We start from the raw sequence: 142,998 nt of genomic DNA, 5'->3' as shown, positions 1-142,998 counted from the left end.
ACGTATCAAGCACTTGAAAGCTGTTAACCCCTCTCTGAACACATCTAAACTGCACAACAAATTTTTGAAGTGAATGTATCAGGATCAAATCCAAAATGAGTGACAGAAAACCCAAGCTATGGGTAGTTTAGGTAAAATTTAAAAATTCCAAGGTAAACTGGGGAACTCCCACCCCTTCCCTCTTGGTCTACCCTGTATGTGGCCTCCATTTCCAAGGTCACCCTCATAAGTCAATATGGCTGCTGGAAATCCAGCCATTACATAAAATTCCAGCCAGTAAGAAGGAAGAAGCAACAAAGTAGGGCACACGCCCTCCCTACGGACACTCTCTATGCATAAGCATATTGGTTTATGCCCCCTTTAACAGAACACGGTCACAGGGCTTTGGTTTAAAAAAAAAAAAAGCTGCACAATACAGCTTCTATTTGAGCCGGCTATAGGTCTAGGTAAGAATCAGGAGTTTTCTTGCTAAGGGAGAAGGGAGGAAGCAAAGTGAGAGATAATTAGCAGATTTTGCCACAAATAAATGCTATTTTTATTCCCATTTTTTGGATGGAATTGAGGCTCAGGAAGATAAAATAACTTACCCAAGGTCACTCAACTGACAGCCTGCCCCCAGAGCCTGCATCTGCAATAACCACGATCATATAATTCAATTTAATTTTACTTCATACAGGACAATGATGCAAGCAGGATCTGATCATTGGCAAACCCTGTTCTTTAGAATATAACATTCAAACAAATCATGGACACACAAATCTTAGTACTTTGCAAAACACTCGAGTGATTGTGGCAAATGCATAAAACCAGGGGCAAAAATGACACACACTGAGATATGAAAAAGGGAAGACCGTCTTCGCACAGCCCAGCAGACCTGCCATGTCCCATAGGTCAGGATAACGAGGGTGATCGAAAGGGAATAGCAAACATGGTGAGGTGGCTGTGGTCTGGGCCGGCGGTGCTTGAAATCAGCACGAATATAGGTTGGAGCCCTTGGGTGGGAGTGAACACTGAGTGGGGCTCTGTGGGTTTAAGAAATACAGTTCAACAACATCCTGCAATGTCTTTGAACTCTTGGGTCTCAGGGAAGTGGCCTTGGGAATGAAAAACGGCTCCAAGAGAAATATTGTTTGTATCGTACGGTTGTAAAGTCACTAGCCCTCCCCCGTCCCAAAGCAGAGGAAGGGAAATTTGAACCGTGTAATTTAGAAGCTGGGCTGCACGTGGGAGGGCCTGACTCCCAGGGGAAAGCCGCCTGCGGCCTCCTCAGGCAGGTCTCAAGGCAGAGCAGCTCGAACTGTTAGGAGAAATGTTCTCTGACTCCACAACCTGCTGGGCTTTAGTTGCTCACAAAATCACGATTTCATAGGATGCAAAAAGTTAAATAGAACTTCGAGACCATCTTGGCCTCTGAATTCAGTGGGGTCTCATCTTGCTCATTTCCGAGCAAGCGCTAACGTTCAAGCTGGATTGAATGAGATGGTTGCTGTGCTGCGATCCATTGGTTATGTCTGCTGTGGGCACAGAATGGTACAGGGGGAGTCCATGTGCCTTATGTTTTCTGACCCCGAACTTGGCAAAGTCTTTCGTTTTACAGAGGAGGTAAATGAGCCGCTCTGAGGGAAAGCAAATTGCTCTGAGGCTTCTGGTAGCTGAGTGGGAATGAGAGGTGCCTTCTTCTCCTGAATTCCATTCCCATCTTCCTTTTACCATTCACATCTGAGGTTGGCGACTGGAACCTTCTCCAGAGCAATTCTAAATGGGGATCCACACTCCACTCAAAGAGGAATCTCTGTCCTTCCAAGACAATCCATTTCATTTTTCCTTGATTTACATTCAGGTCTGAGCATGGCTCCATTAGAAGATAGAGATTTCCGGTTTTGGTATCAACCTGCACTCCCCTGGGCAGTAGTAAGAGTAATCCTGTGTGCTGCTGGAAAAATAATTTCCAAATCACAGTGGCTAAAACAGTATGACAGACTAAAGTAAGGCTCCCTCAAAGATGACCACGTCCTAGTTCCCAGAACCTGTGAATATGATATTTAAACGGCAAAAAGGATTCTCTAGATATGAATAAATTAAAAACCTTGAAACGGGGAGATTACCCTAGATGATCTGGGTGGGCCCAAGGGTCCTCATCAGAGGGAGGCGTGAGGGTCAGAGTCACAGCAGATGTGACAATGCGTAAAGAGAGAGATTTGAAGACGCTGTGTTTCTGGCTTTGCAGACGGAGGAAGGAGCCAGGGCAGGAGGGCGCCTCCGGAAGCTGGAAAAGACACGGAAGTAGATTCTCCCCTAGAGCCTCTGGGAGGAACGCACACCAACCAAAACCTTCAGTATAGGATTTTTGATCTCCAGAACTGTGAAATAATAAATTCGGGTTGTTTGAAGCCATTGTGTTTGGGGTAACTTGTTACCACAGCCATTGGGAACGAATCCATGCAGGAAAAGTATACTTTTTTTTTTTTTAAGATTTTATTTATTTATTTGACAGAGATAGAGACAGCCAGCGAGAGAGGGAACACAAGCAGGGGGAGTGGGAGAGGAAGAAGCAGGCTCACAGCAGAGGAGCCCGATGTGGGGCTCGATCCCATAACGCCGGGATCACGCCCTGAGCCGAAGGCAGATGCTTAACCGCTGTGCCACCCAGGCACCCCGGAAAAGTATACTTTTTGCTCCTATTTGAACACAAGAAGGGAGGCAATCTTTCCAGGTGGCTCTCCACCAAGTCGTGATCAGGCCTTCAGGACCCTCCCATCGTGAGGCTTTGTGGCCCCCAGGGCCCATGTGCCAAGAGAGAAGGTGAGGACGGATGTCCTGCAGGACATCAGGTGCCAGGCATGGACTTGCCCTCCACTTGCATTGGGCAAACCAGTCACACCCGAGCACCCAGCTGCCTGTGTTTCCTGGGGGTTCGATGAGTATGTGGCCCTGTCTTTGTGCTCACCCATCTCCTTCCCCCTCCTTGCAGTCACCCTTCTCCTAATATTGAGGTCTTGGAGCATCATGCAAATTTAGCTCTGGTCCCAGTTTGCCACTCAATAACTGTAAGCAACTCAGTGGGCCTCTCTGACCCACTGTGTCCTCATCCATAAAATGGCGGTTGGTTGGGGGGGGCAGGATTATTATTGCAATTGTGAATATATTATATAATTATTATAGATATATCATTATACAGGTCTAAATGTTAAATGCGATGATGGGGTACAGAATAAAACAGTTTCCAGAGGTTCTCAGGCTGGGGGCATCCTTAGAATTACATGCAGAATTTTAAAGCCACAGACACTGGGCGCCTCCAGGTGGAGGGCTCACCACGTGTGGGGATTCTGCGGCTGGATTATTGCTGCTCAGTTCGAAAGAAGTGTCAGGAGCTTCACAGCCACTCTCCAGAAAGGACTCGATATCTGTCATGGAAGACACGACCTTACCGTGCCCAGAAGCACCCGCATTGTCAATCTGAGCTCGAGCCTTGAAAACATCACGCTCAGTGAAAGAAGCCAGACACACAAGGCCACACAGTAGAGGATTCAGTTTCTACGAAATGTCCAGAAGAGGTAAGAAGACAAGTCTTCTAGAGGGTTCAGTCCGCTCTTTCTCTGGAGCTAAGGGAAGCCAGCTCCTCTGAGCTGTGCAGAGGGGCGGGAGGAGGGAAGGTGGCAGGGGGAGGGTTTTGTACGGGCAGAGCACACACGGGGTGTGCATTCACAGCGAGACGTTAGCGCTACTCCCCCCCGGTGAAGGGCTCGTCATCACGCTGCCAAAAGCCAGGCTCCAGGCTAACCTGTGACCTCAAAGGTGTTTCTATTCCCTCAAACACTCTCTTTTGATCACCCCCCTAGAGCTGCCTCTCTTCCAAGGCTTGAAGATAAACTGTTATTTTTATGGGGTCAGTTTTACTCCCACCAGAAAAAAAAACAAATGCATGACTTTGTGCTTTGGGAAATCTGTGCATTTCTCAGAGCTACGCCTCCCTTTCGCCTAAAGACGACGTTCCTGCGCTGTAAGGATCTGCCGTCCACCTTCCACCCGAGCAAAGGCTTCCTCTCCCCGCCGGCTCCAGCGGCCCTGCTCCCCCGTGCACCGTTTCTTGTTCGGGGATCACTCACAGGAACGGAAAGCAGCAAGCCGGAATCTGGGTGTATCCCCCCTGGACCCACGTGCAGGGAAAGGATAGGACATCGCTTTTTGAACTGAAGAGAAACTTCCAGAAATCTAGAAGATACAGGTCTGGAAACAGTGATGATTGCACATCTCTTTATACCAGAAAGAAAACGGAGACAGTCAAATGTCGAATGCCATAGTGTCGCAGCCTTTATGAGCCCATACTCTGCAGCCTTGACAATGGATGTTGAGAAAGTGTATCCATGAACCCGGAAAGACATTTGTTTTACATCCAAAGGGAGGTGGCTGAGGGATTAATGAAGAAGACTCTAGCCAATGTTGCTGGGGCCCCACCCATTTTCCCCTGGGCCTTCACACTTTCCAGGCATGTGACATCCCGCCACGCCCTCACCCCCGCCCCAGCTTCCAAGGCTAGCACCTGCACGCCCTCCTGGAATCACCTTCACGCAATGACTGATGGGAGGGCAGGTGGATAGTGACGCAGTGTTCCAGAGATCCCGGCAAGACTACCCCCCAGGAGCCCCCAGCAGGAACCGCTCACTTCCGCCCAGGACATGGGCGGGAACAATGCCGTTCCTGTTAGTTTCCTACCGCTCCCCAATCAAATTACCACCAAATTAATGGCTGAAACTGCAGTCATTTATTATTGGCAAGCTGCTGCCCCTTCCGCGGGTCCGAGAGCCTCCACTTGGGGCTCACGAGGCCGAAATCCGGGTGTTGGCGGGACCGTGCTCTGTGCCCAGGGATCCCGGGAAGAATCTGCTTCCAGGCTCGCCTGGGTTGCTGGCCAACTCAGTTCATCGTGGCGGTGGGGCTGAGGTATCCATCCACCCCCTGATGGCTGACAGCCAGGGACAGGTCTGTGCTCCTCGACGCTGCCTATGTTCCTTCTTGTGCTTTCCACCTGGCCCCTTCTAGCAACAGTGGGTCAAGCCCCTCCTGCTTCAGAAGTCTGTCTTCTCATCTGCCACATTTCTGACTCCAACCAGAGAAAGTTCTCTGCTTTTAGGGGCTCATGGGATTAAAGTAAGCCCGCCACCTGGAACCTTAATGGGGTCTCCAAAGTCCAGTTTGCCAGGTAACGTATCAGACTCATGGGTTCCAGGGATTGGAATAGGGGCATGCTCTCTGGGGGCCCTCTGCCCTTGACAGCACTGTCTCACGACGCGATTCGCTGTCTCCTGTCTCGACTCCAAGGATTCTCCACTCAGGGCCTCTGTGCCGAGACCAGGAGGCAGAGGAGTCGGGCCGGCAGGACTTGATAGCAAAGACTTTCCTGCCTGATAAGAGCAAGGGGTGGGAGAAGAGCCTGCCTTATTCTCCTGCCCGGAAAACCACTGGGAGATAGCACCGAGCGTGGGGAGGGCCGGCCGGTAGGAGCCCAGGAGGCCGCTGCTGACGCGAAGGTGTCAAACCAGCCCCGGGACCATCCGTCTCCGGATGATCAGCCAGATTACTAAATCGGCCGTTTAAGCTACGTGGAGATGAGCGTTCTGGTCTCGGCGGATGAAAGCCCTATCCCTCCCCACCCCGCTCACCGTGGACTCGGCGGTGGTTGTCACTTGCTCTGACCGGTGAGCCCTGGTGGATGTGACGTAGCGGTGGTTCGGCTTGGTTCCCGTGTGCGGGATCACCTGCCGCCCCTTCAGCCCGGGCCTCGGAGCGGACACACCTGGGGCTGTGATCCCAAGTCCTGTACCCCGGCCAGGCAGGCCCTCAGCCCGAAGCACAGACCCCAGCAGAGCCCAGCCTACGTCAGCCAGACCACGATCGAGCCCTCCTGTCATGCAAGCCACCGGGCTTCGGGACGGTGTGCCGTGTGGCTACGGTGTCACCTGTGATTAACAAACGTGCCAGAGGTGCGCACCCTTCCCTTCCCCCAGGACCCCCAAAGTGAGGTAGAGGTGGGTGACAGAACTTCCTGTTACTTTGGGGATCCGAGAGTACAGAAAGCGCATGCCGACCATTCGTAAAGGAGGGTCCAGGGAACTGGACGGCTCCCAGCATTTTCCCAAGACACACAAAGGCGCCGCTGTACAAGAAACGTCTGGTGGGTGTGCTTGGGGGCCTCACAGACTGTCTTCAGCTCAGGGCTCCACGGTGTCCAAAGAGAGCTCCCTGCGGGCCCTGGGGCTGCTGTGCCGGGTGTGGCCCCGGGACCCAGCCCCCTTGCAGAGGCTTTGCTCCCAAGATGCAGAGGGGGCCGGTGTGGCTGGTGAGCACTGAGGGGAAGGAGCCGGGCTCGGCAGGTGCTCCGGGCGTCAGGGGAGAGGCCAGACCAGAAACCCCAGGCACGTCCGGGGCCACGTGGTCCCCCTAAGCAACATTCCAGAGAAAGGAGGAGCCCAAATCCCTCAAGTTAGGTTTCTGCCACCTGGCACAGGCGCCTTGAAAGGGACATTAACTTCAGTTGGAATGACAGCCCCTGCTCGTCAGAGACAGAAGACCGAAGTGCACAGCCACTCCAGACAGAGAACTGATTTAGTCCCTAGGGAAAGTGGCCAGCTTGCTTCAACTTTGTGTCTCCTTCCCACTGGGCGAAACCAGGGTTGGCAAACTAGGGCCTGTGGGCCAAATCCAACCTACTGCCTGTTTTTGTGAATAAAGTTTTATTGGAACAGCCTTGCCCGTTGGTTTACATACTGTCCAGGGCTACAAAGGCAGGATTGAGAAGATGCGAAGGTGAAAATATTCATTATCTGCCTTTTGCAGAAAAAGGTTGTTAATCCCTGCAACAAAACGTCCCTGCCTTTCTTACCAGCTCTGCATTCGAAATCCCCACCTACGGAACTCCACTGCCATCACAGTAACTCAGCAGAGGCTTGGGAACGATCCGTAGCATTAACAGGAATAAAACTGGCTTTATAAAAGGAAACCAAACCCTTCAGCGGGCCAGGGAGCTATTTCCCACATACCACAAAATTCTTCAGACTTCCCCCTCCAATTAGCCAACGGGATGTATCAGGGGCCTGCCTGGATCGCATGGGGCTCGTACCCATTCCTGTCCAAGAAAAATGACTTTTCCTCTTACAGTTTGCACCCCACCCCCTCCCCAGTGCTCCTTACGGTCCTTCCTCACCCCAGTGTTCCGAGGGAGAGGCCGGAATGAGAAGTCCCGGGGTTTGAGCTGCTCTGGCCAGACCCCACCCAGCCCTGCGGATGCCAGCAGAAATGTGATGTTGGTCTCTATTCATCACAGACAGAATCTGCAACTTGAGCCTCGTGCACCAGAAATGAATGGAAAAAGTGCAACCTGACCACAAAAGTATTATTTTATAAATAAGGCCCTTCAGTAGTGGCTAATTGGATACACATTTTGCAAGATTTGGGGAACATTAAAACTATCATACGCACGTTGACTGGCTGGGTTTGTATTTCAGCAGTGACCATTTTCCACGCAATGTCAGGCCCCAGGTTGCAAATTCTAGCTCAGAGACTTTATTTTTCCCTTAAGGATGTCACTTCTCCACCCCCACCCTTCAAAAAAAAAAAAAAAAAAAGCAGGTTGATTTACTGTGTATTTAACAGCTTCATAAATCACTCAACATGCTTGAATCTCATCAAAATTCTGCCAGAAATGATTTTCCCTGAAGCAGACGGCCTGTTTGGGAAACTAATGTGGCATACTTTAATTTCCACCAAATTTCGATGAGCTCCTACTGTGTGTCAGCCCACACCTAGCCTGGAAGGAACCCAGGGGAGCTGTGTCCAATTCCTGGCTCTGTATCCCAGAGGAAGCGAACCCTGCAAACGCCTGAGCTGGGAGCTATTCAGGGAGACAGGCACGAAGCTACGAAGTTCGAAGCTCGTGAGATGCAGGTCACGCCGCCATTTGTCCTGAGGCAGCTGAAAATTCACATACTTCTCATGGGAACAGAAGATCAAATCCAAGCCAGGCACTGAGTGCCGTCTGCCCTGTGCTAGTTATTGCTCTGCGGGTGGCACGGGGACAGTGAAGGGACTCGGGTTCACCTACAGGGCGTGGACTGGAAGGAGGGGTGGCATTGCTGGGGAGGCCAGAAACAGCACCCGAGTTGTCTCGTTGATTCCTCAGAATGACTCCATGAAGGTAGGCACAGTTATGATACCCAGTTCACAGGTGAGAAGAGCAAGTGTCTCGGGTTTCTCAACGTTTCCATCAAAATGCTCCCGGTAGAGCAGGGAGAGGAACATAGAAGCTGGGGACCTGGACGGGTTTCCCAAATCTACCTACTGCAAAAGTGGCATTTCTTTGAAGTTTCTTTTTTTTTTTAATTTGATTTGATGTTTACACTCTGCTCTGTAATATAGTTTCTTTTAATATTAAAATGGTTTTAGTTGTCTATCAGTGAAAGCCCACAAACTTTCGAAAGAACTTCTAAAGCAATTACTTTCCCAGAGGATGTTCCTCATTTCTTCTGGACTTTTCTGACTCCTTTACCCACTGACTGTACCTGGAGGCTAAATGTACTTCAATTTAAGAAGCTCGGCGGGAGAATAGGGCTTGTGAACCAGAGGCCTTAGGGCCCTTTGGTTTTGTTTGGCTTATGTAGTATTTTCAGTTCTTCACCAAAATAAATAAATAATCCAGATTTCCAGGTTCTCTTGAAACATGGTCCTCAAACAGCCATCGTGTGGCCCTGAGTAGTGGCAGTCCCTTCTGGGTGCACCTGGGTTCTGCAGGGTGCCGCAGTCCCCACCACTCCCTAGTGTCTTATACCTAGACTATGTCACTGGTTTATATGCTCATTTGGACCCTGGAGGCATTGAGGAGGTGTTATTCTCTTGGAATGACTGGTATTTGGGGTACAAAATGCTGATCCTCCCTGGAAAGGCAGAGAGGGCCACAACAGGAGGAAAGGGAAGTCCATGCATGAGGAGCCTTGCAGAAGCTTGTCAACATAGACGGAGGAGGAAAAAAGCCCAAATGATGTTCAGCAAAGCCTTTTTATTTTCCACTCTACCTCTGAGGCTGCTTGAAGTGATGGATTAGAGAAGCTCATTTCTTTTGGTTGGGAAAAAAAGAAAAGAAAAAGAAAGAAAGGAAGAAAGAAAGAAAGAAAACCAGAATGCAAAAGAAAAAGGCAGTGTTTAATAAAACACGGAGGAATGACGCAATGGGGCTCGGAACCCTCGGGCGGAGCTGTTAATTGCTTCCTTCCCCGGGATGCTGGTCAGCCCCTCTCTGGTGGACTTGGATGTGTTTGTCAAAGAAAGTATCAACCCCCCATAACTCTCCGAAATGATACAATACATCACTTGAAAGTAAGCTAGGATCAACACGTTGTTAACTGTTTGATCTCGCAAGTCAGAATTAATGATAGGTATTTTGCACAAAGAGAAAAAAATGAATGTTAAAAGCCTATTTATGTTAACTCAAGACATCCCTGCAGCATCGGGGTTGACTTGGAGGCGATTTCCTGCGGCACAGCTGTTCCACGTTTGTTCGTCTGCGGGTGGGTGGCAGCAACCGTAATGAGAGCCAGATTGAGGGTGCAGGAGCTGAAAGCAAGGGGGGCAGGAACCCTCAAATAGAAAATCCCAGTGACCGACTGGAAAAAGGGGGCCCCGCACGAGAATGCAGAGCGAACCCCTTCAGAACTTTGGGGAGAGTAGGGGATCAGTTTCTTGACCTGAAAAATGGACTTCATGCATTCATTCTGAAAATACTTACAGAGCCTGGGCTGTGCACGGGGATCCAGTGGGGGGCAGAGTGGGTCCCTATCCTCGTGGACCTTACATTAACCAATAAGGAACCAGATAAACAAGAAAACTCCCAAGTCATGACGAATGGAGTAAGATGTGCCCCAAAGGGACCAAGAGGAGTGATCAGGAAAGGCCTCTCTGAAAAGGTGACACTGTGGTTGAGCCCTGAATGAAGTGAAGATGGGGTAAGCTAGGCAAACACTCTAGAACAGAATGTTCCAGCAGAGGCCGTAGCCCGTGCAAAGGCCAGGAGGCAGGAACAGGCATCGGGGCGTTCAAGCTGCTGCCAAGTGGCTCATGTGGTGGAACTAAGGGAGGGAGGAGGGGGCTAGAGAAACAGGGACAAGAGTGTGAGGTTCCAGAGGCAGAGTCTGGCTGCTGTTCTGAGTGTGAAGGCCCCATTTGAATACTTTGGATAAAAGAATCATGAGATCCGATTTTCATTAAAAAAATCTCTGTGGCTCTGGGTAGAGAACGGGTGGCTGGGACGTGGCGGGGAGGGGTGGTGGTGATGCAATCAGGGGGACTGGGTACAGGTACCCGCGTTGTCCAGGCAGCCCAGGGCCAGCACATGTTGAGCCAGGCTGGAATCAGGGGGAGGCGCAACGTTTAAGATGGAGGGGAGCGACTGCCAAAAATCTGAGGAGTCAAGATGAATAAAGACACCATCGGTATTACTGATTTTTGCTTCTTCCTTAGGTTCTGGGCTGGGCTGGCACAGCCCTGGGACTGATCTTGTCTTTAATTAAAGTTTTAATATTTTGTTCATCATGGATTTTTTTACATTACTTTTGATTTTTTTTTTAACAGTGCATCAAAACACTGTCCATCTGGATGACTGCAGTTTGGGTGCCCCTCAGTCCCAACCGCATGCCTGCACGGAGCGGTCAACAAATGTTAGCAATCCCCGTCCTTGCAGCGGTTACTTGGCTTACCAGCAAGTATGGAAAATCTCACTGGGCTACCAGGAGAGGCAGGGGCACGGTGGCTTCTGGAAGCTTCCCATTCTCCCCAGTCCCCCCAAGTTTATGACTGAGGTGGAAACGAGCAAAGCCATGTTGGTCCAGAGTCTCCGGGTTGTGAGCAGCCGGATGCACTCACCTGGAGCTCAGGCGGAGGGGAGATCTGGGGGAGCGAAACTGCCGGGCAGCTGGACCTGTGCTGGCCGCACATGAGTCCTCACCTGGGGAGCTTCTCAGTTATTTGGACGCTCGGGCCACACCAGAGACCAGTCAGTGAGAACCCGGCCCCCGGGTAATTCCAACTTCCAAACAGGAATTGAGAAGGGGAGTCTGAGCATTCAGGCCTTTGTGAGGGGGTCTGTGGACCTCCACTCTTCTACCTCCATTCAGGAAAGATTCAAGGGGTGTCTTGGGGGTACGAGGGCCTGTCCAGGCTTGGCTGAGAGGAGACAGAGCTAGGAGGAGAGGCAGATGCACTATGGTGGCCACCGGGGAGGCTTTCAGCCCTAGCTCCCCAGCTCTCGGTCTCTCAGTTCAAACTGCAGAAAGCGAGGCTCTGATTGGACCAGTGGGGGGGGTCACATGTTGCCCCTGAGCCAATCAGCTGTGGCTACCCAGGCGGGCTCTGCGGCACAGACATGGCTGCCACAGGGGCCACCGTGTTGGGTGGGAATTCTCTGAAAAGAGAGATGTGATTTGGGGAAGGGTGACTGCTCCGAATATCTTTTTACAACACCATTCCCTGCTTTTTGGGGAGCTGGAGATTAGGATTTAGGAAAGGCTGGGGAAGTTTAGAAAAAGCTATTATCTGAGAGGTGAAGGGGGAAGCGGAAGCCGCTCTGAGCCCCAACATCCCCCAGAGAGCCGCCTTCTTGGACGAGCGAGTCCGCTTCTCCCGTGCTCCTTTCTCCTTTCTCCCTGTGACTACGAGGGCCTTGTTTGGAGCCCGGGTAATTTCCCGGGCCCAGGAGATTTGCGGTCCCTGCTCAGAGAGAGGAGGGACTTTCTGGAGAGCCCCAGGGAGCTTGGGAGGACTTCCCAGCCGGGCTGTCCACCCAACAGCCCCCATGTGCAGAGCTGCAGCGGGCCACCACTGTCACACCTCCGCGTCCTGAGGCCAGAGGACTGCGAGGACGCCCTGCGCCAAAGCACGGCGCCAGTCAGCCAGTCTCGTCTGTCTCTGGTGGTCCACACCAAGTCTGGTATCAAAGATGGTCTTGACTGGATCCGTCCTGTCTTGCGTTCATAATAATGTTTTTATATTGACAAGGATTGTCACCTGCAGGAGTTTATTTCGATGTTTCGCAGAGGCTGTTCCAGACATCTTTGGCTGTGTGTGCGATGGTTCTAAGTAACACACAGAAACCACTCTTTTTCTTTTATGTATCTACTTTGAACTGTATTAGAAAGAACCTAGCAAGCCTAGCAAACACATGACTTAGAGGTGATCGCTGACCTTGAGACTAAAATGGGTATTTCAAGGAGAGGAAAGAGGAGGGGGCAGAGTTATTGCATAAAGTGTCGGACGATAATATGGTTATTTTACAGGTACAGGTAAAAATCGTGGACGGGAGCGAGGGAGGTTTGCGGCTCACTCGTCCAGTTGATGGCCACAGCTCTGGAGAATCCCTTTGACGTGTGCTGTGGTCTCCAGGTGACAAAGGACGAGGCAGAGGGAGGGCGATGAGAAATACAGCACACCTATGGTGATGAACAGCCAGGGGCCGAACGCTGGATTTTTTTAAACTCTTGGTTCAAAAGTCTTGTCACCTCCACCGAACTGAGAAGTCATCTATCACCCTAAAATGTGATTTTTACAAACTCCCCCCAATATAGTGTTTCTCAACACTCCTAAAAGCAGAGGGAAAAAAAAAACCCAATAAAGTGTGCTGTCACTTTGTTCCCGTTTTTCCTTCTAGGGCAGTGTTTCTCAATCAGGGTTGATGTGACTCCCAGGGAACATTTGGCAATGTCCAAAGACATTTGTGGTTGTCACGGAGGAGGGTGGGGTGAGGTGAGCAAGCTGTGGGTAGAGGCCGAGGGGGCTGCATAAAATCCTGCCACGCACAGGACAGCGAGGACTCAGCGCAAATGTCAGACGTGCCAAGGTTAAGAAACCCTGGGCTATAAAAATGATGACCCATCTCTCTCCACGAAATCAAATCTCAGCCGGAAGGATTAGAAATCTGCCTCTCCGTTGCATTCCTGAAGTTTGCCCAGAAATTAACTTTTTTGCGGGGCTAAAAAACAGAGAAAAATATTATACGAGTGGCAATCATATAATAATATCTTTGATAGCAGGAAACGTGTATAGGCCCTTCATGTCGTGCCACATCCTGACCCGATGACTTTGCAAGCAGGCGTCACACCCCCCTCCTCGGGTACGTGCAGAGGACGGTCGGAAGGAGGCCCTGCAGCCTCTGCCTCAGAGGCGGGGTTCGACCCCAGCCATCAGTGCTCCTCACTCCACTGTTACCCACAACAGCAGGTGGCCTAAATGGTGAGATTATATATTTTCTATGGGACGCAGTTTAATGATTTTCATGATTAAGTGGGGAAAAAATGCCACACGAAGCTTTTATTTTTCCCGAGTTGGTCTTCGTGAAGAAAGAGGACACACCGCTGTGCCAGTTATTCCCTTTATTGTGGTTACTTCCTCAGCAATTTCCCTGTTTGGCCTCAATTTCCTTTTAGTCCTCAAGTGCCACGTAAACTAGATCGGAGGGGTTCGCGGAGAGGGCTTCTGTTGAGCCCAGGACACACTGTGGGCTCCTCGGAGCGAGAGTCTCAGGTCTGATGGTATGAAGAAAAGTTCTAGAACCATGCCAGTCAAGCGCTTCCTTCCGGGGAGCTGAATTCTTATTATTAATTCTCCTTATTACAGGCCGGGCATTCTGCAAACACCTCATGGGTGTGTCTTCATGTCAGACCCAGCTCTTTGGGGGTGCATATCGTTTGTTTTGGGGTTTTATTGAGGTGAAATTCCTATAACAACATTCAGCGCTTCCGCCGTTATGAAGTGTGCGATTTGGTGGTTTTCATGCCTTCGTGATTTTGTGGGTCAGCACTGTCTCATTCCAGAACATTCTCGTCACTCCCAAAAAAGAAGCCTCAGACCCATGAAACAGTTGCTCCCCATTTCTCCTCCCCCAGCCCCGGGCAACAGTGAATCCACTTATTGTCTTTAGGGACTTGCCAGTTCTAGACATTTCCTATCAATGGAATCATCGAATTTGTGGCCTCTTGTGTCTGACTTCTTTCACTTAGCGTCGTGTTTTCGAGGTTTATCCGTGTTGCAGCAGGTGTCAATCCTTCCGCATTTTTGTGGCTGAATACTATTCCACTGCATAGAACACAGTTTGCTTATCCATTCATCTGTTGAGGGGTGTTTTGGTTGTTTTCCCTGTTGGGTTATTGTGGATAACGCTGCTATGAACCTTCACGTACGTTTTTGTTTGAACGCTTGCTTGAATTCTCTTGGGTACATTGTCCAGAATTGCTGGTCGTCGGTGACTGTGTTAGACCCAGTGGCCAGCCCGCTCTAAAGAGCGGGGAGAAATTGGAGTCACGGTGTGCACTTGCCCCATGTCTCAGTAGTAAGCGTTGGGGCTGGGATTTGAACACAAGCCACAGGGCTGTGCCCTCTGGCCTCCTCTGCCCGTCATAAATGAGGCTCGGGAGAAACTACAGATGAATCGCATGGCACAAATCCTTATGTATTTATTTTAAATTTTGTATTTTTCAGTGGAATTTTATTTCATTGTGAAAGTCGTGTGTGAGCATTGCAGCACCCCGAATGATTTTTCAAAGCAAGTATGTTAAAAAACACACGCTTGATGGTCCGCATGCTTTAAGCAGCTCTCACTTTTGAGCTTTTTCCCATCATCAGTAAATATTGTGTGATGCCACGTGCCGACAGAGAGACACTCGGGTTTGATCGTTTTATTTTATTTTTTTTAAAGGTTTTATTTATTTATTTGACAGAGAGAGAGAGGGAGGGAGGGAGCATAAGCATGGAGAGTGGCAGGCGGAGGAAGAGGGAGAAGCAGGCTCCCCTGCCGAGCAGGGCTCGATCTCGGGACCCTGGGATCATGGCCTGAGCAGAAGGCAGACACTTCACCAGCTGGGCCACCCAGGCGCCCCCAGGTTTCATCGTTTTGACCTTTATGCAGGAGGGACTGCTCCTTGGTGGCCAAGGGCTATACCATTCCCACAGACATGAGTGATGGGGACCCTCGGGGCCTGAGCCGAGCCACCGGGGAAGCTCTGTGCCCTCCGCAGCCACTGAGGCCTTGCCCACAGCCCTGGCGGCGACCCTCCCGCCAGTAGCACCAGTGCCCCCGTGAGGGCCATACCATCCGACCCACATTTCATTCTCAGGAAAACGGCTCTTTTTCCCTCCCTTTTTTTAGACGAGAAGACAGAACCGCAGACAGGTGAAAGGCCTTGCTGAGTAGCAAGGTGGGGCTGATCTGGGAGTCAGTCCAGCTCTTTCTGACCCGAAGGCAGAGAGCCGTCCGCGGTGCATACGCTCTGCCCTGATGCTCATTAGCGTGTTCGATTCACGACAGTCCCAAGAGCAGATACTTTCGTTACTCCGGTTTTGTAGGCAGGGAAACTGAGGCTCAGAGACAAGGAGTGATTTAACTGAGCTCATTTGGTTAAAGATAGAGCTGGGCTTGAACTCCAGTGCCAGATCTGAGTCTCTTTTTATTATGAGGAAGTGTTTTCTCGCAATTCAGGTGTTTATGAAATGCCTCCTTGCCATTCTGTCTCAGCGTTAAAAGCTTCTAGGTTTCCACCTTGATTGGCTGGAGGGCCTTCGGCGTCACACAGGCAGGGCTCGGTTTCAAATGCCAGCTCTGGGCAAGTTGCTTAATGAGAAGTCAAACGAGAGAAATTAAGGCATATCTATTCCATGGAGAAATGATAAAGAAATAACCAACTTGTCCAAAGAGCTTATTGTGTGCCAAAAAGCCGGCCAAGCCCTTTCTACGTGTTAATTAACTTAATTCTCGCAACGACCCTTTGATCTAGGTTCTGTTTTTATTCCTACTTCATACGTGGAAGCTGAGGCACAGAGAGGTTAAGTGACTTGCCTGAGGTCACCCAGCTCCCAACTGCCAAGGCTGGAATTTGCAATCCAGGCAGCTTGGCTCTAGAGCCTGTGCTCTCGGCCACCGCAGCTTCAAATCGTGCTGGGAAACTCCATCGACCAGCATGGAAAACTCCATGAGTTCAGCTTAAAAAGTAGGTCACAAATCAGCACGGATGGGCTTGTTTATTTTAAATTTATATGTAACACTATGTTTTTCGAGTGCAGACTATATGCTGGGTGCTGAGGCCAGGACCTGGAGTGTATTGTTTAGCTTAATTTCCAAGCAGCCCTGGAGGAAGGCACTCCTCTGGACATATTCAGATGCAAATTTGAAGACTCAGAAGGGTTCAGTCACGCAGCAATGGTCACACAGCCCCGGAAATAGAAGCCAGGATTCAAACCCTCATGCTCGGCCTCCAAAATGGACCCACACGGACGCGCTCACGACTGCTGGTCATGCAGCCCACTGCCGGGAGCTCTGTGCGCCCTCTGCCCCGGCCTGTGGCTGGCGGCTGTGATCTGCGGGTGCGCACTGAAGCCCTGCATGATCCCCCGCGCTGCAAGGTGCTTTTCAGAAGATTTAACAACACGCAGTTGGAGGATGGTGCTGGCTGTCCCCACTGGGCTGATGCTGCTTCTTCGGACAATGAACTGGCGGGGAAGGGGGGTCTGGGGTCATGGGAGGGGCAGTCGGGGGGCTCAAAGCAATGCTTTTTGCCAACTCGCAGCTTTTTGCGGCAGCCCTGCTGAACGCTGGCCCTGTTCTTTTCCCCGGAGAGCTGGCTCTGTGCCAGGGCTTCCTGCGTCTTCCCAGGAGCTGCCTCCGAGCCCTGGCTCCCCAGCCCCTCCGCAGGCAGATCCCCAAGCAGGAATCCAGAACCTGGAAGATGCTGGGCCCATGTACTGCTCTGGAGAAGTGGCAGAGGGGACACGGAGTGGGGACGGCCCAGATGCCCACCCCTCCACGTGCAGGCCAGATGCAGGACGGGAAGCAGAAGCCACATCAAAGTGGAAGGCTCCCAGGCTGGAGTGGGAGGAGACCAGGGAAGCGTACAGCATGGTGATAAAATCCCGAGCCCTCGTGGCCACCACCATGTGTAGGCGCAGAGCCGGGGCCAGAGTGGGAGGCCCGGGCCAGCCCCGAGCCAGGATGACACTGAGAATCGGGGCTCCCTGCGTCTCGGAGCTGAGAACGTGGGCTGGTTTGCCAGCAAGGCCAGTGAACGGGTGGGGCCCGGCCCAGCAGAGTTTTGGAGCCAGGGCTGTGGACCCAGAGGGTGTGGGTGGGAATGCCAGCTTGACTGATCGCTAGGATTATACCCTTACAGCAGTTATTTAGCCTCTCTGGGCCTCGGGTTTCCATCTAGAAAATGGGCAGAATACCTTAACTACCTTATGAGGTCGTGGAGAGGATCTGAGGGGTTTCGCACAACACATGGCAGATAGGCAGGGCTCTGGGAGTCAGCGCCCCCAGGCGAGAGCCCTCAGCTACCACGGACTGAGCTGGTGGGTAAACACTCCAGTTTCCATGTGGCTCTGAAGTGCAAGCCCCACGCTGTCCCCTGGAGTCCCCAGCAAGATAGGGGCTCAGCTACCCACTGCCATACGCCGTCCCTGTGTTGGTGACCTCCCCTCCCCGCCTGCCTTTCCCACTCCTGTGGCTCCCACGCACCACTGCTCGCTTCACCAGGTCCCTGCCATCACCGTCTCAGGGTGGGCTCTGGGGAGAGCTAAGTGCACGACATGCACCACAGCCAACGTCACCAACTCTCCATGCTGTGAGGCAGACCTGAGTTCAAATCCTGCACTGGTACTTGCACGCCAAGACCCGGGACAAGCGACGCAGGGTCTCTGAGCTGTCCCTGCTCGTCTCTGAAATGCGCACCATAACGGCAGCTGCCGTCTGGGTTCGTTTCGAGACGGTATGTGCTACAGGTCGTGTGTCTGGTATAGACCCTGGTACATCGCCACCGCTCGATAAATGCTAGCCGTGAAGATTATAGTCAGGTAGACGTGGGGCAGCTTTCTGGGCGAGAGAGCTACGAAGTCACAAGGTCCCTGTCTGGTTTAAGGCTCTGCTTGTCACCGTCTTGAAATCCACAGGATTTTTGCATTGGACCCTGCAAATGAGGTCGCCATCCCTGCGAGACCTCGTCGGGCCTTGGTTTCCTTGTCTGTAAGGTGGGGGGGGGTGACAACAGAGTGAACCCCGCCCCGCAGCAGTGAGGTGGGGCAGAATGTGGGTCTACAGAAGTGCTTTGCTAATAGCAGACAAATAACCCAATTAAAACAGCGGCAAAAGATCTGAAAAGACATCTCTCCAATGAAGACATAGAAATGGCCAAAAGCCCCTGAAAAGACCTCCACATCCCTCGTCATCAGGGAAATGCAAACCAGCGATTGCACTCAGGGTATAGCCAAGAGAAACGAAAACATGTCCACATAAAAACTTGCACGTGGGTATTTACTGTGGCGTGATTCACAGCAGCCCGAAGTGGAAACAACCCGGTTACCCACCGACTGATGAGTGGGTGAACTGCGGTCTATCCTACGATGGAACATTATTCAGCCATAAAAGTGAGGGGAGTGGAGGTACCTGACTGCGGCATGGATGAGCCCTGAAAGCGTGACGTGTGGTGGAAGAGACCAGAAGCAGACCGCTTCCTGTGATGGCACTTAGGAGAAATGTCCAGAAGAGGGGACCCCATAGACCCACTGAGGCAGATTAGTGGTTGCCAGGGGCCAAGGGGGACAGAACGGGGGAGTGGCTGCTGACGAGTCTGAGCTTTCTCTTGGGGGTGAGGAAAACACTCTAAGAGCCGCTGGGATGGGTGCACAGCTGCGAATACACTAGAAACACCGACCTGTGTATCTCCGGTGGCTGAGTGGTCTGTACGGGATATTTTGGTATATTTTTGCAAATTCCAGAGTGCTGGACAATGGCTTTTATGATGATCACAGCACAGTGCCCAGCCTGCACACATGTGCACACCCACACCCACGCCCATGCATGCACACGCACACACGCATGCTCGCGGTCCTGGCTGCGAGTGTGCCAGACCTGCGCCACTTCCCTGCTGTGTTCTCCATGTTTATGCTTCCTCCTTAGGAAAACACATCCACGCCAAGTCCTCCGGGGAGAGGCCTTGAATAAATATACCAACCAGGAGGAAGCCCTCCCTCCTGCTGCTTACTCGGTTCTGCATTCCGAAGCAGACACAGAGGTCACAAAGAGTACCCGGTGGGACATGTGACGTGGGCCCTCCAGACCCTCCTTAGCACTTTCTGACCTTGCCAAGGAGGTGAAGAGCTCCCTTGCCTTGTTTCAAGCTGCAGATGACAGAGGGCTCAGGACAGTGGTGCCCAGATGCAGGGCTCCCCAGAGCAGTCAGCATTCAAATGAAGTTGTGGCGACTCATGTGGGGTTGTCTCCCCTCCTCCTCTCCCTCTTTCTCTCTCTTTCCCTTCTTTCACCTTCTCTCTCCCTGCAGTGTTTGTGTGTGTGTGTGTGTCGCTCTCTGACCCTCTGATTCCCTCCCTGTCTCTCCCAGTTTCTCCCTTCATCCTCACGTTTATCACCTCATAGCTGCAAAACGGCAGCTGAGCCTCCAGACATCACGCCCACATTCCAGGCAGAAAGCAAAGGCAGAAGGAACATTAATCAATGCCTCAAGATATTTTACCAGATATTTGTGACGGGCATTCAGATTGGTGCATGTTTGAAGGCTCCTTCATTTACCTAAACGCCCCAGAATCACCACTAAAAAGAGTTTGATATTTTGCTTGCTCAATGTTCTCCTCTATTCCATGCTCTAAATTACACAGCCCAGGTTGCTCCTGGCAGTGGAGGACTGACAGGACCAGGGGGCCTAGGAGGCAGGAGGCACGGGGGGAGGGGGACTAGCTTAGCTTGGGAAGTCGTGGCGGTTGTGTGGGTTCCGGTCCCTCCGTCCTGTGGACTCCCACCACACCTGCGCTTACCCCAACCATACTAAATCTTTTAGTTCGTTGTTCATTCTTTCTCCCACTCCCTCATCGATCCTTTCCTTCATTTCCACGAGAACTGTGGGCCTGACAGATTATGTCAGTCTCCCCCTGGGGCTGTGAGCTTGAGTTCCTCCAGGACAGGGGCTGGGGTCGGGGTGGGGGTGCCCCGCATGCTGCATGTTTATCAGACAAATGAAGGGATGTGGGAACTGTGCCACGATGCATCCAGAGAAGGACCCTGGCTGGGAAGAGCTCAGGTGAGCAGAACTCTCTGAGCCAGAGGAGACGGAGAGAATGAACCTCACCTTTCTCCTTGACCCCTTGATGTGGGACCGTTGCTGCGACGCCCTGGTCGGTCTGGCTCTCCTCCTCGGCGACCCACACAGCTTGAGTGGACCTCCCTTCAGTGCCTGGGCTCTTACAGAGCGTGGAGCATCACCCCCAGGGACGGAGGCAGGTGGAGATGCTTCCAGGAGATTGGCCGGGCTCCACCCTCTCCCAGACCCGCCCGGCAGGTCCTTGCAAGTTCTGGGCCGGTTGTGGGGTACAGACACGTCAGTGCCGGGGGAGCAGGATCTGGTTAAATGGGCAGGCTGCTTAGTTGAGCTCCAATTAGTCATGGTCTCACTTAGCTGAGGCTGGCCTCAGCTCTGCTCTTCCTCGTGCCCTCTCTCTCAGGTGGTGGCACCCCACAGCAGGGTGGGGGTAATTTCCGCCGGCAGAGTCAGGTGGGTCCCTCGAAGAACGGCAAAATCAGTCTGATCATTATAATCACACCGAAGGTAACAGCCGTCATTGCGCCCCGATGACACCACAGTATCATAATAGGCCGAGCACCTGGTGGTGTTTTTCTTTTGACTCTTCGCAACAGCCCTATGAAGTAGATGCTATAATTATACCCATTTTGCAGATAAGGAAACCGAGGCTCCAGGAGGCCCAACAACACAGGCAGCAAGCAGGTGGAGCTGGCACGGAGCTGCAGGGGCTCCGCCATCCAGGCACACACCTTGGCCTTCCCTCCCCCAGCTCCTGGTCTGCTGCCCCCGCCCCGTACTGGCCCTCCAGCAACTGGCTTGTACTGCGCTTCCTTTCCTCTTCGTGCAAATTAATTTCCTCTAAGGTGGGAGTGACTGCTAAGCTCCACTCAGCATGGCAGCATCTGCCTTTTTATTTTAAGTGCTAGTTCTTCCGAACGCATGCTTAGTCTGAATGTGGAGAAGCCTCAACCAAGCAAAAGGGCCCTCCCAGATGCCTGTTCCTGTGGGGCGGACTGGGGCTGCTGAGGGACCTCTGCTGCTCCCCTTCCATCTCCCAACCCTACTGCAGCAGACGCAGTGAGAACGTCACCTCCAGGCCTGCCCTTGGCCGTGAGTAAGTCTTTCCAGACTCTTCCTTGGCGGCCATTAACCTCCAGCCCTCACGACCAGACTGTTCTCTGTCCTTCCAGGTCTTGTTTGGACTGGAACAATTTAAAATGCTTTCTTCTAATTACAGAGGTAGAGCGGGCGGGGGCTGTGCCGCCGGGAGGCCGGTGGACTTGCACGTCTCGGCTGTAGCCGGCAATTTCAGTAATGATAGTCATGCATGCCGGTTATCTTTGGGGTTTCCAGAAATACAGGGACTTTTCCAGACACTCATGAGTGTCTGTGATATGAGTGATTCGGTCTGCACCCTTCTCTGGGGCTGCGAGGCCTCACTCCTGGCTGTTCGGGGAGCACTGAACTCAGATGCGTGCAGACACTCAGAGGCGACAGCTGGAGAAGGACAGTGTCTCAGGATGAAGGGATCTCCTGGGATGTAGGCTTTTGAGTTTCAAAACCAAGAAAGTCCTGGGCAAATCAGGGTGAGTTGGTCACCCCATTCCTACTGAACTCAGGGAATCGAATACGTGTGTTTTCCTTTGTTCCATCCAGAGCCCCGGCTGTAAAGGTAACACGTTTTTAAATAAAGGTATAACCCTAAAGAACAATAAGGATGGGGGGGCAACAGCAGAGGAAGGACGCCCGCAAAGGTCTTGGGATGGAAACCAAATGAACGAAGACAACCCACTCAGCCCAGCAGGAAAGCTGTCCCTGAGATGCATGGGGTGGGCGGAAGGCAGGCAATGACAAGAGGCCCAGAAAATTAGGCTCCTGGATCTAGCCCCTCTCTGGAAGGAGGTGGGAGGTCTACCCCGCAGAGAGAAGAAACGCGGGACTCTCCACAAACAGGGATGCCAGCAGGGAGAAGATGGAGCGACCCTGTGGTGAAAGCAGGGCACTTAAGTGCAAGTCAGTGTGGGGAACGGGGAGGCCTCGCCCTTCACCCGCCACAAGGACTGCCTCCACATCAGACCCGGAAACCAAAACACACACGCAGGAAACAACCAAACACAGAGGAAACAAAGACAATGCAGAGAGAAGAAACGCTCTTGAGAAGAAAACCAAAAAGCACGGTTGATATCCTCACAGAGATAAAAGATTGAATTTATACAAGAAAGAAATGTGATTTTTTTAAAGGAACCTTTAGAGAAGCAAGAATGTCCTCTTGTAAAACTGTAATGAGAGAGTCAATACAATAATTGAGAGATAAAATTAAAAAAAAAAAAATCCCAAAACTTGGCATTAAAACCCTGGAGATGGAGAAGTAGAAATCAGAGGCTCCATGGTGGGACCTGGCTCACAACTAGCAAGAGTTCTAGAAAGAGGAGCTAGGATGGAGGGAGAAATTACCGTCACATTAACAATTCTTGGAAAACTGGAGATAAAATGACACTCTAAGTTTTCCCAGACAAAGAGGGGGAAAGTTCATATACAAATAAACAGGAATCAGAATAGTCCCAAACTTCTTGACAGCAGTCCTGGAAATGTTGCAACTCTGAAGGGCATGAGCCAAGCCTTACTAGGTCTTCAAAAGTCTGGAGGAAAATTATTCTCAAATGAGACATTTTATATTGAGCTCAATTATCGAAGTGTGAGATAGAATGATGTTTTTAGATATTAGAAGTTTCAAAAAGTTGCCTCCCGTGTATCTCATCCCAGCAGCTCCTGGAAGACTTGTTCCAGCCATACAAACAGCATAAACTGTGAAAGATGAAGGCATGGGATCCAGGAATTGGGGGCCCACCACAGGGGGGAGGCGAAAGTTCATCCCTGGGTGGTGTGAGGAGAAGTTCCAGCCATGAAACAGGCCTGGAAGCCAGTGAGAAGGAACCAGGAATAACTGAAAAACCAAAACAAAAAGAAGGTCACCCAATAGATTACTAGATGTGTTTGTGTTGAAAAAGAATTTAGAATTCTTTTGAAGAGTTGAAGAAAGACGTAGTTAAAGGCACAAAGAAAACTGAGCAGATTATATTCTAGAGGCAATCATAAACTTCAGGAAAAACAAAAGGTTGTGCAGGAAAGGAAATGATGCCATAATATACTACATGCCATGGAGGTAAACAGTGTTTCCGTGGCCATAATTACAAAAACACTAAGCATTCATTTCACCAAAAATTGGGATCAATTGATCAACAGGATATGGGAGAGAAGTCTATATATGGAGATAGTGTAAGGCGTTCAGTCCTCATGTTCTGTACGAGAGCTCAGTGAATAATGTTTAAAATAGGAAATCAAGAAAGAACAGTATGAGCATATTTTTTAGAAATAAAAAGGTATATGAGAAGAAAGAGTCAAAAGAGTAAAAAAAAAAAAGTGGTTTCTTCTAGAAGGACTAATGTCCACATTGCAAGTGTTCATCAGGCCCAGTGCGATAAAGTTCAGAGTGGTGGATACCCTTCTATATCCCCACTGAGAGCAGGAGCCAGTGCCAGAGTGGGAGCTAGACACAGCTGCTCTTCATTATAAACTTGTATCCAGTTTAACTTTTTATTTACCTCTGTATAAATAGATATTAAATGTAAAAAGCAACAAAAGCACAGTTTTCTACGGGAAGAACACGTAATACGAGGAATTCCTTGGTGTACCCATCTGCGAAACGGGGGCGTGGTGGCCTGCTTTCAAGAACAGCTGGATTCGGCAGCTCACGTGATGTCACCACGGGCTGGGGCGGGGGACTTCAGTCAGTTCTCCGGGGACTTTCTCAGTCATAGCACCAAAATTCCCACCCTCTGAGGAAACCGGTCCGTCCCAGGCAAAACCAGGACGGCTGGTCACCCGAGCAAGGGCCCGGTGCTTCTATGTCTCTGGTCTGCCTTCCCCAGGATTAGCGTCACGCTCCCCTCCCACGGGGCGGCCCCTCAAATATTTGTGTGGTCGTCCCATCCCAGGTGCCTGGGCCATGAACTTCACTGCGCCTTTTCACCAACCGCGACTCCGATTTTATTTTTAATCTTCCTATTTTTCATATGTTTTAGCTTTCTGTTAAGCCTCCCACACAACCTTTTTTTGGGAAGCAGTCCATCTATAAATCCTAAATAAATAAACACATCACTCTCCTTTCCACAGCTGTCCTGGCGAGAGCGGCGCTCGGGGTGGACCTGCCAGGCTTCCCGTGGGCGGGGGCTGCCGCAGCGAAGTGCATTCTTTCCCCTGAAGGATCAGGTTTGCTCACCCAGAGTGGTCAGTGGGCAGGAGCACGGCCAGCACCCCTCTTCACGCTGCGCTTGGTAGAAGACCAGTGAGGTCACTTGTTTTTAATTCATCCACATTCAGGTTTGGGCAAGCAGCCATTTCCCTGGATTCTGGTTCAAGTTCTCGGATGGGGGGCTCCCGCGTTGGTGATGTTCAAGGCCGGAACGGGGCCGAAGGTCAGAGCAGGATCTGAAGTGCGACCGACCTGGGTTTGCTCCTGGCTGTGTGACTATAGCGAATGACTTGCTCTCTCTGGGTCCAAATCCTTTTCCCTGGGGCCATTTCCAAGCCTGCCAAGCACCTCTGTGTGAGTAGGGATGAAGGGGTCTTCTCGGTAGATGTGGCCCTCCACACGTTCTTGGGGGCCGGTCACAGCGTCTCTCCTGCGGGGTGGACTGGGACAGTCAGCGGCCCCAGTGCCCGGGTTAGGAACTGGTGGAGAGATGTCCCCCTCCTGTCTCTGGTCCTAGCCCTGCCTCAGAAGAGTTCTGTGCGGTTAGGCATCCTCCTCACAAAAACAGATTCAAAACAGAAAATTCAAATCCGAACTGAGTAACTCACAGGGCTGTGCAGAACGAGAGACGGACAGATCAGCCGCTGGCGAGGACGCTGAGCCACCGGGACGGTCCCGGGCTGCTGGGGACGACTTAGGGTTCAGCCACCCTAGACAACTGTTGGCAGAATCGACTCCAGCACACAGTTCACGAATCCTTGTCCCAGCTCTGCCGTTCCCTTCCTCGGACGGATCTGACCGAGGCACGGGCGTATGTTCCCCAAAAGGCATACATGCTAGAGTGTTCCTAGCAGCAGCTCCTCCCTCAGCAGAAGCTGCAGCCGCCACGTGCCCACCCGCAGAAGGCTGGGTGAACGAGTTCGCTCCGCTCACAGAATGACATAGGATACAGCCGGGAAAAGAACAGACGACAACTAAACGCAGCATTATCGACACAGTGTTCAGGAAGGGAGGCCGGACGCACGAGAACGGGTTTCATTCTATTTTGTTTGCAGAACTTTTTGTGACAGGCAAAACCAATTTGGGCGGGGGGTGAGAATGGGGGCAATGGTTACGCTGGGAGGCGGGGACCTCTTGGAAGAGGCCTCTTGAGGCCATGACGCTATTTTCTGGATTTATTCCCAGGGCAGAGACCATCGCTCGGGGTTCGCTTGGTGAATATTCACTCTTGCAGGTTTGTGCCCTCTTCTGCGTGGATGTCGTCTTTCGGTAGAAAACCCAGAATAAATGCAGTGTATGACCTTGACTGTGTGTCCCTTGTCGGGGGGGGGGGGACTGGGCTGATGGGAACTCCCCTTGGCAACCTGTCTCAGCTGGAATGTCACCTTATTAGAGGAGCGGTCTCTGAAAACCTGTCCTGATGCGGCCAGAGTCCCTCCATGTCCCCCACCCCCATGATTGTCCCTTTGTCCCCAGCCGCTGTTTCTCTTGTGAGCCACTTTCTGTGGTTGGTGGGCTGTCCCTTGCTGGTTTGGGGCATCAGTGATGGTGTCTTCCCTGTGTCACCGCCCAGCCTGCCAGCGTGTCTTTCTCCCTGCTGCATGCTCGTCGTCTGGGACGGTGCTGGGCACGGAGTCAGAGCGACGTCCTGGCGGGTGTCGGGTGTGTTGACGGGACTAGTCAGACATTTATCAACAGACCAGAGGAATGGAAATGTGCGTAAGCATTTTACGTCCAGTGGGAGGAGAAGGTTGGATTTCTGTGCGATGTTTCACCTCTTCCTGTGAGCTGCTGTTTGTTTTCACGTCTAAGACGAGGAGTAATCCGTGTTCACCGCGGGAGCATTCCGACGCTGAGCCGCAGGCAGCCAATGGTTTCAGGCCGGCGCTCAAGGCAGGCGCCCGCGGCCGTCGGCAGGGATGGGAGGTCACAGCTGGGCAAGGGCTGGAAGAGATGCCGTCCGGGGTGAGTCCACCGAGCCTCCCCGGCGCCCAGCGGCCGCACTCTGGCTGAGGACGCGTGGTGAGGAGCAGTGAGAGGTGTCTGCGCACGCGGGACTCCACGGGTGTCACGGACCCCGTGTGCTAGACTCTGCCACCAATGTCATCCCTGCACAATCAGGCCTCCAGCCCCCTGGGCTATTTATACCCCTGGAATGTCACCAGGCTGGCTGGGAAGCAAAGACCCTTGCGGTACATTAAGCCCACAGCCGCGGCCCCATCTCAGCCCTGGACTTCCGAGAAGACCCGCTCAGCATTATCAGCAGGCCCACTCCGAAGATAAGGCGCCTCCGCTCGGCCCCACTAATGGTATTATTTTAGGGACCACTCAGAAGGACAGGATGGGATGGGGCACAGGCGTCTGTCATCCTGTCCTTCATCAACACGCTCCCCAAGAGCAGAACAAAGACCAGCGCTTGTGTGGAGAAGCCACGCTCCCCGGAAGGCAGCTGGGGGAGAAATACGCTCAGGGTGATTATTTCCGTCCCCTTCCTAGCACCTCTGGGCAGCCCGTCCGCCCACAGGCCCAGGCGGGGCACGGGGCTCGGGGTAAAGCCTCCGCTCTCCAGCTCCGGGCTAGATGGACTGTGTAAGAGGACTTCTGCTGAAACCTCCTAAAATAGACAGATCCCGGATCTGGCTTCGGTTACAGGGTCGGAGCTCAAATATGTAATTTTTCTGTTGGCTTAAACAATTGAAACCATTTTTATTCAGCATGTCTATAACTTAATTAAGTTAGAAATGCACTATTGAGGGTCAAGTACAAAGGTGCAGGCCTCTGAACAAATTGTGGTCCAGTTTCCACCCCGCCCCCCACCGCCCACTTCCACCTTGGTCCCCGCCGTTCTCCCCACCCCCACCTGACACACGCACCAACTGTTCTTGGGAATTATGTCGTCTTTTACTCGGAGGGGTTACTTAATGCCGCCAGTTTGGGAGGGCAAGGTCAGATGCATCGTTCCCAATTCCCCCAGCCACTCTGTCACAGAGTGGGAAAAGCAGAGAAGACAGCCACGGGTCTGGGACAGGAGTCAGTGAGAAGGTTCACCCAGGGCACACTTGAGAAAACTTCTCCCTGATGATCCCAAAATGCGGCCCAAGGTGCCCATCCGGTGAGGCTGACTGAGAGACCCCTGGCCCTAGCCTTGATCTGAAAGGGAGGGACACGGGGGGGCAGGGTTAAGGCCTCCCCAAGTTCGTGCAGCTCCTGGGGCAAACCCCATCTGATTCCAAGCCTGTGAATGACAGTAATGACATATATTCCTCAAACAAGTCAAGGAAGCTCCACTATGTGCCAAGCCCTGGGCTGGGCACTGGGGACAACACAGAGACCAAAACAGACAAAAGTCCTTGCCATGAGTAGGGCTCCTGCATCAGGTGAGCGGGGGGAAGGACTGATGAAGCTTAAGGAACAGCCTGCAACTGTCTGGAGGCACAGCATTGCTGGCTGGGGCTGGAGCCGGTGCAAAGGCCCTGAGGCAGGGCACGCCTAGGCTGTTGGGAAGGGCAAGGAGGGTGTGCAGCTGTAGCAGAGGATGTACTGGGAGAGGAGATGGGGTGAGGTGTGGGAGGCTGGATAATGTCCCCTCAACGCTGTCCACATCCTAATCCCTGGAATCTGTGAATACGGTACTTGGCGTAGATGACACCTGCTACTTTGTCGACTGTTTTCACTACAACGCTTCTGACACCAAATGTGGTGGTGAAGCGGGGGAGTCCCCCAGACGAACCAAGACTTCAAATCTTCGGACACCACCTGGGTGTCCTATGATTCACAGCAATTCTGACACTCCTTACCTGGAGCTTGGGCAGACCCCGGAGTTAAGGGCTCACTGGCAGACCGCCCCCACGTCAGACACGGGCTGTAAGTCCAACTGGCTAGAAATTGGGGGTTTCCACAACCCCTCCTCAGTTTTGATCGTTAGCTAAAGCAGCTCATGGAACTCACGAGTTACTTACGGCTATCAGTGAGTTCTAAAGGATACGGGTCAGGAACGAGCAGCCCAATGGAAGAGAGGCCCAGGACCAAGTATGGGGGAAGAGAGGGACGCAGAGCTTCCAGGCCCTCTCCAGCACACCACCCTCCCAGCAATCCTCCATCCCCACCCCATGATCACCAGTCAGGAAGCTCCCCAAACCCCGTTTTTCAGGGGTTTTTATGGATGTTCCATTAAATAGGGAGGATTGGGTAAACATTGGCCAATGGTGATTAACTCAATCTCCAGCCCATCTCGCCTCCCGGGGGTCAGGGGATTGGGCTGGACATTCCAACCCTCTAATCCCAGGATCCGTCCCTCTGGTTCAGGCAAGAGTCACCTCATTGGCATAAACTCAGGTGTGGTTGGAGGGAGCTAGTTATGGGAACCAGACGACATCTCGAAATCCCCTTCTTTCCATCCCTCAGGACATTCCAAGGGTTTTAGAAGCTCTGTGCCAGGAACTGGGAACAAAGACCAAATATTTATTAATTTTTTTTATCATATCCCACCTCGCACTGGGGATTTTGCAGGTGTGGTTAAGGATGTGGAGATGGGGAGATCATCCTGGATGATGGGGGCGAGCCCAACATCACCCCGAGGGTCCCTGTGAGGGAAGGAGGCGGATCGGAGAAAGATGTGAGGGGATTTGAACACGTCCCCCCCTTGGCTGCTCCAAGGCCAGGGGCAGGGGCTGCAAGCCGAGGGGTGACGGCAGGGGGGCCCTAGGGGCTGGAGAAGGTGGGCGCCCTCCAGGCTCTGGAAGGAACCAGCCCTCTCCCGAGGCCTGAGCCCCAGAATGGCAGGGGTCAGGTTTGTGCTGCTGTAAGGCCCTGAGCTGGGGGTCGCTTGTGACAGCGGTCCCGGGAAACCGAGGGCGGGGCAGGTGCTGTGGGCCCTTCTGGTTGTTACTCGCAGCGGGGCGGGGCTCAGGGAGGGCTCTGAGCACAGGTCTCTTGTTGAACAGGGTGACTCTGGCTATGCCAGTGAGCCAGGCCCTGAGGTAAGTGCCCGGCTTACATCCTCTCCTTTAATGCTCCCAATGTCCCTAAGAGGGACACTGTGCCCATTTTACAGAAGAGGAAGCCGGGGCTTCGGGGAACTATGTGGTTCCTATGTGGTGCTTCGAGGCGAGCCAGCTTGCAAGAGGCTCACATTCGTCCTTTAACGGGACATACAGGGCCCTTCATCCAATGGCCCCACCGGCTAGAGGAGTTTTCCTTCAACTGTCCCCTGAAATAAATGCGCAGCTGTCTACTGCCACCCCCCCCCCCCGCCTCCCGCAGGTGCTCACGGCCCTCCCGACGAGGCAGGCCTGCACCACCCATGCCGCGGGCTGGACAGCACGGGGATTCTCTAGAAGGCAAGAGGGAGCTCCTGCCCCTTAACCTCTCCCCCGAGCTGCCAGGCTCCTGCCTTGTTCGGCTTGACTTCAGTTTCTCTCCATCGGTGCCTCTCGACCGGGAGCATTGCGTTCCCAGGGGACATTTGGCAATGTCTGGGGACAAAAGTGGCTGTCACAACTTGGGGGATACTACTGGCATCTGGAGGACACGGCCCAGGGATGCGGCCAAGCACCCTACGGTGTCCAGGATGCCCCGCAACAGAGAATGGCCCACCCCACTGGCAGTGGTGCCCAGGCTGAGAATCACCCTCCGCCCATCACACGTCTGCCGGCCTCGTGTCTCTCCCTGGGGGTCTGCACGCAGCCCTGCAGGCATGGGGCGGTACCCATGGGGTTTCTGTACACTGTGCCTGCACACCCTTGTTACAGCCCCTTTCTCATGTGCTCCTCCAGTGGTCTTGATTTGAGTGCCTTCTGTTCCCCTCTGGGCCCCACACTGATCCCTACCCAACGCTCACCGTTGTCAGCCCCTTCCCTTGGTTGTTTATTTGCTCTCCTGCTCTCTCTGCCCGTGATGTGCTAAGCACATGGGGCCCTCAATTCCCCGTGGCTCATGGTATATCGTCGGTGCCCAGAACACTGGCCGCCGTGCGTCAGGGCTCTAAATGCACTTACGGAACAACAGATGTGGCGGGGACCCGACCGGACCCGGGCCTGACGCCAAAGTCTTTTCTCCTCACCAGGCACAGGACGGCCCGGCGGGGGACTGGGGGGCCCCTGCTTAAAAAGGCAAGAAGAATTGCAGGACGGTGACGACAGCCCATCCAACCCAACGAGGGGCCATTCAGAGCACAGAGCCCCGGGTGGCTGCCTCGGACGCACGGCCCGTGCGGCTGGCCCTGGGAGGGGAGGGGAGTTTGCACCGTCTTGCAGTGCCCATCACCGGTGCTGCGACAAGATCTGTGGCCACAACTCAGGACGCAAAGCACTTCAAGGATGGCCAGCTCCGGGCCTCGCGCGCTGTGGAGTCAGGGGGCTGGAGCCCCTGCCCCCTGGGCCGCCTCCTGGGCCTGATAGCCGCGAGTCAGAGGCAGGGAGAGGGCTGCCGGAGCAGACGCCGCCCCCCCAGGCCAGGTGCACTGCGCCTCCGTCCAAACAGCTGTCGCAACTCCAAAGGCTTTGGAGAGCTCTGTGTTTTTCCTCTTCTATTTTTATTTTCTCAAATCTAAGACCAAGAGAGGCCAGGGCCAGAGTTCTGAAGCCGTCTGAGCCAGGGCGAATTGATCCGCAGGCTCAGGGAAACGTGTCTGGAAGAGGTCACTGCAAGTATCCTTGGAAGGGATGGACAGGCTTCAGCCTGAGGGTGCGGCCGAGTCCCTGTAAGGACTGGGTCCCCTGAGAGAGGGTCTGTCCTGCCAGCAGAGGCCCCCTGACTCAGGGCTGGGGCAGGGCTGCCTCTGCCCGGCCCCGTCCTGGAAGGGCTGCTTTCCTTGACCTCCCCCTCCGATAAACAGCGCCCCCTGGAGGTGTGCAGGGCGCGTTCACCAGCATCCAGCAAACACGTCATGGTTTCCTCCTCCCTAAGCGGGAAGGGCAGTTAGCGTGTGGCTCTCAGGCTTGTCCCCGAGCATTCCGTGAGCTCAAGCGTAAAGCACGTCATGTGCCTTGGGCGGGGGCCCTGGCCCAGAGGGAACACTCCAGAGCTCATACTGTGTTTTGCAAAGATCCAGACAGGGCAGTCCATCGTCCTTCCTAGGCACATATGAGAGTAGCTGAGGTGATGAGTGACTTTACAAAGAATTTAGGGACTGCAGGTAATGATTCTGGGCACAACTCGAATTGTGCCATTCATTGCGCGTGCCTCCCCTTCCCAGTGGGAGGACCCTATGTTCAGCTCTAGTCATTGCTCTCCCGTGTGCCTGGTACTTGCAGGGCGCGCCTGTGTCTGTGGTGCCTCTAATATCCTCTGTAACCCTAGGCGTGTAGTGGAGCTTAGGCGAGGCACAAGGGAAAATGCTGACATAGACCCCCAGATTTCTGCCCAACATATAATGATCACTCCCAAGGATGAAGGTATTTTGCACGTGCAATTAGGGCCCCTAACCAACTGACTTTGAGTTAATCAAAGGGAGATTATCCTGGGTGGGTCTGACCTAATCAGGTGAATTTTTAAGCGAAGAGAGATCCTCCTGCTGCCTTTGAAGAATGAAGGGGCCATGTTATGAGAGGTCCACTTATAAAGGAGCTGAGAGTGGCCTCTAGGAGCTGAGAGTAACCCATGGCTGATAGCCAGCAAGAAAATGGGGCCCTTGGTCCTACCACAGCAAGGAATTGATTTTGGCCAACAACCTAAATGAACCTGAAAGAAGACTGAAGCTCCAGGTAAAAAGGCAGCCACTGACACATTGACCGTAGCCTTGTGAGCTCCTGAGCAGAGAGCCTAGCTACACCTTGCCCACACTTCTGATCCACAGAAGGGGTAAGATAATAAACGGGTGATGATTTAAGCCAACAAATTTTGGCAATGGTTATGTAGCAATAGAAAACTAATACAAATAGCTACTTGCTATTTAGGATGCTCCAGCATCCCTAAAATTCTGAGAGAGATAGGACCCTGACTGCTGATTTTTGACTATGGACATTGCCACCGAGAATAAAAGACTGTAGTTTCCAGTTTCCTCTACAGCTAGGTGTGGCCATGTGACTGTATTTTTGTTAATTGAAGGTGAGTGGGTATTTTGTGTCTACTCTTTAGGATGGCTGCTTGAAGGGAGCATTCAGCCTAGAATATGGATATAATGGCTGGTGCTCCAGCAGCCATGTTGGACCATGAGATGTATTGTGAGGATGGAAGCCATGAATTAGGATGACAGAGCAGAAAGGCAGAAAAAGACTAGATCCCAAATGGTACAGTGGAGCTGCCATCCTGACCTTGGACAGCTGACTTGCAGACTTCTTTGAAATGAGAAAGAAATATTAATCTTGTTTAAGCCACTGTTATGTGGGTTTCTTTGTTGTTTACCATGGAGGCTAATCCGAAATAATCTAGGTGGGCACCATACCCTCTTGCAGATGAGGAAACCGAGGTCACAGAGAAGGTAGAGGGTTGCCCACAGCTAAGGTCCCACGGCCAACTAAGTAACTGATCGCGGGGCCCTCTGCCCAACGCACACTGCCTCTGACTTGGCATGAGAATGCTCTTCCATCCCAAACAGGTATTTGCAAGAAAGCAGCAGAGGTCTTCCTCCAGAGCAGGTGAGGGAGTGTCCTCTCAGCGGCCCCAGCAATGAATTGAGCAGGTGTCACTTCTCACCCCAGACACCAGGGGGGAGTGGCATCAGTGCTCCCCCCACCTCCAGCCCTGCAGATGATGAGGAGGGAGAGGCTCAACTGGGGCCTCGGAGCCATTGTACATGCTAATCCTTCAGGCAGAAATGCTCTTCCTTACAGTAACTCCATTGCCTTTCACGGGCCTGCTCTGTCCTTCCTTCCGGGTCTCAGCTGAAAGGGCCCCTTTGGAACCCTTCCTTGACCATTCCGTCTGAGGAGCTCGGCTGCCAACCCCTCACTTCCTTCCCCTGCTCACTGTTTTCTTCCTAATACACATCATTACCTGCCACTAAATCGCTCACCGTCAGTGCCAGCTTGGCCATCAGGCACCACGGATACAGCGCCCAGGGCTCGTGGTACCGTCAGGGGCCCACAAAATGGCTTAACGTCTTTTAAGATGGTTAAGAAGGTAAGAAATGAATGGGATTCAGCCTGATTGATATTTGTCCTTGTTCCAACACAGTCATAAAACCGAATTTGCATTCTTTTGCATGAAGGGAGGGGTCCGCACAGCCATGCTGGGGTGCCAGGTATGTTTCCTGTGCTCCCCAGATGCCAGCGTCGTGGGGCGGATGCCTCACCCGGTTGTCCCCCAGCTCCAGGGCCCGTGGCAGCGCTGGCATGCAGCCAACCCAGGAGTTAGTGCATGAACAGGTGAGTGAAGGAATGCTTCTGGCCAACGAGGAAGGTCGGGCTTCCTCCAAGGGATCCCCGCTCCTATAAAGGGCACCGTGGTTTGGCTGCCCTCGACGGCGGTCATCCCTGCGTATGGTCTGCCGGCTCCCCCAGGGTCGACCCGGCCTGGATGCCTGTGCCGCATCGGCCCCCCTGGAGGACAGTCGCTCCGACAGTGTGTAGGCAAAGGGTGGGAATTGGGGGAGAGCTGGGGTTGGGCTCCCAAACCCCTTCTCCAGCCATGGGATAGCGCAGAAAGCTGCAGCTCTCACGCCATCAGCGCCCACGGCCCAAGGCACATTGTGAGGACCTACTGAGGCTGGCTAGAAAGCTCTGTTAGGCCCCAAAACTCTGTGGCAGGAGAGGGGGATGAGGCCTTGTGAGAAGGATGGGAGCTTCACTGTAACGGATTGAATGGTGGCCTCAGAGAAGATATATCCACATCCTAGTCCCTGGGACCCGTGACTGTATTTGGAAAAAAGGTCTTGCAAAAAGGATGTTGAAATGAGATCATCCTGGATTATCCCGCAAATCCTAAAGCCGATCACAAGTGTCCTTCTAAGAGACAGGCACAGGTAAGACTCACAGATAAAGGCCACGTGAAGACAGAGCAGAGACTGGATTGAGAACAGCCACAACCCATGGAGGCCAGCAGCCCTGAAGGCCGGGAGACGCGTGCGAGGAGTCTTCCCGAAGCCTCTGCACGGGGCCTAGCTCTGCAGACACCCAGATTTGTGACTTCTGGCCTCGGAACTGTGAGAATCCATTTCTGCTGTTTTAGGCCACCCCTCTGCAGTGACCAGTTACAGCCAGGCAACGAATATACTCACCTTCTCCAAAAGATCTGAACAGATGGACTCAAAATGTACGTGTGAGAATTCTCCGAGCAGATGGCCTCCGTGACCACTGCTAACCTCCCCATCCCCAAGGTCCCAGGGAGGCCCACACAGCCTCTGTCACTGGCAGGCAGGGGAGGACTCACAGGGAAGGCCGCCGGCCCCAGCCAGGGAGGGGGCTTTGTGTCTAGCCGTGGGCTCCCAACGGGCCTCGGGCAGCTTGGAAGCAGGAGGGAGACCCAAGGCCTGTGGTGGCGGGCCGGGAGGTTGGTATGGGTTCAGGGACTGACACCTGGGATTGGGGGACCTTGGGAGGGTTGGGGCTGGGCGTCAGGAACCCCGCTTTCACCAGCAGCCCCAGCAGATTTCAGCTCCGGTGAGCTCAGGGGAGCCCAGGCGCTGGGGTTCAAATTCCAGACCCAGGCCTTATTAGCTGGGGACTTTGAGTAAACGCCTTCACTTCTCTGCGCCTGCTCAGCACGGCCAGCGGGGACATCAGGCCAAGCCGGGGGAGCCATGCGACCCGAGGAAGGAGCATGAAGAGCAGGCTTGGGAGAGCGGGCAATGAAAAACTGCTCCAAGGGGAAAACGAGCAAGAGCAGTGGAAAGCAGGAAGTGAAACGTGAAGGCAAAAGATGAGGCCACAGGTGGTGCTGCAGCCACAAACACACCTGCCCACAGGGGCCTGGGCAGGTGCCAGACCGGGGGGAGCGGTGAGCCGGGGATGAAGACGTGTGTCCTCTCTGCTTCTTCCTGAAGGTGTGGCCCCCTCTGCCCTGCTTTTACCTGCTTGCTTGTACGTGGGTACAAATCGCAGCTCTCTGCAACTACTAAACCAGCAACTGACGTTCACCCCTTCGTGAGAGAGGCAATTGGGAGTAGTGGCGACTATGGCAACAACTGCTCTTTGGCGCCAGCCGAGTTTCCATGCAGGAATGCGGCCCAGGGCAGCCAGGTCTGCCCATTTCTCAAGGGAAGCCAGAATTGGGGATTTTTTTCCACCTCCCCCCCCACCTTCTGGTTCTCGAAAACATGTTGGCCATGAATTCACTTTTTGAAGATGTCTAAACACCACGCGGAGGGGAGAAGACACGTCTGCAGGCCGCATCTGGCCCTCCAGTTTGTGGCTCTGGTCTTGGGCCTGGAAATAGAACAAAAGCTAACTTGCGCATCAGGACAGTGACAGGAGGGTTTGGAAATCACAGAGGCTGGAGCTTGTTAGGAGCGGCTGCTTCATTGGAGGCAACGGGGAAGAGCGAACAGTCTGGCCAAGGAACAGCTGGGGTTCTAACATCCATCAGGTGACCTCAGTGTGCATTTCAAAGCGAGAAGGAACCTGAGCTCTTGTTCCACGCTGCACGGCTCGGTGCTGCTCTGTGCGCAGTGAGGCGGTGGGCCCCTGGCGGCCTCCACCGGGCCCCCAGGGGTCCCTCCAACAGCTTGAGCCGGGAGCCAACAGCAGCCCCCAAACCGCTGAAATAATTTGCCCTGGACAATATTGGCTCTGGGGCCTGGGCTGCCTTAGTTTTGGGTATACACTCCCCCCACCCACCTTTTTTTTTTTTTTCTTTCTTGTGCCTCTATTTTATTGGGATGACTAAATCTTTAAACTATGTCAGCAGTAAACACAGCTAATTTACCCCCTGCCTCTTTGAAACAGCTGTTGACAGCTGCACTGTAATTCAATCAAGGATCTTTGTAGTGGAGCCTACCAAATTCCCATTTGTTGTTGGGTTCCATCTCTCCTGCCTGGAGCCCCACACAGCTGTGCCAAATATTGACGAGCGCCCCTTTCTCCCCAGGACCTGGATGATAAACAGTGTGTTAACGGTGGGGGCCAAGGCAGCGAGATCTTAGCAAACCGAGAGAACTCCAATGTCCAAGAGTTGAGAGAAAAAACAGCACACACAGACATACACAGCCCCAAGAATCAGAACCAAATGTCTCCTTTTATTGAAAAGTCAAAACCCTTTTATTTTGTCTATTTATACAGAAAATTCGCTGAAGACTGCTCTGTGCAACAGCTGAGGGTACATTGGTCTGACCGTTAATAAATAGTCTTAAATAAGAAAACAAACAGGCTGGGGGAAGCGAGCTCATCATCCCGAACAAGGGACTGAAGGAGGGTGTAAAATGAGCTTCCAATGGACATAAATAATTTCTTTGTTTTGTAACAACTATTTACATGTTTCAATGTACAAAGGATGCTAGCCAGAAACCAGGTGGGGCTTAAGTGGTAAGAAAACTTGCACCAAGAGGGAACCACACAGATATCCCCAGACCTGCCAACAGATAAAACGAAGTACGCAAAAACAGTGACTCTTCCCCATTGACCAGGCTGACTGGAGGTTGCAGCCTAAGCTACTGAAGACGAAAAATAAAAGAAAATAAAAACAGGGCCCCAGTGTTTCTAGGAACCAACTTAATCAAGGTGGAGAAATGATTCCCTGCTGGAGCAGGTTCTAGGGGCACAGGCCTCACCTGGATAACCCTGCTCTTTGTTCACAGACAGCCCAGAGCTCCGCAAAGCCTGTGTTGCAGCTAGAGGCTGGGTGCATAGCATTTAAGGGACCTGCTGGCCAAGGCAAGTGAGACTCATGCCAAGAGCCACATCAGAGACAGCACCTTTGAAACACAATGCTCAATTAGGACATCACTCTCAAAGCAGCTTTTAGATCCTTCCATCTGAGATTCTTATCCAGCACACTCTGCATCTAGCAGATCTCCACCATGCCATCTGCTCCTTACCTCAAGGAGCCGATTGTTTGCAGAGCCCTCAGTAGGGGTCTCCAAATTTGAACATGTGGCTATAGTGGCCCTGGTTGGAACCCAGAATCCAGAATGCTGCTGCCAATCAGTGACCAACAGGGGTAGTACCCCCACCCACCCCGCCCCTATCTAGAGCGAGGTTTCATTGGCACTTCTTTAAATAGGGCCATGTTAGCTAGAGTTCAGGGTCAAGTTGCCGGTTCTCTCCTGAATGCTGTCCCTTCTACCCTGTCATTCCACATTGATTTTCTACTACTAGGAGAGCCGGAAAACCAATTCCGAGTGTCGGCCAGCGCTTCACACACCTATTTTAATTTCTGCCACCACACACCCAGCGGAAGGATGGGACAAATTTTTCCTTTAAGGTCAACACGCCCCCTCCTTCGAGCAGAAATTTGCCCTCTCCCTTCCCGGTCAAATCTTGGATTTGGGGAAGTCTATGTAAACAGCGGGCCTCTGCAAGCCTCAGAATGAAACCAGAATGGAACGGAGAGGGGGCCTCCCCTGCCTCCGCTGGCCACAGTTCTGTTTATGAAATCAGAGTAAACCAAGAAATGGGGATAAATTGTTTAGGAAAATATATCTGTAACATCCTAACCATTTTCATTCATTCGTTTTATTGTGACATTTATTACAGGAACTTCCGTGTCAATTTTCCTTGCGCACAGACATAAACGTGCCCACCCCTCGCCGTGCCCCCTTCCTCCCGCTGCTGGGTGGCCTGGCTGGAGGGCACTCCTAATTACCCCTGGGAACGCGGCAGTGCACGGCTGAGACTTCACAGCCAATGGTCGTGGCTGGGCAATTTTTCTTTATATATATATATATATATATATATATTTTTTTTTTCCTTTAGGTTTTGCCTGCAGCAGCACGTAGGATCTTGTCCATAGGAGGCCGATGAAAACCTGATCAAAAGGCATTTGCCTCTCAAATTCCTTAATCCTCCTACGCCCTTAAGGTTGGGGATGGGGACAGGTCTCGGGAAAGGCGGTCACTGTGCTGGGCGGCGGGAGGCACTGGGCGGTGGGAGACCAAGGATCCCGGAACAGTGTGGCGCTGGAGGGTCTGACCTCCAGGAGGCGCTAGTGACAGCCACAGGCTCGGACGACCATGTTTCTGTATTTCTTCAAGATGACGTTGGAGCTGTCGTCGAAGTAGAGGACAGAGATGGCGTTGAGCTGAGTGGGGGCACAGCATGGCTTGGGCACCGTTTCGGGGTTGATGAAGTGGACCTGGAACACACAGCGAACGGCGGCAGTGGTGAGAAGCACTGGGTCCCTGCTCCCCAGCCTCCTCATTTCTATAAGCAACGCCAGCTGCTTGGGCAAAATGACGGTACCTGCGCGACACTCCCCCCCCCCCCCCGCCCCGGGGGGTGACCGCACGTGCCCAGGACGCGCAACCTCTGTTGCACAGACCAGGGAACCAGAGCACAGAGGTGTCCACAGCACAAAGCTGGGAAGTCAGGGGCCAGGTGGTTCTCTGCCACCCGGCTGTCCTGGGCATTGCGGAGTGGTTACCGGTTTCTCTGTGCTCCACCCACGAGAAGCCAGAGGCACTCAACCCCCAACCACGACCACCAAAAACGTCTCCAGACACTGTCAAATGTCAAATGTGGGAGGCAGATATATTCCAAGAGGAGAACACCTGGGATAGACAGAGTGGGCCAGCAGGCCAAATCCTGTCCTGCCGCCTGATTTTGTTTTGTTAATAAAGTTTTATTAGCACCTGGCCACGCCCACTGGTTCCGTAGTATCGAGGGCTGCCTCTCCGCTACAACGGCCGAGTTTAGGAGCTGCAACAGAGGCCTTGTGACACACAAAGCTAAAAATATTTACCGTCTGGCCTTTTTCAGAAAAAAGCGGCTGACCTCTGGGCTAGACCTGTCCTGTCCAAGAAAAATACAATGCCAAGTCGCACGTGTAATTTAAAATGTCCTAGCGGCCACGTTTGAAAAGACGGAAAAGAAATAGGTAAAATTAAATACTGTATTTCATTTAACCCAATATTTCAAACATGTTATCGTTTCAACACACATGTACCATAAAGCAGCTTTTTTTTTTTTTTTTTTTGGCACTAAGTCTTCAAAACCTAGCGGGTATTTTAGATGGACAAAGCACCTTGATTCAGACTGGCCATCTTTCAAGTGCTCAAGTGCCACGTGGTTACTGTATTGGACGGTGCAGGGCTAAATTATACTAGAAGATTCTGCCTCCTGAGCAGGAAAACTAGGAGGATAAAATCGGGCAAACACTTGGTTGGACACCCATGAGAAAGAAGGTCTAGAAGGGGAGGAATGAAGGAAGAAGCCGGCTAGCCGTTCAGGTTTACTGCTCCTTCTTGCTCGTGGGATTCTATGCACCTTACAGGGGACGTGGGCTGGGGGCAAACAAACTCCGACGCCCGAAGGGGCCACGCAGGCACCCCTGGACGAGCAAAGGAGGCGAGGGTAAGACAAGAGGGGATAGTGAGGGTTGGGGCAAACCGGAGGGCGGATGCTGCCAGCTGACCGCGGCCAGCCGAAGCCAGAGCAGCTGGGTGTGCCGCGTGTCCGGGACAGGCCGCAGATTTAGGTCGGCTTTGTTTGGGTGTGAAATTTCCAGGTTTCCAACACACCGCGCGTGCCAAGTGAAAACACTCTGGAAGCCTCCAGCCTGTGACCTCTGACATAAGACAGCACACTTAGTAGCTTTTTATTATGGACGATTTCAAACCTTACAAATCTAACCCTTCCCCCACCTCCTCCACCCTTGAATAATTTGAAAGCAAATCCCAGACATCAGCTCATTTCCTCTGTTTTTCACCAGGACTCCCAGAAGGCGAGGATTCCCCCCCCCTTTTTTTTTACTTGCTTCAGAGGTAGAATTTAGTGATTCATCAGTTGCATAGAACACCCAGTGCTCATTCTGCCAAGTGCCCTTCTTCATGCCCATCCCCCACTTACCCCATCCCCCCACCCACCGCCCCTCCAGCAACCCTCAGTTTGTTTCCTAGAGCTCAGCGTCTTTTATGGCTTGCCTTCCTCTCAATTTTCATCTTATTTTACATTTCCTTCCCTTCCCCCTTTTTAAACAGGCCCATGGAACCTCTTTTCAGTATAATCAGACTGCTCGTTCTGACCGCAGAGCTCCCTCGTGACACGCGGGCTGAGTGTGTATTCAGGGGACAGCCAGGCTCCCACTGCATGGGCCATGAAGCAGGGGTCGGAGGGTAGAGGTGTGCCCCTGGCAGCCTGGGAGACCGCCCCCCAGCACCTCCTAGGGGTGTCAGGGCAGGACACTGGGGGGCACACGGGCAGAGGAGAACAGGCCCAGGCCAAGGAACAGGTTGGGGGCACTATTGGTTTCCAGCCCAAGGACTTCCAATCCCGAGCAGGACTTCAGAGTTTACCTTTGGGGAAGGAAGGGCCTTGGAAAAGCAAGGCTATGAGAGAAGCCTTCCTGGAAGGGCAGAGCGTGGCCCGAATGAAAAGAATAGGAGAACTTCTTCTCTAAAACATAACATATGGGGCAGGAACAAGTTTGCCACGAAATAAAAGAAGCCAAAAGCTTCCAAACAACCAGAACTGTAGGACAGAGGGGATGGCCCTGGGTGGTGAGCTGTCCCGAGGAGGTAAAGGTGCTGATAATGTTCGTGGGAGGGAGCCAGATAACCAAGATCCCCGAGCCTCAGATTCTAAGCCGAAGAACCAAGTTCCTAATTTTTATCACTCATACTGTTTTTGGTATAGTAGTAAAAGTCCCTTCTACCAAGGGTCAGCAGGGCTGGGCACCCTGTTAGGAGCTTATCTTCTTATCACAGTTGAATCCTCCAAGGACCCCATGGAAGTTCAGCCAGAAATGGCCCCTGCCCCGCCTCATCTCTCTGTCCTGTCTGCTGGCTTCCTGCCGCTTTCTCCTCTCACACATCCTCCTTGGCTCACCTGACTGCTTTTCTTCCGGGAAACTGAGGCCCCAAGGGCAGGAACCAGGTCTGTGCTGCTCCCTGCAGGGTCCTCAGCTCCCAGTGCGGGGTCTACCTGCAGGAGATGCCCTAGGATGGCTGAACCCCAAAGTTCAGGCTAGGAGGCAAAGACTGAGCTAGGGGAGGGGACAGGCTCTCAAGCTGGCCTGAACCCAGGGAAGCCCAGACTTTGGGGGCTGGGAGTGGGGATGCCTATGGATGCCGGGGGTGGGGACGCCTATGGACGCCAAACAGACGTGCGGAAAACCAAGAACAGTCGCCGAGACAGAAGCAGGGCCAGGGCACAGTGACCATTATCCAAGACACCTTTAGGAGCCCATGAACCTGTCCTCATTTCTTTCTGAATTAGGAGAAATCGTTAGGGCCGGGGATTACACATCTTCATGCCAATGCTGTTATAAACTATGATTTTTAATCTTTTTTCTTTTTTATGGAGGAAGGGGACTACGACAGGAGGAGTGCCCAAGCCCCGCGAAAGTCAGGGCCCCAGCCCGGAGGGGTGTGAGGTAGGGCCCCAGCCCGGAGGGGTGTGAGGTAGGGCCCAGCGGCCCCGCCCCCCCCGCTGAGCACGCCCGGGGGCACGCGGGCTACACTCACCAGTGTCTGCACGATGGCGTGGTTCGTGGCGTTCATGTAGGAGTTCAGAGGAAACGAGCACTCGCCCTCACAGTAGTAAGCGGCATAGCCTTCCGGAGCGATGATCCAGTCCTGCGGGAGGGACAGTGTGAGCCCCATACGGCCTTTCCTGCCCAAGCTCCTTCCTGCGGGCCAGACTCTGCTCCCAGAGGACAAAGAGGAGGCCCACACCACCCTGAGCAGCTGGGGGTCCCGCAGAAGCAGGAGAAACGGAGGACACGCCATCACAGTCCCCCACAGAAGGCAAAAGGAGGGAAGGACCAAGATGGGCTGGGCTGGGCCTGGAACGGATGCTTGCATGGCCCTGCTGGGAGGGGGCCCGGAGACGTGTGATTGGGTGGGTGATCAACTCTAGCACTACGGGGTGGCTACACGTTGGCAGTTTGCTTTAAATAAAAGCTCCGCGCCTCAGGTCACCGACACGGGAGAGAGACTACTACCCCGCAATACTGGGAACCGAATGACTGTCTGCGCCTGGGACAGGCGTGCGGCTCTTGGTGAAGGATGCGCATGGCCACGCCTGCCTTAAGGCGGGTTAGCACAGAAGTACCATTCTAGGAATACGTACATCCCTCACGGACTGGGGCTCGTGCACTCTTCCCACAGAGGAGCTGGAGTCTGGGGCTCGGTTCCAGTACCCGGATGCAGGCCCGGCCAGCGCCCCACGGAGCACAGAGCCGCAGGAGGGCTCCGCGCAGGCTGTGCGCTACGCTCGGGCACGATCCCCAGGGAAGAATCTGGGCTCCCCCACAGCACCACAAGCTCGCTGAGGAGTGAACAACAAAACCAGTGGCCTTGGTGATCTCAACGCCCCGTTTGGGATATCTGAGCTCCGTGAGGACAGGTGCAGGGTAACGTGCTGTATCTCCGGGGCCTGGACGAGTGCCCAGAATGTCACAGATGCTCATTAACAGTCATTAGATGGTATGACCCTCATGCCTGTCCTAGGACTCCTCCCCTGCCCTTCGCCCCATTCCATCCAAATGGTTCCGGAAGGAGCCGTCATGGTCCTGTGACATGATCTCATCCCCCAAACAGCCGACTGGCGCAGGATCGGGCACCTGCCCCGAGCTGGGCCAATCCACCCCTGCCCTGGGAATCTGAATCACTGAAGGGGGAAGGGCAGAGGGTGGGAGGCGGCCCTGCAGGCAGCTGGGTTCCAGCATGTGGGCTCCACCACGTCCGAGAGAAGCAGCCAGCCGCAGGGTGCAAATGGAGCTCCGTGGAGAATGAGGCTCGGAGTCCAAAGTGTTTGGGTTCCTGGTTCTCGCTTGAGGCTCCACCACATTTCTGCTCTTGCGTGTAATGAGGCATCCCTGTGTCCTTATCCTGACTTCTCTACCCTAGTTAGGACACTTGATTCTGGACACTTCATCTGGAGTCGATGAGAAATGTGACTCACTGCACACACGGGACACAGCCCCGCTGCCTTGCAGGGAGCACGGGGACGCCCACACCAGAGCGCCCACCATCAGGGCCCATCCGGCCACCTGTCCTTACCTGCCAGCCCAGATCGCGGAAGCTGACGTACAGCTCATGCTTCTTGCACACCTGCCTCTGGTCGCGGTTGCTGTTTTCTGCATTGGCGGGAGACAGGGGCGTGGGGCGGGGGAGAGGAAACACACACACATATTAAGGTTTCCTCAGTCTAAGGCAGTGGTGTAAGCACAGACGAGCTCTGCCGGAAGGTGACCTTTCTGACACAAAAGCCATTTGAGTACCTGTAGCCTTAAAATTCATTTCCCTCCCTAGCAAACAGCTTCCATAAGAAGCACCAACATCCCCATCCCTCTTGCACCATCTTAGCTCCTAGCACTCTCTGGATCCTTCTGGGGACATTGACCTTTTTGTACACATGTGTTGTCTGGAGGCTGACCTCTGCCCGGATTCCGTGTAGGAATCTAACTGGAGCCACGTGCCACCATGCTGGTTGCGGGAGTCTGCTCAAACGGGTCTGCCTCCGGCTGAGCTTACCTGCTGAGGCCAGCCCACCTCGCGATGCTCACCCCTCTTCAAGGGCAAGAGGGGGCACAGACAGGGCCTGGGACAAACTCCCCACCACCAGGAAGAAATGAGAGGGTGGGAAGTCAAATCCCACTGACCTCCCAGAGAAACACACTACTGAGGTTTCTCTGAGGAGCAAAAACCATGCACTGGGGTTTTCCAGAAGTATGTAGTGTTTGTAGGCATTTGGGTTAGGGCTTGAGCACTTGTAAACACGCAGAAAGCTCTGCCCCCCTCTGTCTCTCACATACACATAGATACACACACACACACACACACACACACACACACACACACTCTGGTGTTCCTGCACAATCTTCCATTCTGCAGCTATGGGGATTGTTTTTTTTTTGTTGTTGTTGTTGTTTGTTTTCCCTTACCCATGACTTGTCTTTCCTCCACCTAAAACTTTCTAGGGATTTCTATCATGTTTAGAGCAATGTCTCAACTCTGCCCTTGGCCTGTATGGCCCTATGTGGCCCTGATTCCTAAGCCACAGCCTTTTTTCTGAGCTGTGGAGGTACTGCCAAACCTGTTCCTACCTCAGGGCCTTTGCACTTGCCTTTTCATCTACCTGAAATGCTCCTTTTAGAAATCTTTGTATGTCTGGCTCTACTTGATATTTAAGCCTCACCTCGAATGTTGCCTCTTCATAAAGGTCTTGTGAGGTCACCATTAGGTCCCCAGAGCCCAGTGTCCACCAACATTTGTGTAATTAACGCACAAATAAAGACGTCGATGCCTAAGCTTCTGTCTACTGCTGAGGCCTCAGTGTCCCAGAAGGTAATGAACACCAGTGGGTGAGGAACACAAGGAGAACTCCTTGCAGGATGGAGAGGAAAGCCCAGGAGATGATCCGGGGTTGCTGCTCGCCTGACCTGCACTTGGGAGCCATCCAGATGCACCCTGTTCCCCCCTGTCTGGTCAGCTCTCTCAGATGGCCAGGTGAGTGGACCTCCTGGTGGCCTCAGGGGCCCATGGCAACCCCAGCCCTTGTCAGTGACGGGTACAGAACCTAGGACTGAGCTTACCAGCTCCTATTTCACACTTGGAGTGAGGATTGGTTCAGATAAGAGCAAATGACCCCATCCAAGCCATCAGAGAAGAGCCCCAAGAAATCTATCAGACCATTTGTAATACTGTCCAGAATGTACTGAGCAGAAGTCCAAAGATGGCCTCCCACGCTGTGGCAATGCCCGGGGCAACATCACTGTGCAGCCTCCTTCTCCCCCTTCACTGTAGGAGGGTGGAAGGTAGAAGGGAGGGAGGAGGCCCATCCCTCAGCACAGTGATGCGTGAACCAGCCTGAACAAGACAGAGGACCAAACACGTTAGTTTGGGACAGGGACATGGCAAAGAAGCTTTGCGTCAAGCACCAACATTGCTGGCTGCTTGATGTCCTGAGTAAAAAAGGATCCAAAGCTTTGTGAGGCTCAGTGAGAACGTGCCACCATTGATTAGTAATGTCTGCCATGAGCAGAGGAAGGATGGGTATTGGCCTGAGTGCCACTCTTCCCAACCCTGTCTTAAAGCAAAGCAATGATATCTGGCTTCACGTTGAAACCCAAGGCCCCAACAGACCAAGGCTGCGAGCAGCTTGTGAGGCCAGTTGTGGGTGTAAGTAGAGGCTGGGCACTGGCCCTGCCACCAGAGACCTGGCCACCTGCCCTGCACCTCCAGCCTCCTTCGATTGTGGGGCTGCTCTGGGAGAAAAGGGCCAGAAGTCCTGCTTCCCGACGACCTCGTATTAGCAGAAAGACTAGGACAGGGAAGAAGAGATGCTTGTGAAGGAGACTCCCAGCTCGCCTGTCCCTCTGGTCCGGCTCCCCAAACCCACGCAGCCACTTCACCCGCCTCGACCAGCCCCTGCCTGAGCAGCTCACAGGTTACAACCCCCAGATCATTTGGGGAAGATGCCTAGTTCCCAGGGGGTTGAGTGCAAACGTGGGTGGGGAGAAGAAAGTGGGATCCAGTCTCTCAACCCCAAGCCACACCCCCTAAGAGCAGGTGAAGGCTCTGGGGCGGGTGATCAGCCTACAGGGAAGAAAGCTGTGTAGCGGACAGCGGGCCGGAGCGCGTGTCCTCCCCACACATAAAGGCCTGCCGCGTGAGAGGATTCAGCAGGACTCCCAGCCGCCACATGAGGTAAAGCTCTTCAGAAGGGTGTGTGTTGTGTGTGTGTGTGTATACACACGTTCGGACATTCTGCTTTACCAAGCCTGGGGTGGGGCCCAGGCCGTGGTATTTTTTTTTAAACTGAATTTCCAGGAAGGGTTGAGATGAACAGCAAAAAGCGCCAGGAAGTAGAAAGTCCCAGGATGGAGGCAGATTCCAGGCAAGCTAGAAAGGCTGCCGTGTGAGGGAGTGAGAGCCCCGTCCCGGAGGTTATGTAAGTGGAATGTTTGGTGGGCATGCAGGGGGGGAAATTGGGTGTCGAATTCTAAGACTTTGAGGCCGGACAGACCTCCAAGATGCTGGAGTCTGTGGGCATGGAATGTGCCAGCACGTCCTGCCTGGCTTAATGGCAAGACTTCTAACACGTGTCCCTCCTCTGACCCTTCCTGAGCACCCCACTCTGCTCCTCGCCATTCTCAGTGCAGCCAGAAGGACCATCTGATCACCCCTGCCCCCACACCAGAGCTTCAAACTACAAAGGCTTCCAGATTTGTTTTGGATGAAGTTCACACTTAAGATGTGACTTAAGAGGACCCTTGATCTGGCTCACCTTGCCAGCCCCACCCTCCCCTTGTCCCACGGCCTCCTTCTCCCCTCAAAGGAGCCCTGCCGCCTCCCGCCCTAGGCCTCTGTGCCTGTGGGTCCCACTCCCTGGATCGCTCCGGTCGAGCCGACCCAGCCAGACCTCAGGGGCACCTGCTGGTCGCTGAGCTCTTAGCGGGGCAGTCTCCATTGCAGCCCCCTCCCCTGGGATCGTCAGTCCCCTAGTCACCATCCCCTGCCTCTCAGGCCTGTTAGTAAGTGACAGCCACCTCCAGCCTGGCCCAGACCCCGAGGGTGGACCATGGCTGGGCTTTTCCCATAGGACCCCAGCTCCTAGAGCCAGCACAGAGGAGGTCTCCACTGAAAATTAAGGGGTTCAGTTGGATTTTCGTTCGGAAGCCTTACAGAGCCTTCCGAGAAGCCTAAAAAAAGAATGGATCCACCAGCCAGCGAAGAAGCCCTCCAGAATCCCTGCACACAAGCTCCAGAGCCGCTGAAGCCCACGGGGTCCGGAAACCCTGCTCTGAAAACTTCACCAAGCACAACGACCATTCCTTCCTTCGCCTTCAAAAAGGAAAATGAACAGAAATGTAAAAACTGGTTACATGAAGCCAAGTTAGCTGATGACAATATAAGGCTAGTCTGGGGGTGGGGGCCACTTGGCTGCCGTGTGCCCCCCGCGTGCCTCTCCAGGTCGGCCCCGGGGCCCAGGAGCAGGCAGAGCTGATGAGCTCGGCTCAGAGCTTCCGACGTGGCCGGCAGCCTGATTCCTGCTGCAGACCCTGCCCGGCCTGGCAGCCCACCCGGAGCTCGGAGACGGCGCGTGGGCACGCGGAGTAAACCACTCTGCACAGGGGGTCCGCGTCCTGCAGCTGCTGTAACGAACGCTCACAAACACGGCGGCTGCAAACACCACCAGCTTAGTACCTTCCAGCTCCGTAGTGCAGAAGTCCAACACGGGCTAAATTCAAGGTGTCGGTGGGGCCGTGTTCCTTCTGGAGGCTCAGGGGGGAAATCCATTCCCTCGTCCCTCCCAGCTTCTAAAAGCCATCTGCCTTCTCGGCTTGTGTGTCGTACCCTGCCTCTGTCTTCAAAGCCAGCGACATCATACCTCCCGCCCTTCTCTGGGCTCACACCTCTCTGACCACAGCGAGGAGGGATTCTCCCCCCGTAAGGACCCCTGTGATTACAACGGGATGCTGGGCCCACCTGGACCAGGCCAGCTTATCTCCCTATTTTAAGGTCAGCTGATTAGCAGCCTGAATTCTATTGGCAGCCTGGGCCCCCTTTGCCACATAAAGTAACGGATTCACTGGTTCTGGATATGAAGACATGGATATCTGGGGAGCAGAGGGAGCACCCCTCAGATGGCAACACAGAGGGCCATGGTGAGGGGACAGGGCAGGAGGTTTCTTTCAGCCCCAAGCTGGGCCCCTAGGATCTGGGTGGTCATTTCCGCAGTCCGTGGGGAAAATGGTTTGCCACTGAAGTTCATTTATTTGCAACTTTCTTTTTGGTCTGGAGGAACATCGAGGTGCATCTTTCCAGAGGCGGCCTCAACATGCAGGAGAACGTACGTGGGACAGGTCAGGGTGTGGGCACACGGGCCAAAGGCATCCACAGTGCTGAAGAGGCCGGTCCAGGCCCGCCCAGCCCCCCAAATCATCCCAGCAACCCCAGACCACCAGATGCCAGCAACATCCCATTGCGTGGTCAGCCCGGAGGGAAAAGGACCATGTCCCCCAAGGCTGGCACAAAGGCAGGCCCAAGCGGGGCTCAGCAAATGCCCGGTGAATTGTCAGAAGACCCTTAACAGGATCGCTGGGGGCACCAGCGCTCAGCAGGTGGATGCTTCCTGGCAAAACCAAACAGGCTCAAATCCCAGGGATGCCACTTACTTGCTCTGTGTACTTGGGGTTTGCTTCCTGCTGTGATGGCTCGAGGATCATTTGCTGGGCACAGGAATGGATTTTGAGTCATACCCCTACTGGGGTCGTACTGTGGGTTCCTGGGGTTGGTGCATTGACCCTCCCGCCCCAGGCATACCTGCCACCTTGGCCACCCGCAAGGCTTCCTGGCTCTTGGACGTCTTAGAGCGGTTCTGGCTGCGCTGCTTGCCCCCCGTGGAGCGGGTGCTGCGAATGTGGACCTCCGTGGCCTTGAAGAAGGCCACCATGAAGGGCTGCTTGTTCTGGGGTCCGTGCCGCCCGATCAGGCCCGCCAACTTGGGGTTGATGCTCTGCCCTAGACCGGAAGCAGCCAAATGCACAGAAGATCGATTAGGGGAGAAGCGGTTTGTGGGGAGGGGCTGCGTGGGCGTGATTTCATCTGCGCCTTGCAGTTCTCTCATGCACCTGCTGTCTGTCCATCCAGCAAGTACTTACACAGCATTCACTCTGTGCCAGGTTGTTCCGGAGCTTGGCGTGCATGCAGGGGATGGGGGGTTGGGGGGGCACGCAGGGAGCACAGACCGCCGTAGCTCACGGTGGTATGTGTGCAGGGAGAAAAACGGAGCGGGGCCAGGTAGGAGTGGGGCTGAGGTTTGCAGGGCTCTGGCTACTGGAAGTTCTACTTACATTTCATTGGCTTGGGAGTGACAGGACAGGATTTGGACCCAGGCTGCATAACCGGGACAGAAATGCGTAACCCCCAGTTAGGTCAGAGGGGTCAGAGGCCAATGAACGCGGTGCTTCTGGAGGCCCTGGGCCCATCCGCATCTGGAATTAACTTCACCTGGAGACCCCCAGACGGGCCCAAGTCAGGAAACCCAGCCTCCCGGGGACCAGATCGGCACCAGGGGGTTCGCTTTGGTTTTTTAACAGCTCATGTTTAAAAGAGCAAACGTCCCCCATCCACCACTGTTTTACCTTCACCCCCTTGAATGTTCGGCTTTCCTGCATTCCTTAGCAAGGGTTTCCTCGAGTTCATGCATTTATAATTCGAACGATTCTATAAAAGAAGCCATTAAAGCTGAGCCCCTAGGAATTGTATCTTGCCCCCACCCCCACCTGGAAGGCTTTTAGGGCAAAATAAAAATGCCTCGCCTGAAAACCTGATGCTGTTCCAGATACAGTAAATCCAAGGGCCGCGAGCGGGCCGTGCGGTACCGAGGGAGGGTGTCTGACTGGCCCACAGCCTCAGCGGAGCAATGAGTGGATGGGGGAAAGAAGAGGAACTTCAAGGGGTTTAAACCCACATCTGCCACTGACCACCTTGTGTGGGCCAAGAGAAGTAACGTTGGATGCTGGGCCCTCAACTGCCTCATATGTAAAATAGGGATGATGCCATTTGTCTCACCCACACCCGCTTTTCTTGGTACCCAACCCAATTTTCATTTCAGCCTCTGTGCCTTAGTGGACCCCACCCTGACCACAAAGGTGGGCCTGTGGTCTAACGGACAACCACTAATCCTCCAGCTGCAGTGATTGGCTCAAGGACGGGCACAGGACCCAAGGCAACCAATGAATGGAAGAGAGGTACCCTGGAAGTTTCTGGAAAAGAAATGTCCCACTTTAGCATCCAAAAGCAACCTTCTCTTTCCCCAGACAAAACTGAGTGAGGAGGAATGGATGGAGGCGCAGAAGTGGCCACCAGCTAGAGACCATGCACGAGAGGATTACATTTTCAAACGGGGCTGATCTGGTGGAAGGAAGAGCAGAGAGACAGAAGCAGAATCTCTAGTGACGTTGCTGAGCCACTGGATCAAACCAGTCCTGAAGCTCCTTTCTTGCCCCACCCACCAAGATGAACAAACCCCTGTGATTGTTTAGTCTAAGCTGCATGCACGTGTGTCTACAAAAACACATGGTGCAATTCCTCATAATTGGGACGGTACTGTTACTGCTGTTTCATATAAATCTGGCCTTTACGCAATATACCGGGGACATCTTTCCACATCAATGAAACACACTGACCTCACCCCTTGCGGCCACAGAGGAGCCTCGCATCTGGAAAGGCCTTTAGCGCATCCTCTCCCACCGACAGACACCGAGGTTGTATGTCCCAGGCTTGAACAACCCGGGTGTCATTGATCCATTAGTGTATTCGGCAACTACTGATGAACACCTACTGTGTGCCCAGCTCAGTGCGAGGTGCAGGCACAGCAGTGAGCACAGCAGCCTCCCAACCCCCACCCCCGGGAGGGAGACAAGCTCAGGGATACAGAAGTTCGTGACCTATGCTGGTGATGGCCATGAAGCAACTAGGACTGGGTTGGGGGCAGGGACAAGGGGGACTGGTCAGGGAAGGCTTCTTAGCCACGGGAGTCCTGGGGGAGGAACGTTCCCCGAGGAAGGAGCGGCAAGTGCCAAGTCCAGGAGACAGGAACACATGCGGTGTGTTTGAAGAACAGGGAGGAGGGGAGTGGGGCCGGAAAGAGGGAGGGAGGGGGGCCGGTGATGAGGCTGGGTCACTGGGGGCCTTCGTGGGGGCTCTGGCTCACATTCTAGGTATGACAGCAGCCACAGAGGGTCTGGAGAGGGGGACACGACCAGCTTTCTGTGGTGAGAGGCCCACTCAGGCTGGTGTGGGGGGCAGATGGTGTCCAGAAACGAGCTCCCTCCCACCAGGCTCTCCTCTAGACCCCCACACTTTGGGCAGCCTCTCTGGGTCCTGCCCACGTTTTGCTACCCTCCCACGAGCTCCGCAATTCAGGGCAGGGGGGTCCCCTCCACCCACTGCCCCAGCACAGGACACAGCACGTTCACCAGACAGATGGTGGCAACACGGTGGCTGGTCCCCGGCCCCCGGCACTCAGGCTGTCGGGGGACACTGGAGTTTTGCAGGGCTGTCCCAGGAGCACCCCTCCTCCAGAGTCCTGACAACCACAACTGTGTCCAGGTGGCAAGCCACGGGTTTGCACATGCCCTCCCGAAAGCAAGAGCCACTCCTGGACAGACACACAAAGGTAAATCCTTGCAGTCGTTTTTAACTACAAAATGCTACAGGCAATGTGGCATTTTATCCAGACAGGGGACCAGGCACCTAAATAATTCATTCATCTTTTTACAAATATTCATGGTGCACAGGACAGGGCGTGGCCCTGCTCTGTACCCTGGGGGTTATACCTACAGCCCAGGGAAGGAAGCGCAGAACCAGATAGTGTGATCACATCTGGGAGAGAAGAAATTTAAAGCATGTACCAGCATATGTGAATATGTACACGCATAAAGTTCATCTTTGCTTGGACATCCCCCCAAAAAGGGCTGAGAAGGGTTCTACTGGAGGAGGACATGTGGATTGTCTGGCAGAAGAATTCCATTTCATTTTATGATACCACAGGGTATTGGCTGTACTTGGCACGTGTAAAGGCAAGTATCTGTTTTGATGGGGTGTATCTAAATGTCCCGGGTGAGTATCGCTGGATAGAGAGCCAGGCCACGTGCATCAGGCAGAGGGCTGGAGGCAGGAGAAGCGACTGATCGGGACAGGGAGGGATGAGAAACATAATACTTTAACCATAAGGTCTGTATCTGCAGGGAAGTTGGAAAGGATGTATAGTCTAGCGAAGAGTTAATAGGTTAAAAAAAAAACCCACATGAAGATTTGTCCAAGAACAGGGTTGCCAGACTTTGCAAATAAAAACACAGGATGCCTGGTTGAATTTGAATTTCAGAGAAATGAATAATGTTGGCAGTATGGGGGATATACTTACAGGAAGTAATTATTTGTTGTTTATCTGAAATTCAAATTTAACTGGGTGTCCTGTATTTTAATCTGCCCAGAGGTGCTCCTCAAGTGAGGAGAGAAAGGTCTTCCCAAAGTAGCATTAGATCTGACACCCCTGCTGGCTATAGCAATACGTGATGGATGAGGCATCTGGTCTACCCGGCAGGCAGGTGTGTGGGCTCAGGGCGATGGCTTCACTGCTTTCTTCTTTAGAACACATGGCTTGCCTCTTTGTGGGATGTTTTACTGCTGTTTTTGTTTTGGGTGTTTTTTTTTTATTTTAGTTAAATGAACATCTTGTATACAGATGTGTGAGTCTTCACAAATGTATAGACTGATGTGATCACCACTTCGATCAAGACGCAGAACGGCTCCCGTGCCCTCCCCCAGAACTCCCCTGTGCGGCCTTTTATCTCAGTGCATCGAAACTGGGAATGCCTCTGCTTCCTGGGGACACATGTCAAGGTCTGGAGACATCTTGGGGTTTTACGACTCAAGGGAGGTGTTTCTCCATCTAGTGGGTAGAGGTCAGGGATGGTGTTAAACATTATACGGTACTCAGGATGACCGCCCCTCCCCCAACAGAGAAAGAGCAAGCCCCACACGTCAACAGTGCCAAGGGAGAGGAACTCTACCTTCTAGACCTGCTCCTGCTCCACTTCCAGCCTCTGGCAACTACTGACGGGTTCTCAGCCCCATAGCTTTGCATTTTCTTGACATTTCACGTATGTGGACTCCCACTGTCTTCTGCTTCATCTTACTTCCATCTGGATGTCTTTGAGATTTGCCTTTGGGGTTGCATGTTCCAGTCGCTCATCTCCCTATTGCTGAGTACTAGTCCACAGTATGGATTTGACCTGGTTGCTGAGTACTGATCCACAGTATGGACTTGACCTGGTTGCTGAGTACTGGTCCACAGTACGGATTTGATCCAGTCGCTGAGTAGTATTCCATGGTATGGATCTGACCCGGCTTGTTGATCCATTCACCTGGTGGAGGACACCTAGGGGCTTCCGGCTCGGATGGTCATGAATATGACAAACATCCACCAACAGGGTTTGCATGAACCTATGTTGTCCTTGCTGTGATGGAAAGCAGAAGCGAAATCCTTTGTGCTGCTCATTTCCCATAGCCTTGGCACATTCCACACGTCCACCTGTTCCTGAATCATCACACTTGCCATTTGAAGAGGCCGGCAAAGCTGTCTGAGCAGGCTCTGCTCCCACTCCAGAGCTGAGTGGAGAAGGCCCAATCCGAGGAGCGCTCAGTGAGGCAAAAGCAGCTCACTGCTGATGCACGCGCCATGCCCAGCCCCTTTGTCCCTGGCCTTCTTCCACACGAGGAGGCTGCCAACAGTCCCGTCCCAGTCGCACATACAGCTCCTTCTAGGACGGCTGCTGCAGGATTCTCAGAGATGTTCTCCTCCCTAAAAAGGCAGGTAAAAGGAAAGAAGATCCTTTATCTAGCCCACCCGCTTCCTTCCTCCATGCTTGAGGATGTGGAGGCCGCCATCTTGTAAAGTGTGACGTGATGAGTCTCAGGACACGACGTGGGGCCAGGAGGGAAAAGATCTTGACTGTTGCTGATTCTGTAACCCAGGGGTTGGCAAACTACAGCCTGTAGGCCAAATCCAGCCTACTGCCTGCTTTTGCAAATAAAGTTTTATTGGAACACCACCTTGCACATTGGTGCACACACGTACCACGTGCTTTCATGTTCTAATGCCACAGTTGAGGAGCCATGACAGACTACTGACCCACAAGGCCTCGGACATTTACCATCTGCTACTTTATACGAAAACTTTGCTGACCTCTGCTCTAACCAACCCTGGGTCCACACACTTCCAGACCTGTAAAGGAAACCACCGTAACTGCCCGAGATAAGGCACTCTTATTGCCTATTATTTGCACATCAAAGTATCCCTGATGGAGTTGGTTCTATCCATTGTTGGCTCACAATAAAGACGAGGAGCAACTGTTATGAGCGTTTGCTCTGCGCCAGGCGCTGAGCTGCCCCTCAGGTAGGCCTCCCGACCCCACGTTTACAGATGGGGAAGCTGGCTCGAAGCTGTGAAGTCAACCACCAAACCATCGCTGAGTCCAGGTGGATGGAAACACAGGAAGGACGAGATTGCTCAGGCGTGAATGTGGGCAACCAACAGAGCCCCAGACGGTAGGAAGGGCTCCCCAAGGCACGAGAAGGAAGGTCTTCTAAGACGTGAGCTGGGTGGGCGGTGGTGTGGATGCAGGACTCTGGGCGTGGGGCACAGGGATGAGCCAGTGCCTCAGGCCACCGCTGGCGGGTCCTGGAGTGGCATGAGCAGAGCCAGCAGGCCCAGCCTAGGGGAAGCTCCCCAGGAAGAGGCCTGGAGCCCAAATGGGGCACCTCAGGAGAGGAGAGAGCACAGCCCAATCACAGAGAAGGAGACGTCTTGGTTTTCTTGTGGCTCCTTTTCCAGGCCTAGAGCCACTGGATCCCCTGCGGAGGCCCGCAGCAGCAGAATGCTCTTCGCCAATTGTGCAAAACACATGAATTCTAGCCACTTGTCTCCATGGACCCAGGTGCAAGTGACAGGTGAGAATGTAGTTAACACATGTGACATCTGCCTGGCCCCAGTGACCCAATGTTGTCCCAGCCACTGCTGCCCACCCAGCCCGGGAAGGCCCCATCCCAGCCTCCGGGTCATCAAGGCCTCCTCCTGTCTCTCACTCGACTTCTGAACAAACAGGATGTGAAGCAATCGCAAGGGCGAAGGCACCTCGGAGCCAGCTGCGCTGTGGGCGGGATCGCTCGCCAACCGCGGCTTTACGGGGCTTAGTCTCCACAGCTGCCGTGGGCGAATGGCTCACCTCCCGCTCCCGTCCTGGCCGCCGCGGCCAAGCTGGGACAGCAGACGCCCTCGATCCTTTAAATGCCTTGCAATCCCATTCAATCCCATCGGGGATGGTGCCGAAGAGGGGCACGTGCTCTCGCGCCCGAGCAGAGAAGCCTGAGGCTCCCTTTGCGCACAGACATCCCAAACCCATGTGTGTCGGACTTCAGGAAGCAGACACGGGCGGGCAGGGGGAGAAGGGGCCCCCCTCGTCTGAGAGCAGCAGCAGCCGGAGGCAAGGAGGCCTGAGGTGGCAGATGAGGCCACCAGATTGTCTTTTTGGGTTGGAGAGGTACGGCTTTCTGACGTCGCCCTCCCGAGCCTCCGAGTGACTTCTTCTCTGGACAAGGGAGAGGAGGAGGACCCTACAAACTGGGACAAGAGGCTGAAGTCCTTGTCTTGGAAGCAAATGACCAGGTGTTTCCACGTCTGCAAGGACAGAAGTGTCTCCAGGCCAAAGCAGCGTTTTCGTCTGCCCGTGGCTTTGGGACAGAAGGTGGCAGTGGAAAAACCATGTGTATGGATCTGGAGAGCAGCTGGAAACCCTCCTGAGAATCCCAGAATGTGTCTTGACAGCCTCCTCCCTGACCTTCAGCATACGGTCTCATCACCATCCACCTTCCGACGAGAACGCGGGCGATGCGACAGCAAAATCCTTCGGGGCCTAGCCCCAGTGCCTACAGCAATCCCAGGCTCATCAAATGTTTGTGGAGTGAAGAAACGTGTTTCCAGTGCAGGCGGAGAGGCTCTCGACTGTAGGAAGCTCGTTCTAACAACCAGGTGCTGGGGCAGGAAGAGGCTGGCATCACTCCCCGGCTGGGACACGGGACGCGGGGCCATCCTGTCCGCAGGCACGGTGCCCAGGCCCACTTTTAGGGGTCCATGAAAATGTTTTAATGTCTCTTAAAATCAGAAGACACATAAATTTTTGAGGGTCGCAGAAAATGTTTTCGTTTTTAATCTAGCCAAGATTCTGTTCATCTTTATACCATCGTGGCCATAAAACATCATTTTTACTATTTTTTTTTTAAGGAGGGAGGCGCGCACAAGAGTCAAATGCAGCCCTGGGTCACTTCGGTTGGTCCTGCGGGAAGCCCACTGTCCTCTGGGTTCTTTCTCAAACCCTTTCCTTCCCAGGCAGGAAGCAGGACACTGTCGGGTCCTGGGCTGTCTGTCGCCAGGGCCCAGCCGTGTACCCGGCAGGCACTCACGGACTACACACTCCCCAAGCCTGGTCCCTGCTGACCACATTCCTATGAAGGCATTCCAGCAAAGAGTGAGGTTAGGGGGCTGGAGTCAGAACCGGCGGCAAAGCCCAGGTCTACCCAGGGAACTGAGTGACTACAGGCAAGTGACTCCCCCTTCTCGGCCTCGGTTTCCTCATCTGCTAATGTGCTGATGCTAACAGCCGCGCTCCCTGGGCAGGTCACCGCGAGCACAAGGCTCGTCGACGGCAACCGTGACGATAATATTGAGTGTGCAGGAGCATGGATGGGGTGCCAGGCCCAGGGCTCAGCATTTCACAGGAATTCACTCCTCTGCCTGACCGTTATCACGCCCGTGGAACAGAAGAAGCGATAAGGCATCAAGAGGCTGGACCCGCTGCCTAACATGACACAGGCTGCCTGAGGGACAGGGACTGGGCCACTGGCTCCAGGGTCCGTGTGGGAGCTGCTGGCCTGTCCCTGTTCTGCACGGGAGCCCCGAGCTGGCAGCCTGGCCCGCAGTGAGGGTTGAGCCCTCACCGGCACCGTGGGGACAGCCCCCTTGTCAGCTGGCTAGCCCTCCTCTCTGGGGGAGCCAGAACGAGTCAGCACCCCTCCATTCGTGCCTCCTCCCCTCTCCCACCCAGCCCTGGAGCGGGGAGCACCGCCTGTACGGCTTGGGGGCGGCTGCCTCTCCTCCTGTCTTCTGTACAAAGGGAAAGACAAGCAGACGCCAGCCCTCCTTCCCACAGCGTCCTGTCCTCGGATGAGACAATGCTCCCCAGTTGGCTCCCGATGAGCCACAGGTGCCCAGAGCGTTTATGGGCTTCTCCCCCGCACGGCAGGCTGCTGAACAGCAGCCCAGCTGTGCTGCTCCCAGGGGCACTGACAGGGGGGCACAGCTGCAGGGACAGGGAACAGACGCTCACTTCCTGGGTGGTCTCAGGAGGGATTTGGAGACCCGGTGGGCTGGAGGCTCATCTCGCACCCAACGTAAAGCTTCTCAAAGAAGATCTGTGACGTCTGTGCCTCGCTAGAACGGAAGAAAGCTCACCCGTGTAACTATCAACATGCCCATTGTAGGGGTGTGAAAACGGAGGCCTCTGAGAGGGGATAGGCTCCATATTCCGGCAGCCACCTAGTGGCTGCAAGATGCTGCTGGGTCTGGACAAGGATTAGACACTGTACCGGGCTTGGTGCCCCTTCTCCTTTCCTCCCAGAGCGGGGGCATGGGTGCCACCGCCCTGGATTCGGCTTGCCCAGGTGCGGTAGGAGGCAGCAGAGCTCACTGAGTTTAGGTTAATGCCAGCAGGAGCTCCCGGGGAGGGACCCGGCTGCTTCTACGGGCAACGCAGCCGCGGTGCACCCGCAAATGGAGCCCGGCTCTGCGGACTCCCCAGCAGGCTCTGCTGGTCTTTCGCGGGTGCAGGCATTTAACACGATGGGGTGCTCAGCCAGAGTATCATCTTATCAGCACATACCCCAAAACACGGGGCAGGACTTCGCCAGCATGTCAGCCCGCGGCCAGGCCCCCAGTTACTCAGGGAGCTCGTAAGAAAAGGAAGCTTCCTGGGCCCAATCCTCAGGACTCAGCATCAGTGCGTCTGGGGTGGGGCCTGGGAATCAGTACGTTCAACATGCCCTCCGGGGGATTCTGAGGGACTCCGGGGTCGGAGGGCAAGCAACTACATAGCCAGGAGCCCGTGGTTTCAGAAACGCTGGGCTCACTTGCTTCTCATCTCACTGGCACAAAGATCCCGAAACTCGTACCCCCGGTTAGCCATTGTACACTTCATCCCTCTCCGACGGTCTGGGCGGGTGGTCCTTCCCCGACCCAGGCCACTAGGCCAAACTTGCCTCCTGGGCATGCACAGTGCCTGGACAGAGCAGCCAAATCCCTGGGTGGTGGCACCCGTGTCCAGCTCCAGGCACCCCATCCGGGAGGGGGCAGGAGGGGAGGAGACGGGCCCTGAGTCATGCATACAGCTTCTGATCCTTGCCTGGACCCTGGGCATACGAGCACAAGGCTATCCTCCCCATAGATGGAGCGTGGTTACCAGGTGGCCACCAGAATATGGAGCTGCACACCTGTCAGGGGCCTCCTTTGCCGTGGGGAGCGTACTGGCAGTAGCTGCTCTTTGGCCCCATAGTGGGAATTACAAGAGACTACAGCATCAAGCACGGACTCTGGGCTCCGCTGCTGCCCCAAGTTGAACAATTAAGCTCTTCACTTGCATGAGCTCATCGGATCCTCACCACCACCCTGGAAGGTGGAAACTATTATTAACCCCACTTTCCAGATGAGGGACATGCAGTGACTCACCCTGGATCGTGTGGGTAGAAGCAGTAGAGGTGGGGTTTGAACCTGGTGAGTCTGCTCTCCTGAGCCCAAGCTTTAACCATCAGGCTGTGCCATCTCGATGAGTGCTAAGCCTTACCTGCATTCTGGAGGGAAGCAGAAGCTGGAGGAAGTAAAGGCACAAAGCTCCAGATTTTGGGAGAGAAAGATGATGGCAAGCCTGACACTAGGGGAACTCGGTTGGGTGTCACTTAAGAGAAAAACCAAACGTGGGCCACCCCAAGCCAGAAGGGCAGACAGGGCAGAGAAGCACAGGTCCCACCAAGGTCAAGTTGGAAGATCTAGACAATATCCACAAGTCCAGCGAAATGGTCACTCTGAAGAAAGGCATCAAATCTACCTTAGCCCCGTTTTTACTTCATCTCCAATATGGTCCTCAGGAGCTTATAAGTAAAAAAGAAGAGCTGAATGACTCTATTGTCAAATAAGTTTAGAATTCCTCTATGCTCTATTCCCCTCAGGAAATTCACAATGGACATTTGTAAAATAAAGGTTCTGATAAGTCCTGCAGAGAAACCTGCTTGGTTTATCCAACCCAGACCTTCTCACACTTAAATGATCATGAATGCTTCCCCTTACCCTGGGACACCCATCAACCCTTCATGGGACACAGTTTGAGAGGTTCTGCCATACAACAAGGATTGCACACTTTGTCTATAAACAATCATCTGAAAATAATAAATCTTTTCAACTTTGTGGACCACAGAGTCTCTGTCACAACTACTTAACTCTGCTGTGATAGCATAAAAGCAGGCCTAGACAATATGTAAATGAGTGAGTGTGGCTGTGTACTAATAAAAGTTTATGGGCACCAAAATGTGAATTTCATATTATTTTACATATCATGAGATCATCTTGTTCTTTTGATATTCCTCCCCCATTTAAAAATGTGAAAACTATTTTCAGCTCACAGGCCACAGAAAAACAGGACGCAGGCTGGATTTGGTCCACCAGGCATATAGTTTGCCAACCCGACAGAGAGCACTCTAGCAGTTCCAGGACCCCCCGCCCCTCCACCTTTAAGTGTCATGGAGAGGGGAAGGAGGAAGGGAGGGAGGTTGAGGGCTCCATCAGTAGAAAGAAGACCAGCCTGGAAACAAGACAAGCATGGTCCTAAACTCTGCCATGCCTCCCACATGGCACATGGCTTCAGGTAAGTCTGACTGAGGGGGCAGCCCCAGACCAAAGGAGTGGCCTCTGATAGGGAAGAAAAGAGGCAAAGCCCAGCAGCAATAAAACAAAAGGTTAGACAATTTAGCTACATCGTCTAAATCCATTTGGTACAATTTGGCATTAACCACAGTAAAAAAGAAAAACGAAAAGCTGGCAAATTATTTGCAGCTCAAATCACAAAGGGCCAGATGTCCTTAGAATATAAAGAAGAAAAAGACCAACGCTCTGTCAGAGCAACGCACAGAGGGAATGAATGCACGGCGCACAGGAGTTAACGGCAGGCAGTGCACGGGAGAAAGGGATCGGCCTCATAGAGCAGAGAGAAAAACAAAGGAAAACTACAAGAGCCCATCTGTCATCTCTCTGATCAGCCAAGATGGACAAGTTTGGGAACGTGTACTGTCAACGAAGGGGAAGGAGGTGCCCTCATGTACCACCGATGGGGGTGGGAATGGACTGCGCCCCAAGGAGGGCAGAATGACAATATCTATCCAAACTACAAACAGACAACGCCCCTTTTGGGAATTTATCCCAGAGCTACACTCAAGTGGACAGCGACGTCTGCACTGAGGTTTCCCCTGCAGCCGTGTTCGTAAGAGCAAAGGACCCGAAAACACCTACACGCTCCTCCCAGGGGGCCTGGATAAGTCACTGTGGGTAATAGGAGCAGTAATAACCACACCAACACCATTAATACCAAAAGCAACAGCCCCGGTTTAGGGCGTGCGTCCTAGGCAACGGGTCTAGACTCAGCCTCTGCTTCTCAACGCACAGCCCAGGACCAGCAGCCTCTGCAGCAGCCTCCCCTCCACTCCAGACCTGTTGAATCAGAATCTGCATTTTAACAAGACACCCAGGGGATTCCTACACACACTAGGGCACTATTTTAAAACTCCTTCTGTCTTAACGCCCCCTGTGGCCCCGTGTTTCGGCGAAGAGGCGGCTCTGGAAGGTTAGGGAAGTTGTTAAAGTCACACGGCGAATGAGTGGCAGAGCTCACGCACTTCACATATACACGAAAACATGACAGTCCCTGAACAAATAGGGCCGCTCGTCCTTGGCTGCAAAGGGCCAACCTTCAGGGTAAGTTGTCGGATGAAGGAAAGCAATGCAGACAACACCGTACGTACTATACCACTACTTGCGGGAGGAAAAGAAATAAAAGCAAAGCTGAATCTACATGTTGTTGCTTAAACCCCCAGAGGACGTCTCCGGAAAGACAGCCAGGAACATGGGGACAGCAGCGGCCTCTGGGACGGAAGCGGGCGCTGAGGCGGCGGCCCCGGGACAGCCGCACCGTGTGCATCTGTAACTTGCCTTCTGAGCCACTGGCCAGTATTACCTATTCTAAAATAAATGTGTTTCTAGTTTGGGGGTTTCTTCCTGAAAGCTGGTGTAAGGAAGAAGCTACCCACCCCAAAGCTATCCACACTTAGTAAGAAACACGCTTTGGGGAAGACGTGGGCGCGAGCAGCCCCGCCCTAGATGCCACTCGCCTCTGTCCGCCCCGTCAGAGCAGGTGGATGCCCGGCAGAGAGTGAGTGGGAAGCACGGGGGGACGTAGGCCAACGTGGATTCTCTGAGTATTTGGGACTCAGAACCACATTCGGGGTCACTTGGAAGGGGCTTCATGGCTTCCTTGAACCAGTGCCGCGGTCCTTAATGAGGGGCAGTCTTGCTCTGCAGGGAACATTTGGTCACATCTGGACGCATTTTTGGGATTTCCTACTGGCATCCAGGGGGTAGAGGCCAGGGATCCTGTTAGACATCCTGCCATGCACGGGACACCTGGGATGTGCTATGTCTCCAGGTTGGGGTGCCTGGGTCAGCACGTCTCAGATGGTTACATGTTCAGCCCTCACCTGGAGCTCCAGTTAAAGTGCTGGTTCTAACGTAGCAGGCCTGGGATAGGCCAGAGTCTGCATTTCCAAGAGGATGCCAACCCTGCTGCTGTGGGACCTGACTCTGGGCAAGAATGCCGCCCCCAGCCCAGCGGTGGCCAACTGTAATCATCTCTTGCAAAGGGGGTAGGTGCTACTTTTGCCTGGGATCGAAAGGCTGGACAGGGAGTACTAGTTGGTGGGGCCTCGGGGGCCCTGTTTTGATGGAAGTAAGCATGAGCTTGCTGAGCTCCTCCATGAATCCAGGAGCACAGGCTGCGTCGGAAGCAGTGGGGTGGTGGCCGGAGACCTACCGTCCAAGGTCTCCACGCAGAGCTGCAGGCCCAGGTTGTGCCGTGGGTTGACCACCCAGTGGTTGCTGGTGGCGGTGATGTCAAACACGAGCCAGCCCTCCTCCGAGGCCCAGAGGGTGCGGCTGTCCAGCAGGAACAGGTCTGACTCCCTGCAAGAGAAGAGGAGAGACACAGGCTCCAGGTCAGCAGGTCACGGCTCAGTCACCCTGTCACCAGCCAGCTGCTGCTGGAGAGGAAGACCATGTGGAGTAGGGGAGGCAGGAGGAGGGCCACCGGGCCCCCAAAAGTGGGTGCATCCGAGCAAGAGCCAGGCCTGGAGACACCTGAGTAGCTGTGATGGGAAAACGGAGTGCGTTAGTGGTGTAAAGATACACATAGGGGACAGGGAGCTGCTCCGAGGCACACTCACCCGTCACACTTGTTAGGGGGCACGCCAACGGGACAAGGTACAGGAAGGCAGGAATTTACAGCCTCTGTGTTGCTGGGAGTCTCAGGGAACAGAAGCCCACATTTGTTAGATTACTCCCCGTGTGCCAGGCACTGGCCCAAGTATTCTACACACATCACCTCATTCACCTCTCATGACCCTACGGCGTAGTGAGAGTATCATCTCCATGGGCCGTGGTGAGACCATGACCTGCCCCAGGTCGTTTAGCCAGGAGGTTACTGAGTTGGGGTGTGAGCTCAGGCAACTGAGCACCGTACAGATGCTCTTCATGTCCATGCCAGGCAACCTCTTCACAAGCCCACCGAGTATTAGGACGTGAACTCCTAGACTGATACTATTAATAGAGATAACCCTTTAATCCTCTCTTCCTCACATTTTGCAGTAGCAAAATGGGTAAAACTACAACTGACGTTGCAGTGGATGGAAGATGGATGGGTGGGGGGATGGGTGAATGGGTAGCTGGATGGACGGATGGATAGAAGGATGGACGGATGGATGATGGATAGATGGATGGATAAGTGGATGGGTGGCTGGAAGGATGGATGGGTGGATGGAAGGATGGACGGACGGATGATGGATAGATGGATGGGTGGGTGGATGGGTGGCTGGAAGGATGGATGGGTGAATGGGTAGCTGGATGGACGGATGGATAGAAGGATGGACGGATGGATGATGGATAGATGGATGGGTGGGTGGATGGGTGGCTGGAAGGATGGATGGGTGAATGGGTAGCTGGATGGACGGATGGATAGAAGGATGGACGGACAGATGATGGATAGATGGATGGGTGGGTGGATGGGTGGCTGGAAGGATGGATGGGTGAATGGGTAGCTGGATGGACGGATGGATAGAAGGATGGACGGACGGATGATGGATAGATGGATGGGTAAGTGGATGGGTGGCTGGAAGGATGGATGGGTGAATGGGTAGCTGGATGGACGGATGGATAGAAGGATGGACGGACGGATGATGGATAGATGGATGGGTGGGTGGATGGGTGGCTGGAAGGATGGATGGGTGAATGGGTAGATGGGTGGGTGGATAGGTTGGTCAATTTTTACTTTCACGGTAGAATTCTAGTATATAAGGTCTCATAACATCTTGTGCAGTTTTACTTATAAACATTCAAAGTCTCAATCTTTTGAGTCCTTCAATAATCAGTTAAACTATTTGAGCCCCCACATTGTGCCAGACGCTGGGGTACCATGGTGAACAATGCCTAACCAGCCCCTGCCCCAGGGCGTTGACAATCCCCGGCATACCTGGAGTGATCTAATTTTCCTGGGAATTAAGGTGAATTTTCTCTGACTCTTGAGCACTTACCACGTGCCAGGCTTGGGGCTGAAATGCCTGACCAGCTTCATGTCAGCCCTGAGTCCTTACGACGACTCTGTGAGGTGCATAATATTATGGTGTAGACCCCAAAACCGAGGCTCAGAAAGGCACCGCTGTTTGCCCGGGGCTGCTGGGGGTCACTGTGTGCTAAGACAGAGCCACGGCAGGATTGAAGTCCAGTGAGACGGCCTGTAAGCCCAAGCCACAACCACACAGGAATGCAGTTCTTCTGGACACGACCTTTGCTCAGGTGCGACTATCATCATTTCAGAACCTTTGGCAAATCAAATTTATGGTAATCTAAGCCATTAAGCCATCCGCTGGAGCCAAGGAGCAGACGCCCCCTTCATTGAGGCACACTTCTCTTACTGGCCCCGTCTCCGATTCTCCTACCAACAATCATCCCGATTCATGGATGACTCCACATTTGTGAGGTCGCCGAACTGTAATTCTGCTGCCTGCCATACACATTGGCATTTACCAGTCACCTTCATGTGTGCAAGACTCGTGAGAAGGCACACGGAAGATAAATCAGTAATTTTAGCCAGTGTCTCAAATTTACTTTAACTCAGAAGCCACTGGAAATGTATGGGGAGAGTCACGGGTCACGCAGAGAGGCATACACAGGGATGGAGAAGCAGCCTTGGATGGAGACAGGAGCCCAGGCAGGTGTGAGGATGCGGGGCTGTCTCACGGGCGCAGCTGTCAAAGGCAGGAACTTGAGTCCTATTTCTCTCTAGGCATTGCTCCATCCCGAAGTCTGAGAGCAGAGACCCGAGCTGGCTTAGTCAAGGGGGTGCCCAGCCCTTGGCTATGGGAGAGCAGGGCACTCCACAGGGATGGGACAGAATCACTGGGACCACAGGCTAGAAAGAGGGGTTATCTGCATCCATGTCCCCCAAAATCTCACTTCTTACACGGTATTCAACAAAGACCAGAACCTGATGGAGAAAATACCGAATTATATTATGCAACGTGTGTGAATGAACCATGACCGGGGATCTCCTGGCCAATGAAATGCAGCCATGGTACAGGACAGCGCACTGTCCCCTCGGCAGCCAAGCTGAAGCCCCTGCGGAGCTCACTCCCCTCTCCGGTACAGAGATGACAAAGGCAACGATGGGTTTCTAGAGCCACACAGGACGCTGCAGACCCTCACTTGGACCGTCGTGTCCCAACGAAATAATAATGAGACGGTCTTTCATGACCACGTCGCTTCCACCTCTTCCCAGGCCCCTGAACAGGCAGTTCCAGAACTGATCTGGGGGATGTCCACGCAGATTTTCAACGTACAAGCCGAGCTTCCCGCTGTCGTCATCGTCGGTTTGCCTGGCAGACTCGCCTGGCTGCGGAGCGCCGCCAACAGTGTCAATGAACCAGTCAGCTGTTCTCAACAAGTAACAGAGAAGAAACACCTCTCCAAATCCAAGCAGCTCCCCGGCTCACACAAGCTCCCCGGGCCCTCGTAGGAAGCGTCCACACCACAGCACAGAAGTCGCAAACCTGGGTGGTGACTTTGCTGGAAAATGTTATTTGCAGGAAAATGTGACCAGATATCTGGATAAGCCCTTACGGGCAGTAAAACAATGAAGAGTAACTTGGGGCCTTCGAACCGTGAATGCTTTGCCAAACGATACTGAACATTCTTATTACAGGCCGTGACACTGAGCGCCAGATGTTCGCGGCCAGCGTTGACTCATCCCGTGAATCAGCGGGAGCGCGCCGACTCCCCTCCCCCAGGCCAGGGCCTGCGGTCTCTTCCAGGCCTGCTTGGAACCGAGCCGCAGCCGAAGGCCCGGGGGCAGCAGAGCCCTGGCGAGGCGGGAAGAGCGGGATGCGAACACAGGCTTTGCTTCTGCACCCGAGGTCCGGGCTTGAGGGTGGCCCACAGGAGGACGACAACGGAGAAACGACTCTGCAACCAAGTCTGCGGGGACAGGTGGGGAGAGCGGGCTCTTCTAGGTGTCACCTTGGGCGTCTCATCAGAGCACAGTGGTTCTCACACTGGGGAGGACCTCTGGGACGTGCCATTTACCTTGAACACGTTGGTCTCCCTGACCCAGCCTGGGTGCGAGCAGAGCCAGGAAAGGCTCAAGGTAAAGGTCCCCCGAGAAGCCCGACAGCACTCCCCCACCCTCAGCCCTGCTGGAAATCCGGGTGCTCCCCTCGCGTCTATTCTCTGGAGCCCCCGATGGTTAAGACCATTGTTCCCATTTTACAGATGAAGACAGTGGGCTCCAGAGAAGTGAAGCCAACCGTCCGCACTCAGTGACCTTGTCAGGGACAGAACCGGGCACAGCACTGGAAGTGTGACCCCAGAACTTGAGCACGTGAGCCCTGTCACTTCCTTAACTCGCCTCTCACCAAAGGACAAGAGACTCAGGAGGTGGTTGGATCCTGCGTGATGCATCTTCCTGTCACAACGCTGTGTGGAGCAGAGAAAATACTAGATAGGTGTGAGATCTGGGTGGTGGGGAAAGGAGGAGAATAGGTCGAGCCCGCTGATTCCTGGGCCTCAATTTCCTCTTCTGTAAAATGGGGATAATGCCACCTTCTTCAGCAAGTGGGGAGACCCAAGTGAAGACCAGCTTGGCAGCAAACTCTCCAGGCTCCCTGGGGCATCTCTAGTGACACGAGGCACGTGGGAACCGGTGCATATCCCCTGCTAGATCTGTCTCGGCCCCCCCATTATGTGACTTCCCCAGATCCACAAGTCAATAGACTACCTTTCCCTTCAAAGAATGTTCACTTTGACACCAAAGTTCGTCTGACAAGTATAGCAGGATGTTTAGATTGTAGACTTTCTGCCACTAGGGCCACCCACAATTCCTCCCATCTCGGTACCCACATGCAGCTCTCCCATAAATCAGTGGAGTCTGTTCCCCACTTCTGAAGTCTGGGCTGACCTTGCAACTTGATGTGACCAATAGGACCCGGTGGAAGTGAGGCCCAGCAGTTCTGTTTTTGCTCTCGGGAAGCTAGCCGCGGATCAAGAAATCGGACTGCTGTGCTAGAAAGAGACCATGTGGAAGGGGCATAGGCCATGGGGGAAGAGGGTCGAGAAAAGACAGAGAGAGAACCCAAGCCAGCCCCCAGCTGAGCCCAGCTTCATCAGTGACCACAGCAGACGCTGTAGAAAGTACAAGAACCTTCCAGCTGAGCCCAACCCCAATTCCTGAGCAACAAAATGACTGTTGATTTAGCCACCGTGTTGGGGGTAGTCTGTCCCGCACAGAGACAGAACCCAAACCATGGTAACACCGTTTATTACAGAAAAACTGAAAACCATCTACTAAGAGACACTGGTAAAACATGGTGGCACGTACAAGCTTCCATACAAATCAACACTTCTTAACAAAGGGTATCAAGCGAAAAGGTGTTAGAAAACAGAATGTGCAGCACGTACATTTCTGGAGAAATACAAAATGCTAAAAATGGTGAAAAAAAGAAATGGAAAATTTGAGCCACACAACATGCATTAAGAATTGAAACAGGAATGAAAAGCCTTTCTCACCCCCAATGCCCAAATGGCTTTGTATGGTGTTTTTACCAAAATCACCGAATTATCAACAGACGATTCCTGCTCATACAAATTGGTCAAGAAAATGGGAGAGGACAAGGTGGGAAAAGCTAGTCCGCCATGGACTCGAACAATGGACCAGGCCAACGTGAACAGACATCTCTATAAAGATACATGAATGGCCAGTGAGCCCATGAAAGGAAGACCAACATCGTCAATCACCAGGGAAACACAACTCAGAACCACAGTAAGATAGCATTTCGCACCCACCAGGATGGCTAAGGCCAAAACAGACAGTAACAAGTGTTGACGAGGGTGCATAGTAACTAGACCGCTCATACGCTTCTCATGGGAATGGGAAATGGTGCAGGGGCTTTGGACAACAGTCTGGCAGCTTTCCAAAAGGCGAAACACAGAGCTACCATTTGGGGTAATTTTACTATCCAACAGAAAAATAAAAAATAGATCCCTGCAAAATCTTTTTTTTTTTTTAAAGATTTTATTTATTTATTCGACAGAGATAGAGACAGCCAGCAAGAGAGGGAACACAAGCAGGGGGAGTGGGAGAGGAAGAAGCAGGCTCACAGCAGAAGAGCCTGATGTGGGGCTCAATCCCATCACGCCGGGATCACGCCCTGAGCCGAAGGCAGACGCTTAACCACTGTGCCACCCAGGCGCCCCCCCCGCAAAATCTTATACACAGATGTTCATGGCAGCATTATTCATGGTAGCCCTGACAAGTGGAAACAATGCAGATATCCCTCCACTGAGAAATGGATAAACAAAATATGGCAAACGCACACAGCGAGACATTATTTGGCAGTAAGAAGGGATGAGGCGCTAACACCTGCTACTATATGGACGAACTCTGAAATCATTATGTTGAGTAGAAGAAAGCAGGCACAAGACCACATATGGTGTGATTCCATTTACATGAAATGTCCAGAGAAGCAAATGTCCAGAGACAGAGGCTCAGTGGTTGCCAGTGGCTGGGAGGGGGCGAGCGGGGGGAGGGTGGGTGCTAACGGGCACCGGGTTTCCTTTCGGGCTAATGACATGTGGAAGAGTGGTGATGGTCACACAGCTCAGAATAGACTAAAACCACTGACCTGTACCCTCTACAAGGGTGAACTGTATACTATGTGAATTGTATCTCAATAAAGCTCTATTTTTTTAAAAGGATAAAGCTAATTGAAGCCTAAAATATAGCACATAGAGCCATTATGCTAATAATATGTTGTCCCCTCTGCGTGTGTTCACCCATAGCCTCCCAGCTCAGCGGGCACCTTCTGTTTCTGAAAGAAGCAAGATCACCGTGGGATACCCCATTCCCATGCTCTACCCGGTGTGCATTAGGACCCCAGGTGAGGTGGTTGGCCCGGCTCTCAGCCCCCTTCCATGGGTATGGACGACATGCCCACTCCTCCAGGCTCACAGAGGGGCAGCCAAGCTGGGATGCAAACGTGGCCTCACTTCACCTTCTCCTGCTGCTCCCGATGAAAGCAGCAGCAGCGAGACCCCAAAGGTCAACTGCTCCCTCCTGAAACCCAGGTTGCCCTGAAGCCCTGCTCTCTCTGAGGCATGAACCGTCGGTGACCCCAACATCATGGCACGGAGGGGGGTTAATATTTAACCACCAGCCTGGGAACAGGGTGTTGCTGGGGCCTGTGGCCTCCTCCTACCGGGGACAACCCTGAGAACAGGCTGAAATCTACACCACAGAGAGAAGCAGGAGGACCGCACGCCACCACGAGAGCTGGTTTCCAGCGCCTCACAGCCCACCTCCCCTGGAAAGTTCCACCACGCTGGAAAAGTGGGTATTTTTACATCTCCAACGTGGGAAGGTGGAAAGTCCTTTTTTTGCCCTCTGGCTGCTTAGAAACTATTCAGAGACTGTGATCTCAAGGGCTTCACCACAACCCACTCCCAGAGTGGGATGAGCCTGTGTGGGATGTGGGGTGCCCCCCCCCCCGGGACCAGGGCCTCAGGGAGGTCAGCACGCTACACAAACATAGCCCCAGACAGGGCAGCCCTGGAACTGGCAAACCGGCCAGGTTGGAAGTCTGAGGGTTTCTCTGGACTGCTGCACTCCAGGCAGGAGCAGGGGTCACAGGAAACAGAGACCCCAGGCGCCCCCAGTGCCCCTGCCTCATCACTGCAGAGAGCCCCCATTCTGCAGCCATGTGGGGACAACACCTCCTCCCACCTCCTGTCAGAGGGTGCCAGTGGTCTGGGGTCTTAAGAGCTGAACGGGGCCTTGGAAATCTATTCCTGCTGCTTTCATTTTCAGCTCAGAAGGCCAGACCTTGTGCACCGGCTACCGGTGGCCACATGGGGATAGCCAATTCTGGGCCTCCGTCTCGGGCAGTACGATGGAAAACACTCTTGCTATCCTAGCCTGAGACCCAGCTCGACAGTCCCCCCCACTCCTTGGGGTCCCTCAGACACAGCCACATGGGGATAGCCAATTCTGAGCCTCCGTCCCGGGCAGTACGATGGAAAACACTCTTGCCATCCTAGCCTGAGACCCAGCTTGACAGTCCCCCCCACTCCCCGGGGTCCCTCAGACACAGCCCATCACCTTCAGGGAGCACATGTGGCTGGGGTTTGGAAGGGCCACATCTGGAGGCACCCAGGGTCTCTGCGGGAGGCCGGGGTGGCAGCTAGGGGCCCCAGCACCCCAACACTGAGGCCTGGGGAGCTCCTGTGCCACCAAGTTCGAGTGGCATTCTCTCACCTGGTGCTCCCTCCTCCAACGGGGTACATTTGGTCACGACCCCCACTTTATAGACGAGACAGTGGAGGTGCTGATGAGTTAAGAAAGTGTCCTCAGCCAGTGAGCAGTAGGCCCCAGACAGGAAGTGACATGGAGCCACCCTTCCCATTGGACTCCCAGCCAGGAATCCTCCCAGTGGCTAGAGGGCATGGAGAGAATCCAGGAGAATGTGGCTGGCCCCGTGCCAAGTGACCCCCATCAAAGACAGAGAACTGAATTTCAGGTTATGTGGTGGGCAGAATAACACACACACGCACACCCCGGAAGTCCACATCCTAATCCCCAGAACCTGTGACTTGTCGAGGCGAGGGGGGCTCTGCAGATGTCATCACCAGGTCCCCATAAGGCAAAGAGGCCGACCGGAGACAGAGGTGTGAGGACAGCAAGCAGAGTCACAGAGACGTGACTGCTAGCCAGAGGCCGGGGAATGGGGGTGGCATCTGGAAGCTATAAAAGACAAGACAACAGATTCTCCCCCAGAGCGTCCAGAAGGAGCGCAGCCCTGAGCACCTTCCTAGTAACTCAGTGACGTCCATTGAGAACTTCTGACCTCCGCAGACATAGCATAGCAAACGGGTGAGTCTCAAGCCACTCCGTTTGTGGTCATTTGTCACAGCAGCCGAAGGAAGGAATGGAGTTTCGTTCCTGAAACCAGCCCTGAACACCCCCCCCACACACACCGTCTCAGGCACTCCGTGAGGAGGCAGAGACAGAGCTCTGGCCCCAGATGAGCAGAATGCATCACACAGTGAAGGCTGTTAGCCCCCGATCCGGGGGCGTGAGGAGAGGAAGGAGTCCTCTGGGGCAGCAGAGGAAGGAAAAGCACTCAAGTGTCTCCTGAGGCAGGTCAGATGGATGGGCAGAGCTAATGCAGCCAGGAGGGTGGAAAGGCATTCCAGCAGAGGGAACAGAGTGTGCAAAGCAAGAGAGAGGCGAGGAGAGTCGGCAGCCATGGGAAGGTTCTGGTCTGAAGAGAACTGGGAAGCTGGGAAGAGTCTCCGGCAGGGTTACCAGCAGACTCCCCTCCGTCACCCCTGCTCTGAACCTCACCTCCACCCTCTGGCTCTCTGGAACACTGCAGGGCTGGGCGCTTTAAAACTCCATATGCTGTGGGGGCGCCTGGGTAGCGCAGTCGTTAAAGCGTCTGCCTTCGGCTCAGGGCGTGATCCCGGCGTACCCGGGATCGAGTCCCACATCGGGCTCCTCCGCTGTGAGCCTGCTTCTTCCTCTCCCACTCCCCCTGCTGTGTTCCCTCTCTCGCTGGCTGTCTCTGTCACATAAATAAATAAAAATCTTTAAAAAAAAAAAAAACTCCATATGCTGTGAACTGCTGCGGGGCCTCAAGAACATGCCTCGGAAGACAGAGAGTAAGAGCGAGCGCGGTGGGGACCCCCAAGCTTCCCTGGGCTGATGTGATGTCACGGAGAGGGAGCAGGCATGCTGCTGCTCGGCTCAGGATGAGTCAGGCTGAGAAGCCAGCAGCCCCCGTGCACCTGGAGTCCAACCAGCACGCAAACACCAGGCCCGCAGGGGAGCCGGGAAGGAGATCAAAGGGCCCACAGAGGAAGTCGGGCGTGGTGCGAGGGGAGTGCCCCTCCAGAGCCCCGGACTGGGGAGGACCCAGCCCAGGTCCCCAGCACCCCACCTGGGGCTCCAGGGAATGCCCTGCCCTTCTACCAAGTCACCCAAACAGTCCCTGGCATCCCTGGGACAGGAAGATGAAGTCGGGGAGGTCCGAGGCTTTTTTTAAACACACTTTCTTTAAGACTACGCATATCCAGGAAGGCTAAAATTAAGTCATTTGGGAGGAAGGTGGAAAAATACACAAAGAAGCATGATACCCTCCGCCCCCTGCCAGAGCATGAGTCGCCAGCCCACGGTTTCCCCACCCCAGGACCATCTGTCTGTCTGTCTGTCTCTCTCCCTCCTCCCTTCCTGCCCCTGCCCCTCGCCTGGGCATTCACAGGACAGTCAACAACACTCCTGCCCACAGTCCGGGAGGCCCCATGTTGTCAAAAGTCAGGAAGCAAATCAGCAGCCATTAAGGTCAGGGCCTCAGTTTCCCCTTCTGCAAGAGGAAAGGTTTGGAGTTTACCGAAGTCTTGAAAACTGCCTCCATTAATCGAATACCCAAGAGGGGAAAATGAGAGGGTGAAAAAGGAAAAGGCTCTGGGGCGCCTGGGTGGCGCAGTCGTTAAGCGTCTGCCTTCGGCTCAGGGCGTGATCCTGGCGTTCCGGGATCGAGTCCCACATCAGGCTCCTCCGCTGGGAGCCTGCTTCTTCCTCTCTCACTCCCCTGCTGTGTTCCCTCTCTCGCTGGCTGTCTCTCTGTCACATAAATAAATAAAATCTTAAAAAAAAAAAAAAAAGGAAAAGGCTCTGTATTCAAATAAAGGTGGAATGCACCTCATCACCGCTCCTTGAGAAATATAATGAGCACTAGCTCTTTAAAGGCTCTGAGAAGTCCTGCTGCAAAGAAATGTCTACTCCAGCTTTGGCATGTAATAAAGAGCCTCTCAAACCTGTGTATACATATGGGTCATGGGGGCAGGAAGTGGATGAGGAGGAGCACAGCAAAAATAGAAGGTTCTCCCCTGTCAGGGATGTAGCAACCGGCAGGAAAAAACCATCAGGAGGTCTGAGTGGAGCCCAGGATCCTCTCTTTGAAGAAGCCCCCAGGTTGGTCCTTGGGTCACACTTAGAGTGGGCAGTGATGTAGGTATTATAACACAAGGCTTTGGGTCTTAGGGTCTTAGGAAAGTTAAATCCCAGTGGAGTGACCCTGGGCAAGCCAACCTCCGTCCTTTAGGTTCTTTTATTTATAAAGTGGGTTAACTATGAGGATTGTTCTCAAAATGGATTAAATGGGATGATACAGCCATGAGGCCAAGCCAGTGCCCAAGGCTCACGGCACCAGGTTGGAGCAGACCTCAAAGTCAATGTGAATCTTCCCCTTCCCCTGCCGCCAGATCTAAACCGCCCCAGCCCCAAAGCAAGGAGCTCACAACCATGTTCGGACCCTCACGCAAGATGCAACGATCTCAGAACAGGCCTGGCTCCATGACACCAGGAGAGCTTGCTGATTCCCACGATACCTGAGAGGCGGGTGCTGTTGTCCCTTTCCACAGGTGGGAGGCTGAGGCTCAGGGAAGCCAGCAGCGCTTCTGGTGGTGGAGGGAGAACTGCACCTGCAGGAACCCCGGGGGGTCCTACTCCCACACTCTCTGACCTGACCTCCCCTGTCCCCAGCAACCTGCGAGGCCTTTCAGAACCTCATATCTCAGTAGATAACGGCCCTGCCTTCAACCCTTTATTAGCTCTTAGAATACAAAGCCCAAACTCCTTAAGATGTTCCCCCTGCCTCCTCGACACCCCGTCACCCCACATTCCTCCTGCCCGGCCCCCACGGCTTCAGCCACCCCTGCCGCCCTTCAGGCTCTCGTCTGTGCAGGACCACAGCCTACCATAGGCCTCCGTGCATGCTGTGGCTGCCATCCGCAACACTGTTCCCCGTCTTTTTATGTCCATCACACCTGTTCCTCCTTCAGCTCCCCCACGGAAGCTTCCAACGACACCCCGAGGGGCACGTTGTCATTAGACATGCTCAGAGCCTCTCCTTTCCAGCGCTCAGGCTGGTGTTTAAATTTGTTTACACAGTTCTTTGGGTTTTCCTCTTTCCCTACCAGATTTTGAGCTCCTAGGCCACAAGAATCAGGCCTGACTGCTGGCCACGGGCATAGCCCCAGCACCTAACACAGTGTGGCACATAGTAGGTCTCAAGTATCTGTTGAGTGAACGTGCTAGTGCCTGCAGAGTACTCCTACCAGCCCAGGGTGGGGTGGGGGGGGTGGTTCTGGATCATGTTCTGTAGTCTGTGTAAGTTAAAAAGGAAAAGCAAAAAAAAAATTTTTTTTTTTTCAAATGACTCTAGTGTTTTCAGCAACGGATTCACCCCCAGTTTCTGGGGCCTCGGCCCACTGCCCTCCTATCCCGGTGCCCACTGAAGGTGCCTGGTCCCACCCACCAGTCAGTCGCAGGCTCTGCACAGCCCACCCTCCAGGCCTGCCTGTTCCTCGGGGGGCTGCCGGATGACCCAAGCAGAATCCGCACAGGAAGCTGCCGAGGGTGTGGACTTCACCTCCTCTATGCCTGTGCCCTCATCACCTCCAGCACCAGCTCCTTTATCGGTGTGTCCGGGGGAACCAGGAGGACACAGGAAGCCGCAGCTGGGAAGAGAGCCGAGTGCAAATTTACTTTTGGACCTGACTCTTGTTCCCCTTTGCCTCAGGTTCTAGGGTTTGGGGCCCTGAGTTTCTGGAAACTGGAGGCCCTGTCATTCCGTTCAACCAAGGCACAAACCACACCGACCCCAAATGACAAGAGGTGAGCCGCGCTGGTGATGTGAGTCACCGAAAGGCCTCGGGGGCCCCCCCAGAGAAACCAGGCCTGGTGGGGAGCGCTGTGGGGCTTCGGAGGTGGCCCTGGAAACCCTGCGGGCCGGGCGGCTGCGAGCATCTGGCATCGAGGAGGCGGGCGGGCGAGACGCCACGGACGGCAGACTCATCTGAGCCTTTCCTTGGTTGCCCCATTTCCTCCAGCCTCCAGCGTCAGACCGAAATAGAATGAGGCCACTGCTGTCCCTTTCACGCACGCTCAAGGAATAAACAAACCAACACAAATACAGCTTTCAGGCTGGGTCATCTGCCCTACCTTTCTTTCTTTCTTTTTTTTTTTTAAAGAACCACAGGCTGTCTTAAGATTCTAAACCCAGAGGCATAGACGTCAAGTGAAGCAGGCAGACGACGGTGAAGGGAAGGGAGCCTCGCAGCGGGGTTTGCGGACAGAAACAGGGATCACGGTCGCCAAATTCAAGGTTTTCTGAAACGAAGGTCAGGTCAGAGCACCTCAATGCAGGGTGGGACGGGTGTCTCGGACTTCCCTCCGACCGCAGATCCTTACACGGAAGAGCGGTGGCCAGAGAGAAGGCTCAGGAAACAGCTCGCCGCACCTCACACCACTGAGGCCGCCGACGGCCCTGCCAGCTGGACACCCCGTCGTATCTTCCGTCGTATTTCGGGGACCCCCCAGAGGCAGATCCTGAGTCAAGGACGTAAACGCAAGTAGCCTGCGAGGTGCCCCCCAGGAACCACCGGACATGAGAGAGAACACGAGGCAGGGATGGAAAATAGCCCAGCAGGACACTGTGAGCATCTGCGGCTCAGACCCTCTGGGCCCCCAGGACACAGCGCGAACGCCGCTCCGCGTGGGGCTTCCCAAGGCGACAGAGGCTGCGGAATTTATGTACCAGTCCCTGACAGCCAGCAATGGAGGGCTGCTCCTGGGGGCCTTGGCTCCTCCGGGGGCTGCAGACATTCCCGGGGTCAGACAAGACCCTCGGGCAGCAGAGGCCAGTGCTGGGCAGAAGCACTGGGTCTGCGGCCACCTCACTGAGGAGGGACGGAGGCTCTGTCCGAGGCCACAGCTGGTGAGGCCAACACGGCAGGAGTCATCCCCCTGAGGTGGGTAGCAGGGGCTGGAGGAGAAACTGCTTCCAAGACTCAGGGCAGGGACACCCACCCAAGACGCCCGTGGCCTTGGTGTCAGCGAGAGGAGACAGTGACGAAGAGGAAGGCGGCAGCTCCCTTTATTGCCCAGGAAGCAAGACTGTGGGGGTCACAGTTCTCCAAGGAATTCAGGGTCCGGAGATGCACCCCAGGCCCCCTGATGGGAAAGGGATCCGAAGCAGGACTCTGTGGGCAAAAGCTTTCCAAGGAGAATCCCCATTTCCTTTCCTTTGACAATAGATTTCTCCAGAGACTCCTGGTTCTGGCTCTTAGTCCTACCCAACTCACAAACCCCCCTGCCCCCCCCCCCCACGCCCTCCACCTGTGGGCCCAATCCCTAAGTCAAAGGTTGAGTGCAAATGCCTAACACACATCGAGGGGAAAAAAGAAGTCTGCTTTTGGACCTAGGTATCCTCTTTAAAGAGTCCCTAATTAGGCCCTAAGGAAGGGTCAGAAAAGGAAATCCTATTCCTTAAAAGGCGCTTATAATCTAGTCTTCACTCAAGAAGCAAAAAAACCATTTGCTCTATGCCAGGCGCTGGAGGGATGGTGGCTGAAAGCCCCAAAGGCTACAAGATGCTCCAGGCTGAGGACCTAGTGATCTTGACTCCCAGCTGTCCAGGTTCAAAAGACAGTGAGCGCCCACGATGGGCGATTTGAGCTAGATTTTAAAGTAGGCAGGGTCGTGGGGGCACCTGGCTGCCTCACTCGGGAGCGCACACAGCTCTCGATCTCGGGGTCGTGAGTTTGAGCCCCACACCAGGTGTAGCGATGACTTAAATAAATAAACTTTAAAAAATACAAAGAAATTATAAAACTACAAAGAGTCAGATTAAAAAAAAAATACTAATGAAGTAGATAGGGTTGAGACAGACCAGCAGGAGTGGGGAGAGGGTTAGGCACAGTCTGTGAAAAGCTGGTTGAAGGGCAAGGTCATCAGAAACAAGCAAAGTCTAAGAAACTCATAGGAAGAGGTGCCTCAGGGGACCTGACAAGGAAAAGTCCTGCGGTGTCCCGGATGGGAAACTGCAATAAAAGACAGACAATAAAAGGAGTCTGGATAAATCACTGACCTTAGTCACTGATAATAACGCATCGACATGGGTTCATTTTTTATAGAATGAATTCTACTATTACATTTAAAAAATACACCATAATAATGTCAGATGGTAATGGGGGAAGCTGGGTACAGTGAGTGTGGGAATTCTCTGTACTATCTACTCAATATTTCTATGTCTAAAATCTTCTAAAAAAAAGTCTAATAAAAAGTAAATTATATTTTTTTAAAAAGCAGGTTTTGGGGTGTAGGTGTGGGAATTAAACTAGAGTAGACTGGACAGACAGGGAGATGGGGTGAGAAAAGCAGGGGCTGGAAAACAAGATGTTTCCAGAGCAAAGGGGCTTGCAAATGCCAACCTGGCCACACAAGGGGGCACATGTGAATGTGTGTGTGTCTGTGGATATGTCTATGTGTTTTGTGTGTCTGTGTGCATGACTGTGTGTATCTGTGTATGTGCATGTCTGTGCGCGTCTCTGGACGGGTGTGCCTGTGTGCGTCTGTGTGCGTCTGTGAGTGTGTCTGTGAGTGTGTGCAGGTCTGTGTACAGGAGGCAGCTGAGGAATGAGGCTGGAGCTGAACTGTGGAAGGCATGTCCCTGCACTAAAATATTGGGATTTCAAGGTATAGACACAAGGTATTCAAATGAATATAGATATCAACAGATATCCGTACCCAGAGAGCCGGCAGGGCCACCTCCACGGGCATGTCACCTGTGCTGTCACTCACGGTCGCACACACAGAAGGACTCTGTGCACGGTTTCATGCTCTGCCACCACTGTCTTGAAACCTAATACATTTTTAGCAAGTAGACCCACATTTTTTTTTCGCACTGGGTCTCACAAATGATGCGGCCAATCCCAGGTGCTTGTTTTTAACAATTAATAAGAACAGCTACGTCCTGTATGATTCCAACTATAGGACATTCTGGAAAGGCAAAATTAGACGATAAAAAAAACAGGAGTCGTCAGGGTATGGGGGAGGGGAGGGATGAACAGGCGGAGCCCAGAGGATTGTTAGGGCAGTGAACGTATTCAGGATGACATTATAATGGACACAAGTCATTATACATTTATCCACGCCCACAGAATGGACACCAGCAAGAGTGAACCCCAGTGTCAACTAAAGGCGTGGGGAGATGATGACATGTCCATGCGGGCTCATCCACGGTAACAGTGGTCCCGCTCTGGCTGGAGATGTTGACAATGGGAGACGCGGTACATGTGTGGGGCCAGGGCGTATAAGAGGAAACCTCTGTACCTTCTCCTCAGTTTTGCAGTAAACCTAAAGTTTCTCTAAAATAAGATTTAAAAAAAATAAAAAGAATACACATGAAGACTTCTAGTCTCGACACCTGAACTGTCGGGATTAGAAATGAGAATCTGTTTCTCTCTCTCTCTTTTTTTTTAAAGATTTATTTATTTTAGAGAAAGAGTGAGAGTGAGTGGGGGGAGGGGCAGAGGGAGCGAGAGAATCCTGAAGCAGACTCCCTGCTGAGCACAGAGCCCAACAGAGGGCTCGATCCCAGGACCCTGAGATCATGACCTGAGCAGCAGTCAAGAGTCAGCCACTTAACCGACTGAGCCACGCAGGCGCCCCTCCGGGCTTCTCTCGGAACCTGCTCCCACGTGGTGCTGATGACACCTCGGTTTGGGCCGCACCATCCCAGACCATGGGACCAATAGAACCCCGTAAGCAGGTGCATGGCAGGCACTAAGTGGTGTTTTCGGGGGTGGACAGCCGATGCGAGAGGAGCAGGAAGGTAGGAAGGAGACAGGGGTGGTGACGAAGTTCCTATTCGGAGCACGCGTCAGATCCACAGCACCCCGAGGCCTGTCCAGAACCCCGGCATCTCAGACCCTCCCATGTGGCTCCACAGCGCCCAGGAGCTTCCCTCCCAGATGTCAGCACCCACTTCACCCAGCATCCAGGGTGGAAAGGCCTGGGGACTGACATCCCTCTCCTCCACTCCAGTGCTTCTCCCTCAGGGGCCGTGCTGCCCTCAGGGGACATGTGACAGCAACTGGAGATGTTTTGGGGTGTTGACACTTGGCGGTGACATCTCACGGGTAGAGACCAGGGATGCTGCTGAATGCCCTGCAGGGCCCGGGATGGCCCAGCTCACACGGTGATCCGCGGTGACGTCACGGCGTCAGTCTTGCCAAGCCTGAGAAACCCAGCGTTCAACCCTACTGATGGAGATGGCGGCATAAACACTTCAGCCCCTTGTGCCCTGACTGGGGGCAGGGGGTGCGACTCTGTCCCCAAAGCCCCTGCAGGAGGAGGGAGCCAAAGTCATCCTACCAAGACTCTAGGTGGCCTGGCTGCCTGCCTTTGCCCACCCACTTCCTGGTGCTCCTTCCTTTGCTGGAAACGTTTTCTAATTACTCACTTGCACACATCACCCTCGTCTTGAAGTGAGCGTCCAGGAAACCTGACCTGAGACCAGTGGCCAGCGGGCGTCACTCCACAGCAACTCACTCAGCCAGCAGTGGCTGTCTCACCACCTGGAGCCCTGCTGAGAATCAGGCAGGAGGGAGTGCCGCGATCCATTAGTAATGCCTGCCCTGGATCCCGGAGGGGGAATGCTGGCCGGGTGTCGGCTTTCCTTCCTCCATTCCTGGAGTGGCAAAATGGAAAGCCATGGGCATTGTGGGCGGGGGGGGGGGGGGTGCTGGGAAAAGAAAATGGTGCTGACAGCCTGGCAAGTAGACAAAGGAAGGAAGAACCAGTGTTTGCAAGAGCCTTGAGCATTTGCCCAGACGCCTCCTTCCACCATGAACTTGAAACAGCCGAGGACTTCCACAGACACAGTTGACTCCTTTCAAACATCATCTTCCCGGTAAGCCTGCCTTCCCCATCCTCACTGAGTTCATATTTGAGCAGGCCCTTTTCTTCCCAGCTATAGATGACCACTCATGACCAAAATGAAAAATATTAATTCTCTTTGTCTCCTGCCAAAAAGGCTAAAGCAATTACAGGTGCTGATATGAAACACAGATGTTAATACGTTTGGAAAAACAGGCTCCTATAGGCGAGCAGAGGTCCAAGTATGAAGTGCTTTTGGAATTAAAGTGCCAGATCAAGTTATACAGACAGCCCCCAATGCGAAAGCCATTCTCCCGAAATCCATTCCAATGTAGGAAACCCAGGGCCACGGCACACACACTGACATTTCCCCTATTTGCAGACGAGAACCAATCCACCCTTGGGTACCCACTGGCACACAGCTCTAAATAATATAATTATAATCATCACAGGGAACCTTCCCTAAGATCGAAAAGTATTATAATTACAGGCAATTTTCACTTTTTTGGAAATTGGGCTCCAATGCTGAAGAAAGATTGCAAACAAGGCCTTCTCAAGTTTCAGTTCTGAAAGAGAGAACACGCTGGAAGGTTTGCGGGGACGGACCAGTCCGAGGCTGGAGTTGCTGGGAGGAGCTGGGAGAGTGCGAGGCCGGACTGGGCCTCCTTGGGCAGCACTCACTCAGACAACAGGGCTGTCCCTTGTGTCTTCATGCCAGGCCCTGCCTCGGAGCTGGGGACACCTGTAGGCAGGAGGCAGCCATGGTCCCATGATTCAGGAACCCATGTCCTAGGAGAAGGCCAGACACACTTTCCTCCACTCACACAGACAGGTTTTACTGAGCGCCTGCTGTGTGCCAGGCTCCAGGTACAAAGAATAGGACAATGGGGGGTGCCTGGGTGGCTTAGCTGTTAAGCGTCTGCCTTCGGCTCAGGTCATGATCCCAGGGTCCTGGGATCAAGCCCCATATCGGGCTCCCTGCTTGGCAGGAAGCCTGTTTCTCCCTTTCACACTCCCCTTGCTTGTGTTCCCTCTCTCGCTGTCTCTGTCAAATAAATAAATAAAATCTTAAAAAAAAAAAAAAAAGAATAGGACAGTGGGCAAAATACAGCCAACTCCCGCCCTCACAAAGCACCTCTCCCTGCTCTGTGGCTGGGCAACTGTCATGGTCTCTGCAGTTCCCACTCAGATCTTCAGGGAGGCTCAACCAGGGTCCCTGACCCACCCAGCTTCCAAGTAGTGGAACAGGATGGATCCAGGTGTCTCCAAAGCCCCTGCTTCCCCTTTACATGACGCAGGATTGTGGAATAGGCTGGACCGGTCTTTTGTCTTCTCTGCCTCAGTTTCCTTTCCCCCACTATTACCCGATTCCTAGGATTGGCATGAAGGGAAAGGAAGATGTGTATCTGCCAGCCAAGGAAGAAAAACAGATGGGACTGGAGACAGATACAAGTGTCCTTTCCTTAATCTCTAACCTGGTGTGGTACCTCAGTTTCCCTGTCTGTGAAATGAGGTGGGTGGTGGTACCTCCCTTGGCGGAGCTGTGATGGGAAGGACTACAGACTGCTGCATGGTAAGTACTCAAGGCAACTGGCTCTGTCACCATGGCTGTTGGAGAAGTCCTGTCTCTTCCCTCCGTTCAGAGAGGTGTCTTCCAGAAGGGGAGGGCAAAGGTCACGCACTGTGCAATGGAAGGCATCAGCCAAATGGATGCAGATGGACAAGCAGCAGCCCTTACTCGCAGGCAGGTCTGCAAGGAGACCATTTCATGGGGACATATGCTCACCTTGACCTTAGCAATCAGGCGTGAAACCCACCCGGAGGGATCAGAAGGGGGCAGGGGTGGAGGAGTGCCCCTTGGTGGAATCATTCATGTCCCCTCGCAGAAAGACGGCTGGACCTGTCCACTCACCTCGGGAACCCTGCTTGCCACTCAGCTGCACAGTGCACAGCCCTCGAGCCCCTGGGAGGGGAGCAGGACAGAAGTCTGCACCCCCATGGAACGGATGAAGAGACTCATGCAAGGTCCCTCAGATACTCAAAGGAACAAGAAGGACAGGGAGCAAGTCCACTCTGGGCAACTTCAAAAAATATCAGTGTCATGGTGACACCAGGACCAATTACATCAGCATTCGACAGGTGGGAACCCAGCACTCCAACTGTTACTTATTACCTGGTTTTGCATTCCACCTCTAGCGTGTGACCTCAGGAGGGCCATCTGACCACTCTGTGTGCCCCATTGGTCCCGTCCACAAAACGGGAGAATATGGACTTCTTGAGATCATTGCGAAGAGTAAGGGAGGATGCGGGCAGTAGCTTGCTAAGCACTGACCTGGTCAGTCGCAGGCACGGAACCTGTCGTCATTGATTCCCCACCAACCCTACTCTCCTCACAAACCCAGGCTTGGGATGAATTATGGAAGGAAACAAAAGCACAAAGATCAGAAAGACCACCAAGGCCCACCAGCCAGCCTCAGCCTGCAGGATCGGAAGCCAATGGCGCTAATTGGACTGGACACAACAACCTGTCCCAACAGGCTGTCCCCAGGGGGAACCAAGAGGCATCAGGGGCCTCTGTTCCTGCCCAAGCAGCTCCAAGCTGGGACTTGACAAAGGCGCTTAGGAAACGTGCCAACGTGTCCTTGACCAGGCTGCCCCGGGCATGCTCTCCCCTGACCTTCCAGAACATCCGGTGGTGCCCAGGCAGCCAGCTGCTCCTTCCCTGCCCTTTGAAAAGGCTACTAGGGAGCTGAATCGGCCCCTCCTGAGGAAGCAGCTCCAAACCAGAGCTCCCGCCCTGGGGCTGAGGTGTAGTGGCGAGACGTGTAAGCCAGGAGACGGGGAACCAGGCACGTAGGCCTTCAGGAGCAGCAGAAAGGCTCCCGGAAGCTTCCGGAAGCCTCTGGAGCCAGAGCCCGAGGGGATCCCCACCCTCAGCCAGCCCCTTCCCTGTGCCGCTGAGACTGTCAGGCAGGGTCTGGACCATACTTTGGGCTCAGTCCTGTGGAGAAAAACAGTCATCTCTGAGAAACCAGGCTAAAGGGAACATGGGAGTCTGTCCCCTTCGGTCTCTCAGTCATATAAGATGGCTCGCAGATGAGAGAGAAGAGAGCTCCTGGTCACCTGTCCACAGCCTGCAAGCTATACAAAAATACCCAGCCCCACCCCCAGACTCTGACGTATCGGGAGTTAAAAATGCCCCCCGGCCCCACCCCGGGTGATTCTAACCCACAGCCGAGGGTGAGAACCAGGGCTTGGGAATCACAATCACCGTTTGAGCCCCAAGGGAGAAGCACCATGGTGCTGCCTTGGCCCGAGGACGTGGGCCCTGGGATCCCAGACACCCTAGTTCAAGTCCCAGCTCTGCCACTTTCTAGCTGCGTGACCTCAGGTAAGTTACTTCCTCTCCCTGAGCCAGTCTCTGCACCTGGAAAATGGGGATACCAAGTTTTCCAAGGATCATTTCCAAGGCACAGAAGGAAGCGGAAGTGCCCGGTACACATTCACATCCAGAAAGCACCAGATGACAAGCCTAGAGCAGAGGGTGGGGATAGGCTCTGGTGTGTGACCGTGTCCCTCTGCCCAGACATGCTCACAGTGATTAAAGTCAGAAAAAAGTCACACTTGCTACCAAGTCCTTAACCTTTACTTAGCATGAGGGAGACTGGGGAAGGGTCCAGCGACCTGCGCCCTGGAGCCATCAATGCTCTCCCACTAAGACCATCTCTGCACCCAGCACCCACGCACCCTCTCCCCCGTTTCCCTGGATGGAAGTCAGGAGGGCATCCCCTGGGAGCCTGTCAGAAATGCAGCAGCTCAGCCCCCCGCCCAGAAGGTAGACTCTACTGCCTTTTCACCAGACCCCTAGGAACCGTAAGGACAAGGGAGCTGCTGGGCTTCCTTCTCGAGAGGAAGACGTCAGAGCTGTGGCAGGGGTCAATGTTCCGGGAGAGTTGAGGACACTGCGGAGGAGACCCAGGACGTCCCCTCCATGAAAGGAGCTGGGAGCATTGGGGGGTCCCAGGGAGGGCCACAGGGGCTGACAGAGCCGCCCTCGGCAACAAAGGGGCACATGCTTGCCTCCTTCCTCTCCTCGCCTGCCGGCTGCCTTGGCAAACAGCCCCTCGGCCCCCAATTCCAGCCTGTCATGGGGACAGCTCCTTCTTCCTCAGTGACTCAGGCTGCGGCTGAGCCAACCTTGGCCCCGGAGAACCACTCTGAGGTCACCCTCCTGGCAACCAAAGTCCCTGAGACTGACCGAGGGACCTTTTTCATCCAGCTGCCAGCACCATCTAGACCTTGAGCAGGTTCTGCTGGGCTAGGGGGCCTGTGGCTCCCCCCACCCCAGGGATAACTCACAGAGCACCTGGGTCCCCCACAGACGGGGCAGCCCTGGGGGAGCAAGCTTGGAACCTGCAGTGGGAGGGCGAGGACGGAAAATGCCCAGTCCAGTCTCCATGAATGAATGTGGTTAACTAACGCGATCCCCTGTAAAGCCAGGCCCCAGCCAGTCCAGCCTGAGTCGTGGGGTTCAGCGAAGGAGGGAAGGCTCTGATCCCTTGTCCCCCCAGCTCCACTCCCAGCAAGGCCACTGAAGCCAAGGCCCCCAGCCCTAGACCTGCCTCACAGCCCCACTTGTCCCACAGCCCACCAAGGGCAGCTCCGGCGGCCTCTCCAGCTGTCTGGGGCCACGCTGCGAGCAGGGCCCAAGGGCTGTGGAAGGCCTCCAGCTCGGCTCATTATCGGAATTTAATCTGGATTCCGAGAGATCAAGAGGCCTTGGTGGAAAGTGGCTGCCACAAGGGGAGAGATGCTGAGATAGCCAGCTAATCCCCTGCACCCCAGGGCTTCCTGGAGCTCAGGCAGAGGCTCGCCCGAGAGCCAGATGTCCCAGCTCCACACAGCTGGGCGGCTGGCAGCAGCAAGACCCCAGACCCCTCAGCAGAGGGAGCAGGCTGGCCACACAGCTGGGTGGCAGGGACAGGATCTGGGCTCCTCTGGGGATCAGATCAGCGGCAGGCCTTCAGCCTGAAGATGATGAGTGTCCCCTCCCCCGCTCCCAGAGTTGGGGAAATGCAAACAAGGGCCCCACCTCCACACAAGCTTAGGCCTTCATCCCATTGGAGACTGCAAAATGAGACATTCAGCAGATATGGGGGGAAAGCACGGCTGCAGCCCAAACCTGGAGCCCCCCACCCCCATCTTCCTTTAAAGGTCTCTGCATTCCCTGTGATGATAATGATCATGGTGAAAAAGGTGGTGGTGGGGATGATGGTGGCAGTGATGGTGGTGATGGTGTTGATGGTGTTAATGGTGTTGATGGTGGTGGTGATGATGGTGGTGATGATGGTGGTGGGGATGATGGTGGTGGTGATGACGGTGATGGTGGTGGTGGTGGTGATGGTGGTGGTGATGGTGATGATGATGGTGGTGGTGATGGTGATGACGATGGTGGTGCTGATGGTGGTGCTGATGATGGTGATGATGATGGTGGTGGTGATGGTGGTGGTGGTGATGGTGGTGATGGTGATGGTGGTGGTGATGGTGATGATGCAGGTGATGGCAGTGATGGTGTTAGTGGTGTTGATGGTGGTCATGGTGGTGGTGATGGTGGTGATACTAATAACAGTGAACCTTTACTGAGCACTTACTATGTGCTAAGTAAGTATATTAACCCACTCTATCCTCACCACAGCCCCGGGAGGTAGATGCAATTATTACCCCCATTGCACAGAGGAGGAACCTGAGGCTCCAAGGTCACTCACTGCTTCCCAAGGCCACGCTGGTATGCAGTGTCAGGATTTGAATCCACACTCTTAATAGCCGGGTTATCCCACCTGGGGAATTACACAATAGAATCACTTTGCTTCTGGATTAAAAAACAAAACAACCCACCCAGAAAAAAATATATAAATAATTAAAAAATTTTTTTGACCTTTTAACTTCTGGAGAATGAAGGCCTTGCCTCCTTTCAAGGACAGAAAGGAAAGTTAGAAATCTAAAGACAGCAGCCCCTTCCTCTCCCTCCACTCCCTGCCTCTTTCATACACTGTCACCTCTCTGCCTGCATGTGAGCTCCTGGAGGGCAGAGCTGTGGGTCTGGTTACTTCCGCCGGTGCCCGGCACACAGAGGGACTCAGACATTTGCTAACAAGGGACCTGGTCTCCCGGCAAGCTAAATGCCCCCAGGGTCAGGAAGGCACGCAGCCCCAGAGATGGCCTGTGGCCAAGCTACTTCCTGGGGACAACCTATTATGCCCACCCTTGCCACCTGCCAGAGAGCCGCAGACAGCTGTCCTGCCCATCCCTCTTCCAACCACAGTGACTCAGGCCTTCTCGCCTCCCTGAGGGCCTCCAGATCCACCCCATGGAGCTAAGACAGGGTCGGGGAGGCAGCAGCCTCAAACCGTGACGGGACACGTGCCCACAATGCCAGCAGGCTGACACAGGCAGAAAGACAAGCAGCTGCTGGCAGCCTGGGGGGAAGCCCAGGCTCGTGTTTCATTAAGCAAGGACCAAGTGGCTCACCCAGTCTGGGTATCATCACGTCCCTCTGTCCTCCCTACGACCCATGCTTGTCCCCGCCTTAGGACCACGGCCTTTGCCATTCTCCTGCCACTCGCCCCGTCCCAGCCCACGCCCCATTGCCAGATCCTTCTTGTCATTCAAACACCCCCAACTCAACATGGCCATCCATGACCACTCGATTGCTTTATGAGGCCAGCTAGCCTGTTTCCTGGCTTCCTGGTTTCCTGCTCATCTTCTTCAGCCCCTGATATGGGTTGGAGTGTGTCCCCTAAAAAGATATGCTCAAGTCCCACCCCCGGTACCTGTGAGTGGGACCTTACTTGGAAAGAGGGTCTCTGCAGATTAACTTCATTAGCTAAGTAAGATGAGGTCACCCTAGAGCAGGGAGGGCCCCTAGGTTGAGATGACAGGTTTCCTTCTAAGAAGAGAGAGGAGCACAGGAGGAGGTCCCATGAAGACGCAGAGCCACGTGGCAACAGAACAAGAGAGTGGACGGACAGATTAGCTGGAAGCCAAGAGCGCCGACAACGGACAGACACCCCCGGAAGCTGGAAAAGGCAGGAAGGACCCCCGCTCCCACCCCACCATGGTTTCAGAGGCAGCGCTGCCCAGATGACACCTTGACTCTGACCTCCGAGCCTCCAGAACTGTATGAGAGCACATTTCTACTGTTTTAAGCCACACATCTCGTGGTACTTTGCAAAGCCCAGAAAGCCAGCCCTCTCCTCAGCCACCATGTCAGATGAGGCCCCTGTCCCCACAGTCCAGTTCCAAAGCCTGGCCTGTGGGTGCTCAGGGGGGTGGGATAAACTCATCGTCGGGCTCACACGTCTCTCTCCAAACGCAGTGGCCTCGGACTCCCACAAAGGAGGGCCCGTGCCTGTCACACCAGGCTTGCCGGTCTCAGTCTCGGGGCTCTGCCCAGTGCAGGGACCAGTGGGTGGCGACATCCCAGCCAACCCTGGGGACACTGCAGTGGCAGGGGCAGGCAAACGCATGCCTACCTGGGAACGCAGGAAACTCAGAAAGAGCCGCACCGGTGACACCAGCCAACCCTTGCATTCTCTTCAGCCAAACCCACTCGGAGCGGCCACATTCCTGAGGTGAAGCCTCTTGCCCCGAGACTTCTGAGGCAGGTGTGGGGAGCTTGCCAGGAGGGGTGCGGAGGGAACAGGGCTCGGCATGTGCACAAGTGGGCCGATGGAGTGCTATTGACGGATTGCCTCTGGGTACCTGCCTGGCCTCCTACGAATCAGCCTTCAGGAGAAAAGTCGAACAAAATATGTTCGGGAGTCCTGGGGGATCTGTCAGAGTCCAGAGCAAACGTGTGTCACACCCCCAAAATGAACTCGATGCTTCTTCCTATAATCGGGTCTGGGGGGCAGGGCACAGATGCCGGGGTTCACTGGGGCACTGGAGTGCCTATAGTAGGATTAGGAGGTGACTGCCAAGACTGCGTGCCATGTCCCCCACACCACACCCTCCTTCCCGGTACCCTTGCCTCTGGGAGGGTCTGCCGGCCTCTCTATAAGGTGAGTAGGGCCGTGCATGCAAGGGGGGCTCTAAAGTGCAAATGCAGTCAGCACTAAGATACCATCTGTCGCCCATCAGACTGACAAAGACCAAAACAGTTTGATCAGAGATGATGTTGTGAGCACATGGGAAATCGGCCTTCCCTTAGGTTGTTGGTATAAACTGACACAACCTCCAAGGACAGCCGTCCAGCAAAATCGATCAGTTACCGACTCGCGCTCCCTTGGACCCCACAATTCTATTTCCGGAGTTGTATCTGATAGACACGCGGCAGTGTACAACAACGACGTGTCACCCGCCTGGAACACAGAAACGTGGAGAACCCAGCAGGGCGGAGAGCCTCAAGGAATGGGGAGCAGAGGCTGCCTGGGGCATGGGCCCCTGGGCTCAGAGCCGCAGGGAGCCTGCCCGCTCACTGTAGCTGCTTTCTCCTGTGAACGTGACAACATGAGTTGTCTTACCGATGCAAAAATCTCTTTCCGAAAGAAATACTTTTTGTACGCCCAGGGCTCACGTCCTAATTTGGCCACTTTCTCCCTGGGTGGTGGCAGGCAGATGACACATCCTTTGCTTTCAGCTTGTAACTCTCCCCGGAACTCTCCCAGTGTCCCAGGAGTGGCCACCTCACAGGGCTACCGTGAGCACAGAACCAGGCAACAAATGCAAAACGGTGGAAACCCCAGAAAGAGAGGCTTGGTTTTCTCGGTGTTTAAAATGACCACCAGGACTTGGTGGAGCTCGTGTAGGAGGTGGTGACAGCTTCTCTGTCCCCAGGGTGGTAACGGGTCCCTGTTCCTGCCGCAAACGCTGGGACGGTCCATCAGGAGGCGCCCACAGCACCTTCCCGCCACCAGTCACTGAGGAATGGCATCCAGCGATGCCAGGAGTTGGCCAGCCTGAGCCAGCCCATGAGCCAGCCCCTGGGCAGCCCCTGGGCAGCACAGAGGTCACAGTCACCTCTGGAAGGCACCGTGTGCTCACTCGATTGCTCTGGACCATCTCTGAGCCTCCTGAGTTCTCAAGAGACCTCGAAAGGATCTCATGACAGTCAAATCTTTCGACATAAAATCTGGGTTCCCGACCTCGTGATTCTTAGAAGGCTGAGTTCTTTCTCTGCCTGTTTATTTCTGGGTTGGGGTTTCCATCCCATTTTATTACAAATGGCCGCCTTCACCGGTTGCCTGATGTCATTGCTGGGTTTCACAGCGAGCAACGGGAGATAGGTACACCCTCAAAAAATGTTTCTTCCTCTTCCCTATCCCCATCCCCTCTGGGCCCCTGAGCACACGCCTGACCCAGACCACCCACAAACACCCATATGGGCACACCTGGCCGTCCCCCCTCCTAACTCCGTTCGCTGATGGGGAGAGTTTTAAGAAATAGCAACACACACCATAAACTTCCTTAAAAAAAAGAGGTGCAGTGTAGAGCCTGGCACGGGGTTGGCGGCCCCCGACGGAAGCGGCCCCGCCCCGCCCCTGCCCCAGGCCCACCCCGCGCTCTGGCCACCGCCCCCGGCTCCTTTGCAGCTGCAGGCAGCTCAGCACCCTCCCAGGCACCTGTCCCAGCACCCACCTGGCCAAGTGCTCCTGCAGCACCTGGTAAACGCTGATCCGGAACGTCTCATTGTCGAAGCGCTCCCGGATGTAGTCCTTGTAGATCCGGAACTCGGCTGCGGTCACGGCTTCCCCTTCCGGGATCTTGGACAGATCAAACCGGAACTCGCGATGGTGGTAGCGCGGGTGGAAGAACTCTTTGTCGTGCTCCACTGGAGAGGGAAGAAAGCACACACCCGCACGAGCGCTCATCAGTCACCGGCTTGCACTGTCCCGGCGCAGAGTCCGAGCACGCCCGCGGCCAGAGACCCCCGTGCTAACTGCCCCGAGAGGCACAGCCGCGGGCCGTGTGGTCACCTTGAACAACGACAGCAGTAACTCTGCATCAACCCGCTGGGAAGAGTGGGGCACTGACCCAGCCGCCCCAGAGGCCCTGGACAGACTGCGGTTCATGGGCGCTCAGGCCTGGGTTCAAATCCAAGGTCAGCCATAAACTCACTAGCAGGCCTGCAGGAGGTACCAGGTAATCTATCTGGACCTCCCTTTCCTCATCTAAAAATGGGGATAGTATTCCTGCATGCGTTGTTGGGAGAGCTGAGTAACCTAACAGCAGCAGCTTAGCCTCTGGGAGGGCTCAACAACGGCGAGCTGTTAGGAGTGCAGACAGACCTCACTCTGCCTGTCACAGGGTCCCTGAGGCCCGGTGGTGTTCAGCCCTGTCTGCAGGTGGGAATCATCGTGCAGGCTTTGAAAAAATATTGATGCCCTGTGCCAGTGTGAGCTGGTAAATATTTAGGAACTGGCTCTCCGGGACCTTATCTGTCGTGTTTGCCAATTTCCATCTTGGCAGATTTCCAGCTACCGACCTGAAATCACTGAAGATGGAGGTGGGAGACTGACACGAGGGGCTCCAGCACCCTGCCGTGCTCGCCCCCTTTGAGCCAACTGACTCAGTATCTTTGGGGAGGGGGCCCAGAAACCCGTACTTCTTAAAACACCCCAGATGTTTCTAACAGCCACCAGGGTTTCCAACTACAGCCTTAGACTAAAAGCAGAAAGAGCAGTGAATGGCAAGGTGGGGGATGTGGCCTTTTAAAATGACTTCTGGGGGTGCCTGGGTGGCTCAGTCGTTAAGTGTCTCCCTTCGGCTCAGGGTGTGATCCCGGAGTCCTGCTTCTCCCTCTCCCACTCCCCCTGCTTGTGTTCGCTCTCTTGCTGGCTCTCTCTCTCTCTGTCAAATAAATAAATAAATAAATAAAATCTTTAAAAAATAAAATAAAATAAAATGACTTCTGGATAAAATAAGGCAAAGGCCTCAAGTCTTCTCCTTTATACCGGCAGTGAGACGAGACTAAGAGATTATGCCCATTTCATGAAAACTAAATGCTGAAATGGACATAAGCCCAAAAAGAGTGTTTCTGGGAGTAGGATTCCTAAGGATCATGCCTCCCCTGGTCCAAAATGGAACAGGGATGAAACTGGGAGTCATCAAGTGCTGGAAAGATGCAGAATGGCCAAGTTCAGGCATCTGCAGATACCTTTCTTCTCCTCGGAGACAGAGCCCCATTTCTACTTCCTGCCTGGGAGTGGGGTGGGGGGACCAGAGACACAGGGAAAATAGAGGAGAAACATGCCCAGCTTCATCTCCAGCTTCGGCTTCCTAAGCCCTAGAGGCTCTCAGGCTGGGTCAGGGCTGCCTAGCGGCAGGCAGGACACAAACGCCTTTGAGGAAAAAGGTTCCCAACACTGGCAGCCCAAATGCCCTTCCTACAGGCCTTCATTTATTTATTTTTTATTTTTTTAAAAAGATTTTATTTATTTATTTGACAGAGAGAAAGAGCACAAGCAGGAGAAATGGGAGAGGGAGAAGCAGGCTCTTGCTGAGCAGGGAGCCCAACGCAGGGCTCGATCCCAGGATCCTGGGATCATGACCTGAGCCAAAGGCAGACACTTAACCAATTGATCCACGCAGGCGCCCCAGGTCTTCATTTAAAAAAAAAAAAAAAAAAAAAGCTGTTTTAACCCTTAATAATAGTTCTAAAAGACACTGTGATGAGGGCAGGAGTATTGAATTACCCACTCATCAGTCTGTTCCCTGTTGGGTAGAGGGGGCAGATGAAATCCTCAAGGCCAGGGGACTCTGGCTGGGCGCAGCAGTGACCCTGCCTCGGGAGAGATCTCAGGAAGGTGACCTCTGAACTTCAGCTGCTAGAATCTTGGGCCACACGTGGAGAGCTGGCTACAGGAATGATCTCTCCAGAAACCATCCCGTGGTCCCTGCAGACCTGTCCTTGCTCTGTCCTTGACCCTCCAGCCGGAGCACTTGCCTTTGGACCCAGTCTAGGGGAAAGGCTGAGCTGGGGGACAAAGAATGCTGATGGGGGCATGACCAGGCCCCCACTCTGATTTATGCAGAAGGCGGGCAGGGAAGGGGTCTCTGTGGCTGCCTCTAGGAAGTACAGCCCATGGGGAATCCAGTGAGCCTCAGGAGGGGGCCTCAAAGCGATGGGGCAGAGTGAAGAACCTGGCCTCTGTCACTGTGGAATGCCCAGAGCCAGGCCCCTGTCATCCTTCTAGCCCATTTAACCTTCAGGCCACCCTAGGAGATGAGCACAATGCCACGTTGGCAGGCGACGTACCTAAGACCAAGAGGTGCTCAGTGGCCCGCCCCGGGCCAGACAGCTGGGCCTCAGACCCAGGCCCCACCAAATCTCAGCCACGCATCTCAGTGGCCGAGCCAGCAGCTCTGCAGGAGCCGTTCTCAGGCTTGTCGGGAGCTTCCTCCCTGCGTGGCAGCACGCATACGCAAACTGCGGGTGTCGGTTCTGCGCCTTGTCACAGGGAACCTCCCTGTGGGGCCCCCTCCCACATCAAGAAACAGAACGTCGCCAGCACCCCCATCCTCTCCCCCAGCTTCTCAAGCCTCAGGTTGGTTTTGCTCATTTCAGAATATCATAAACAGGAAATAATATGGTACCCATTCTTTTGTACGTGGCTTCTTTAATTCGTAGTATTCGTGTGGTTCACGCACGTGCCTGTGGGTGTCCATCCACCCTTGGTGCTGTATAATATCCCACGCCGGGATGACACCACGACTCACATATCCTTCCGCAGTTCATAGGCATTCGGGTCATTTCCAGTTTGGGGCTCTGAGAGCAGTGCATTCTGGTACCCGTGTTCCCTGTGTCCTGGTGAAGGTGGGGAGGCACGGCCAGAAGTGGGATTGTGTGTGTTCACCTACAGTCATATCACTGAGCTGTTCTCCCCAAGCATCGCCCTGGGAGCCCTTTACAGAGTGTGCTGGGAGGAGGGGGAGAAACACAAGTCCATCCTATTAAGGAGACACATTCCGGGGGCCCCTCAAGGGTTTTTTTGCAGGGGACTGGCTGGGGCGGTAAGGCAGCCACCCCTGGTGAGCAGCCCCCCACCCCAGCGAGCAGTCCCATCTGTGCATCCATGCAGCCCCCAGCCGGGCCCCCTCACTGAGTGAGCTGCCAGTGAACATGGCCGAGCTGCCCCCCAGCCCTGCCACCCCACCCGACCTGAGGTCACCGAAGACCATCTCGTGACTAAATGGAAAGGCTGTTTTATGGCCATGATCTTGCCAGACTTCCAGGTAATAGCATGCAACACTTCGTTCTTCCTATCTTCGAACACCTTGTCTTCCTGTGGCTCCTTTCACTGTGAACTGCTAGCTTTTTCCCCAACTTTCTGGCCACTCCTTGAAACATCCCCTTAGACAGTCTCATTAAAGTCCCTGGAACTCTGGAAGAAGACGGGATCATTCCACAGGCCACCCCCCTCCCCACATGCTGATAGGCCGCACAAAGTCTACATTTCCAACCATCTGCCTCAGTCCTCCCCCAGTGGGGGTGCAGAAACCCCCCGCGTACAATGAAGAGGGCTAAGGAACCCAGAAGTACGAAAAGGCATGTTCATGGAGCCCTTGCTCTGGGTTGGGTCCTGCTCTGAGCACTCTCAGCCCGGTAAGGCGGGATTGATCCCCATTTCACACATGAGGAACCTGAGGCGTGGGGAGGCAGGTGACTTGCCCAAGGTCACAAATTTAGTGAGTGGCTGGGCTCCAAAGCTTATGCTCTTGACCTTTACACCTTCTGGAGCCAGGGGCGCTCAGCTCGAATCCGTGTCCTTACCAGCTCTGTGGTCTTGGCCAGTTACTTAACCTCTGCGTGACTCCCCTCGCCCCAGGATAATGACAATGGCCCTTTCTCTGTACAGAGTCAGCACTTAACAGCAATTTGAGTTCACCTTTGCCATTGTCAGGGGGCCTCTCAAACAATGAGGCGGGAGAATGCCTATCAGTACAGAAGAAGCCTTATGCACGGGTGGGTATCTGCATAGTTTGGCTACGACAACTGTATTTGAAAAATATCGCAGTCAGACCAAACACTAAAGAAATGTTTGAAGGAGCACGACATCAACACAGGTGCAACCATTAAAGTCACACCCAGTGAAAAAGGAAAACACCGATACATAATCACAAGAATAAACCTGTTGCAGCAGGTGGATATGTAACTTCTTAACTGTATAAAATAAAATGTATCTTAACTATTAACCAGCTAAGATACAGGGTTATAAGGTTTCTTTTGTTAAAAAGGTCATATGCATAGTGTTCAGCTACATTTCTTGCAAACATTTGCAGGCTCTCAGGGACAGCTTTCTGTGTGGATTGCCTTCATTAATTATTTTAAGACAAAGAGCAGTATGAACCACGTCGACCTTCTGCTCTTCCTGAAACCACATCACCATGGGCTCTAAAAATAATTTTGTCATTTATCAAAGACAGTCATTTCTTAAAAAGAGCCGTTCGTAATTCAAAGTCCAAACTAAATTCCAAATCTCATCTCTCCGAGGCTTCCATCTTATACAGAAGCCACTCCACGCCACGGAATCCACACCATTTCAAGCTCAGGGGTCAAGGCGGTTCAACTGTCACCACTAAAGCAGATAGAAGCATGTACTTTTAGGGAGAAAATACAGCTTTACACTTCTTTCTTACATTACCATACCTGATTACCCAGGACTTGGGTTTTTAAATAACTGTCTAGAGTTGGTATCTCCCTTTGTCCATAAACAGCAGCTTTCTAAAGGCAACCCAGACTCTAGGAATCCAGCTTTTTCTGCACCACCCTTAACATTCCAGCACCCCACCGGCTAAGAGAGCTCACAGGCATTAACGAAGACTTTCATCTTCAAAAGATTAAAAGGGCCCAAATCCCCGAGACCAAAAGATAAGTCCAAAGAAAATGGATTCCGGAAAACACCATCCTGACAGCAACCAGCCCCGTGACTGTCCCCAAAGCCGATTCTAGTGTCCTTTTACAAAAGCCTGGAATAATAACCCCAAAGCTGGTCCTGGGAGGGGTCATTCTGGGTTGGAGGGTGTCCATAAAGGGTAGAGGCAGGTGGGAGCCGGAAGCCACCCACCTGGGCGTCCCCTCTCATGACCCACGGATACACCAGGGGAGACCCCTCTGCCCCATGTACAAGCCTGTTCCCCTGCTTCCCCCAGAGGAGTTCTGCCTCCTCTCAGTATCTGGGCTCCTCCTCCCACTGACATTACACAAAAGGGACAGGCATACCTCTCACTAAGTTAGTGTCCTCTGAACAAAGGGGTATGATATCCAACGGAACTTGCCCTATAGACCAAGGCCAGCATGTATTTAAACAGTACCTAAGCGTAGGTATTGAGAGCCATGCTTTGTAGAATTGTATTTAATGCTGTAAAATGAGGGGCATGGAACCCCCAATATATTTATACTTATGTCCATACATAATAATACACCCTAGAATACAATAAATTCTTCCAAGTGCAAGAAAACAGACTGAGAAGGTATCATACTTCCCTCGCCCGCCCGCTGGGTGGGCAAAGTGGCTGCAGGGACCGCTCACTGTGATGTCACAAGTGGGTGCTGTGACTGTACCATCTCTTTCTCTTGGAAAGCCTCACTGGGCCTGTCCCAGTCAAGCCATGTGGTCCTAAGGGAGCTGCCATCCTGTCCCATGACCCCTTTCTGCAGAGTTGAGGGATGGGAGAGAAAAAGCCCCAAGCTGGGCCAAACATGGGATGTTTTTTATTTTCCTGGAACCTGGTGGGAAAGAGCCCCTGTTTGTCTTTTCTGCCTTGAACTCTAAGGCTGTAAGTCAGCACTGCGGGCAGCCCCGCGCCACTGCTGTGCAGAGGAAGCTGGTCTCTGAGAAGGAAGATGCCAGGCAGGGGGCGCAGACATCAGCCTTGAGGAGGGAAGCCTTTCAGGTGTGATCCTTTGGTCTGGTGATGCCCATCCTTCCTGAAGTTTGGGGTTTCAGTTCTTCCAGTCTGTGACTTCTGTGGAGACCCCTCAAACAAGCCCCCTTTAAGTTAACTGCAGTCAGCTTTTGCAACTTGACAGTTCGCAACCTCCCATTTGCAACCAAAGCAGTTCTGCACAAAATCAGCACGAGCCCAGTTATATTCCACACCCAGAAGTGGACGGGCGGGGAAACGCCCAGGTAAGAGTGGTTATCTCCATGTGACCATTTCCTATGAAAGCCGCATTCTTTAGACTTGGATAATTTCCAAACAAAGATGACCCCTCGATCTAGCGCCATACAAGCAGGAGCACTGACCGACCCAATCGTGAACCCCCAGTGCCCGCACAGCCTGACACATAGCAGGGCTCCATAAGTCTATTGGATTGAATATATTACTCTTCGTGCAATTTCCTTCTAGTGTTTAAATAGCATGCAGAGAGTAAAGCATACAGATCATAAGTGTTCCCAAAGCTCGATTCACTTTCTCAACACAAACACACCCAGAGCGGAAAATAGTACCTTCATTCCTCGGACCAAAGATATCTCCACGGGGCCCCTCGTGGACACCAGCCCCTCCTCCCCAAAGGTGACCGACCATCCCAATGCCCGCCACCGCGGACTCAGTCTGCCTGCTGGGTGCTCACCCTTCTGTGTCTGAGTCGCTGTGGTTGCGGGTAGTGCTGAATCATTCCTTTCCAATGCCGTATAGAACCCTGTTGCGTGAACAGGCCACAGTCCTTTCTTGGATAGGCCTTTGGATAGTTTCCAGTTTGGGACTGTTGTAAACCGTGCTATGAGGAACGTCCTTGTCCACGCCTTTTGGTGAACACTTTCTGTTGGGTAAACACGTTGAAGCAGGACTGCTGGTCAGAGGGCAGGAGCGTGGCTATCTTTAGTACATGCATCTGACTGTTTCCATGTCAAGAATTCAGGGGTAACAGGGAATGGGGCCCAAGGAGACACAGTCCCTAAAGGGACAGTTCAATTTAGTTTATTTTAGGAAACCCCAGTGCCTTTGTTTAGGTATGAGGGAGTTCTTCATGGGAAAGATGTTGAATGCAGTCTTGAGGAAGGATGGAGGTTGACCAGCCCCGGAGAAAAGGCAGAGGAAACAGACTGGTCCAAAGAGCTCCAGTTATGAACCTCTTTCATGAGGATGAGGCTCTGAGAACCAAGTGAACCAACCAAAGTTCACAATATAACCAGAAGCTAGAACTGAGCTCTCAAAGACCCATGACTGCTTAAGACCCCATGTCCCAGAACCTCCCCCCATCCTGATTTAATTCCAAAACTTCCAACCCAGGCTTCCTTTCTTTCCTACAGGGATGCAATTCATCCAGAAGGTTCTGGCACATGCCAGAATTCACTGGAGCTGACTGTGACCAAGGCAGCTGTCGGAAGGCAATTTATGGCCCCGCAGCTTTGGGGATGTGAACCTCGATGATGGCTCTTCATTCATTCAAAGATTTACATGGCGAGATGAAGGAGCTTGAAAAAAGCTGCTAGGGGCATGCCATAAATTGGAAGCTCTGGAAAACGGACCAGACATGCCCAACTACTCTAACAGGAAAATGTTCTCTCGGGAACACAAGGGTTGACCTACTCTGCTGCACAGCTGTTACAGAAGAGAGGACACTGTCCTAAACCCACAGGAAAGGAATATCACAGAAGAGTCTAAAACGATCCATGCTCCCAAGAATATATCTCCATGTGTCCTCACACCCCAGCGTGCTCGTTCGACAAGCACTTCTTGACCACCCCAGCGAGGTGCGAGAGCCCTCTGTCCTTTTGCGGTGGGACAAAGATGGATAAAAGCCCCGTCAGACTGCAGCTCTGGGGATGCCTGGGTGGCTCAGTTGGTTAAGTATCTCCCAGGGTCCTGGGATCAAGTCCCACATCAGGCTGCTTGCTCAGTAGGAAGCCTGCTTCTCCCTCTGCCTGCTGCTCCCCCTGCTTGTGTATTCTCTTTCTCTCTCTCTGGCAAATAAATAAATAAAATCTTCAAAAAAAAAAGAGAGAGAGAGAGAGAGATATTGCAGCTCTGTCACCTGCCTGACCCCTGAGCTGGCTAATGGCTACCGTTTTTTCAATTGGATTCTTAACTGTGGTACAATATGCAAAAGATTTACCATCTTAACCATTTTGTGTATCGTTCAGTCATGTTAAATACATTCACAGTGCTGTGCAACCAATATCCAGAACTCTTTTAATCTTGCAAAACTGGAAGATGCATTAAACAAGGCCCCCCGTTCTCTACCCCCAGCCCCTGGCACCCACAATTCTGCTTTCTGTCTCTATGAATTTGACTCCTCTAGGGACCTTCTACCAAAGGAATTTACAGTACCGGTCTTTTCGTGTCTGGCTTATTTCACGGAGCAGCGTGTCCTCCAGGTTCATCCACATGGGAGCAGGAGTCAGGATTCCCTTCCTTTTCAAGGCTGAATCGTATTCCATCGTGCATACAGACCGTGTTTTGTTTATCTGTTAATCTCTTGATGGACACTCAGGTTGCCTCTACCTTTTGGTTACTGTAGATAACACTCCTATGAACGTGGTGAGGCAAATATCTCCTTAAAGTCCTTCTGCTTTCAACTCTTATGGGTATGAATCTAGAAGTGGGACTGCTGGACCATATGGTCATTCTATTTTTAATCTGTTTTCCCCAGAGGCTGCACCATTTTACAGCCCCCCAATGGTACTCAAGGCTCCAATATTTCCACATCCTCCCCAAAAAGTGTTGACCTGTTATTTTGTGATGTTTGGTGTGGTTTTGAGAGTAGCCACCTGAACGGGAGTGAGGGGGACAGTCGCGATTATAGAGGCCCTCCCACTGTCCTGGATGTCTCATCACATGCGTCACACACAGCATCTCACTGAATCCTTATAAAAATCCTACTCCGAGGTAGGCACATGAATCGTGTCCATTTTACAGATGGGGACACTGAGGCTCCGAGACATAACGTCACTTACCCATGGCCACACGGCTGGTCTGAACACCTACACGGTCTTCACCGCGCAGCCATGCTGACTCTCTCCCTGACACTGGACACCGCTGCCAACTTCCTAGCCATGGAGATAATCAAATAAGACAACTCGAAGTCGCGAAAGCTCTTGGCACCCACGTGAACGCAGCAGTGATCTCCTTCAAAGCTGCACTCAGAGAGTGAGGAGGTCCACGTTCGACTCAGGTCCCTCTCTGCTTTGTAAGTTTTGCTCCTGCCCAAGGCCAGAGTTGCACTGGAGAGAGGGTGACAGCTTGAAGACGGCATAGCATTAATCTGTCTCCCCATCCTCCCCCTCCAGCCCCCCATATCGGGGTGGGGGGCAGGGCCCTGCCTGGCGGAGGGCACACAAGCAGCATTGTCTCCCTGCCCCTGGACTGCTGCTTCAACTCTCGAACTTTCCACCAAATACTTGGGCTGCCAACAAGACCACCTGGAGTCCCAGCGCCGGGCGCTCTGAGAGGGTCTTCGGAGACACTGCCTCCTTGTTAGATGTCCAGAGATGCAGGCGCGGAGGCGAGGCGGCTGGCAGGCCAGGCATTTGTCATCGGTGCCGCGGCACAGATGTGGGGTGGGGGTGGGGCAGGGGAATTACTGTACCACAAGATTAAACACTTCAGTGTCAGCATGTGCGCAGAATTGCTCGAACAATGTTATCATTGTGAATTGAATGGACCAAAGGGTTTAGGGGATGGGGTGGAGAGAGGGAAAAAAGATGGGTTTAATTATCTCTAGGGCTGAAGCCAGTTGTTTGCCTAAAAAGACCCAGACGCTGGTAGAGCTGAAAAGAAAAATGGGCTGTAAGCATATGTCGACCTCTCTGCCATCAACCGAGGCAGCCATCCCTCCTTCATGGGCGCCCCATCTCCGTGGAGGGAGGAACCCTGCCCCCAGGGATCCCTGGGTCCCAATCCCATCCTCGACCAGCTGCAAATAAGGGAAAAGAATGGAAACTAGCTACTATTCTCAGTTCAACTAGTAATTCTCAACCAGGGATGATTCTGGCCTCCCCCCCAAACCCCACCAAGGGATATTGGGTAATGCCTGGATTCATTTTCGTTTGCTGCAGCTTGGGGGGGGTGTGCTACTGGCGTCTAGTGGGTGGAGGCCAGGCACATTGCTAAACATCCTGAAAAGCACAGGGCAGCCCCCCGCCCACAGGGAATGGTCCAGCCCCAACTGTCAGTCACGCCAACTTGAGAATCCCTGAGCAAACAGACAGATAAACCTCAAGAGTCTGGGAACCTGGGTTTTGGCCCCATCTGGGCTCTCAGTGAGGTGGGTGGGACCCCAGGCTCACGGGACCTCGGTTCTTTCCTCTGTAACAAAGGGATGGATTTAACTGGTCTTGCCCCCTCCCTGCACTTCTATTAGGTTGTACCATAGAAAGTTGCTAACATACTACTAATTTTGACCTATAGATGGTTCAGCCTCATACCTCCAAACCTGGACGCCACATCTGTGCCTCTGGTATGACAGCCACGAACCACATATGTCTACTGAGCGCTTGAGACGCGGCTGGGGTGGCTGGGAAGGGAATGTTTCCATTTATTCTGGTGTAATTAATCTGAATCTAAATGGCCACATGAAGTTAGTGGCTCCTGTATTGGACAGCACAGACACAGAACCTTTCCATTGTGGCAGAAAGGTCTATCGAAACTTAGAGCAATGCTCTATCGTATCCGTGTGCTGGCTTCTTAGAGCAACAAGATGACAGGCAGAGCTTATTGCAAACCAGAGTCTGAATACAGGTTCTCAGAGGCACAAGGGGAGGGGGGACAAGGGGAAGGCGGAAGCCCCTTCCCCCTCCCCCTCCCCCCACCAAAGACATCCCCATTGTGAGAACTGCCATGGAAGCAGGGAGCATTTAATCCTGGGGCTGCGCGTGAGGCCTTGATGGAGGCTGGTGGCTCCATGGCTCTCGGTTCTGTCTGTGAACAGGCATGATGATCCCCTGCTCTGGTCACAGGACCACCGGGAACCTGTCACTTGGTAAGTGACACCGCACTGGATAATCATCAGACACGCCAAGTTCAGGAACACGGACCAGGGGCTCTGCTCCCGGCACCCCAGCCCCTTCCCTCCTGCTGAGCTGGGCTCCGCGTGATGGTCACAGCCCCACAGAGCCCCACAGAGTCTCTTAACGTCCCCTCCCCACCAGCCCATTCCGTTTCCCCCCTAGAACTTAACTGCTCGGATTATTGTACTGATTGGCCTGCTGACCTGTCTATGACCTGTCTTCTCTCCTGGATTTTAACCCCAGGAGTACACACACTGAGCAAGGGCACCGAACAAAGCAGGTTTCAACCGTGGCGCGAGGCCGGGGTGTGAGTACTGGCTCCACTCCCACCGGGGGGCTTAGCAAGTCACTTCTCATCTGTAAAATGGGAGGATGAAAATACTTACTTCATCGGGTCACTGTTGGATTGAAACAGACCAGGGATTTGCAAACTCCAGAGTGCTCCAGAATCATCTGGGAGCTCGTTAACACAGAGACCACTGGGCTGACAATCAGCACTTTTAATTCAGGGGGTCTGGGATGGAGCCTAAGAACCGGCATTTCTAACACATTCGCAGGAGATGCTGGCAGTCTGGGGACCCCACTTTGAGAACCGTTAGCATAGAGGCTGTCTGTGGCGTACAGGCACACAGGGAGGTCCTGAACGATGTTAGCTGTCACTATTTTGTGGTTCTCCACTGTTCCATCTGCTGTACCCACTTGCCTGGCACTTGGCAGGGTCTCAAGTATCTTAGTGAAGAGTCTCCAGAAACTTCCCCCACGGAGCCCTTGCCTCACTCAGCTCAAGAAGCAGTAGCAAGCTGGGGCTCGGGTGGGCCATGGGCCCTGACGGCCTGGGCTGGAACATGGGCTCTGCAGATCACCAGCAGGGACTCAGGACAAGTTAACCCATCTCTGGGAGGCTCAGCTTCCCCCTTCTATAAAGTGGAGACAGGAAGGGGCCTCCAGTTATGGGCCCTTCTGAGAATTCGAGGACGCAGAGCCGGCCCAGAGCAGATCCCAGGAGCGGCCGGCGGTGGGGAGAGGAGCTGCTGCGGGACAGGAGGGTGCCTCTCCAGACCTTCCCCCAGAGCAGCCAGAGACTCCTGGGTCAGCTGGGCAGGCACAGCTGGTTTAAGGTATTTTAGAAGCAAATCAAATCAAATGAGAATTTATAATCCTTCCTGAGGTCTGGGTTCCATCAACCCAAACTCATTAGGCCCTGGCCGTGCAGGTGCAGCTCAGAAAGAGATTGTGCCGCATTTCCTTCGTGCTGGGCTCCCGTCTCCCTTTCAAAATAAGAGTCTCTCCAAAGCCCTGTACTCCCAAAACACCGCAGAGCTATCTGCACTCCTGCATACAGGATGGTGTGAAGGGTGCAAAGCCTGCCTCAGGGGCTGGTGGGGGAGGGGGGCTGGAAAACAGCAATCCTCGACAGCCTGACCCATTTGATAGTCACATTTGTGAGTTATTTTTAAGTTCATTTATTTTTAAGTAATCTCCGCACCCAACGAGGGGCTCAAACTCATGACTCTGAGATCAAGAGTCGCAGGCTCTATAGACTGAGCCAGCCAGGCGCCCCGATATTCCTATTTTCAACAAGCTGAACTTGGAGTCTCAAGCTGAATTACCAAAACATCCTCAAAACTGCACTGTTGTTCTCTGAACCCGTTTCTGGCAAGGGAAGGAGAATCCACCATCAAACCAAAGAATGGCTTTGAAAGCCGTGGCACGTGATCAGTAGAGGTGCGAACGGCTTGCAAAGCGAGTCTCCGGCTGACACGAAACAGTGAGTGCTAAATGGGGTCATAGTACAAATCACTGGAAATGATGAGTAGTGATTTCAGAGAATTTCTATACGATTAAATTTATAGAAAGCTTAAAGACAGGCGAGAACTAATCTAGGCCACTGGAAGTAAGGACAGTGGTCACCCTTCGGGAAGAGCGCCGGGGGGTCTGGGAGCCGATCGTGTTCTAGGTCTTGGTTCGTGCGCCGTTCTGTACCCATTGACACATCAATAAACAGTGTTCGTAGTAAATGTTGGCTGGTTTTACCCACCTTCAGCTCAACACAGGAAGTATTTGTCACCATATCTGCTCTACTGTAAGACGTGTGATCAATGTCATGGCAGCTCTTGGGCGAAAAGCACCTTTATCAGTTTTAAGACATTTTGGCTTCAGAAGCAGGGATCATCAAAGAAATGGGGGATGATGCTGAAAGCAGACGGTTATGTGGCCTCCTCCTGCCCTCGCAGATGACCTGCCCATTAGCAAAGCTGTTTACTAACCTGCTCCACACCCATCTTTCCAGCCTGAGGAGCACTTTAGGGTCAAGTTTAAGAGTCAGGGCTCAGCAAGCAGACCTCCAAATTTAAATTCACTTCCTGGCTGTGTATCCTGGGCCAGTGACTTACTTCTCTGTGCTCGGTTTTCTGGTCTATAAAATAGGGAGGATAAGAATGGCCCCCACCTGAAATGGTTGCCATGAAATTTCATTAAGTTAATTTAGGTAAAGAGAATGAAGGATGCTTGGCACACAGTAAGCCTCTGACAAATGTTACCTACTTAAATTATTATCATGATGGCTAACACAGCTCTAACTGAATAGTTGTTATACCCCCAAGCCCCCGACCCAGCCACAAGGGACTAGAACCTGACTCCCAGCAACCTTATTTATATAGCGTGATCCACCTTCTAGACCCAAATGATGCATGCATGAACATGTGATTCAAGGTACCTAAGAGTGTCTCCCCAGAAATTTTACTTGGGTGCAGTAGGTCAATCATGTCATCAAGAACCCGAGTTTCTTCTGTTTCTTTGCTCTGCCATTGTCTGCATGTTGATACTTAATCCTTAGGCCTATTGCCTCATGGTCAAAAGATGGCTGCCATGACTCCAAACATCACATCTTCACAGAACCACATTCAAGGCAGGAAAAAAAAGAAGAGTACAGAGAGTTCTGTTTGCTCAGCTGTCATTCATCTGAAAGCAAAATATTTTTCAGAAGAACCACCTCCTATCCCATTCCTCCCCTAGCAAATTTCCTCTTGTGTCTCACTGGTTAGGACAGCATCCTGTGGCCATTCCAACCTGCTATGGAAGTTGGGAAAGCAAGTATGTGGCTAGCCAGATAGTTGTAATTACAGTGTGCAGTGGGTGGCCTTTTTTCTCCCAATCAGCAGGGGAACAGAGGAACCCAGTGAGGCAGAGAAGCAGGAGGGGCTGTTCAATGACAGATGAGGGATGCAGAGAGAATACTACTTGGGTTTTCTACGGACCTGCAAGTTACGGGATGTTCTTTCCTCAGGCTTGAGGATGCATTGATTTCCTTCTTCTTTTTCTTTCTTTCTTTCTCTTTCTTTCTTTCTTTCTTTCTTTCCTTTTTTTTTTTTTTATCATTTAAGCTAATTTGAATAGATTTATTTTGCCTGCAACCGAAGAATTCTGTTACATGTCCTTTTCTTGACACCACACACACACTGCCCAAAAATAATCCCTGAAAATACCTTCTACCTCCCTTTCCTCTGATCATCAATTCTAACTGGTGAACCTAAGGGTGCACTCAGACCCTCGCACCTTACTCTCCTGCAAACCAGCAGAAGCGACCGAGGTGCCCAGAGCCCACCTCCTGGAAAGAGTTGCTTCAGGCGCTCAGCATACACACCAGGTTCCACCAGGACAGGCAGGTCTTCCGTCCAAGCAGCTCTCCACCCTTGGCTAGCAAACAATGGGACACAGATTCTTACGATGCTTTGAGTATCTTGTTCTATTTGTCCTCTACCCTGAGGGAAATGGGAGCCACCTGTCCTACAAGCAGAACTCAGACCAAGCCCCAGCCTGGCCTCTGCTTCCTCCCAGGACACAATGACTCCTGACCTTCTCGGGTCTTTTCAAACACTTTGGCCCCTTGTCTAAGGAGATCAGGAGGGTTGAACTGATAGTTTGATTTCCGCAAACAATCGGCTGTTGCCTAAAGTCCTATGAGGACTACAGTTGTACTGACTTATAGGTTTGAGTTTAGAAAGAAGTTCAAGTCTCTCCATGGGCTGCAGAGGGTCCGAACTCATGTCAGCATGCCACCAACCTTCCGCTTACATACAAGCGCCACACTATTATTTGGAGAGCAGAAACTAGCTTAGGGCCTCCATCTGTCACGCAGAGGAGCACAATCCCGTGTGCAAATAACTTACATAAATCCAACTATCTAGTACATAGGCAACGACAACAAAGAGAAACGATTTAAATAATTCAAATGTGGCTACCCAACAACCACTTCCAATCCACTTTTCCCTCACCCACCTCCAACTGTGTGGCCAGAGGCCAGTTTCATACCTTCCCACTCTCCGTGGCAGAAAGAGCTGGCCTTATGAACCAGCTGAGCTCATGGGACTTAAGGAGTTTTCCAGAGACTTATAGGAAATGAAGAGCTAAGCAAGTAAGGAGAGCTCTTTGAGCCCACCCCCCTTCTCCTGCCTTGAACATGAGATTGTGTGAGGATGTGACGTCTGGGGCTCTAGCAGCCATCTTGTAACTGTGAGGTAACAGGCATGAGGAATTCGAGCATGGTGAAGGTCAGGTATACATTTCATGTACACCTGAATGATATCACTGAGCTGCTACCCCAAACTTGGAATCACCTCCCTGAATTCTTGCTGTTATGGGAGATAATATGTTTTTAATGCTGAAGCCACTGTTAGGCAGGTGTTCTGTGACTTAGAGCAAGTCCTAAATGAGACATCATTCTTCTCCACTGAAGCAGCGAGCAGGCGTTGGGAGGCATATACCTCGCAGCATCTGCTGTCCTTGAGGGTGATGCTAGTGGTTAGACATAAGTATTTGGGTCCACTATGGGCTGTGAACCTCAACCAAGCATTTCACCTCATGTGCAGGGGAAGCAGCAGCAATGTGCCTCACCACAGAAGGAGAACGGGCTCCAGGTCTTTGCACACACAGAGTGTGTCTATCTCCAGCATGGCTGCTTAAGGGATTTCAAGGGTAATTTTCACTCTGCTCAACTTCTGTCCACTGCCTTCAGCCTGGCTCCCACGGAACAGGTGATTGCAACATCACACTTCTTTTCAAATGCCCAGGCCTCTTGTCAAAATCTGTAACGGGGAGGGGGGGGACCTGAGTAGCTCTGTGGTTGAGCATCTGGCTCTTGATTTCGGCTCAGGTCATGATCTCAGGGTGTGGGATCGAACCCCGCGTTGGGTTCCAGCTCAGTGGGAAGTCTGCTTGAGGATTCTCTCTCTCTCTCCCTCTGCCTCTCCCCCAACTCGTGCTCTCTCTCCTTCTCTTCTCTCTTTCTCTCAAATAAAAAAAAAAAATCTTTGGGGGCACCTGGGTGGCTCAGTCATTAAGCACCTGCCTTTGGCTCAGGTCATGATCTCAGGGTCCTGGGATTGGGCCCCGGTTGGGCTCCCTGCTCAGCGGGGAGTCTGCTTCTCCCTCTGCCCCTCCCCCAACTCATGCTCACTCTCTCTCTCTCTCCTCTCAAATAAATAAAATCTTAAAATAAATAAATAAATCTTTTTAAAAAAATCTGTAATGAGAGTTGAGTAAAAAAACATAAAAATAATTTTTAAAATGTGAAGTCACCTAGAGCAATGCAGTTTTGGATATGAGGGCCCAGGCGGGGTTGGGAGAAGGAGTCACAGGCACCCCCAGAGAGCTGCAGCTGGCAGCCCGGTCAGCACATCAGGGGCTAGCCCATCACCATGTTCACAGAAGGACCTAGAAGAGACTCTGCAGGAGACAGGGCTCCAAAGGCAGCCCCAGGAGGGGCCCCCGTTTGCTGAGAGCTCCCTGTGACTATCTGGCTGGGTCCCACAGGCTCTGAGCTCTGAGCCACCCCATCTTACAGGGAAACTGCTAGGGACTGAATTGTGCCCCCCAAATTCACCTGCTGTAGCCCTAACCCCAAAACGATGCAATTAAGAGATGGGTCTTCAGGAGATACGAGGTTTAGATGAGATCATGAGGGTAGGGGCCCCCTGCGGGAGTTAGTGTCCCCACAAGAAGGGGAAGGGATGGGAGCTCTGGCTCCCAGCGTTGTGAGGATGCTTGCAGCGGGTCGTCTACAAGCCAGGGTGACAGACGGAACCCAACCAGGCCGGCAGGCTCACGTCGGACCTCCAGCCTCCAGCACTGGGGGAAATAAATGTCTGTGCTTTAAGCCCCCAGTGTAGGGCACTCTGTTCTGGCCCAAGCTGACTAAGGCAGAAACTGAGGCCCTGAGCACTGGTGTGCTTCCAGTGACCCGCCTGAGGTCACACACCACGGGGCTGGGACTCAAGGCTGGACAGACCTGCTGTCCCCAAAGCTGGACAAGCGACTGGTCATCCCTGACCTCCCCTTTCTTCACACGAACTAACAAAGGTGGGAATCGTGCTAACGGCTGGTGTGGGTAGGACCTCACTTAAGATGGAGAAATGTCAGGTGTTCATATCAAAAAATGAGGGGACACAGGAAATGCCATCCCACGAAGTCTGACATCAAGGGCATTCAGAAAAAAAATCAAAAAATAAAACACAGGTACAATTTGACCGTGAGTTTTTCACTAATTGATTAAGAGAAGGCCAGCCCACAGTCAGGTGGGTACATCTAAGGGGTCGTTTGTGCCTCAAGCTGGTGGGACACACGTGGAGCTGGGTCTGCTGGTGGTTCAGTGTTTCCTTAAACCTCTGCATCGATAAATACCGACTGGAACCAGCAAGGGGCAACTTTCCCGTGTAACGGGATTCGTCAGAAGAAAACCAGCTCCCTGGTTTGTCTCGTGTCCCGTGAACAGTCGAGGTTCCCGCCTCACCAGGGGCTATCACAGCGAAGGCCGGACCACCGTCCACGCCAGCCCGGCAGACACACGCACACCCCGCTGTCACCCCCAGGACGAGCTGGCGGCGTGTCCCCCTGCCTGGGACGCCCAGACGAGCTGCATCCACGGCTGGCACAGGCAGGCCACTCGGCGCGGTCCACGGGTTGGCCTGGCAAGTGGCCACGCCACTGGTGGCAGCTACCGCTCCTGGGCCTCATGCCCCGCGGGCACCGTGTGCGGCTCCCCTCCCGCCTCCACACAGGGGACTCCCCCCGGCTGCCCAGGAGCCAGGCACGAACGCCTATTAACCCAGAGGAGGAAACCGACACCCAGACTATAATCACCCGCCCAAGGTCGCGAAGCTAACAAGGGGCAGAAGTGGGATTTAGACGCATATGGTCCGACCCCAGAGCCGGTCTTAACTACCACCTGAGATGTTTAAGGAGAATTTTTTTTTTTTTTGAAGTGGAACATGGGGAGGAGGCTATGAGGAGCAGGCCCCTTTAGGAAGAGCCTAACTGCATCCTACAGCACCTTGATAGGGATTGTCGATGCACTCCTCACAGTACGGAGCCGAGAAGCCATCAGAGGATCAATCTATTTAATCAGGGTTTCCTCAAGCTGGGAGGAGCCCCTCTGCACGTCCAGGAGGACACAGGGTGCATTGTGTCACCGGTCATCTGCACAGGGACAAGGGGGCAGGTAAAACTCAGGCTTTCTAAATTTTTATCCCCTTCCCAGGCATGGACAGTCAAAAGCAGGGTTTGACAAACTTCTTTTCTTTTTTTTTTTTTAAGATTTTATTTAATTTTGGGGCGCCTGGGTGGCACAGCAGTTAAGCATCTGCCTTCGGCTCAGGGCGTGATCCCAGCGTTGCGGGATCGAGCCCCACATCAGGCTCCTCCGCTATGAGCCTGCTTCTTCCTCTCCCACCCCCCCTGTTTGTGTTCCCTCTCTCTCTGGCTGTCTATCTCTGTCGAATAAATAAATAAAATCTTAAAAAAAAAAGATTTTATTTAATTTTGAGAGAGAGAGAGAGGGAGAGAGAAAACGAGCGGCGGGGGAGGGGCAGAAGGAGAGGGAGAAGCAGACTCCCCACTAAGCAGGGAGCCCTGATGCGGGACTCGATCCCAGGATCCTGGGATCATGACCTGAGCCAAAGGCAGACGCTTAACCGACTGAGCCACCCAGGTGCCCCGGCAAACTTCTATAACCCTCCAGGAAGGAAGTTTTCCAAGGCTCCAGAGAACATAGGCTCTGTGGCAGTGACCCCACTCCCGCTGCAGGGGGACAGCAGATGCAGACGACACATCAACGAGCACGTCCCAGTCAGGGCTTACAGACACTGGAATCTGAATTTCATCTACCTTTCAAATGTCATGACATATTCTTCTTCTTTTGATCATTTATCACCCTTTTGAAAATTACATAAAAACCATTCTTGCTTCCAGGCTGTGCAAAAACAGACAAATGTTCGGATTTGGCCCGTGGGCTGGGGTCTAAAGCCAGCAGCTTTCCCTGCTGGAAGCAGCTCTTGCACTAGCTCTGGTGACCCTGGCGCTTCTCTGCTGCCTGCCTCCGCCCGCCCCCCCAAAGTTACCTGCCGACGGAGACCAGGTAAGAGAGGTTTTTACCCTAATTCCTCCTGAGGGGCAAAAAAAGAAGCACCACTTTTAAGGGTGTGTTTAATAACCTTTTAGTATCACAGGGCAAAAAGCACTGTTAAGACTATTTTGGTTCCCGGGAGATGATGCTAACTTTGTAGAGACGTGACCTCCATCTCCGTCCCTAGAGTGTTGCAAACCCAGGCAGTGCTGCATTCCCAGGAGAGGGCTCACATTTTGATTGCGATCTGTGTTCCTTTCAACCGGAAAATAATCCATCAGTCTAGAAATGCTGGCTTCCCCCAGTCACTACCATGGGCCAATGGGTTTGAAGCAAAGGCTCTCAAATCAATTTCCAACTTTGAGGAAAGTTACGCTAAACCAGTGGTTCGCCACTGGGGGCAATTTTGCTCCCCGCCCCCCTTCACCCCAGGGCGGGGAGACGGGGCACTGGCAATGTCGGCAAACATTCTTGGCTATCACAGCGTTGGCTCGGGGTGCCCCTGGCATCTGGTGGGTAGGGGCCTGGGATACTGCCCAACATCCTGTAATACACAAGACGGCTCTCACAACGGAGAACTGGTCTGGCAAAAAACGTAATAGTGCCAAGGCTGGGAAACCCTCCCCTAAATCTACCTAAAAAAGGCATTTCCCAGTTCTTAGGGTATTTGAGCCACAAGAGACCGAGAGATTTCTGGGCCCCCCCTTTCGCATCCCCCCCTCCCCACCACGTATATTAAGACAATGAGGAGCTCAGGGTTCAAGTTGGTATAAGGCAAGTCGCTTCATTTATTGTTTCCTCCTAAAGGAAATGACCAACTGGTGCCTCTACCCTATAAACGTTTACTAGCCCTGGAAGGTTCTGAGGCCCCACTGCCATTTTTAAGGGCTTCTCTCTCAACAAATGTTAGGTCAAGTCAGTCAGACAGGGGAACCCGAGAAAGGGGAAGATGGTGGGGGGCATTTTACAAAGTTCAGGACTGGGAGGAAACCCGAGAGACCTAACACGACCTCCCCGCCCTGTCTCTCATGCTCGTGAACGAGTGTCTGCTTCACACCGGGCATCTTATGAGCAGGGGCAGAAAGAGTTTTAAAGGTCTCGGGGCACGGCTGTTCGGGGTTTTCATTGGCCAGCTGAGCCCCCGTCGTGCTAGTGGGTCTAGAGATTGATGAGTTATTGGCCCTCGGGGCATGAGACCCTGAACACACTCCAACACTGGGTCTCCTGGAGGCTTTCCCGGTTCCTTGGGGCTTGGGAAAAAATGTAACCACAAAGAAGCACACAAAGGAAAGTGTAACAAATATTCGGGTACCCACAACTGAGAATTAACAAGAGTTAATATCCTGGTTGTTCCCTTGGTGATAAACTTTTTCTTTTAAAATACCTTTAGATTTACAGAAACGTTGCAGAGACGGTGCAGAGTTCCAGAGCACCCTCACCAGCTTCCCCCCGTGCCAACATCCCCCAGAACCATGGGACACTTGTCAAAGCGAAGAAATGAACATCAGTGTTCATTTCTACTTACTAGTAAATAAACTCCAGATTGTTTTTCAATTTGCACCAGTTTTTCCACGGCTGTCCATGTTCTGTTCCAAGATCTAATCCAGGATACCACATCGTACTTCCTAATGGTTTCTTATTAAGAGAAAGAAAACCTGAAGGGAACAGTCAGTTTACTTAAAATTTCTCCCCAATCGCATTCCGCCCCCCGCCTCCATAGGGGCAGCTGGTGTGAGTCCTGCGGCCCGTGTTATGTTACCCTGGTGTGACTACATATGTATGGGCCCATGAACGACATATAACGTTATCTGGTGCCCTCCTGAGTGCGTGTGTTTTGACACAGTGACAAATGGTTACACCCAAACATTCTTCTGCAACTTGCTTTCTCCCTCTTGACATTGTTGTGAATCGGTATTGATACATAAGAAAGAAGTCCTTCCCTTCCCTTCTGGTTTATTACAAATCTATTTCTCCAATACCCTGCTCACAGACATTTAGACTGTGGGTGATTTCATACTATTACGAACTAGGCAGTATTTATTCTGGTACATCCATGGTCTTTTCTATAGTGCCCTGAGGCATTGCTATTAAAATACCAATCTCGAGCTGCCTCTGGAATTTCCCCATCAGAGGAGTGTGGGGTGCATGCAGGAGCCCCAGTACATGGTACTCGGGACCCTGGGCCCTGACAATTGTTTGAAGTCATAGAGATGGAGGAGGAGGAGTTATCGTAAGCAGGATGGATAGTGAAAGAGAAAGGTATGCTCTGCTCATCTCTACATTCAGCTTCAGCGCACCAAGCCACAAGGTCAAGGGCTCGGTGTGGGTTTTGGTGGCCTCAACACCACTCTCCTTGTGTGTCCCTCCACCCCCATTCACATACCTCCATGGGGCCAGGCAGAAAGACTGTATGGCTTTACATTCAGCAAGAGCAGGATTCAAATGTCAACCCCACCACTTCCTAACTTTGCAAATTTGGTCCCCTTCAGTCTCCTCCTCCCTAAAATGGGAATGAAACCACTTGCTTTGCAGAATGCTTAGAGAATTAAATGAGAAGCCCAATAAAGAAGGGTATCATAAATCCATTACTGCTACAGAAAGATCTCAACCCTCCCGCTTTATCACTCTGATTTATTTCAGTGATGCATTTCGGTAATGAAGGACTCTCTGAGTTCAGTTTCTGGATTCAGCCACGCTGGATTCCGCCTGGACTGGGAATTGCCTCTGAGGCCCAGGAAGAAAAGGCAGCAGCCCCATTCAGGGCCAGACTTCACGGTGGGGCAATCGCCTCCATGACCCACACAAACACCAGCCAGGACAAGCACCTCTCCAGCCAGAACCACAGGCAGCCTCCTTAATTCTCTAGGTAGGGAACCAGGCTAAGGCTGAAGCGTGCGTTTGCTGAAAGACAAGAAGCAAGTCATTTTACAAGTGGGACTAGAGAGACGGTTCTTGTTGAACCATGTGAATACCTCAGTGATGCAGAAACTTCTAGAAACATTGGTCTCCCAAATGGGGTGTGAGCACTTAGGGGAGGCTAGAGGGATCCATTGGGATATGGGGAAAAAATATTACAATCATAATTAAGTAAATTTCAAGGACTGATGGACATCAGGGAAGGTGGAAATTAATAGCCGAGCTTTGACAAAAGTCTCTGCATAATTGGTGGAAGAGATTGAAAAGAGAGGGTCTTGTTGCAGCCAACAATCGCTTTGTTCTAGTTGCATGTTCTTCCCAGGAGATGGCCTTCCTGCCACAGCGCACCAGGCATTGGCGCCATTTCCCGGGCTCCTTCTGGCACTTCCCTCGGCAAGCTCCGGTTTGTGGTTTCCGGCCCACCTTCGGTCAGGTGTCACCACCTGACTAGCTCTGACCAATGAAACGTGAGCAGAAGTCGGACATTCACCTCCAGGTGGAAATTTTAAAAGCCCGGGCACAATTCATAGAGCCTTTCCCTCTGACATGGTAATGATGACATTCGAGACGATGTCAGCCCCATCAGCCAGACCACCTGACCAAAGTGCAGAGTCCCCTACCAACCCACGATGGAGTCATAACTTAATACAAGAGAACAAACCTCTGTGGGTTTACCCCACCAAGACTGGGGAGTCTCTGTTATCATGTGACAACTTCATTTATGCCAAACAGACAAATGAATGAAAATCATCAAAATGTGGGCCCAGACCTCTAGCTCGCTGATCCCAAACTGTTGAACCATGATTTTGAAAGATCAAATTCTATCACATAACATTAACTAATTTGTGAGAGCAAACTTAAACGTGTCTTGTTCACTGAAAGCGTCATTTCGTATTAATGAATAATGATCAATTAGTTAAAATGTGTATTAATGAACATCAGAGTTGTATATTTTTTATCTTTAGTGCCTCCCCCTTAAATGTATATTTTAGTCTACGTTTTATAAGGTAAAAACAAAACAAAACAACTATACTAAAACAGTAGGATTTATTTCTGTTTAGGGTATGGACCCAGAAATTTACTGGCGGTGGCGGGGACGCGAAATCAAAAAAGCATTTAGAAGATGCTGCCTCAGGACGCCTTCAACTCATCCATGCGCCCGAGCAGCCAATATCCGAGCGCTGTGCTATGGGAATTTGGTGAGGCAGTGAAAGAACAGGATAGTAAGAATGTCTCAAAAAACAGTCAAGAAAGGAGTCCTTTATCAAAGGCCAAACACAAGTCATTGAAACCACAGGGTAACTCGTTGGCCTGTGTTGGCAATGTTAGCTTGCCGGCCAGATGAGCGCTGGGACCACGACAGAACCAGTCTAAGCCAACTATCATGCTCCATGTTTAGATTTTTTTTTTTTTCAAACTACATAAAAGCAAGAGAGAGGCTGGCATTACAAGACAGTACAGGCCTAACTCCGTACAGGCTTAAAAACATGCATGTCCTCGATTTTGGAAACAGTGCAAGTTTTTATTCACAGCCAAATTTAATTAAGCCAGACAACAAAAGATTGGAACTTGAAAGCTACTCTGGGGAGATAAAGATGTGAAAGAATAACACGTGACCTCAAAGATGCAGGGAAACCTAATACTCGCCGAGTCAGATTTTTCAAACAGTACAGAAAGAGCTGAAGGGAATTTGCGGGAAGCCTTGAGTGATTAAGCCCACCCCTCGTCTAGGGGCCCTAGAGAAGTTCCCTTTCATCCCCGGGTCTCCAGAGGCTTCTCAACGCACTGGATCCACACAGGGTTTTCTGTGGCCCCACCCCAGTCAGGGGAGTGGGGGGCAGCCTTGCACCTGCTCCAGTAAAGAGGGGGGAGGCTGGGCTGTTCTGTTAATGAATGCTTTGGGCTTGTCACTCCCTTGAAGGAAAGACAATTTGTACTTTGACCATCTTCCAGAAGGGGTGGGAAGAAATACTTCAGTCATGTGCTTTTTTAAAATTAAAACTTATTTTGGAATAATTTTTGACTTAGAGAGAAGTTGCAAGGATAGTACAGAAAGTTCCCAGATACCCCTCTCTCAAGTTTCACTTTGCCTAGTAATAAAATTTTTAAGTAGCCATAGATGCTAAAAGCAGGAGAAAGAGTCAGCATTATACTCTATTTATCCTCAAATAAGTTTGGTGTTCTCATTCAAATTTCAATGATCTCTGAAAGAAGGAAACGTGTGTGCAAACACACACACACATTTTGGGGGCCATTTTCCAGACATCTTTAAAATCACATGGGTGACAATCTCAATATTTTAAGATTAAGCATTTAAAAACTGCTATTTGGGGGCGCCCAAGGGGCTCAGTCTGTTAAGGGTCGGACTCTTGGTTTCGGATCAGGCCGTGATCTCAAGGTCCTGAGATGAGCCCCCATTCAGCTGCACTAAGCAGGGAGTCTGCTTGAGATTTTCTCTCCTCTCTCCCTCTGCCCCTCCCGCCCTGCGGTCTGTCTCTCTCAGTCTCTCAAATAAATAAAATAAATCTTTAAAAACTGGTATTTGGACTGATACAGCAAAGTGAGTAGTGAGGCGGTCACCACAATCAAAACAAGAGCTACCATCTATCACACACCTACTGTGTGCCAGCCTCTACGCATGCGTGATGTGATTTTGTCTCCATGAGGATACATGAAGGAGGGGAGTATTATCCACCTTTATAAAGTGAGGAGGCCAACTCAGAGATGTTAAGAAACTTGTTCAAGGTCACACAGCTAATATGCACCCATAGTGGAAACAGACACATGGGTTTAAGCTGTGTCGAAAGAGAATCACTGTGGATGCCGGTCCATTCTCCCTTGCCAAGTCACACCCTCGGCTGTCACCGAGAACTTCCGTTACACGGCAGTGAAGCCCCCCAACCCCCCACTCCATATATCACCCAGAATTAGCTGCAAAGTGTCAGGAAACTTGGCCAGGCAGCCCCAAGCATCAGCGAGGGCTGGAAGCCTTCACTGTGAAGCCCTTTATAGAAAGCCGCAGTTGGCAGCCCCCTCTCCTGCATGGGAACAAATTAACATTGGCATTCCAAACACAGGAAAGGAAGGAAATTGGAAACACAGTTTATACTTGGCCAGCCCTTTGAAATACTGTACCATGCTACCGACATCAATTAATGGAAAGCAGGGTTGTGCTGAGAGGCTCTGGTTTGGAAATGCATTAACACACGTTAAACATGTTTGTACAGGAACCAGATTATAAGCACCCTGGCTCCAGGACAATAAAGCAATTACCCTAAAACTGGCGCTCTCAGAGTTGTCATTAATTCAACCCACTCCACGCGGATCAGCAAAGGCTTTGCGCGGCTCCCAACAATGCCTTCTGCCACAAATGTTGAAAGGACACATCGCACATGCTTCCCTGAGTTGCACGTAAGTGTCAAACTCCATGCGCTCCTCCTCTCCCCCCAAATCGTAAACACGCTCCTTTGGAGAGGGGAAAAATACAGAGCGGCAGCCGCGGTGTTGGTCCGCGCACTGCCCTTCCACGCTGGGTTCGGGCAATCTCTCATCGGGGAAGGTTAACTACAAGATATCTGTTACATATTAAGAAATACCAAGTCACATTTTTGTCAAATATTATTTGTCAAATGCCAGTTGCTGCAAAACACAGAATTCAATTGCAGCTGAACACACAGCTAATACCAAACGGTTCACATAATAGCCGCGGTCATACATGCAATCGTTGCAGTGAAAGAACCCCCCCCTTCCTCTATAAACTGTTCCAGGAATTGGAAAGAAAAGCATCTGAAGGTCTGGAATAAATAAAGTACTGTGCCTTGAGCTGCCCCGTACAGAAGACCCAGCATGGCTGGGAGCAAGGACTAGAAACGACCAAAAAGGCAAGTGCCCGCTTCACGATTTTGTAAGAACGCTCAAGAGGCAAGACTGTAGACGACGTGGGCGAATCCGAACGTTTCTGGCTCGCAATGAAAGAATCGGCTCGGCTCGTTTCTACAAAGACCAGCCTCCCCAGGCATCCCGCCCACGGACGTGCCCACCTGCGCGCGCGGCGGCCGGGCTCCCAGGGACCCGCACCCCTGGTGCCACCGCCCCGCTCCCGCGCCCGGGTGACGTCACCCCGCAACGCCACGCTGCTCTGGGATCCATCAAGTTCCAGCAATTTGGGTGTGTAAAGCTAAATGTGTTATCATTTTCACCACAAATTAACAGTTTCTATGTAAATATTGGTATTTCCTCACCCCATGAAGGCGAGAGGAGGCAAAACGGCACCGGCGCATTTGATTTAAACTAATTAAAAGCAGAGGGTCATGCAATTCAATATATTGATTTTACCAGTGGGACTTAAGTCTTTTATAATAAGTGCACACAGCTGCAGCGCTCTCCCACCACCACGTTTTAAAGGCTTATCCTCGCATTCCTTCTGACAATAACATGACAGGTCCCACACATCCCTGCCTGTGCCCTAACCCCGGCAACACCGCCAGAGTGCATTAAGGCGAAGGGTTGCAGCAGCCTGCCAAAAACAGTGTGTCGACAGCCCCCAGCTAGGTCTGAAGAGTGATTGCAAAAAAATTAACATGGCCAGCCATTCGGGCTCTCCATTCTCAATATTCCTCTGGCAAAATGGATGGGCAGGCTGGGGAGGGTGGGGACTGGGGGAGCGTTAGGACACTCTGATTCTTGCAAGGGGCCAAATATGACCTTACCCAATAGGGAAAAAAGATATTAAAGCGATAGGGGTGATCAATCAAGTGAGATGGGACTCTCCCCGGAATGAAGTCATCACTTGCCTCAGTTCAGCGGACATGTGATATTCGCTCACATCGCAGGCATTCCGGCGGTCAGGGGATCCGACACCAGCTGTGTTTATCTCGCGGAGGTTTCGTGGTCCTACTACGCAATGAAAGGCCCCCGAGCCCCGGCTCGCAAGCCCTTTCTTCTCTCTGGGCATTCACAGAATCATCCCATTACTGCCCAGAAATTGATCTTTACCTGGGCCACCTCCCTTATACCTTGGATGGACCACTCCACAACCAAATGAGGGCCTTTGGGATAGAAACCAAAAATAACCCCGGAGGCTGGCATCCAGGGCTTGGCCTTAACCTGCTTTGCTTCCAGAAGGGAAATACAAAGAAGATCAAAAAAGTTCAAATCTGGGTCACATATATCCTTGGGAAAAGGGGGGTGGGGGGGGAGAAGATCTTTGATTTAAGAACCAGGAAAATGAGGTTTAAAAGAAGTGATTTTGAAAGGGTTGCTAAAAACACAGCTGTTGGTGCACTCCTATAGCAAAGGCATTCTGCAGCAAGCAAGCAAGCAAGCAAGCAAGCAAGCAGGGGAAAAGCCTGTGTGACATCTATATTAACCTCTGGCTGCTTACCAGTGAGGGCCGTTGCTTCAAGTGCTGGAATGTGGAACAGCCCCTTCCAAATTTTAACACAAGCCAGGTTACAGCTGCAAATGCCTGCAGCCCATGCTCCTTTCACGAAGCACTCCCTGAAGGAAATTTTTAAACTGTAACAGAATCTTTTTCTAATACTCGACAGTGGTAGGGCCTGTTCTTAAGGGGCAAGAGGAGAGATCTTAATGCCAAACACTTGTCAACAAAAAGGACAGCCAGATGGTATAAAGCAAAAACTACACAGCCTTCTCCCTGCTCTTCGGCTACACTAACAAAAGCCACTTTTATACACTGAGTCCAGCAATGACCGGTTTCCAACTTTTTATTTTATTTTTAATTTAGCTTCGAAGATTAAAACACATTTGGTTCTTTCATAACCCGGGCCAGAGAGGAACATGCATCACACACCCCTAATGCCAGCCGGCTTCTTTTTGAAGATTCCAAAAGGAGCTGCTGGATTTCTCCAGAGGGGGGAAAAATGGTAGGGGGCTCTGGCGGATTCGGTCTGCAGAACTCACATTGCCTGGGGACAATTTCAGAGAGGGTAGCCTGTTTTGAATTCCAAAATTAAGTCTACACAGAGGAGTCAGGGGCTTGTTAATCCAAACCAGTTTGCAAATCTCGCCATTGAACCGAAGGGCCCCAGCTGAGAAGATGTGGGTCTCCCTCCATAGCTCAGCTAGCATCGCACGGGGCTTCATGGGACAGGCTGGTCTTTGTCATAAGGTGGGGTCTGAAGTCCTCATTCTCAGCATCTGGTTTTGTCCTACATTCTCCTCTAGCTCCCTTTCTAGTTTAGATCCCTCTCAGCCTGGCAGAAAGCTTGAATTCCAAGGAGAACGACTTATAGGAACAAAAACCAGTTTGGCTGCAGACAGAAGGAGGAATCAACACACCAGGTCTGCAAAAGCCTTCAGAATCCGGTCAGAGGTCCCCCAAGCACGGCAGGACAGCAGCGGTATGCAGTGGAGGGAGAAGGGGGGCCGTGGAGAAAGTCAGCAGTCCCCCAAAGTCGCCCCAGGGCCCCCGAGGGTTACCAAGTAATGATCTGATATGGACGAATGGCATTTTCTTATTATTGGAGAAAGTGTGAGACTAAATGCACCTTTAGAAAACTTTGTGTGTTACAGATCAATTGTGATTTGCAGTCCAAGGAAAAACAGTGTGCTTCCTCAGCAAACTCAGCTTCCAGATTAGTCTCCTACACACTCCCCTCCACCCCCCCTGCCACCCCCAGGCCCCTCCTATGGAGAAATTTCCGAGCCCTGCACAGAATGGAAGGGACAGGCCGTGTGCTCCTCCTGTGCTGTTGCTGAGCAGAAATGAAAAGCCACCCTTAAATCATCTACAGGAGGAGTCTTGCCAAACTGCAGGCCAGGTCTTCACCCAACTAATTACCTGGAGTTTTAGGGACAGCGAGGGAAAGAAAACAAGGTCAGCGCACTCTGTGAAAAGCCACTGTGCCATCTAATTTGGAGTGATGTTCCAGAAAGCAAGACCTGAGAAAGTCAGGACTGTCCCACAAAGCCCAAAGCCAGCCTGACTGATTAAGAGGTTCAGACAAGCCGGTCTTTGTCCTTTCAAGATGAAAGAAATGGGGCTAACGGGTTGAAAGGTGTGTGTACAGCCAGAGGAGGAGAACCACCCAGCTGTGGCCTTCCCAAACAAGTCCCGGCTTGCTCCCACCACCGAGGGGGAGCAAACAGCCCTGCCCCAAGGTTCCCAGAGGCGCCCAGTCAGCAACTTCCTCGCGCTCTGGGGTGGGGGGAAGCCCTGACCACGTTGCTGGTCCATAGAAACACGGTGCTTTTCTGTGCTGGGTTAGCAGAAGCCAGGGCTTTCAAATGCCTTTTTAATGACCCCAGCCTGGCTCTGAAGGCCACCACTGGGACCTGCTGCATTCACTGGGAGTCACGGGTACCCAACAGAACAGAAGATATCATAAATCCCTCACCAAAGAAAGGGCCTGGCCCAGGCTAACCACTGGCTTCAGGAGGGCTATGAAACCCTGCTTTAATTTACATATATATATATATATATATATGTATGTATATTTGGAATTTTTCTTTAGTATCTGGTATAGGTCATAAATACACACTGCAAAAAAAAAAAACAAAAACAAAAAACAAAAAAAAAACCTTACACAGACAAAAGTGCAGACAATGAAAAATCAGAAATCAGACCCCAGCTCGCACTCCTAAGCCTCTGCCCCAGTCCTGCCCCGCCCCCCAGTAAAATCTATTTCCAGTTCACGGTGTCTTCTTCCAGTGGGAACAGATGATATACAAGCACATACGTAACCTCACTGATCTGCACCCTGCTTTTTTCCACCTCATACATCTTGGAGATTGTTCTAAATCGGGACATACGGAGCTGCCTCCTTCTAACTGGCTGCTTAGTATAATTTAAACTTTCTTGAAGTTATTTAGGCATCTAAACCTCCCACCCCTTGCTTGCTGAAACTCGTTGCACTATTTGATTTTTGGCTATTATTAAGGGCAGACAATGGCGACCCGGGAACTCGCGGACCTTATCTGGAGCTGGAAGCATTGGGATGGATCCTCGCTTCCCCGCGCCTCCACCCACGCCCCACGCCCCCAGAGGGGGGCTTCAGTATCCTGGCGCTGTTGACACGGCGCCCGTGGGCATGAGTTTGCCGTCTTGACTCCGTTCGGATTTTCGCAGCAAGTTACACACGTAGAATGAAATCGGCTCAGGAAACAGCGCTATCGGGGCGTGTTATCTCGGAAACCAAATATTTGATCATCAGTCCTACAGCGCGCTGCCGGGGGTCAGTTTGAGCAAGTCTGGTGAATGTGCGTGCACGAAGGGAGGAGGAGCCACCGCGCCCCCGCCGTAGCGCCAGCCTCCGGTCCCCAGGGCCCCTGCGGCTCCGGTAGTGAACTAGGTCCTCCATCCGCCCCCAGCAGCGTCCGCTCCGAGATCCCGCGCCACTCAATCGCCAAAAAGCCATGGTTTGCGCGCCACACGTGATAAACGCTGAAAATGGATTCTGCCCGCCTGGGACCTATCATTAAATATTTAAAATAGAAAGCTCGCAATGGCACCGTTTATTTCCCAGCTCCCGCCAGGGGAGCTGAGAGCCAGGAGGGCGCCGGGTCGCAAGGAGAGGGGCCCGGAGACACCGGCGGCGCGCGGCACGCTGAGGCGGGCGCACCGCGAGGGGACAGGTAGGGGTGGCCAGGGCGGGGAAGGGTGCGCGACGCCTGCGATGCCAGGTCCAGACCGGGCTGAGAGGGGCCCCGAAAGGGCGGGAAGGCAGCTTCGCCCAGCAGGGCCCTTTAAATCCAGGTAGCAGGGGCCGCGCGGGCCCGGCACAGCTCACATGACCCAGCCCCGCGCTTTGAACTGAGCCGCGGCCGGCCAGGCGCCTCCAGCCCCAGAGGTGCGGCCGCCGACTTAAGCCGGAGGGGGCTTCGGACCAGCCCTTTCCTCCGCCAAACTCCCACAGGCCAAATGAGCCCGGTTCGCGCTACCTGGGGCGCGCACAGCTTGGGGTCCCCTGGGACCGGGGGTAGGAGACCCTCGGCCAGGCACTGCGGTTTTGCGAACTGCCGGGAGGGTAAAGATAGGCGGGCTGGATGTAGGAAGCGGCCCCCTCCCCGTCCCAGAGCGCTTCCTGACCGAGACGCTCCCCCCTCCCTCCTGCCCTCACTCACCGAGGTTGACGAAGCTCATGACCATGTCGGCGTCGGTGAGGAAGTGGCTATCTTGCAGGCTGGCCAGAGGGGGGCCCTGGGTACTGAAGACGGCCTTGTAGGGGTAGGAGAAGCCCTGGCCGTCGGGCCCGCCGCTCTCCTCCACCGCCATGGCATTGTACAGGTCCAGCATGAACATGGGCGCCGAGTTGTGCTTGCCCTGGAGGTGGGGGCGCGGGCGATGGGGCAAGCCCAAGATAGAGAGGATCTCGCGCTGCATCTCCCGCCGCTCCTGGCTGCGGAGGCGCCGGTGAATGAAGCTCGAGTGAACCTCGTTGTCCAGGCTGAAGTCGGCCAGGGCGGAGCGCAGCAGGAACAGGGGCGCCCAGAGCGCCACGAAGCTGTGGGGCGCCGCCGCGCGCAGCGAGCGCACGTGCATCGCGCCGGCTCTACGCGCGACCCGGGCTCCGGGCACCCGGCACCTGGGCCCGCGCCGCCCCAGGTGGCGGAGGGGGGCAGGCGGCCGTCCACGCCGCTCGGTCACTTGCTGCAGACGGGCCCCGCTGCGCCCGCGCCAGACATGGCCCCTCCCCAGCCGGCTGCGCTCTGCCCGGACCCCCGCCCCCTGCTCGGCGCTAGCCCCGGGGCCCCTCGCCCGGCACTGGCCCGGGCGCACCGCGGGGCTTGGAAACCGGCAGGAGCGAGCGAGCGAGCGAGCAAGGAGGCGGGCGCGGGTGGGAGGAGCAGCCAGCAAACCTAGGAGCCGGGCGAGCGATCGCCGGGGAGGCAGCGAGGCGGCGGGCGAACGAGCGCTCCTTCCTCCCGCTCCGCTCGCGCTCTCGCCCTCGGGCGGCGGCGACCCACTCTCTTCCGAACTCTGGTGCCGACAGCAGGGACCCCGAGCTGCTCTCCCAGCCGTGTGCGCCCTTGATCGCACGAGAGGCCGCCACGGGAGCCCCAGACTAATAAGCGCTGGGGCCTGGGAGGAGGAGGAGTAGGACGGGCTTCCAGGGGCCCCTCCCGCGCCCGCGGCCTCCCACCTGCCCTCGGCCCCGCCCTCCCCCCAGCTGCGCCCAATGGGTTCATTCATTCCATCTAGTGCACTCTACAAATATTTACCGAATGCCCACGGGGTGCCCAGCGCCCGGCCGAGCGCCGCGGGGATGCGGAGGGAGGAATACGAGCCGGCCCTGCTTCTCGGGACTCGAAGTCGGGACAGGGAGGAGGCCTGAGCGGCACCCGTGGGATTCGTTTCGCGCTGAGGTGGAAGAAGCCGGCGGAGTGCGGAAGCAGCGCAGCAATCGGAGAAGGCTTCCCGGAGGAGGTGACCTCAAGTCCCTCTCGTGCCTCAGCTCCATCACCTTCCCGTTTACTCCAGCCGCGCGGATCCCTCCGCGTCTCTCAGAACCTACCGCTAGCTTGTCTTTGCACGTGCCATTCCCTCTGCCTGGAATTCTCTCCCTTCCGTTTAATCCCTCCCACCCCCATCTGTGCCTAGTCCGATGGTCAACCCTCCACCTCCCGGTGCCACTTGGGTGCCACTTCCTCCCAGACCAGGAGAGATAAGGTCGCCACCCCTCCTCACCCCGGCGCACGTTTGTTTTATTTGCTTTAACTTCCCTCACCGGCTGGAATTACTGTTAGAGTTTTTCGTGCCTTCCTTACTATCTTGTGTCCCCCACCGGAAACGGAGCCCCCCTGGGAGGGGGGGCGGGGCAGGCCGGGTTTTTCTGTCTCCTGTGTACCCGCAGCGCTCTGAACCCAGGTCCTCGTAGCCGCTGCAGCTGCACAATCAGTATTTGTAGAAATGACTGAAATTGTGCGGACCTCCTCCTGTTGTGGGCCCGGCTTACTTCCAGGCACTCATCAGCCTGAACCTACGTACCCTGTCCCCTACCCCACTCCTGCGTCTGCCCTTCCCCATCAGCCCCTGGCTGGCTGTGTCTGAGGAGCCCGCAGCGCCCCTTGCCTTCAATATACCTGTGAGGGGCTGTGCCTGAGACCTCCCCAGACGGCTTCTCCGTCTTCCCTCCCAGCGTTCATTCATCCCGGGGGCTTGCTGAGCCGCTTGCAGCCCAGCACACACCGGGCACGGACACAGGCGGACTGACATCTTGGAGCATGCTTTGAGACCTTCAGTGAATTACTGCTCTTCAGGAACCCCATTTCTTCATCTGTAAAAATGGGAGCAAAACTGCTTTTCACCCAGAATGCAAGTAAGGCCGTGGGTACAAGTCCAACCTTGCCTCCTTCCTCTCCTAGGTCTGCCTCGCAGAGGCAAATCCACAAGCTAGGGGGGTCCCAGAGGATGGGCTAGATGGAGGGGCACCACGGAAGTTTGGGATGAAAGGTGAAGGCCCGAGTTGGGAAGACAAGTGTTGGCAAGGGCAGTCTGACTAAGCCTTGCGTGGGGACAGGAGAAATCTCCAGGACTAGAGTTTTCTGGAGCAGAGATGGTTTGGCCATGCCTCCCTCTGGGGGCTTTTGGACAAGATGGCAGCCTGAGGGGCCACTTGGGTGGATATGCAAAGCCAGAGGCCAGGTGAGGAGGAGAGAGGTGCGAGGCTTGCAGATCATAGCCATTCCTCTCACATCCTCCAGCCCTGTGACTGAGGCCCCCGGCTTCCAGATGGAACAGGTTCTGAGACCCCTGGCCCAGGGGGCCTGGAGGGGTGGCAGTGCGCTCCCTCGATTCTCTCAGGGAAGGAGGTGGTGCACTCAGCAGCTGGAGCCTGGCAAGAGGGTCGAGGAGGAAAGACCCGGATGGGCATCATGGTGGGTGGAAAGCTAACACAGGGACCTGTGGGGGCAATCAGAGGCGTGCTGGCTGGCCTCCCATTTCCACCACTGAGGGTGCGAACTACATCATCTTGGCCTGTGATAGAGATGGGTTAAGTCAACAGGGTGAGGGAGTAGGAGGTGGGAGGTGGGAGTTGGGAAGGGGAGCTCCTGGAGGAGACACCATTGACCTGAGTCCTGGAAGGATGACGAGGAGACAGCTCTTCAGGGAAAGACAGCCTAGGCAGAGTGACCAGCAGGTGCACAGGCCCTGCAGAAGGAGGAACAGACACGAGGCTTTGCAGCCACTGAGCTGCCCGGTGCCCGGGGCTGGCCCTTTAGGGGCAAATCATTGCAACTGCTACGCCCACTCCCAACAGCGCCCACTCCCAACAGCGGCTGGGATGAAGGAGGTTGCTTTCTTCCAGAAAGCAGCAGCCTTCTGTGGTTTTTAATCCACTCTCAAGTCTTTTGGGGGGATTTTGACAGGCATTGGAGGCTGGGGGCGGGGCAGCAGGTACCTGCGCTACCAATTTACATATGAAAACAACTAGTTGGTCAGCATCTACCCTGTCCCCCCTCAACCGCGGGAAGGCCCTGAAGCAAGGATTATAGTCCCCCCCCCATCCCACCTGAGCCCTTGAGAGCCTGGCACCCAGCAGGTGCTCAAGAAATACCCCTTGAGTAAATAGCGATAAGCACAGCCAATAGATAAAGAGCACGTTGGCTGAGGACTTACTATGCAGGCGCCAGGCTGAGGCGTCTCCCAGACCCCTCACCCAGGGCCCTTCCTCTGGGATGCCATCTCTTCTCATGCAAGATGGAGAGAAAACATGTTCTCCATATCCAAGACCTGGGCAAGATAAGGTTCCCTCCGAATACCCACAACCTCATTTAGGCTTATCTTTCCTGTAATCCATGCTGGGGGGAAGGGGGGTCTCTATTTCCCCTGCTTGCTCACTCACAGGAGTGCCCAGCACTGCACCAGGCCCTCAGGGAAGGCTGGCTTGATTACTGAAAGCCTGAAGGAATGAATGCAAACACACAGGCGAGAAATATCTGGCTGGGAGGTGCCTGGGTAGCAAAGTCATTCTGGGATCGAGCCCCGCATCAGGCTCCTCCGCTGGGAGCCTGCTTCTTCCTCTCCCACTCCCCCTGCTTGTGTTCCCTCTCTCGCTGGCTGTCTCTCTGTCAAACAAATAAATAAAATCTTAAAAAAGAAATATCTGGCTGGGAATACATCAGATGCTGCTCGGAGAGCTGAGGACACCAGCAAACTCTTCGAAATTGTTTACAGAAAGTCTGGTGGGTGCCAGCAGCCTGGCCCTGGGAGTCTCTCCATCTGGTTTCGTACCCCAGGCCTGCCACTTGCACTTGTGTCTCAGATTTAAACTCTCTGAGCCTCAGTTCCCCCATCTGTATAATGGGAGCCTACTAGCATCCATCTCCTAGGGTCACTTGTCTCCTAGGGTTGCCGGGAGGATTTGGAAGTGAAATCAATTCATGTCAAGTGCTTTGCAAGGTGCCTGAGGCACAGAGAAAGCATTTGATCAATGTGTGTTACCATCTGGATGAAAAGGAAAATATGTTAACAGGAAAGCCCTCTAAGTTAAAAATAACAACACAGTTCTTCATGATGGTCTGCTTTTTGGCCAAGCAGAGAAGAGCACGTTTATCCTGACTATGAGAGATCCAGAGCAGGGGTGAGAGCAGGAGAGCAGAGGGGAGCCTAGAGATGAAAGGGCGGTGCTTGCATTCTGACCCCCTCCTTGTCCCCCAGCAGCCCTCCCTTGCCATCCAGGGCCCAGAACTTTCCTGGGACCTATCTCATTTCCCAGCAGCCAGCGTCCCAGCCCCCACCCCAGTTGTGGTTCCCCGAGCTGGGCACCCAGCGCTGGACTCCCTGGCTGGCCGTAACCCGATCTGCCCTAGTCTGCTCCACACCTGGGGCCGGCTTCGCCTGGCTGAAAGACAGCCTGGAAACGTGAGGGGTATCATTGTGTCTGGCCAGCCCAGCCGAGCATCCACACCCCGCGCTTGCCGGCCTCCCAGCACCAGGCAAGGAGTTTTCATTTCATACATCATCAGTCACATCTTGCCGAAGTGATTTTGACCAAGTCAGCATGTGTCTTGAAGGCAATAAAAAAGAACGGAATCCTGCTGACGCTCGCATTCGGCAGGAGGTAGGGAGCTAGTCTTCACCATTGTACCAGCTGCCCCGGAGGAAGTTCAGCGGGCCAAGGGGCTCCCTGGGGGCACCCTCCCAGCCAACGCCGTTCGGGAGCTGTTGCCCCTGTCCACCCACCCAGCCAAGGCCTGATGACCTGGGCCTCAGACACCAGCACGGAACAGGAGGCCAAAGCCTCCTTGTGCACAGGCTTTTAAATCCTCGCGTGCAAATCCTTGTGTGTGTGTGCACTTACCCTGGAGAGGAAATTATTTTAGCACCCCTGAAATGTTGCTTTCCATGCAGATCTCTCATCACACTGGGGATTCAGACTCAAACTTGCTTACTCTGGGGCTTCCTTTCCACGATTTTTTAAACAGAGGGTAAAATGCTAAATGGCGTCTATCAGTCTTAAGTACCTGCGGCAGTAGCCACAGTTCCAAATGGAAAACACAGACACACACACACACACAGACACACACAGACACACACACACAGACACACACACACACAGACACACACAGACACACACAGACACACACACACAGACACACACACACAGACACACACACAGACACACAGACACACACACACAGACACACACACACACAGACACACACACACACACACACACACACACACACACACACACTACAGAGAAAGCTGATCTCTGGATCTCCCAAACAGCCAGGAGGAAGCTTCGGTTTTGTTTCTTACTATCATGGCTCTTACTTCTTCCTCAATTGGAGGAGCCGGTTTTGAGCATTTACTATTCTTGGTTCAGCTTCGGAAGGAGCCCTTTCCTCCTTCTCAGATGTGAATAGGAGCAGCTGATGGGTTTGAAGCCGGGCACCTGCTACACCCTCCACTGCCCAAGCTCATGTCACCCTCCAACATCGCCGTCCAACGTGCAGGGGGCTGTTCAACCTCTCAGACCACGGAGTAGACCAAGATTCTGACAGCAACTTGCCCAATGCGATGGATCCGTTACCCAAAGCTACATCTGTCTACACAGCCCGGGCTCTTAAACACCTGGTGGTTTAGTGATCTGGGAGCAGATCGTTTTTCCCCCTCGCTTGATCCGAGAGCAACACTTCTCCATCCCGGCTGTGCACACGAATTCCCGGGGAGCAGTCAAAAATGCAGATGCCCACACAGTTGGTCCGGGTGGGCTGCGCTTCCACACGGTTCGCCAGGGGGAGGGGGTGCTGACGTGGCTTGTCTGAGCAAATCTCTACATTTCTGAAGTTACAACTAATTTTCCTCCTCTTCCCGCTAAAAGAGACCCCGCACAAGACAGACATGACAGCAGGAGGCAGAGGACAGGGGACCCAGGTGTAACAGGCAGGGCTGCGGAGAGGGTGACCTGAAAACCACATTCCCATGGGGCCTGCGGGATGCCATCCAGGAATTATATTCTAGGGGCGCCTGAGTGGCTCAGTCAGTTAGGTGTCTGATTCTTATAGACTCTTGATTTCAGCTCAGGTCATGATCTCAGGGGCATGAGATGGAGCCCTGTGTCGGGCTCTGTGCTGGGCATGGAGCCTACTTGGGATTCTCTCTCCCTCTCCCTCCGCTCTCCCCACCCCCCACTCTCTGTCTAAAGAATACAAACAAACAAACACATTCTAGAAAAAGGAATTGTAGTCTAAGGTTACCACCTAGTCCTAATTTCCAAGAGAAGTTGAAAATCTGTTTGTACGTGACAACTCTCGGTGTGTACTGGCAACTAATTGAGTTTAACTGTTAGGCCAAAGGAATTCTGGACTCCATGTGCCTCTGGCCTTATAAAGGGCTCTGCTGGGTTTGGAGGGTGTATCAGGCCTCCCCATCCCCCAAACCAAAGGACCCCCAAGGTCTGTGCATTTCAAAGCAACTCCCTTTAACCCACCATTTGTGGAACATTCTGTGAGCGAGACAGGTGGGAAAGACCTACCACCCTCCCCACAAGACCCTAACCCTCTCCTGAGTCCCTGTCCCACTGACACTCCTGCTATTTGGCCCTGGTAACTGACCTTTCCATAAACTCACCCTCCCCCTAGCTCAGAAAATTCACCCACAAACATCAACATCCAGAATTCTTTCTTGAGGGGTAGGCTTTCCATTGTCGTTGCTTCTAAGTGTCTCCTACCTCCACACTGCACCTGCGAGCCCTTCTTTGTGTCCAGGGAATCTCCCGGCTTGAGAAGCAGAGCCTGCCCCCCAGACAGGAGCTGTACAGCCCTGAGATGCACCGTCCCAGCCTGCTTTGCAACCAGAGCATGTGACCAAGTCCCAGCCCGTCAGATGTTGTTAGTCTGCACTTGGACCACTCTGCAGAGCCATTTGGGGCCATGTTCCTAACTGCAGAGCCCCTCAACCTGGTTCTCTGGCAGCCTTCCTGGAAGGTCTGCGAGCCCCCCAAGATCCTCTGGTGAACTCCTTTCCTGTGGCAGTCAGCCCCAGATGGTTTCTGTTGCCTGCAGCTATGAACCCTGCAGGATATGGCATCAGGGAGCCTGAAAGGAGCTATGGAAATCATGTCAATCTAAAGTTTACAGGCCTTTCCTTTTTTTCAACAGCTGAAACTTTTGATCAAGGAAGCTTTTCACAGATGCTCAACGCAGAAAACAGAGCTTCTGTGGTTAAACAGAGCAAAAAGGGGAGCTAGAGTTGCTATGTTTAACAGACAAAAATGTAGGATGCCCAGTTAGATTTGAATTTCAGATAAACAATGAATAGTTTTTTAGTCTAAGTATATCCCATACTTTATCTGAGACATACTTACACTAAAAATTTATTTCTTTGTTCATTGAAAAAGATGTTTGATAGTTTAAGCCACGGTGTACTGAGTTTCAGTCAATTATAGCCAAAATCCTACAAATGTGTGGTTCACGCCCTTCAGCTTGAAGATAGAGAAATTGAGACCCAGAGAAACACTGTGGGTCCCAAAGTCTCCCAGTGAGTCAGGGCAGAGCTGTCATTCAAATTCGGGCTCCTGGCTCCCAGTATCCTGGAAGCTCTTCACTTAGCCCACGTCATGTGTCTCTCCATCTCTGCTCCTTCTTCCTTCTCTTACTGTTCCTTCTTACTCTTTTACTTCCCTACTCTTAACTCCTTGCTGTGTTCCTGCCCATTTAAAAGAAAAAATTCTTCCTTCTACTTGGCATTTTATCTTTATTGCCTCCCCCCCTTGGTAAACCCTCACTCTAAAATAGGTTAGTCCTGAATCATAGAAAAAGATAATTTGGGAAGATGAACAGATTTGACCTCCTCTTACATATGATGCAAAGAATAACAAGGGTCAGCACTGAAGACACAGCTCTTTGGTGCTGGGCACATTGCAGAGTCTCTCAAATCTTCTGACAGCCCTGAAATTAGATGCTCGGTCTCCCATTTCACAGATGAAGATATTAAGGCACAGAAGTCAAAGAGCTTGGCCAGGACAAAGGGCAATGCCAGCATTCACACCCTGGGCAACCTGCTTCTGACTCCCTTGTTTCTTCCAGCCACGCCTCTCCATAAAGCCAGCCACATCTTTTATTTCCATGGTTCACACGATGACTGACCACTGAGTAAGGTTGCCAGATTTAGCAAATCAAAATATAGGCCACCCAGTTAAATTTGAATTTCCGATAAACGATGACTAATTTTTAAATATAAGTATGTTCCAAATTGTGTGGGGCATGCTTATACATACTTACCACCGCCTGAAATATATAGTTATGTGTCTATTGGTTTATCGTCTCTCCCCCACAGGAAAGCAGGCATGGATTTTGGTCTGATTTGTTCACTCCCCTAAACAGAGCCCAGAAAGTGTCCTGCGCATAGCAGGTGCTCAACAAACATTTGCTGAGTGGGTGAATGACCTCCCTGAGAGCACATCTTGGTTTCTGTCTGGAACATCACCTGACTCAGAATCAGGAGCTGAGATTGTCACCGATAGCCCGTCACTGAGGCAGAGGGATAGTGGGCATGACCCCGAGGGGCTCAGCAGATAGCCCAGTGTCACCAGAGAGATCAGGTGACAAAATGGCTTTGACAATTGGGTCTAGACGAGAACGGCCACCTGTTCGGGTGTTCAGGCGTGGCCAGGGAGAGGCTAAGAACAACAGGTGGGAAGGCTTCTCTGAAAAGGTGATGTCTGAAGAGCCAGGCATGTGACATACAGGGAAAGGCCGCTCCCGGAAGGGGCGACGGCAAGTGCAAAGACCCCGAGGGGAATCCCAAGAGCATCTGGGCTACCTGACTCCAGGAACACCTTCTAACTCCAGCTTTTCCTGGGGCCGGATGGTTCCCTGTGCCCAGATGCCCGGACACCAGCGTCTTCATGACACCACCACATTCTAGGGGTGGCTTGCATGGGTGCTTAATTCTTACGGCCAAAAGAAGCCAGCCCAAACCCCCAGCCTGGGCCACTGTCCTGCTGGAGTCCAGACATGGGCATTGCTGCATGCTCGTCCACTGCTGGGCCGGAGCTCAGCATCCTCATCCGCCAGACCCATCCCTGGCCGGCCGCCTCTGAAGAGTGTGCTCCCAGGAAGCTATCTGCAGTTGCGAAACCAGGAAGCATGATGTTCGCAGACATCAAAGAGGTTGCAGAGATTGTGGCCGCCTCAGACCCAGACACCTTCCTGCAGCTGCTGTGTAGATGCCAAGCCTGAGGGTTTTTCTTCAGGGCTCCCATGAATGGGAGAAGCCGCCACCCCACCCCCACCTCCCGGCTGTAATCTGTCCGATGTCCCTCCATGTCTCTGGCATGATGGCCCTGATTTTGTTTTTATGGGGTAATATTCTTTGATTCCCAAATGCCTTGTGGGAACTTGCTGGAGGTTGGGGATAGGAACCAGAGAAACAAAAGGATGATTTAAAGGGCTTCAAAAGCTTCATTATAACCAGAAAATTTAATGAAAGACATTTGGTTGTTTCATTTCCATTTTTGAACAAGGGAAAAAAAAATCAGTTGAGTGTGGCCACACTGAGTCCCTTTTAGAGGTTAGTTCAAGGCATCTGTGACTTCTGAAATCCTTGTTGGCATTCAGCAATAAACAGGCTGAGAAGATAAAGCCGTCTTGTGTTTAAAAACGGGGTCTGTCTCTGAGGCAGAATTTTTATAGATAAAACAACGGAATGTGACTCACAGAGATCATCTTGTGAAAATGGCCCCGTGGGGACACAGATCTCCTCACTCAGGAGCTGAACCCTAAAACATACAGGAAGCTGGGGGGGTGGGGGGCTAGAACATTCTCTGCATCTGGCTTCCGAGGAGCCACCTCCAAGCTCCATTTTCCAGATGAGTGTGGTGGTGCGGATATCCCCTCCGTGCCTCTGCTGTCTCGCTGCCCGGACCGGGACCGCCTTCCCTCTTTCCGTCCATTCATCAACCGAGCGCACGCCGTGCATGCAAAAGGGACTTCCTGGTCGGGTCAGTTTAAGAAATGATGAGCTGGAGAAAGACAAACAGGTTTCTTCACTTCTGAGCTTCTCAGTCTTTAATTAGAGTACAGTGATTCCCTGAGCTGTGACGTTCAGTCGGGAGTGTATCCAGTGCCGGTGACAGGAGCCCAAACCGAAGTGGTACCCGTCAGAGAGAGATCCTGTCCGGGCCACGCCGGGACCGGGGACGCACAGGCGACCTCCTCTTCGTGGCTCTCTTCTCTCCATCTCTCTAGCTCTTTTGATCTGTCTGAATGTTGGCTTCATTATTTCCCACCACAGACTGGCGTCCCCTGCACGGCAGGGGGACACAGCCCCTGATTGTTCCAGATGGACAGTGCTGGCTGGTGACTGTGGTGGAGACGGATGTCCAAAAAAAGGATGTCCAGGTCCTGGGCCAGGATGTGGAGCACCTGAATTTCCTGGTCTAGGTCACCTGCCCACCCCAGAGTCAGGATAGAGGTCCAGGCACTGGGGCCGCCCCACCAGAGACCTACACCGTGGGGCAGAACCAGGAACGCCAGTGTATAATTCAGTCTAGGCCTGAGCATCAAGGGGGCAATGCTGTAATCCATGGTCCAAGTCTGAAGGCCCGAGAGTCAGCAGTGTAGGCGTCCAAGAGCAGGAGAAGACGGATGTCCCAGCTCAGCCAGAAACAGAGAATTGGCCCTTCTTCCACACTGTCACAGTATTCAGACCCTCAGTGAATTGGATGACGCCCACCCACATGGATGAGGACAGTCTTCTTTACTCCATCTACCAATTCAAATGCTAATCCCTTCCAGAAACACCCTTCCAGACACACCCAGAAATAATGTTCTACTGGGCATCTCTTAGCCCAGTCAAAGTGACACCTAAAATTAACCATCACAGGGGGTGAGAAGGCTCCACCCCAAACTGCGACAAGCACGTGGTGGGTGAGTTTCAGAACCACTACCCAGGGGCTGAAGGATGATTCAGAGGTCATCCCTGTCCTGGGGGGGAGGAGAGCCGCCGTCGTGACAGCGTGAACACTGTCCTAGCAGAGGAACACTGATCTTCCAACCCGCACTCCGGATGTCCAGGAGCGTCACAGATGGCACGTCTGACTTTACCAACCCTGAATAATGATCACTTCGTAAGACTTCATGGCGTGCCCAGCACTGGACTCGGTGTGTGAGCTGGTAGGACTGCGTTAGGCTGTGTGTAACAGAAACCTGCCCACAATGGCTTGGTCAGAAAAGACATGTGTGTTTCGAACATAGGAAGTGGAGAGGTAGGAAGTCCAAGGCGGATGCAGCTTCCCCGCAAGGACGTTTCTCCTGGTGAGCGCCCTGCTGTCCTTAGCTTGTGGTTTCCACCCTCGTGGTGGCACGGGGGCCAGCTCCGGGCGTGCCATGAATCTTCCAGCATGAGGAATGGAAGGAAGAGGAAGGACAAGGGAACAGCACTTCTCGTCAGCCAGCACAGTGTCACACAGGCACACTTGGCTGTGACAGAGGCAAACCCGTGAGTATTTCTGGCTGGTACCATGTCAGTTCTGGTAGAAAGGAAGGGGGAGAGAATGGACACTGGGTCAGCAACCAGCATCTACCCCGCACGTCACAAGCCTGACTCGGTTCACCCTCCTGACATCCTCTTGAAGTAGCGAGTGTTTGCATCTAGGCGAGGAACTAGGTCAGGGGTCTGCAAATGATGGTCCCTGCGCCACGGTCCATGGCAGTGTCTGGAGGATGAGAATTACTTGAGAAATGGTAACGAGTCACTGGTATTAGTCTTCATGTCACTCTCTCTCTTTTTTTTTTCCACGTCACTCTCATAATCCACACTCAGGAATTCCATGGGCGATAAAGAAAGACAGGCTCGTGCAGGCTCCTGGTTGCTGGGCGCTGGGAGGGAAACAGCCACGACACTGATCTGGTAGCGAATTCTCTCTGGGGCTTTCATTCGACATGGCACAGAGATGTTTGGGTCCAGCTGTTGCCCTGTAGCTTTCTGGCTAGTGCTTGGGTGTTTGCACAGGAAGGTCCTCCCCAGGCCTCAGAGGTCACATTTTTCCCCCGAGTTGAGTCCCAGACAGTAAGGATGGTTCCTTTGACTCCTTTTGTTTAGAGGTGCTCGTGAGCCTGCATGAAAATGGTTGTGAGCTGTGTCAGGCCCTGCACAGGAAGAAAAGCCTACAGCCAGATGGGCTCACCCTTCTGGAAATATGGAAGACGAGTCTCCAGGTCAAACGAGATGAGTTTTCGAACCTAGTCATCCCTAGAAATTTCATCTTTGTCAATACATAAAGTAATAGAATTAAAAACTAATGCAAAAAAATCCAAAAATTAAAAAAAATTTTTTTTTAAAGTCTCTCTCAGGTGGTCCATTCCATAGAATAGGTGGCATTGAACTTCTTTGATGTCCTGGAAAACTGGCCACAAAAGTTCCCATCCCCCCACGGCACACAAAAAGCTCCATTTTGGGACAATTCTCCCTGTTTCCGGAAGGTTCTGGAGGTTTACCACAAAGGCCCCTGCCTGTTTGGAGCTTCTCAGCAGCAGAAAATTACTAACCACAAAGCTTTCAGGACAGGCATTTAAAATCAACCCAAAGACACTCCTCTTTCACAGGCTTCTGCCTCCGGATAATTTTTCACAGTCCAATCCCACACCGTTCCTCTCAGACAGGATCAGCATCCAAACCAAGGATTCTTTTAAGAGTTCTGTACGCATTAATATGATCACCTTGAACTTGTGCAGGACGAAGAGTTGCAGTTAGCAGGGGGCTTTCGAAGGCTTTTAATAGGAAACATTTGTGCCAAATAAAAAGGCTTCTCCGTGTGTTTTGCTTTAGTTGTAAATTATCTCCTCCAAGGATCCATCCAGAAATCTCCGTGGAGGGTGAACTCCGCAGCATGCCTGGATCCAGATTTGTTGCTTGGTGCAGATAGATTTTCAGTTGCTGCATCCAAACCGCAACCGGGGGGACAATAAGAACAGAACTCCTTTTGTTCTGATTAAACTGTTTTGAATGGTCCCTTCTAGTCTGGGCCACTCATTGAGACGCCCTTGAAAGAGGCGAGTGGAACAGAGCGCAGGGGAACCCTCAGGAGGGGCTGGCGGTTCTTTGCTCAGCCTTGGTGGTCCTGCCACAAAGGAAAACGGGGCTATTTTATGTGTTGTCTACGATGGACAAGGGGAGGGGGTGGCAAGAGAAGGACGCTCCCGCAAATTTCCGTAATTAGTGCTTGCAATGTGTTAGGGCTCACACACACACACACACACACACGCACACATACACACACAGTGACATCAAAAGTCATCCTGGAGGGACAGGGCTTCCCAAAAGCTGAAAACCCAGAAGCTGGTGGAGCATATCCACTAAATGGAACAGCATGTGTTCCCCTGGCCTGAGAACGCAGACTGCATTAAGAGAGCCACGTTTCTGACCACTTTGCTTTTCATCCGGAGGCCCAGGGAGTCCGTTTGGTTCATGCAGGATCCAGAATACAGAAGAGAAGAAATACACAAACCACTCCCAAGGCACAAGGTGTGTCCCGCACAGCACCTCTGTTAAAACCCAAGGTCCACAGTGTCCACTCACTGAGGGCCTCCCAGGTGGCACCTGTAGGATATGGTCTAGGTAAGAACAGGGACCAAAGAGAGGCGGCAAAGAAAGCTGTGATTTATCCCTTGGAGAAAGTTTCCCCACTTTGAACCATACTCGTGCAAGCGAGATTTTAAATGTGCTTACGTGCTCTTTTCTTTTCTAAAGAGCACACTTTGGTGCCCCACATTAGTGAAGTCTGGATCAGTGGTTCTCAGCCAGGGGTAGTTCTGCCCACCCCATCCCCAGGGGACATGTATCAACATCTGGGGACATTTGTAGTTTTCACAGCTTGGGGAGAGTGTTACTGGCATCCAGTGGGTGGAGGCCGAGGGTGATAATCAGTACCCTACCTTGTCCAGGACAGTTTCCCACGACGGAGATGGAGCCGAGCTAAATGTCCGTGATGTCGAAGCTGAGATACCCGGAGCTAGAGAAAGTGACCGAGACCCAAGTCAAGCTCCCACCCCTGTCACCAAGGCTGGAAGGATTCAGATCCTCATTGAGCTGAAGGTTAGGAAAAGATCGAATTGCTTTCTGACCAGTGGAGGCACAATTTCTCCCAAATGCGTTAGAACAACAAGGGGGACTGCAGCTCTTTGAAGCAAGGGCTTGGGGGTTAGTCTTTATTTGGCACTAAATCATCTTAAATTGCATGGGGAGGTGGACTACAATTCAAGTTATATTACTAATCAATCTTTCAGTGGAATAAATCACGTGGAATGATATTCTATTAAATTTGCAAGTAATTAAAGGTCATGCGGACTTCACGGGGAAAATTCTGGACTTTCATCAAGTTTCCCTCATGCTCACCACCCCCCTCAAAAAAAACACACCTGCTTCTACAACAGGGGACTGTCTGGAGCTAGAACATGCTTATTATTTGACATAGTGATTTATTAATCACGTCTATTTTTCTCCAGGAAGTCATGGGAAGGGGCTGATACCAGAGAACTTTTAACAGAGAACTGGATGCAACTTAGGGTCCACACAGACGGTTTGCATCTTGGCCCCGCCAGCTGTGACCTCGGGCCACCTACCCCCTCCCACCTAACCTTGGCTTGTCTCATCTGTAAAAGGGGAAAAGAATAGTTCCTTCCTTGTAGGGTTTTCACCAAGATGGAATGAGATCATGAATTATAAATTGTTCAGCACCCTACCTGGACCCTGAGAGGCCTGGCGCCTGGCCCCACGAGGTGTTGGCTATCTTTATGGTCCTGCTTTGTCCCTCTGCCAGAAGCCTGAAGTAGCGAGGTCCCCCTGCCATGTGTTCTCTGCACCCACATAATTATATAGGCTCTTAGGACATTTGCAATTGGGGTCTGCCCTTCCCTCGAGAATGGAGGCTCCCTGAGCACACAGTGGGTTACGGCACCTGGCACAGGCACACAGTAAGAGCTCAATAGATGCTTGTGAGATGAATGAATGATGAAAAGAGTATTTGACCAATGTCAAGAGCCTGGGTTTCTAGTCCTTTCTCTACAACGCTGTAGCGGTGGGCTTGGAGTAACAAAAACAACAGTCTCCTCTTTTCTCCTGCATGCCTGAGCCATCAGCAGGTCCTACTGCTTCTGCCATCAAGCTAGATTCAAATTCCACCCACATCTCCCACCTGCAGCCGGATCCAGGCCACCACCACCTCCGCTTGGACCATGGCCATGGCCTCCCCCCTGGCCTCCCCCAAAGCCTCACAGTCCACCGCTACCCCCACCTTCTGGCTGCCTTGACCATGCTCGCTCTATTCCAGATGTTCCAGCCACCCAGACTCCTCATCAACTGTCACCACCCAGACCACCCATCAGAATAGTCCCTTCTGCTCTGCAGCACTACATGTTAAGATCCCGGTCCCCAGGTTAGGCACTCTCAAAATCCATTTTAGTAAAGGTTCTTCAGGAAGCTGATGTTACTGATTTACAAACTGAGACTCACTCACCCTGGTTTCAATACTTTCTTTGTTTTTCCCTCCTCTCACATGGACTGCCTTCTTGGTGACCAGAGGTTTAGGGGTACTCTCTGTCATTCCTCCACTATTTTTCCCTTTATGGGTGCCTTTGATGCTAGTAGCCAACCGCTGACTGCCTGAAATCTGAGCTTTGGTAAAACCCAGCATTCTCTTTTAACTTCATTTTACCTATTACAGATGACAATAACCAAGGAATGACATATTTTGCTTTTTTGCTTATTAGTTTGCCTTTCCTTATGTATCCTATGACCCAACTCTCCAAAAGTTGGATCCAGCTGTGAATTCTGTTGCTAACTTGTATTTTTAACGGCTGATTACAGTTCAGCTGCTGCTCTGTATGATGGGTGACCATGTGGCCATCATCCCCTGCCTTCCAGCCTTCTCTTTTCAAATCACATGATCCTGTGAAACAGGGCAAGGCTAACAAATCCCACTTCTGACACCAACTGTGATCTGTTTCTCCTCTAAATGTGTGTTTCTTCCTACCCCAACCCCAACTCCAATTGGATGCCCTGTGGTTCAATTCAATTCTGACTTTACCTAGAGTTAGTATAGACCCCACAGGTTAAGGGCTCTGTCCCAAAGGACTGTGCCAACATCAGGTGCCAATTGTAAGTCCTGGGACTCCCATACTTCTGACCGACCAGTTATAAACTGGGGGGGGGGGCATGACACCCCTCCTCAGGTTTTGTAATTTGCTATAACCACTTACAGAACTCAAGGAAATACTACTTATATTTACTAGTATATTACAAGGATATTATAAAGAATACAAATGATCAGCCAGATGAAGAGGTATATAGTGCTGGAAGCATCCCAAACCCAGAAGCTTCTATTCTGGTGGAATTGGGGTGCGTAATGCTTGCAACACATGGATGTATTCACCAACCCAAGAAGCTCCCTGAACTTCATCATTTAGGGCTTTGTATGGGGGTTTCATCACACAGGTATGACCAATTTTAATTTTTAACTCAGTCCCCTGTCCCTCTCCCCACCACTCAGATTGGGGGATGGGGCTGAAAGTTCCAAGTTTCTAATAAAGATTTGGTCTTTCTGGTGACCAACCCCCATCATGAAGCTATTTAGGGTTCTGCCAGGAGTCGCCTCATTAGAACAAAAGACGTTCCTCTCACTCATTAAATTCCAAAGGATTTAGGAGCTCTGTATCAGGAACCAGAGCCAAAGACCAAATATTATAACAAGAGATGCTCCTATCACCCCTATTACTCAGGAAATCCCAAAGGATTTAGGATCTCTATGCCAGGAACCGGGGATGAAGACCAAATATGTATTTTCCATTATATTACAGCCTCCCCTCACTCACCTCTTATGTTCATGTTGCTATCATTATCTATAATATTTTTTACTCATCTTTGAGTAAAAAATGTTGTCTTTCTCTCTTCATGGGACTGGCAAGTTTATCTTATCATGTATTCCTAATGCCTAAATCAGTGCTTGGTCCATTTCAAAAAATCTCAATTAGTATTTCTTGAATGAATGAGCAGATTGGTTTAAAATAGCTGATGACTGATGAATGGTGAAGAGCTTTGGTTCTAAAGTCAGACTGCCTGGGTTCGAATCCTGACCACTACCCATCTTAGGCAAATGTTCTGGGGTATGTGATTTTGGCCATATGAGCCTCAGTTTCCTTATCCACAAAATGAAGAACAGCTGTACCCGTCCCTGGGGTTGTTGCAAGGACTAAGTGATATCCATGTGATGTGCTGACTTAGCCCAGTGCTTGCACCTCACAGACGTTCAGTGACTACTTGTAGGATGAGCTCACCCCTTGCATTGGTACAATATGTATCCAGTCAAAGCAGCCTCACACTCTTCCCTTTGAACTAATTCAGGTACAGCCATATGGAATTACTGATGGTCAGCCATTTTCAACCTACAAAAACAGCAGTTTCACAGGGGTTGGTCTAAATAGGTAGGCAGGACTGCTCTATTACTGATCCTGTTTTCCACATAAGTAAAATCACAGGCAAAAGCCAGGGACCTTTCCCCAGGCCACACAACAGGGAAACACTGGAGCCAGTCTGAGTCCAGAACTTCTGCTGAGTGTTCTAGCTGGGACCCTTCCAGTCTTCAGAAGCTGGCACAGGATGCCAAGAGAACTTCAGGATCCCTTTGTTCTCCCCTGGTTGCAGAAAGGAGGTGCCATTTAGGGGTGGGGGCCACGGGGAGGGCCGTGGCAGGAACCACTTTCCAGCTGAGCAGGAAATGAGCTCATTCTGTGATAAGAAGAGTTGTTCCTACTCAGCCCCCAGAAGAGCCCCATCCCCTGACAGTATCACCCGCTCTCCTTCCTCCCCTCCCTCTTCCTCCTTCTTCCCTTCCTCCCTCCCTTCCTTCCTCCCTCCCTTTTTCTTCCTTCCTTCCTCCCTTCATTCCTTCTCTCCCTCCTTCCTTCCCTCCCTCTTTCCTTCCTTCTCTCTTCTTCATTTTTTAATTAAACAATGACAGGATTCCTTTCTAGTGGTTTCACAGGCGTGAAATCACTTAGCAACCTTAATTATTTTCAACTTAATAACTTCCTGGGGTCGGGGGGGGGGGAGCGGCCGAGCCCCCAGTGGGTGAAATGCCTTGCTGGTTAAGCTGCTCAGAAGCAGGCTCTGGAGCAAATGAAGCGTTTGACCGAATACTTCTCATATTTTCCCTCTCCCTGGTAAGCGCTTTTGTTTGGAGTGAACCTTTTTTTCTCCCCCTGATAAACATGAGTGACTACAGTTGACTGCAATTTTTTTTCAGCTGGCTGTAGCTTCAAAGGTTTGTGGGTTTTGAATTCCAGGCTTTTAAATTACGTTTTTTTTTTTTTTTTTTTTCTTTCTCAGACACACCTATAACAGATAGTAGAAATATGAACTTGATCTTCAAATAAAAGCGAGAAAGGGAGGTGTGCTGTTGGCAGTAGTTTTCAGTGTGGTCAGATCGGCGTGGACAGTTTCCAGTGGTGGAAACCCCGTAGGTCATTGCAACCCTGAGCAATGACAAGGGGACCAGCGTGGTCAGACCCCAGACCACTGCAGCCAAATAAGCACAGGAAACAAGTACCGAGCCCTGATCCTGACGGCGAGTGCTTGGTGGAGATACCAAGTCACTGAGCCTCAAACCACCCTAGGAGGTGGGTGCCAGAATTCCTGAGGGAGAAGCTGAGGCACAGAGAGGTTAAGCAACTGATCCTGGGTCACACAGCTCCATAATGAAGCTGAACCCAAACCTGATTTGCCTCCAAAGCCGCCTGCCTCCCCAAAGTTACTCCTTGTACCAAAGGACAAATACTCGATGAGCAAGCACCTATAAATCAAGACTAATAAAATACCTACTTTGAAGTGCTACCATGGTGATTCAATGAGATAAAGGGCATGAGAGATTCTGCTACGTGATTCCTTAAGAAACATTCACCCATTTCCTGCCTCTCCCAGCTGGCAAGACACATTTGTAAATACCAAAGACAAAGATTCAGACAGATTAGGGTTCAATTTGAGCACTCATCACTTAGTGGCCACGTGATCTTGGGTGAGTCACTTAACCCTTGCTGGGCCTCAATCTTCCTCACCTGGAAAATGGAGCTGAAGGCTGTGTCTACCGCACCGCTTGGGTGCGGTGGCAGTACCTGGAGAAAGACATCAGAGTACTGCATAAACGTCACCTGTGGTTTTAGAAGACAGTAATGAGTGGGCGACTGCAGAGCTTGGCTTGTCCTGGAGAGCGCAGGTGTCTCTGGGGAGCAGGAATCGTGCAATGCAGACTGAAGGGACCCCAAAGCGATTTTGCCCAGCATTTGCTTTGTGCCAGGGGCTGTGCTAAGCTCCGCCTGGGAACTGACCCTGGAATTTTGCTCTGATTCTCATTTAACCCTTGCAAAAACCCCGGGGAACTAGGTCCATGGAATGAGCAGACAACGAAACTGAGGCTCAGAGAGAAGTCACTTCCTCAAGGTCATATACAAAGGGGCGTGGCAGGATGAGCCTCTCAACCCGGCCCCTTCCCAGCCCCAGTTGCCGGTCACTCTGCTGCGGTCCCAATCTGCCACATTTCCACTCATCACACGTTCAGTGCCCACTATTCTGTGTTGGCTGCCGAGCGACCCAAGACCCTCATCAGGCAGCACCATCGCGACACCCTTACGGGGCCCCTTCACTGTTTAGAAATGATTCAAGAAGAAGATGACTTTGTGGAAACTGCTGGGATGCTTTCATGGCTAGTCTCTCGCCATGCAGCTGGCAGCCTCGCTGTCAGAGGTGAACACGGGTCAGGGGTCTTAAAAAACCCAAATCCCACAAAGCAGCCAGGCTGCAACCTGTACAGATACGTCCCCACACCCCACCCCCGCCCCCAGCAGGAAGAAGCAAATCCCCAAATTCTTGCAGCACCCCAAGAACGCTGGTCTGGTGGGATCTTCCCACCTCCTCCGTGGTGTCCGGAGACCAGGCAATTCTTTGCCATGTGAATGAATCATTTTAATAGGGTGTTTTAAACAGAAACATTCATCACCTTCTGTGCAACAAGGCTTTTCTTTTTTGTTTGATTTGAATGGTTAAGTAGGTAATAAATGCCTATCAGCTTCCCCACTATGGGCTGGTAATCCCTCCAAACCATCAATCATCCCAAGGATTATTCTTGTCCTGATAACTTAACACTTGGATGCAATTGGTAAGCCAGGGGTTTGGGGCCGTCTGTCCCAGAGGAGCAAGGAAGAAAAAGCTGGGTTTTCTCTGATACCTTAATCTGGAGACCAGGGAGGTTCTGGCTAGAGGAGGCCCCCACTCCTGCCCATTGAGGCTGCTAGGCCAACCCTAGACAGTCGCTTGTCTCTCCCTGAAAGCCCCCGCCCCCTTCTATCAGGTACAAAATGCCCTGCTATGTGCCAGGCACTTTGCTAGGCCTAGGGCAACTAGAGAGAAGGAATCAGATGACACGCTTATCCTCAGAGAGCAAATGGGCAGTGGGGAGCTGGACAGGGATGCCCAGTGACCCGACGCACTGCTTAGCCCCGCCATGGTTTCACCAGGATGAAACTGGACAGGGCCTGGCTCAGCTGTGCTCCTTGGTGAGGTGACGTTCATCTGAGAGGCTGGGCTCGCTCTGAGCCTGGAACCCCCTTCTCTGTGGGGTGTGGGAGGGAGTTCCATTCATTTCCTAGGGCTACTCTAGCAAAGTACAAAAAGCTTAGATGGCTTAATATGACAGAAATTTATTCTCTCACAGTGCTGGTGATGGAAGTCTAAAATCGAAGCGTGGGCAAGGCTGTGCTCCCCCCAAAAGCCTTAGGGAAGGATCCTTCTCTCTTCCCGCTTCTGGTGGCCCCAGGCATCCCCTGGCTTATAGCTAGCTGCCTCCCTCCAATCTCTGCCTCCACCTTCATGCCATCTGTCCACACGTCTGTGTCTGAATGTCCCCTCTCCTTGTAAGGTCACGGAGCTAGAGTTGGACACCCTACTCTGATACGACTTCATCTTACGACCTCAACTAACTACGTTCACGTCGACCCGATTTCCAAATGAGATCAGCACAGACATCCGGTGGGGTAGGACTTCAACAACTCTTCTGCGTTGGGGGACAATTCAAGCCCTAACGGGGCTGTAGGAGAGACCCTTGTGTGAGAGTTGGAGGGCGCCATGGGACCCCTTTGGGGCTCACACACTGTCCCTCACCTCCATGGCACCAGGCCTGCCACTGACCCTCCTCCTCCCACTGGTTCCTCCTTCAGCTTCCTCGGCTCCTGGGCCAGGCCGTGTGTTCAGCTTGTGATGTTCTGGCTGCTGCGGGACACCTTTGTCCCCCCTGGTCGGAGGGAACAAGAACCAGGGAACCAGGGAACTGAAGGGAACCGGCTCCAGTCCATCCTTGGAGGCCCAGGTGAGGCTTGCAGTTCCAGCATGTTCCAGATGTCCCCCACTTCCCATCCACCTTTGCTTCCTGTCTGTCCTCCAGCATCCGTCCAGGCTGCCTGGGGTCCCCCTCCAGCGCCGTGCTCTCCTCTCCAAAAGCCCCGGGCCCCTGCACCTGCTCTCCTCCTGCGGTCACTGCTCTGTCTGCTGGTACAGGGAGCAGGAAGCATCTGGTTGTTGTCACGCCCGCGGCCCGGAGCCAGTGAGCCCAGCCCCTGCCTCCAGGCAGGCCAGGCAGGCTTCGAGTGTCCTTCACACTCCAGAACCCTCCGTGGGATCGG

The 142,998-nt window shown here is 52.8% G+C and overlaps 1 protein-coding gene across 1 annotated transcript; it reads right to left on the bottom strand.

Annotated features, from left to right (window-relative positions):
* Nucleotides 1-36,455: 36,455 nt before the first annotated feature.
* On the bottom strand, nt 36,456-121,468 carry BMP7 (bone morphogenetic protein 7). The gene is made up of 7 exons (XM_026503788.4): nt 120,949-121,468; nt 89,233-89,425; nt 62,089-62,237; nt 48,665-48,862; nt 43,397-43,473; nt 41,858-41,968; nt 36,456-38,529 (listed from the first exon to the last, which is right to left on the bottom strand). The coding sequence occupies exons 1-7, from the start codon at nt 121,364-121,366 to the stop codon at nt 38,380-38,382; spliced, it is 1,296 nt and encodes a 431-aa protein (XP_026359573.1). The 5' UTR covers nt 121,367-121,468; the 3' UTR covers nt 36,456-38,379.
* Nucleotides 121,469-142,998: the final 21,530 nt, after the last annotated feature.

This window comes from Ursus arctos, unplaced genomic scaffold (genome assembly GCF_023065955.2).
Source record: "Ursus arctos isolate Adak ecotype North America unplaced genomic scaffold, UrsArc2.0 scaffold_16, whole genome shotgun sequence".
NCBI lineage: Eukaryota > Metazoa > Chordata > Mammalia > Carnivora > Ursidae > Ursus > Ursus arctos.
The sequence above is the reverse complement of the archived record's forward strand: the minus strand, read 5'-3'. Positions and strand labels throughout refer to the sequence as shown.

Coding starts and splice junctions, on each gene's coding strand:
- BMP7 (XM_026503788.4), bottom strand. CDS start 121,366: ATGCACGTGCGCTCGCTGCGCGCGGCGGCGCCCCACAGCTTCGTGGCG. Junction 43,474..48,664: donor GCGGGTGGCCAAGGTGGCAG/GTATGCCTGGGG, acceptor CCGCCAATGCAG/AAAACAGCAACCGCGACCAG. Junction 38,530..41,857: donor ACGCCATCGTGCAGACACTG/GTGAGTGTAGCC, acceptor TGTGTGTTCCAG/GTCCACTTCATCAACCCCGA.